General features: G+C 39.9%; 1 long non-coding RNA gene across 1 annotated transcript; it reads left to right on the top strand.

Annotated features, from left to right (window-relative positions):
* The first annotated feature begins 36,764 nt into the window (after positions 1–36,764).
* Positions 36,765–97,313, top strand: LOC137141442 (uncharacterized). The gene is made up of 4 exons (XR_010916635.1): positions 36,765–36,800; positions 70,957–70,999; positions 79,096–79,152; positions 97,110–97,313. It is a non-coding gene; the product is annotated as an uncharacterized lncRNA (long non-coding RNA).
* Positions 97,314–144,179: the final 46,866 nt, after the last annotated feature.

Below are 144,179 nucleotides of genomic sequence, written 5' to 3'. Positions count from 1 at the left end.
TTTGGAGTTAGTTCAGTGAGATTAGTGGAATTGAGCAGGCTGCACTCATTAAAGGCGTGTTTCACATTATTTCCCGCACACTGCCAGGGCAATCAGGAAGTATTGGAAAACCACAAAGCTTTCTGTTGTTCCTTATATGACAGTGTGGGCTCTGCATGGAGCTGTGTGTCACACAGACATAATTTAGCTTATGGGGAAATTAGTAAGAAAGGTTTATTCTTTTATTATTTTTCTACCTCTATTAGAGCTGGCTGGAAACTGGAATTTCTGTTTTGTGGAAATTTCTGATGTTTTGAAAAAAAAATTTCATTCCACACCAGAACAAAAAGCCAAAATTTCCTGTGAAATGAAAATTATATATATTGATTCAGGATCATCAAATTGTTTCATTTCAATAAGGTCAAAATGTGTAATTTTGATAAGGAAAACATTTGATTTCAACTTTATCATTTCAATTCATTTTGTTTTGATTTTTATATTATATTTATTAGTTGAAATGATAAAGTCAGAACAAAACACTTTTAACTCTACTGAAACAAAACAACTTTAATCATATCACAACAAAAAGAGAAGGTTGAAATGGTTTCAACTTCTTCCTGCTGAAAAGTTTGTGAACATCAATAGGTTGCTGTGAAACATTTTGATTTTGACTAAATTGCATTTTTCGATGGAAAACTGTTCAATCAAAAAAATTTGGCTCTGCATTCCAATTTTTGAAAGTTTTGTTCCTTTTTTCTGTCTCTAAATTTATTTTCCACTGGTGGTGCTATGTTACCAAATGATTTTGCTTCCAAAAAAGAATCTTTACCCCAAAATGGATTTTTTGTTTTGTTTAAGAAACAATTTTAAAATGTCTTTGGTTTAAAAAAAAAGGTAAAACATTCCTTCCTAGTGCAGAAATTTTCATAAAAAAAAGAAAATTAGTCTATTTTCAACCCTGCAAACTGGAAGCAACTCGGAAATTTCAGAGTTCCACAACATTGTTTTTCTAGGCTTTTTTCAATCAGGTCTAGTGCCAAGCCATAAAGTAATGCAAACAAAGTGGCAAACCAGAAGAGCCAGCATTGCCTTGTGTTCCTATACATAGAATTGTGCAAGAAAAAAGAATGGTGTTGATTCACATTTGGGGTGAATTGGAATAGCTGCATTCACTGCAATGGTGCTATGCTGATTTATGCCATCTGACGAGCTGGCCCAATATACAGAAATTTCTGTTTGTTCGAAGAAGTAGAGTTATTTCCGAGAGGGATAAGCCAGAGAATCACCTTGGATTCAGTGAAGTTATGTTATTCTTGTTCCAACAGTTCCTTTATCATTTGAATAATTTTCTGGTGTTTGTCTGGGGTCAGTGCTTTTAAAAATACTTGCAGATCACCCTTAAAATGGAGTTTTGTAGGTTAGAATGTGTTCACATGAACAATGAAACTATTGTGCAAGTGTGAAAAATGAAACAGTTGTACAAAGTCCTATGACATACATCAAAAAGATCGATAAACCCTGTTGTTTGCTCAAGGTATGGTTAAGGTTTGATAGTGTTATTATGGAGTCTTGTTACTTTCCTCTTTGTGTGCTCTTTGAGTTGTACTCATTCCTCTTCTGTCACAAGTATATTTGTGTAATGCTAAACTGCACCGCCTGTGTGATAGAATAATTGCATAGGGCCAGGTGCTCCCCTGCACTGAGCAGCATTGGAGATGAACAAGGTAATGGCAAAAAAAATTTTAGGAGTCAAACTGTATGGAAGGAGCAGAGCAGTGGATATTCTGGTTGGTTCTTTAGAGTCCACCCAAGATATTCCCTAGGAACACTATAGTCTGGGGAAATTGGAGGTGATGCCTATCCAGAACCAAGGAGGCAGCCACCATACTAAGCAAAATGAGCTGCATAAATTTCCTCTCTTAACCTTCCACCTTTTTCAGAGGGTTATAAGTGCATAGTTAACATGGGGGAGCCAATGTGGCCTAGCTCTGGGATATGCCATGATTCCATGAGAGGAAGAGGTTTAGTGTGGAGGAGCAGGAACTCTCTACAGATGCCCCCAGATCCATTGGGGAGGATTTTCCATGGATCAGTGGACTCAATGTAGTTAGTGGCCCAAGCCTCATGCTAGCCCACACTTCCCCCTCCCCTTAAAGGATAAACTGTCAGGCTTTCTGCATGCTCAACTGCATGGCATTATACAAAAAACCTCCATCCTGTGTGCTTTCCATTAGAGGGACACATTAGGCCTGTAATTAAATTCATGTACAGCCTCATGCCCAATATGTCACAATAGCAGCTACTAGATATATGGCTGATGTTTACTATAATTTAAAGGCTGGCAGAGTTAGTGTGCAATTCATAACTGACCTTATGTTGTAAAATGATTTTTTTATTGCACTCTCCATGGCCAGAAGTGTGTGAAATGCTACTTTTGGTACAGAGAACTGGCCTCCATTATTGGCTTTTCCCCTCATTTAGATAAACAGGGTATATCTATAGCACAAAGTCTTTATAAATCCAACTCAGCTGAGGAAGTGACTAAGTAGGAGCCCTTGTCTCTACCCCTAGGTTATGCCAATCAACTGGTTCGATAAAGAAATATCCTCTTTTATCAAGCAATCCATACCTTAGCTAGATATTTTTTAAATACAGACACCAAATTTGCAGTTACAGGGACAGATTGCCAGCTGGTGTAATTAGATATGGATCCACTGAGGTCAATGGGCCTAGGCCCTTTTACTTCAGTTGTGGATCTGACCCAAAATATCAGTAAATAAACTGATGTCTGATGAACAGGAAATTCTCTCTTTTATTTCCCCTGAGCTATGCTCTGTGGTGCCACTGCTGTTTAGTTTGCAACTTTTGTCAGTGCTATTCTGACCCACTCAGAACCATAACAAAAGTCTGAGCCATGTTCTTAAAAAAGCCCAAAACATTCTTTTACAGCAACCAACCCTATTTAAATTCAAAAAGTAGCATTACATGTGTATTGTTAATGCCATGTGAACAGTGCCAGTATGCATTTCCACTGGTGCAGATGTAATTTTCCAGCTGTGTGGTAGACTCTGACACTGTGTACTCACTAATAAAAGAATTAACTTCAGGGCAGCTAGTTCATGTCCAGTTTAGTTAGGCAGGAGTGATTCATAGATTGCTCCTAGTGTATGACAGGAAAAGCTGTCATACTGCTGCATGGAAAGATGAGGGTAAATTATTTATTTATTTACTTTTCATTCAAGCACCTCAAAACTTCTTGTTAGTGCTTCATCAAGCCTCACAATGGCCTATTTGCATATGGTCATGGTGAGGCATATAGAGATTCACAAGGTAGGCCACACAGGAAGTCAGCAACATACTTGAGAACAAGCCACAAGAATCTCAACTTCCAGTCTTCTGCCCCAAAGCCTCAATCCAACTCCCACTGCACTTACTGGAAAGATTCCCGTTTATTTCAGTAGGAGTTGAATCAGGCCCTAGCTACACTGACAAACCTATTTCTATCCCTATCTTCTTCTTAGCGTATGCGCAACCTGCCTCAGGTGGCAAGCGACCAGGATTTATCACTGAATTCGGTCTGCTGGTTGGATCATTAGCTTCTCCAGCTTGGGCTGGGTACTGAAGGAGCATGCCACATGAACGCTGATCCATGCCACCCTCAGTCCCTATTACTCAATGGTAGGAGATCAATACATCATGTGTGTGTGACAGAGAAAGATGGCATTAAGTCATGCCTGACCTTTATGGCTTCACTTTTGGATAGTGCGTTAATTAATTACAAACTAAATAACTTGTTTGGGAATGAGATGGTTCCAATAGGCAGCCACTGTCAAGGTCAAATTTTGTATCTAAATAAAAACCATGTCCACATTTCTTTAAAATAATAATAAAAGTAAAACCCCTTTCACTCTGAAAATTAAATTCTTCTAACAAATAAATGGAAGTGACTAGTTTAGCACCCATTCAGCTTATCAAGCAGAACCTTTGAGACACATAAAATATCTTACTGGTGAGGATTATGGCACCATGGAGCAAACCCTCAGCTGATGTGAAATGGTGAAGAACGACATCAATTCACACTAGCTAAAGATCTGGCTGTATTTTTACTGCCCCAAGAAGGTACATATTTTAAAAAATACCCCCCCCCCAAACCTCTCTCCCCAAATCCTCACCTTCACCATTTTCCCCCACCATACACACAAAGCTACACTACTCCTGTCAACACTCCCTTTGTATTAACCTGAGTTCCTCCCCCACTCGTATGTGCCTTCTTACTGATGCCTTGACACTCTTGACTGATGCCTGTGACACTCAACTGGAAATTCCCCAAATCTCCCTTGGAGTCAAAGAGGAAATCAGTAAACTTAAAACCAATAGCTGGGCCTAAACGTATCTAAAAACTGTGGATCAGGCACCGGAGTTTGCTCTCTGCCTCAGTCACTTTAACTATAGCTGTTTTTTGAGGCTGAGTTGCTACTTGGGAACTGAGCACTGATGTTGGGCTGAGTTTCCTGACAGAAGGGATTGTTTGCATGCTGCTTACCACCTCTTCCAGGACTTGTGTACACAAAACAAGTTACATGAAGAATATACCCAACTCAAGGTCACTGATTTCTCCTCAAATTGGAAGCTGGCCTACAAAACCCTGGACATCAGCTACTGATTGTCAGAGACATGGCAATGGAAATACAGATAAGTCTAAGTTCACTGCCTTAGAAACAATGGCAGCAGCAAATGTAGCAGAAGCAGAGGGGACAGCAATGACCTTTCAGAGGACATAGCTGGGTTTGGAGTCAGGATATTTAGTTAACAGAGCAGTAACACTTCTAACTTTTCTAACAGTGAGTCATCAGAATCTTTTGAAGGATGTTTCAGAAGAATGCCATGATACAGAGGAGGCTGACTTTGGAAGTGTAAAATGTTGTAAAGATTAATTCACAAGACCAATGACTCATATCCACACAAAGGAGTTCACCTGTAAACTCACTTGCCCACCCTATCAATGACTTCCTCTTTGCTGTTTGTTAAATTTTTCATTAGAATGTGTTAATACAGTGGTTAAACATCATCTCAGTTTATAATAATGAATGACAGACTAGCAGCTACTTTGCCACTGTTTCAACAGAGAATTAATTAATTCCAGAATAGCTCTTTCATCACTGACAGCTCAAGCTATCTTGGGTGTGTCTACGTTACAGCGTGGCACATGATTCCCAGCCCTTGTAGACAGACTTGCACTTGAGCTAGTACACTAAAAATGGCAGTGTGGCTGATGCAACGGGGATGGCAGCTTGGTCTACCCCCTTGAGCTTAGACCCAGGGAGTTGGGTGGTCTTGAACTCAGGTGGCTTTAGTATATTTAGCTAATCCAGATTAATTTTCCGGGGTGTCCCTGTGTAGACAAGCCCTTAGTGTTCTCTGTACATTTGCCATCTAGTATGCTACAAGTTGGTTAGTGGTAAGTAGGTCACTTTGTTGCATTTAAAATTTCAATTTTAGAAACTTTCTATTTTTACCAGGACCAGAGAAGGGCACAAAGAGATGGTTATCATCTAGGTTATCATCACTGAAGTGAATGGGACACTTTCCTTTTTTTGTTCAGTGGAAGGTGGGTTGGGCCCCTTATTACAAATAAAGACCTCAATCCTATAAACAATCAATGAAACGAATGACACCCTCACATGCTTGAAGTTGAGCATGTTTTTAAGTGTTTGTGGGACAGGGCCTACATGCCTTCCAAGAGGGATGCATTTGTTTGTGCTGTCCACAAAAGATTTATTTAATTTCCTGTTGCCTGTCATCTGTCTTCTCAGTCACTTATTTTATAGGTGTGTATCTATGATCTTGCTCAGGGACGCCCAGTTATCTATGGGATCCCAGTTTGCTGTCTCCCTGCACCTTGGGTAGCCACTTACAACAGTGTAAAGTAGGTGTAAAATGCTACAATTCTGATTTGGCAGCATTCACACCCATTTTGCACCAGTGTGAATGATTACACATGATGCGGGGCCATGGTGGATCATGGCCTGGGCAACATGGTTCCTTTCCCTAAACATTTCACCCCACTCACAGTCTTGGTATGGTGCAGCTCTGCATTTCTTCCACCATGAATTGGTGCCTAAATGGCATTTAGCACAGCCTGCTGCCTCTAATGCACTTCTTGGTCCTGATGACGTGTGTGTGTGTGTGTGTGTGTGTTGGAGGGAGGAAAGGGAGGGACACCAGAAAATATGTAGCCAAAGGAACTCACAGAGATTGCAACAGCCTTAGCATGGGGTGCTTGTGGCACAGGACTCCTTGAACCTTGTATCTGCATATGTGCTAAGTCACAATCTGGGCCCCTGATTCTGAGTGTTGTACCAGGAGAAAGTAGGTAATTCACATATGGTAGAGAGAGTGTATGTAGCACTATGCAAGGCACACTTACTTGATGAACTCGGATGATAAAATGGTAACCGCCAATTGGATGTAAAGAGGGTTGGCAAACGTGTAATAGAAAGTCTCCTCAGCAAACAAGTTAAGTTGAGAAGCTGATTCTCCTTGTCAGAGAAGTTCTAGTTATATAAATACTCATGCAAAATAGCCTTAGGGAAATGAATCATATGAGTGAAGGTTGTTTAAAAATGTCCTGTCACTGGGTGTGCTACCGTGAAACAGCTTTGTGCGATACAGACTGAGCTGATTTTAGGAAGTAAGAGGAAGTTTGTAAATGATCATCACCATATATTGACACTGATAACAATGGGGAGGTTAAAAATAAGAATTACATTTTTTTATTTCAAGGAAATGAGAGTTATTTTCCTTGGGGAATCAGAAAAAATTGTATCTCAGGAAGAGATTTGCAAATTATGAACCCAATTCTCCACTACCGGTCATTCTTCATGACCTTCTGTAGTCATGAGCACCAGTGCAAAGTGGATATAAAATGATTCCTCTCTGATTTGGTAGTGCTCAATGTTTCATGTTCACTCTTCCCTGGAGTAAATGACTACACACAAAGTGCCAGGCAACTGAGAATCAAACTCTGTGTACTTGCTGATTCTTGTACTCACTCTAACCTCAGAATTTTGGGGGGAGAAGATGTCACTTCCATTCTTATCGGGGAGCCATAGGAGGGGTATAGCCAGAGAGGTGACCTAAGAGCTTTTGCCTAATAATAATAATAATTAATAATGAGGAATTGGTATTTATGGGGTCTCTATAGGACTACTTATATGGGACATTTCACAGCTATTGCAACAATGACTGCCCATGACTTAGAAAACATAAAGGGCCGCTGTCAAGAAAGCCCCATATCATCTCTACCTTGTGAAAGAAACTCAAACTCACGCTTTTCCCAGACAATTAACTGAAATTGGCAAGACCTTGAGGGGTGTGACGTTAAATAGGGCAATAGGATACCGTTAGTACAGAATATCCATGAGTTACATAGAGCCAGGATCTTCCTGTGCACGCTTCAGAATACGCTGTCTAGAATAAGAAAGAAAGACAGAAAAAGAAAGAAAGAAGGTTTTAGAGGTTCCAATTTTGCCAGTTACCTGGATAGAGTAAATTGATCCACGGTTATCTTCTTGACAAATAGCCACTGATGGACCTATCCTCCATGAATTTATCTCATTCTTTTTTTAATCCATTTATACTTTTGTGCTTCACAACATCATCTGGCAATGAGTTCCATAAGCTGACTATGTTGTGTGAAGAAGTATTTTCTTTTGTTTGTTTTAAACCTGCTCTCCGTTATTTTCATTGGGTGACCCCTAGTTCTCATACTATGTGAAGGGGTAAATAACACTTCCTTATTCACTTTCTCCACACCATTCAGTTAATAATGTTAAGTCCTCATACTTAACCCACAAACTAATAGCATGTGGCACACTTACCCTGTGCAGACAGTATACACAGAGTAGAATACACCAAATGACTATGCCCAAGTATTTTTCAAGAACCTGATCCTGCTCTCAGTGAAGTCAACTGCCTTCAGTGGTGCAGAATTGGAGCCTAAGTCTGCTGAGGAGGACTCCATCTAGAGTTTCATTAGTGCCTGTCAAAGAGATAAAAGGTCATATCATCTGCAGGCTTGCTACAGGAGCAGAAGAGTCCCTACTGCAGCAGAGGGCAGGTTTTATTCCCTTCTTCCCTTTTATGGATTCGTATGGGTGTGGCAGTGGCCCTGAGAATGAAGGTAATGGGGTGTGTGCCCAGTCTCCCAACTTTGAGAATATGAGTTGGATTTTGAGTTTTGTAGTGAATCCTGATCCTGTACTAATTCTGAGTAGGTGTTGATGTCTTTAGAAATGTCCCCTGAGTTCTACTCTCTCTCCCCACCCAAATAGAAAATTCAAATTTTCATTCAAAAAATAAATTACATAGACCTGGGAAGTTCACAGACATGGGAGGATCCCTGACTAGGATCCTTTCTTTATTGCATCAAAAATAACCTGCTTGTGTTCACCTTCAGGGCCCTTCTATCTTATCCCCACCCTACCTATAATCTCATTCACTATTGAGATGTTAAATTCCACCTCTGATCAGCCCATGTTGTCTACCTCCATTGCCCACTTGTTGCGTTTTTGAAAAACAACCTGCAAACATCAGCAACGTTACCCCATTATCCACCTTAAAACTCTCTTCTACCATGATACCTACAAACAAAACAAAACCAAACCCCAGCCTGGTCAACATTTAGGCTGCTGGTGTGTTGAGGTGACTGCCTGTCCTGTGGACCAATATTTTCTCATTGTTTCCTTGTTCTCTCCCATCTGTTTGATGGTATCTGTTGTTGTCTGTTGTGTTATACTTAGATTGTAAAGTCTTTGGGGCAGGGACCATTTTTGGTGTGTTTGTACAGCACATAGCACACTGGGGTCCTTGTCCATGCCTAAGGTTCCTAGGCAGTATGGCTCAGATCCTCAAAGGTAGTTAGGTGCCTAAATACCTTTGAGGATCTGGGCCTAAGGTAATACAAATAAATAGTAAGTAAAGAGATGATCCCAATGAATTCAGACCATCATTTACACTAGACTCATGGCATGCTAGGTCAGGATGCTGGGAGTTTTAATTAGTGCTTTGTAGATAAACATACTTCATAGATATATCAGTGAAGATAATCAATTAATTACTTTAATGCTAACCTAACTGCATTAATTCCTTCCCAGTAGCACCACATGGGAAAAAAATGCTGTTGTCCTTAGTGTTTTTACATGCAGTATACAGCATTTTGACAGTTACATTCTTTAAGAATACAGTTAGGTTCTGCTTTGTGGCATCACAAGAAAAGCTTTGCAAAACTTGTGAATTAGATGCCTCACTTCCATTATTTTTTATTTTATTATTTCTTTTGCAGTACAGTAGCCCCTGGAAGCCCTAGAGAAGTGCAGACCACATTTTGCTAGGCTCTGTAAATACACATATAACAGACAGTACAGGCCCAGAAAAGCTCACAGTCAAAATAGACAAGACACATAAAGGGTAGGAGAAAGGAAAGGATTATTATCTCCATTTTACAGATGGGTCACACAGGATGTATGTGGCAGAGCCAGCTAATGAACCTAAATCTCCTGAGTCTCTACCCATTGTTCTAGCTACAGCATCATCCTTTTCCCTCTAATTTTACCTGTTAAACTTTTACCCATTTTTCATGACAGAATTAGTGTAATATATAAAATGTACTTGCCTTCAGAAGGATTAATATTTTGTTTTCAAAGTGGAATTAAAGTGTATTAATTATTCATCATTTATGCATGAACTAAATTGAATGTTTGTGAAATAGATTTCCATAAATAAGGTCAATGTTGACTTACTTTTAAAGTCAAGTACAATGCAGGATGAAAATGTCCCAGTCATCGACTGAATAAATACACTGGTAAGAGAAAAGTATTTGTTTTTGAACATGAGCTATTCAAATGTAAAGCACACGATAGAATTGGCGTCTTAAATACTGTCATCTCCCATTGATTCTGTAGGCATCCTGAAGTTGTCTCAAGATGTGAGACGGGAGCCCAGTATGGATTCTGATGAATAGAGTTGTAGTAATTTCAGTATGCAGGAGTTTCAACCTCCTGAAATTCACTTTGAAGTTTTGGATTCAAATTAATTCAAATGCTCAAAGTGAAATATACCTTCAACTTCCAAGTATGGCTTGGCTTCAGGCTTAAACTAGACCGTTTTCCTTTGTTTTTGTCTGAACGCTCAAAGGACCAGAATATGATAGCCTTATTCACAATGAGTAGTAGCTTACCATACAAGTAGCACCAATGACTTCATTTGGACTACTCATGGTGTAGGATGCTATCACAATCAAGCCCCAAATCAGGCCTAGTTCATGACAAACCTGGCCTGACGTGTTTCAGCTTCTACTACACAGATTTCACCTAAATCCACTGACTACATCATACCATTTCTTCTAGCTGACTTTAAGGGAGAAGAATGGGAGACAAATCTATGCTATTTACTGACAAAAGCTCTCTCGCCTCCTTGAACAATATACTGTCAATAAAAGTAATTTACAAACAGGAAGGCCAGTGAGAAATGGTTTCCTAGCTAAGTGCTCAGACAGCTGAATCAAAAGAATCACAGACAGCTAAAGCCAGCAAAGGATCATATATTTCCCACAATTAGAAATTTGGCTGTATTTTAATTAGAGCTGGGCAAAATTTTTCAATCAAAACCTTTACTGGCAAAAAATAAAGATTCAGGTTCATCAAAATGTTTCCCAAACTTGTGCACTGAATTCCTTCAATTGAAAAAACAAAAATACAATCTGAAAAAATCAAAATGATTCATTTTGACATTTTTAAAATTAAATGTTTTGATTATTTTGATTCAAAACAACTTTTGTTTTGAAATGTCCTTCACATTTTTTAAAGTTTAAAAATATTTGAAAGTCTCAAAATAAAAATGAAACATTTTGTTTGACCTAAAACTATTTATTTTTCTGATTTTTTTTTTTAAGTCCATTGAAAAATTTTAGTTTCAGGTCAATTCCAAGGAAGTTTTAGTTTTTTGGAACTTCCAGAGAACCAAAAATTAGTTATTCACACACCTCTAATTTTAATGCCAATACTATTACCTACTATTCCTTAAAATGATCCAATGCAACATAGAATAAACAGCACTACAGCTGAAATTTTCAATGACACCAGCTGATTTTCATTTTCAATGAAGCCTATAGATTTAGGCACCATTAAAACCCATTGGGATTTGACACTTAAATCACCTTAGTCTGTCTTTGAAAATGCCAGACTACAACCTCTTCTTTAGGATTATAATGTCATGTCTAAGGTGGCTATGGCTTTTCATGCACAGCAGATAGTAGATAACAAAGGTGAATGGGATAGTCATTTGTATGAAATAAAATGAGTGCACTGCTGATCTATCCTTCCCATGATATTAATGAAGATCTGAAGGCTTGGCCTGTCACAAAATTCCTCCCCTGCATGAATTTATAGCACACAGCAACCTCGAATTTTGACCTAAGATGGATTTACTGGGAGTGATTATCTGTTTTTTTCCCCTCTACCCATTGTTTTTTTTTTTTCAGAGCTGTATTATCAGACTATACTGTATGTTTACCAAGAATAAATAGTTGCACATACATGTATGTGTGGTCCATGGATTTAAAATTTTCTACAAGCAAGTTTCCTTAATTGCGTTCAAAATGTGTACTCACACACAGAAGGAAATGGTGAATGAAAATGTCTTTTTTCCTTATGCAAATTTTACACAAAAATGGATGTTCCCATAGGCACTGTAAACACACTTGAGCTGATCCATTAAAAATGTTAACCTAAATATTTATTTTATATGAACAAGGCTGACATGTTTTAAAAGCCAACAGGCTAGATTCAGCCTTTGCAAAAGCGGTCACTATTCCACTGATGTCAAATCCACTTATGTTTTTTTAGGTTAGAATCATAGAAGATTAGAGTTGGAAGGGACCTCAGGAGGTCACCTAATCCAACTCCCTTCTCAAAGCAGGACTCACCTCAACTAAATCATCCCAGCCAAGGCTTTGTCAAGGCACAGCTTAAAAACCTTTAAGGATGGAGATTCCACCACCTCCCTAGGTAACCCATTCCAGTGCTTCACCACTCTCCTAGTGAAAAACGTTTTCCTAATATCCAGCCTAGATCTCCCCCACTGCAACTTGAGACCATTGCTCCTTGTTCTGTCATCTGCACCACTGAGAACAGCCTAGCTCCATCTTCCCGGGAACCTTCTTTCAGGTAGATAAAGGCTGCTATCAAATCTCCCCTCATTCTTCTCTTTTGCAGACTAAACAAACCTAGTTCCCTCAGCCTCTCTTCATAAGTCTTGTGCTCCAGCACCCTAATCATTTTTGTTGCCCTCTGCTGGACTCTCTCCCACTTGTCCACATCCTTTTTGTAGTGGGGGGCCCAAAATTGGACACAGTTCTCCAAATGCGGCTTCACCAATGCTGAATAGAGGGGAATCATCACTTCCCTTGATCTGCTGGCAATGATCCTACTAATGCAGCCCAATATGCTGTGACCCGTCCGTGCCTAGGGTAGCCACCTGAAAATGCTAAGGTCAGTGCAGGCTATAAAAGGAGAGCAGATTCTCCCAGCACTGGTGCATGACACTGAAGTCAGAGTTCCCAACCAGCCACAAACAATGCTTTTGATTCCCCACACTGGTTGTCAAGAAGCCAAAATAAAAATATACACAGCCCACTTTACTGCATTTCAGTCTCTGGCTCCCAATCAGCCACTAGGTCCAATAACAAGATCAGTTATTTAAAACTCTATGCTCTTTACCAAAAAGGTTTCTCCTGACCCCAAAGGGTCAGCCACAGTACCAGATCAATATAAGTTTAGATCTTACCCAAAATACCACGCTGCCAGCCAATCCTTTAGTAATGAAAACTAAAAGTTTATTATAAAAAGAAAGAAACAAACTATAAGAGAAATGTTAAAGGATTAAAGCAATCAGACACATACAACTGAGTTGAAAGTCCATATATATCAGGTTTCTAATATAATTGTTGAGTTGCAGGCTTGTATAGTCTCTCTGGTATACATCCAGTACCTAGATGGGTCTTAGTCCTTTGTTTCACAGCTTCAATTCAGTTGTAGATCCAGAGTTGATCCAGAGGTAGGCTGAAGACCGAAGACTGAAGACCAAATGGATGTGGTGCAGCTGCCTTTTATGTCCTTTGGCCTTGCCATGCTGCTTGTGGAAATTTACAGGAATAAGATGGAGTCCAGAGTCACATGCGTAAGTCCTGGTGACTTATCAGGTATATCCCTGGCATCTCCCCCTGGCCCATCATACCTGTGAGTTTCCTTAATGGGCCATTAAGCAGGCACTTGTGCTGCAGCCATGCTGTCTGGGGTGTTGCCCAGACACAGCACAATTTGAAATACAGATATATTAACCATATCCATAACTTCCACTACACATATAACACATGAACATAAACATCATCATCTTACTTAGCAAATTACAGCCTTTCTAACAGTACCTGACACAGCATATCTCACATGAATTATTATGATTTTGCCATACTGATGTTAAACAATATAATAAATGCCCCTGCCCCCAATCCAGCCAGCGTGACATATGCTATTAGTCTTCTTGGCAACCAGGGCACACTGCTGACTCATATCCAGTTTCTTATCCATTGTAACCCGCAGGTCCTTTTCTGCAGAACTGCTGCCTAGCCCATTGATCCCCAGTCTGTAGCTGTGCATGGGATTCTTCCATCCTACGTGCAGGACTCTGCACTTTTGTCCTTGTTGAACCTCATCAGATTTCTTTTGATTACCAAATAGTAGGCTGATCATGCAAACTCTCACAACCAGACTTGAGGTAACACTTTCAAATGTGCTAAAGGGCCTTATATTTAAAGGTATTTAGGTACCTAAAGATGCAGATAAGCACCTAGTGGAAATTTGAAAAGCACCTCAGAAGGTTAAGTTCATAGATTCATAAATTCCAAGATCAAACAAGACCACTGTGATCATCTACTATGACCTCCTGTATAACCCAGGCCATTATTCCTCAAAATAATTCCTAGAGCATATCTGACTCTCATTGACTTCAGTGGGACCCAGGCATCGGAACCGGTGACATTGTTTGGCCAAAACATGTTTTGGCAAAAAATGGCGCATTTGATTACACCAAAACTTTTTGCAAAATCATGTCATTTTTGCCTAATTGTTGGTGTAGGAAAAAAAGTCAAGGTTTTGTTCTGATGTTTTCAAAATGAACCCTTTTGATTTTTATGGTTTCAAACAATTTTTTTTTTCAAAATTTCCTTCAAGTTTTAAAAAAATATTAAAAACTTTAAATGCTCTAAATCAAAACAAAATGCTTAGTTTGACCTGAAACAATTCTAAAAATTTGAAAAGAAAAATTTATCAGGCACCACAAGGTGCCTATCTGCAACCTATCTGTCCTTAAATACCTTTGAAAATCTGTCCCTAAAGCCCAGGCCCTCAAAGGAATTTTAATGGCAGTTAGGCACCTAAATGTCTGTGAGCAGTGGTTCTCAACCAGGGGCACACGTATCCCTTGGAGTATGCAAAAGTCTTGCAGGGGATACATCAACTCATCTAGATATTTTCCTAGTTTTACAACAGGCTACATAAAAAGCACTAGTGAAGTCAGTACAAATTAAAATTTCATATGGACAATGGTTTGTTTATACTGCTCTATACTGTACACTGAAATGAAAGTATAATATTTATATTCCAATTAATTTATTTTATAATTATATGGTAGAAATGAGAAAGTAAGCAATTTGTCAGTCAAAGTATGCTATGACTCTCGTGTTTTTATGTCTGATTTTGTACGCAAGTAGTTTTTAAGTGAGGTTAAACTTGGGGTATGCAAGACAAATCAGACTCCAGAAAGGGGTACCGTAGTCTGGAACGGTTGAGAGCCACTGCCTTTGAGGATCTGGGCCCAAGCGACTAAGTCATTTTTGAAAATAAGAATTAAGCCTGCAAATCACTTAGGTGCTTTTAACAATTTTGGTGTTTATTAACACAAGTAATTCAGCTGAACTCAAGAATAATGTTTACTAATATGAATTCAATGAGACTACTCCCGTAGTAAGCACTGATACTAAATATTTGCAGGATCACCAGGTCCAGTCCCATCAGTCACAATCCAGGATTATTAGTAGTTTCACTTTGGAATATTCTCCTTAAAAATAAATAAATTGACAGTACTCTGGAGCAGATACTGGACTGAGTTAGAGCAACTTTGTGCTACCCTAAAACCAGCTTATTGAAACATGGGAGGATCACCTGTATAGGGGAATGGCCAACGTAGCAGCTCCTATAACAAGCCCCCTTCTGGGCCTTCTGCAATCAACACAGTGGGTGTGCCTGGAAAAAAGGGAGCATGGGCTGGGCTCCCTTATGTCCTGGTCCCTGGTTGCTGTGCGGCCCTCTGGGATCACTAGTAGTTTTTGCAAATTAGAGCCATCTTTGCACCACTCCGCCCTGAGTTGCTCCTTGCTTGAGCAAAGAATTGGCATCTTTGTCTGTAGCAATAGTGCTAAAAGTCTAATACTATTTTAAGCTAAGGGACATGAAAGAACAATTAATGGAGGAGGCTTTGCTATTAGAGACATAGTCACTCGTTAAGGATGGCGTTCCTTCACCCGACTGCTATTCTGCTTCTCTTGCAGATTTGTCATCCCTAGCTTGTGAAAATATGATAATAATTACTATGCTTAGTATTTATATAGTGCATTTAATTTTCAAAGTCATTCAGAGGCATTAATTGACTAACTGATAGCAAACCACTTTGTCATTCATAGTGTATGTTCTTGTTTAAATACCACTATTTATTCTCCTCTGTTTAACTACACCTCCATATGCTTAACAGTCTGAAAGGATTGCTCTCACACAATGTACTGAAGTGATGACTGCAGGAGTTTTATAATGCAGCTCAGTTTATTTTTTTTGAGATGGGTGGAGTCTCTTAATACCTGACAGCGCCAGAATATGAGCATCACAGAAACATAATTATGTAATTTTGTTAACTATGAAAGAGCTATGGGCATAACCACACATATGTTTAGTTGAGTAAATCCAGTCAAGATTAAGTCACTTATAAAATAGAAACCCTTGTTTTACGGCCAAATTCTAATTCCATTGAAGTTGATGGTAAAACTCCCATTGACTTTAATGGAATGAGAATCTGGCTGCGAGAAAACACCTGACACATGGAAAAGATAGTTAAGAACAGTCATTTTACTGGGGAGCTCCCCAGCAATTCAGCAAAAATTCAACTTAATACATGATTTGTGCTTCAACAGAAGTACAACATTCATTCCGGTACAATGCAGGAAAAAAATGGAATTATTGACCAGAGCAGAGAATAATACATACATTTATTTATATTTTATATGATAAAACATGCTTATCCAACAAGTGCTAAGTGCACCCATAAAAAATCAAATCCAGAGAGCTCCTTAACAGCATCAGGCCTTTGGGTTCTAATAGATCTATTGGGTATGAGGTGGAAACAAATTTCAGAGTCAAGAGTTCTGCATCAGGAATGCCCTGTCTCCATTCCTCCTGTCCCTCAAATTGGGGGACTGCTAGCAAAAGTGCCCCAGCTGATTATGGCTGTTGCTACAACCTGTAACTATTCTCATTACCTAATTTAAATGCTGGCTATCTGCATGATTTATACATCCCCACTGAAGCTGATACACTCCTGTTCAGATAGAATCAATTTTTTTTAACAAAGATCAAATGTCCTGGATGGAATCCAAAATATGTACCCCTACAACTTACTTCATATTCTCAATCAGCTGTTCAGTCTCTGGATCTAATTTTGTTTTGAGTGGGTGTTCTGTTGGTACAGGCATCATTTCCAAGAAAGCTGCTTTAACTTGTTTCCTTTTGCTCCTCTTAGTTTTCTGATCTCTTCAGGCTATATCTGTCAAGGATACCAGTTAAGCCCAATTCAAGTTACTAGTATACTGTACTGGGAGCATAGGATCCATTCCCGAATATATATTTGCTCTGCTCATGTCATTCATTGGTCTCAGTATATATCAGTGTGTTTCTCTCAGTTTCTTCACAGACTTGACACTGTCAGATATAGCTTTTACTTGCTTGTAGTTGTCAGAAGTCCTGATTAATTTATCTGTGGTACACACTGTACTTTCCTTTTCTCAGGATTCCTGCCCTATGTCTCACAACATTTCTGTTGAGATCTCTAATTGATTCTCCTCCAAAGCAGCTATTCTTTATGGTGTCACAGGCCAAAGAGAACAGTAATAAAAACAAAATGGAATAGCATCAATTTACGTCAAAGATAGTGCATGATTGTCAGAGCTTATTGGGTGACCTTCTATATACAGTTTTGCTGTTCATAATTAAAAAAATAATAAATCTTCAGGAAAGAGCATCAAAGAACACTCTGTATGGTGTTTGGAAAAAGTTCATATCTCATTCAACCAGAACTTTGGCACCAAAAACAAACCCTGGGGAAATCTGACTTTTTGCTGCACTCTTTTTTTTTTTTTTTTTTTTAAAGACTGTTTTGCATTTACATAACATGCAAAACATTCTGAAAGTTAAATATATAAAGACCAAAACTTGATGACAGGTACCAAAAAACCCACAAAACAAATAAATAAACAAACAAAACAAAAACAAAGCTGTGAATGTACAAATATTGGCATCACTGACACTGCAGAAGTTCACACTAGAAAAAGAATGTTGATTTCAAGACAAATTATGATGATGATACCCTTAGTCTCATCAAAAAGCAGCTTACTCCACAGTTAATGCTATAAGGCCAAATCCTCAGGTGACGTATAGTGTCCTAGCTCCACTGAAATCAATGGAGCTATATGAGCTCACACTGATGATCTGGCCCATTGACCTTGATAGAACTACTTGTGGGTGTAGAATACTACTTGGTGTGAGCAATGGTATCAGAATCTGGCTCTTCATGCTTCAAGGCTTGTGCAGCAAAATCTGTTTTTTTCACAGCTTTGCCTTCATTCTGCTGAAAAAGTAGCAGCACCGGTTTTCTTCAGTGCTGTAGTCTGTGTCCCACAAAAGGCTCATTCTGTTGCCTCAGTCTATTTGAAAAGAAAAAAGGAGGAAAAAGCTTTTTCCTAACTGTTGGTCCTTTCTGCTTGGTGATTTTGCTTTATTAAAAAGCAAATAAAGTAGTAATATGTTAGGAAAACCAATTTCAGGTACTTTGGGATATAGACTGGATTGAACTTTTAATTGAGCAAAAGGGCTTGTTTTCTAGCATCTTTCTCCATAGCACTCTACAAATTGGTGTTCTGACTTTGATCAACACTCCCGTGTCCCATTCCAATCATGTATGTCATAAGGTCTATTATTCTAAGGAAAAACAAAGCGGCTGCAGTTTCCAATTTGGTTGAAGAGACAGCCTTCTTTTTTCCACCTTCCCTCCAAAAGAAACATAATTGCATTCTTACTTTAACTCTTTGGAGACTGGAGGAGACACATACAGTCCTTCTTATAAATATTCACCTAAGGCTAGTTTGAGGCTTTAGCCACTTCCCTTAACTAAGTCTAGTTTCACTGCTCTAGGGTACAATTTTGCCCCCACCCCCATTCCCTTCTGCTTTGGTGGAAGGTTTTGAGGACTACTTTACCACAGCACGCTTCAGAACACAATATATTCCCCTACCGGAGTCAGCCAGCTTCACGAGCTGCTGTGTATGGGGACAGAGCCATGGCTCTATCAGTTCTTTGCTCTATCAGTCCTTCCTGCCCATTTCCCAATCACTTACTCCCAGGGAGGAATATGAGCTGCACAGCCTCTGCTGTCTCCTCCCTACCATTGCAGAAGCTGTCACTGGAGCATGTCTAATGTAGTTGTGCAGGGGAGCTTACTCCCTGACAACATTAGCCTTTCATCAAGCCTTTCACTGTTAGTCAGGAAACAACAATGGCTTCCGTTGTGCATTTTGTGTCCTGCCTAACTTGCTGTGGCTAACAGAGCTAGCCTATTATGGGATAGCTCAGCCAGTTCTATCTGGTCTTAGAGAAGGAGAATATACCCAGTCTGTATGTGTTTACATCTCCCTGTGTTCCTGTCTGCTCGTTTCTCTCTGAGTGCAAGTAACTTTCAAGTATCCCAACATAACAGCTTCGGTCCATTTTTGTTGGAAGTTTTTTCTAATTTTTAGCCTAAATGTATACCATGGCCAATTTGTACCCTTTTATTCTTGTGCCAGCATTGTCCTTTAGCTCAAATAGCTCTTCTCTCTCCTTCACGTACCCCTCTGGTATATTTACAATCCCCTCAGTGATGGGGTGTACCTACCTCACACTGGTTCATCAGGGGTTAATCACCCTCTGTGGACCTAGGAGGCCACGCCTCCCTGTTCCTACTGGGCATGCTTCAACTAGAACCAGGATACAAAAGGGAGCAGCGCAGCTCAGTCTGGGCTGATCACTGAAGGTAACAGAAGTGCATTACAGGATCATGTGGAGAGACTGTTGATACTCCAGTACATGGTGGCCAGCCAGGCTGTGGCACCAACTGACCCCCAGCCACCTGATGCCAGAAGTGGAGGAGAGACAGTGGAACCCCTGAGACTACCAGCCATGAAGGAATGGGTACTTAATGGTCATCAGGTTGTAGAACCTGGGTCTAACTCTGTGTGCTTTGGCAGGATCCCTGCTGAGTTGATGGCAGATACCCTTGCCACAGACAGGGCCCTGGGTTGTGACCCAGTGGAGTAGGGTCGGTCTGGGTCCTCCTACCCTGGCTGCCACCCACCCTGAGGTAATGGCCCACCCTGCAGCCACTAGGCTGCATTGCCCTGCTGGAAGGGGGTAGTCCTGTAGACTTTGGCCACTAGGCTGCACTGCCTTACTGAAAAGGGTAGTTCTATTAATTTTGACTGTTGGGCCATGCTGCCCTACGAGCCAGGCAACTGGAGAAGCTAGGCCACTAGGCCCCCCTGGTTCTCATTTATTTCCCTCACAACCCAACACCCCCTGTTAGGGTGTACTTACCCTGAGACATCCTCTCAGCTTTCATTTTATTAATGGCTAAACAAGCCAAGCTCTTTTAGTCTCCTCTCCTAAGACAGGCCCTCCATTCCCTTTATTTTCTTTGTAGCCTTTCTCTATACCTGTCTCCGTTTGAATTCATCTTCCATGAACACAGGTGACCAGCATTGCACACAGTATTCCAGATGATGTCTTACCAGTGCCTTTTACAATAATATCAATACTTCCTTATCTGACCTGATATACCCTAGAATCACATTTGCTTTTTTTATAGCTGCATTACATTGGTGGTTCATAGTCATCCTGTGATCGACTAATGCATCCAAGTCTGTCTCCTCCTCTGCTATTTTCAGCTGATGAGCCCCTGGTTTCTAGCAGAAATTCTTATTAGTCCCTAAGTGTATGACCTTGCACTTGGTACAATTAAATTTCATCCTATTTCTATCACACCAATCCCCTCATACAGGAAAAACTGGATAACCTATATTCTGATCCTCCCCCATCCACCAAGTTTGGGTTTGGTCACATTTATAGAAGAATTTGCCTAGATTTTTAAAAACACACCCAAGAATCTCAGCAGTGACTTGAAGTACCTTAATGAGGCCTGAATTTCAGAGAGTGGGATGTTCAGCAAATATTGCTGAGTTGCTTTAAATGCATTTGTTTTGTAATCGCAACAAAAGTATATTGTGATTGCACAGCCAGTGTAAAGAGAGAGCTTTTATGGAGAATTCCCTAGAACTACATTATTAGAAGTTATACTACAATATCATTCTTGAAGTATAATTCTGTTACAACATACTGCGTCCTGTGCTGTATGCATGAAAACCCCGTCCAAATTCTATACGAAAATTTGACTTGAAGTAGTGTCATTCTGAGAACTGCAGATGAGGGAGTTGACAGCGATATGAGGGGACTCACACGCACAAGGCTGTGGGGACAAAAGTTGAAGTTTGGCAAGATCTGAACATTTCCCCGCCCAAGAAATATCCCATTATACATTGGCCATTGCAATGAGCTACAACAGGGTGCATGCTTGTTGGTACACATAAGGGATAAAGCTAGAGGCCATGGGCATTTAGCCACCCAAGAAGCACATCAACAACCAGCTAGGGTACACCTTGAAGTGTCTCCTTGCTAATGGTTAGAGTTATTTAGTTTTAAAACTTCCGGACTAGCTCTTCAGCTGGCATAAATCAGTGTAATGTTATTGATTTAAATGAAATTATGCCAATTTGCAGCCGCTGAGGATCTAGCCAAGAATTAAACAAACAAACAAAAAATTAAAAAAAAGATTTTTATATTTTAAAAATAGCTGTTATGTTGGTTCCAGGCGGGTGTGACTCCACGGAAATCAGAGTTCATCAATGGTGTAATAAAGTGGAGAATCAGATTCTTATATTTCATGCTTTAAAAATATTTAAAAACAGAAGCGTTCTGCAACTTATCATTCTGCAAGGGAAAATAATTCATGAAGGAACAAAATTAAAACAAAATCTAGGGAGAACTATAAACACCAGTCCCTAATACACCTCTGTAAAGTTGGGGGAAATAGCATTTTGCATCCACTTTGCACATGTAAATGATTATTTACATCATGTAGAGCAATGGCAGCCCATTTCTCTACAATTTTTACTGTATGAACTGTAAAAAAACTATATATATATTTAATGGGTGGTGGAGTGTTGAACCAATTTTCTGGGACTTAGGAAATCTCTACTCACTCTTTTCATACTCCCAGTAAGCACATCAAACTTCTTATTATGGAAACAAAACTGGGAAGAATGACAATTCCCGGATAATGTAATAGGAAGGTGAATTGAAAGAGGCCAGAAAAAGCAGTGGAATGAACTTCAAGGAAAAAGTCAGTTTTAAATTGCTACTCCCACCCCTTTCTTCTCATCCCATTTTTGACTTTAGAAGTTCTTTGCTGCTCTTGTCTCTAGCATGTACTAGATTGAATAGCTTTCTTAAAGAACATGAGTCAAATAGGCTCAGTAGAACATGTGAATTACATTTACGTACACAAGAGATGATCCCCCTTACCCTGACCACTATTACCACCTACAGCAGGTTTTTCAAATCAAGATTCATCTCCTGCTTTCACTTCTTGCATTCAGGGGTCACTTTAAGACAGCCCATCAGCATGTAGCTGAGCATCCCAGCTCAGTTACACACAGAAGCAGCGGTTTCCTTCTGAATTCCCACTGCAGCAGTAAGAGCATTTGGAGATCCCACTCATGCAGGACGATCATGGCCCAATATTGCCAAGCTCAAGCATTCAAAGTCAGCCCTAAAGAAATCATGAGATTTTAGTAAAACTAGTACATTTGGAATACTTTTAATTTGCCATCCAGCCTTTAGGGGGCACTCAGCTCATGTTTTAAGCTTTTTTTCTGCACCTATGAGGGGTTAGAAACTTATGTTTCATTTAAAAAAATGAAAGCCGAAAGTTGCACTATTCGCATGCTCCAGATGTTATGAAACATTTTCCCACTCACAAGAGGCAGCTGCAGCTAGAACCTCCACGGGCCTGAGTTGTGCAACATCTTGTATAAGATGCTGTAGAATAGCCAGCAACAGGTCAGAAGGCAGATCACAGCGACAACAGAAAAGGAAGCAGTCAGAGCTGCAGCCCTGTTTGTAACATCTTGGGTATATGAAATCAAGGTCTGTTACTGTAAAAGATTTCTGTGTCTTATTGACAGAATCAGAACACGGGGTGAGAGTGGGATTTAAGCAATTTAAACAAGGCACTATTGAGGGCTCATTATCAGATACCTAAAATAGAAGAAATCCTACCTGACCTTGCTAAAGCAAAGATATTTTCAGTGGTGGATGCAAAAGAAGGATACTGACACGTTCTATTAGATTTACAAAGCAATTATCTTACCACTTTCAGGACACCAGTAGGCAACCACAGATGAAATCAAACTGTCTGCAGAAGAATATCAATGCCACCAGCAAGATGTATTAGCAGGTATCAAGAGGATTAGCTTTATAGCTAATGACATTTTAGTGTATGGGTGTGGAGATACAATGGAAAAGGCAATATCGGATCATGATCGTAGGCTCACTAACCTTCTAGAAAGGGTCAGGGAGGTCAACCTAAAACACAACAAGCAGAAGATGTGACTGCAACTCACTGAAGTGCCTTACGTGAGACACCCACTGACCTCACAAGACCTGCGCTGCACCCAGATCCAGAAAGGTGAAAGTAATGCAACAAATTCCCAAACCTTCAAATGCTAAGTCTCTGCAATGGCTATTAGGATTTGTAAATTACCTGACCATATTCCTCCCATGTCTCTGACATATATGAACCTCTTAGATGATTACTAGATACAAGTACGATGTGGAATTGGCTACCTCAGTATGACACCGCTCTCAACCGCATTAAAGACTTGATCACCATACACTCTGTGCTAAAACATTATGAAGTGAAAGAAGCAGTTACCGTAAGCAGGATGGACTTTGGAGCAGCCCTTCTGCAAAAAACACAGCTGTTAGTCTTTGCATCAAGATCCTTATCTGCAACAAAAATACAATAGTCTCAAATTGAAAAAGAGCATCTAGCAATTGTATTTGCCTGTGAAAATTGTGATCACTTTCAGTATGTATGGAATTTTGACCTGGTATGTACTGATCACAAGCCACTTGAAGACATTTTCAGGAAACCACTAGTATCAGCTCCAAAATGCCTCCAACATATGCTATTAAGACTGCAATGTTACCATCTAGATGTATGCAATAAAAAAGGAACTGAAATGTATATAAACAGACTTCCTATCCAGAGCAGCTCTACCACAAGAATCTGATACAACTGACCAAGACGACTAAATCCTTTACTTAGTTTAAACAAAAGAAATCCAAAAAGAAATAGAAATGCTGGCTTAATTTGCACTTTGTTTCCCAGCAAGGACTACAGAAAGTCTGAGCATATGCTACAGAATAAAGAGCTACAAATTCTGACGTCTGTTATTTTAATATGTGAAGAGGTTCCAGAGGTCACTTGTGAATACTGGAACTAACATGATGAACTCCGTGTGCAGGACTACACTACATTCAAAGGCAACCAAAAACTTGTACCTAAAGCCTTAAGAAAAGAAACCTTATCTTGATTACATGATAGCCACTGTGGGATAGAAACATGTCTACAAAAGCTAAGGATGTAGTACACAGGCCAAATACCACCAAAGCACCATGCAATACATGTACAGAATCCCAAGCAAATAAACCGAAAGAAACTTTGAAGATATGTAGCATTCCCAACAGACCCTTGATCAAGATGGTAATGGACCTTTTTGTTGTAAATAACACTGACTTACCTCATCATTATCGATTACTAGTCTGAATTTTGGGAATTAGATGAACTATCCTACACCACCACTTCAGCAACTTCAGTAGGCACAGCATACTCAGATAATGGACCACAGTTCACCAGCAAGGAATTTGCACACTTTGCCAAAGATTGGAAATTTAATCATATCAAATCCTCTCCCTACAACAGTCAGTCCAATGGCAAAAATGAATCAGCCATCAAAATGCAAAAACTCTTAAAACCTTAAGGAACAAGGAAAACAAGTAGCAAACCATCCTAGAATGGAGAAATATCCCCAGTGAAGGCACAACCAGCAGCCCTGTGCAACCTCTAACGCCCAGATATGAGTGTGCATTGATCTCTACAGCCAAAGTGGGATTAAAAGCTGAAGTAGTGGAAGGAGTCACAGGTCAATTAGAGGAGAAGCACAAAAAAGTTAAAACCTTCTATGACAGTCAGGCCAAAGATCTTTCAGAGAGACAAGCTGAAGAACCAGTAAGAGTGATTATTTCCTGAAGACAGATCCCCCACATGAAAAAGGGCAACATGCCTGGAGCAGATAACTCCTCATTCATATACTGTTGCAGTTGGTGGACATACATATTGCTGGAACTGTAAATTAATCCATCCAATACAATATCCTACAACGAATGGAAACCCCATGCAGGGCGAGGAGGAACAGCGAGATCATCCTCACGTTTGTAATGTCTATGATATGTGAAATCAAGCCTCAGGGATTTTTGTGTCTTATTGACAGAACCAGAACACCAGGAACTGGGGTTCTAAGAAAAATGCTGAGACTCGTAATAAATTCACAAGATGTGGCAACAGTGATAGCGCATCATGTGCTTTCACCCACAGCTCAGAATGATCATCCCACCCCTTCAGGAGTGGGATTAGCACGGCTAGCAGCACTAGTCTGTGGTACTCTGCTCCACTGACAGCTCCTCCAATTAAGACGGCATTTCTAATCAACCTCCATCGGGGGGGAAAACTTTAAATCCTTTCTTATCTGCACGTTTAGTCACCTGCACAGGGTCAGCCACAATATCTCCTTATTTGTGTATGCAAACCTTTGTGCTCTTTGTTTTACCTATGGCTTCCCCTACTTGTATACATAAGCCCACTTCACCTGTTCTATTTGAATAGCCTTTTTTAACCTGTAACACATGCCTCGATAAAACAGCAAACAACTTCTAAAGTATGGAGTACTACTACAGGCTTTAACAGACATGTTACTAGTTTCCCACTACACACTTTTACATATGTACACTATCTTTCTATAATGGGACCCCAGGAATGTACTAACTGCTTTTCCCCCTTCTTTTTTTTGACTCTAATCATGCACAATCTGCGGCTAGAGGGAGTAGAATGTTTTCCTGAAATGGCCTCATTATACAGTGGTGACTAAGAGCATTTTGTGCACAGGCTGTAGTTCCCAGGACAGATGTGTATTACTTCCTGTTAAAAATGGTTCTCAGGAACACTACACAGTGACAAAGCTTTATGAAAACTGCCCCAAGACCTGGTTTAAGAAATAAGGCTGGTTAATATCTGCACTGAGTTTTTCTGCAAATAGAAACAATGATACAGGGCATAATTTTCCTCCCATTTACAGTTATGTAAATCAGGAGTAGGTCCATTGACACCAGTTGATTACACCAGTTGATTACACCAATATGAAACTGGTGGAAGTGAGAGGAGAATTACAGAACTCAGTTGTCCATTGTATCAGGGAGAAGTTGCTATTAGAGCTAGTTTAATAATTTCTTGTGAATATTCATGGCAAATTTTGCCAATTTTTTTCCATAGAATAAATTGGGCCCAACCTTCAATTGGTAAAAAGCCAATAGCCCTATTGAAATTGGGGGAACTTTCCTGATTGACTGAGGATCTGGCAAATAAATATTTCCACTATTCCACCAGCTCTGTCTAGTTATAGCAACAAAATCTAATAGCATTGTCTCAATTCTATTTCTTTCCCAATCTCATCTCCAAAATTAATGTCTGTTTATTGAAATATTAGCATCTTCTTGAGCGGGAGGGGAAAAGAAGCATATTCATATAAATATAATGTAGCTCTTATTATTTTTAGGTAGATGTGGTTGGGCCAAGTATAGGTAAGGTTGCCTGACACTTCCCATTAATTGCTGCACAACATAGCCATCATGGTTGGCAGACTCCTTGGTGGCCTCACAGCAGAAAAGGTTTGAGGAGGGATTTGAATTAGCATAGTGATTTTACAGATTAATTCAGTCATAAGGAGCAGTGTGGAAGAAAGCATAGATCCATTGGGTGTGGAGGGCAGCTGACAAACGGGAACTGAAGGGCGGCATCACTGGCAGAGCATAAGGCAAAGGGGGTGGATGCAATGTGATAAGAGACAAAAGCAGATAGGAAAAGGTCAAATTTTAGCAAAACTAATTCCTAGCAATGACAGAAATTTATACTGGACAGTGGCTTTTATAATTTCAAAGATGCCAAGGGAAGTTGAGAACTTGAGCTAGAAGAACTTGAGCATTATATCCATTTGTATTTAAAGGCAATCCCTTAGCAGTATTTGAAAGGGTAGCAGTGTTAATTAAAAATGGGCATAAACCAAAATCCCACCACCAAGTTTTGGAATATTCAAAAACCAGTCCAGAACTGTGTATGAATGCCAATGTCTGAGGCAAATTCCAGTTTGGGTGAATTTCCCTTGAAGTTTCAGTTAGGTACTATATTTTCCTATAGTCCTTATCTCAAATTGTTGTATGGGTATTATGTTCTTTAAAACCTCTTCTGCATTTCATGAGCATACTTACGTGCAATCTCTATTTGTAGTTATTTTGTGAGTGCTTTGGGATCCCTCATGATGAAAGCTGATACATAAATGTATGAGTTATTCTGGACCTCCTCCAAAGCCCATTGAAATCAATGGAAGATTCCCACTGACTTCAATTAACTCTGGATCAGGCTTGATTTCTTTACACCATTTATACCTTGCCAGCCAAATAACAATTTCCTGAGCTCTATATTGTCCCAAATGCTCTACCAGTAAATTGTGCTGAAAGACATGCATCAAATATCTTAAGAGCTTTGGCACAATGAGTTTGTAGATATCTGATTCTTCCTAATTGCAGAAATTAGAGAGTACTTTCTCATGGGCAGGGTGGAGGGAAGAAAAAGCATTAGGGTATGGGTAGTATTCTCTTAATAAAAGAAAAGGAATTAGGTGACCAAAATTTTTAAAATTTAAGTAAGAAAATATTTTAAAGAACACAGCAAAATACTCTAGTTTCACATTTATTTCCTCTATTCTAGAATTACCAGCTTCCTTTGTTGTAAACGCATAGATGCAGGAAGGAAAGCTTTCCTTTTAGCAACAGAGCAGTTTGTTTACATTGCATGTCAGAAAATCTAATCCTTTTAGAGAGACCTATTCCAAGAGCTTAACCGGTAACAACACCATGGACTGAGTCCAGATCTCTTCCCATAAAGGATATTCCATTTCTAGCATTCTAAAGCCTTCTGTAAAATAAGACAACTTTGAAAAGATTTCCTTGATAACACCAGCATCTGACAAGGTGGGAAATTCCCTTCGTGAATACACAAAGCGTTAGAAGGTTGTTTGATTTTTCATTTTTCTGTACTTCACAGAAACTAGTGCAAAATTATCATGAGGTTTTTTTTTAATTAGAAGAGTTGTGCTTGTGGGCAGCTAATATTCATATTTTTCATATTGAGAGCCTGGGATTGTCTCCCCCATGAAATTAAAAAAGCAAGCCTAATATTAATTAACCTCTGTACATAACCCTAGTATTTACTATATCTTTTTGGGTGCAGTCTCCTTTGAGTCAGTTTGTATTAATTAGTGTCATGTTATTCTTATTGATTTTTATAGGCCTGATTTAAGCCCATTAAAGTCAATGGGAAGACTGCCACTGACTTCAGGGAGCTTTGGTTCAGGTCCTATTTGTGTACCTATGCCTGAATAAGACACAAGAGAAGAGAGAAGACATGGTTCCTGACCAGAAGTGCTTACAATCTTGAAAGAGGACAGGCTGATTCACCTCTGTCCAGGGAGGCTGTTCCAGGAGAAGGGCACTGAATGTAAAAGCTCATGAAGACAGGAGTGCAGGAAGGATACAAAGGAGCTTCACTGGAAGAGCAAAGTGGCCAGGAGCAGGGCCCCCACATGTGGGGGAAGGGTACACTTTACCAGGGCCCGGAGGCCCTGGGGAGCCCAGCCCAGGCTGCAACCCACATCACCACGAGGAAAAAAAAATGTCATAGCTTATGAGGTTGTATGTATGGGATGAGGAATTGTGATGTGTGTGGGAAGGGGCCTGTGTTACAAATTTGTACTGAGCCTGAAAAAATTATGCTTGGGCCCTGGCCAAGAGGGAAGGGGTGAGAAGTGAGAGCAGAGATGCAGGAGGGGGGAATTGTTGATGGCAAGGATGAGAAGCTGAATCTTGACATACAAGTGTGAGGAAGACAGTGGAAAGATGAACGTTGGGATTTTAAAGGAATTTGGGGGCCTAAGGGAGTTAGATCCCCAAATCCCATTGAAATTTAGTAGGATCTGACTTACTTAACTGCTCTGAAAATCCCAGCTCCAGGCTCTGCTTCAGTAAGGTACATGCATGTTTGTAACTTTAAGTAAACAAGCAGGGCTCGACTAAGGCAGTCTATGACACCAAACACAACATAACCATGGCCTCAAGCTAGGGTTGTCACCTCCAAAGTACAAAAAAAGGGACATCCGAGATGATCCTGAGCCCATACAACTGGACAGCTGGCAGTGTACACAGATCCCCCTTATAGATTTGTTGGGACTCCTACCTCAGAAATGGGATGATCCTCAGAATGAACAGGGATAACCCAACCCCGGTTCTGAACTGTAGCCTGGCACCTCATCAGAAGTGGCAATGACAGGGGAGCCAGTCCCTCTTTTCCTCCTAAAGTAGGCCTTATAGCCCTCATTGCCTGTATTGGCAGCAAGAGGACTCCAGTAGCTGTCATGTATCTGTTTGGAGGGTGGGCCATATCCCCTGTACTCTTCTTCTCCTGCTACACACACAACCCTCTGTTGGAGTGATGTTTGTGGAGGCCCTGAAAGCAGTGGTTTGTTGAGTTAAAACCTCAGGGAGCTGCATGGGTCAAATACACTTCCCAGAACTATTGTTTCAGGCTTTCTGCAGACACCATCAACGAGAACTGCTTTGTTTAACCTAGGGTAATATTTTCCAACTTTTCTTCACAACTGAGGACTAGACACTTACTTTTTTAAATTAAATGAAAGCTTACATTATATACCAGAGTATGCACAATGTACCCAGCCATTTGATGGTGTCATCATCTGCCAGGTGGAGAGTTGGTAGCCCCCATTGAAACAAGTCAGTGGGCACACATCAAGGATATGTGACATAGTCTGAAGTTGACCACAGCTGTAGCATGGGTCATAAGAAAATAGAAGCTTACATCGTGTTGTAATCACATGACTCCAGGAGCTAGGGTTTTAGGCATAAGCCTATAAGGTGTGGTCCATGAAGGGACTTAGGTACTGTAATGCTGAGTGTCATAGTGCAGAAACATAGGTTCCAAGAGAATTTTTACTCTGAAAACCTAGACGCCAAGTAAGTGCAGACCTACAGCATTTAGTGGGCATTTTGTGGACCACATTGGAGCCAAAACTGGGACTTAGGCACCTAAGTACCTTTGTGGATCCCACTTATAGTGCCTTAATTCAGCCCTGAACATGAGTAGTCCAGTTGGTTAAGAATCTTGCTGAATCACAGAGTGACAGTCTGAGTATAGACCAGGATGAATATTTTGATGGCTGCATTTGGAATGGACTGAAGGAGAATGAGATGGGAACCAAGGAGGCCAGAGAGAAGAAACTGCAGCTGCTGAGGAGAAAAATAAATAAGTCACAAACAAGCATTGTTAGCACAGTGCTGGAGAAGAAGGGTACGGTTTTTGCAATAATATGGAGAAATACCTATTGGGAGTTCCATGTGCAGGAAGAGGAAGAAAAGGGAGTTCAAAATTTACACTGAGGTTGGAAAACTTGAGAGAAGTGGAGAAGTCTGTCAATGGTAATGTAGAATGGAGAAATATTAGAGGGATTGTGAGGAAAGATGTGGAGCTCAGTTTTTGCCACATGTATTCAATTATAGGAAATTTCTTCATTTGCAATTCATTTTCCAACACCAATCAGCAGCTTGGTCAAGAAACACATATAATGCCTTGAATGTTCCCTTTCTTGCAGTCAATAGTGTTTGATAAGAAGTTGTGATAGAACTGTGAAGTTAAATTGAACTGCCCTTGCTATTCTGTGAATGAGAGTACTAGAATACAAATAGTTGTCCCCTGAGAGTATCATAAAAGTATTACATGGCAATAAAGTGCTAAAATGAAATTTGTTTTATTACATCTTATTTGTATTACTGTAGTCTATGATCCCCAGTCATGGACCAGACCCATGCTGTGTACAAACACAACAAAAAGATGGTCCCTGCCCCAAGGAACTTGCAGTCTAAGATGAGGAAGTAAAAGGAAATAATGAGACAATCATCACCTCCTTGAGATATTTTTTTTCTGTTCTATTTAAGGTTTAAATGGGATAAGCTAAAAGCAGTTAGCACCACACAACTATGTGCAAAATTATATATAAAATCAGGATTATTTAACTCACTACAGGAGTCTGAGCAACTGAACTCCCCTATATACTTTATACTAGCATACCATCCTACTTATTTATAAAATTAACCACTATCTATGAGGTGTCCTCTATTCATGACATTTCTATATTTTTCTTTGTGAGGGGTTAACAACATAAACCAGAAATATTTTAGAACTTGAAGGATTTTGAAAAGTGTTTGCTTAATTTTATTGCATATTAATAGCTTAGTTGGAAGATTTCATCAGCTGAGAGTTTGTCAATACTGTATACCCAATGTTTATTCAATCTCCAGTCTGCACTGCTTTAGAGGATTATAAAATTGAATAAAACCAAGCTATTATGCCTTTCATTATTCCAGCTTTGAACTCAATTAATCAGTTGGTATTTTTTAAAAAGTTAGAAATTCCTTAGAAAGATTAAGCTTAAGGTTAAGGTAACTAGTTTTCAAATAGTCTTAAAATTGATTAAATATTAAATTCACCCTTACATTTTTAAAAAAGCTTGAATTATAACAGCTGGGTTGAAACCAGCTTTTAAAAACAAAGTAGCTTTCAGAGATCCCAAGCCCAAATAAGCTCAGTTAAATTATATCAGAAAAACAGGACAAAAGTGTTGGGGGGCAGGGGAGAATACCATTATGGCCTGTTAAGGTGTGTCCGTACAGCAAGTAGCAGCCTACGACAGCAACCCTCAGAGCCTGGGTTGACAGACTCAGGCTTGCGCTAAGGCACTAAAAATAGCTGTGTAGGCGTTTGGGCTGGGGCTGAGGCTCTGCAACCTGGGATGGGGGTTTTCAGAGCCCCAGCTGCAACATCTACACAGCTATTTTTAGCATTGTTGCACAAGACCCACAAACCTGAGTCAATCAGGGTGCTGAGACTTGCTGCAGTGGTCTGTGGAAACTTACCCTTAAAGGCATAGCCATGGCTGTTGCTGTGTGGACTCATCCCGCAGTTCTAACTGTTGCTGGAGTGGTGGTGGTTTAAACCACAGTAGTGCCCTATGGGCTCAATCCTGCATGGTTCTGAACGTTCTGGGCTTGACATCGCAAAGCACTCTACTCACGTGCTTAAAAGTTAAACATGCTTGTCCTATTAAAATCAATGGAGTTATACCAGAGATGAGTCTGAATCAGAGACTATGTAGAGGTCAAAAATTTCATAATCTGCACATCATGTGTTGGGGAGCTTTGAATACCACTGTCTAAAATAATATAAAGTCACACAATCATCACTGACGTTTGTTTTTTAAAAAGAAAATAGTTTGTTCTCATGCTTCTACCCCTTATTCTTCATAAAATCCGTGTGATGCTATGTCTCTGGGTGAGTCATTGAACTGGGGATCTCAGCATGAGTGTCTACTGTGTGAGTGAGAAGACCCAGCTGTATTAGCTAAGGCTATAGCAGACTCACTCTCTCAGCATATGTCTGCACAACAAAAGCCGTGCGTGGCCTAGCCTAACTGAGCTAACTTGAATCCAGCCACTGTCACAACAGTAGCAGTGAAGACAATTCAGTGTGGGGCTTTGTGTGCCAAATACATACCCAGGGTCCATCCTTAGCTTGTACTGCCTGCTTTGTGCTGTTTTCACTGCTGTTGTTACCCATTATCACTGAGCTGGTCACCTCCCAGGATCGCCCCATGGGGCTCCAGGTTGTTCTGCAGGTGGCTTGCCCTCTTCAAGGGTTGCTATAAACACCACATAGGCTTTCACAAGTCCTATGACAACAGCCCTCCTTAAAGTCTGGTTTATTAACTGAAAACTCAAAAATAAACACAAAACTCTTACCCCAGCCTTAAACTGGCATCAGCACCAAACTCACCTCGCATCTCAGGATCCTTCCTGCCTTTGCAGGCTACTCCCAGTTGAATTCAAGCTGGCCTGGATAGGCTAGCCTGTGCTTAATTTTTGCTGTGTAGATGTACCTTAAACATGGCTCAGCTCCTATTACAGAGGGGCAGAGTACCACACTAAGCAAGTGTGGGTTTACACACTCCCCTTGGCTGGGAAAGCTTGTCCCAAGCTTCAGAGGTTCACCCAACTCAAGTCCTCATATGGGAGAGCAAGTGTAGCATACCCTGCACAATGATCCTCCTTAGCTGGGAATTCTGAGTTGGACTATGACTAATACTTAACATCACTGAACAAATTTGAGGTTTTTCATTTACAAAACTGACTTTCTCTTCTGGGCTGATTTTTAAGTGTAACTAGTGAGACTGTTTTATTCCTTCAGGATACTTGGTGGTTTTTGGGGTTTTTTTTTGGTAAATCTCTTGAAGAGGGTGGCAAAAATAGACACTTCCTTATTTCCTTTTGTTAATTTTTTATGACAGGATACTAAAGTGTTTTAATGAGCCACACCGATGAGAAAGCTATTGTTCAAGATAACAGTGTTATGTTCCAAAATGTTCTCATATTATCATCTGCAAAATGAGCAAAAAAATGAATATTTTGCTTGGAGATATGCTAATAGCCGTGATGTACTTTAAAACCATGATAAGGTTCTGTAGCCATTATATGTACTGTACATTGTGTTAAAAATTGGTACTGGTTTGATTTTTAAAGTCAGGAAGAAAAGTAAAGTAATGATCTTAACTGTGTCTTTTTCTTTGGTTATTCAAATTATGTTCTCCCATGGCTTTGGATTATTGATCAAGGCTAAACTATGCATATCTGAAAGTAATGGCATTTGCTATCTTTTACTGACGCATTAATGGTAACTTGTAGAGTACTAGTGTAGAGAATTAGGTCCATAGTACTTCATGATATGACTAGCCTCATTTTCTTCAGAAGTGGCAGAATCTACCCGCAGCCATTTAGAAGGACAATTTTCCTGCCTCAAAGTTGTTACATGCTAAGGGCTGCAGAATCAGGACTTCTATTAGACAATTACAACAGCACAACTAATGATCAAGTGCAAACTGGAGCAAGTGGTATTTTGTACATGAAAAAACTACCTTTTAAAACAATTGTAAAGTTTCTGTGAATTTTTAATGAAAACTGAACATTTATCAATTTTTATTTCTCCCGCCCCACTATTTTTGGTCTTTTTCAGTAGCCCAAAAAAAAAAAAAAAAGTAGGGGGAAAAGTAGAAAGTGAAGAGAGAACATATTCAAACCGCAAAATTTTCAGTTAAAAAAAAATGAGAATTTTCAAACTATTTTTTTTTTTTAAATTTCAGATCAAAATATTTGTCATGAATGAATTGTCATGAATTTTTTTTTTTCATTTCTTTGACCAGCTCTAATGCCAAATAACTATTGGTGAGATAAGTGTTGGAGAACAAGTTGTCAAAAATACATTTGAAGGAAGAATCAGAAGAAAAGTCCTTTGGCTCATAAGAAGAGGAAGACTGTTCTAGTAAGCATTAAGGAGTGAGGAGTGACCAGAGTGTGAACTGATTGAGAAAGAGAAAACAAAGGCAGATTGTAAACTCTTTGGGAGAAGGGATCATCTTTTTTTTTGTTGTGTATGTACAATGTCTAGCACAATGGGACCTAGCCTGTGACAGGCTTCTAGATATTATTGCAATACAAATAATAAGATATAGGTCAAGGCATTGTAGGCTTGAAGATGATGAAGAGGCATTTGAATTTGAAAAGCAAAGAGAAATCATGCTAATGAAGGCAAGAAGAGGGTTGACATGACTGGAGCTACCGGAGAGGGAAATGATGAAATTGTGCTCCTTTCTTCATTGTCATGTACAGACTCATACTTTTAGCTCTGACTGTGCCTAATTCTATCCCCATGTTCCAACCAAGATGGCTGCCCTTACACCTACATAAACAAGACTCCAACTGAAATGCGTGAAGAACTACTGTCTAGGCGGCTCAGCCAAAGCAAGAGCTAGACCCATCCTAGCTGCATATCATTCCAGCTGGGGTTGTTCCATCAGTGGTCAAGACATTGAAGGCAGCAGTAATGTGTTCCCTTTTAGGTGCTGTGCTTGCTTATTGTGAGACACTGTGCCTTGTTTCATCAGGCTGTCTCCCAGGCCATCGGTGCAAGTAGCTAACCATTACTCCTGCCTTCCTAGAGTTGTTTTTGTATAACAATACAATTTAGCCCTTTGTGTGTGCATGTATATAAAATCTATCAAGTTCCAGCACAAGAAATCAATTTTTTCTTTAGTATCTAACCCAATTTACTTCTAACTGAATTAACATTCAGCTGCTAGTCCCACTCTGTAACTTTGGATACTTGATTTCATGTCTTGTAAATTGTAATTAATCATTTCCTCTCTACTGTGAAAGGTATTACAACATCTACATCATCTATGGATTTTTACCTATTTAAATTCAACTGACATTTTATTGACATTAATTGTACCTATTATTTGAACCAATAAAGTATACAATTAAGGGAACAACCTTTTCTAATGAGTGGAACTGTCACAAATTCTTGCCTGAATCACTGGTTTATTTAAATTTGCAACTGATCCTACAAAGACACAGCAAAGGAAACTGCCAACCCCGAAAGAAGAGGCGTAAGAGTACTTTTACTAGAGCAGGATCTAGGGTATGGAACAATCTCCCACAAGAGAATAGAAGGATTGACCATGGGACTAACTACTTTCAGAACTAAATATAGAACTAATTTCTTTGAGTTAGCTTTCCCTCTAAGGACTTTACACAGATGTGTGCCTGCGTGCACCCCCCTATCCCCCCCACAAATAAGAAATACCTCTACAAAATTATTTTTTTCCCAATCTAATAGTACAATTTTTAATATATATATATAGTCCTATTACATATAGTTTTGAAAAAAATGCTCATTAAAATAGACAAGCATAATACATATAAATTTTCCTCTGAGTTAACATCCAATTGAGATGAATAAGCATTCTATACCTCAAACATGTTTCTTCCTAAATACTTGAAGACTAAAATTTTGGGGGCAGGGAGAATCTTTTTGTTCTGTTTGTACAGCATCTGGAACAATGGAGTCCTAGCCCAAGACTGGGGTTCCTAGGCACTATGGTAATAAAAAGAATAAGAATACAGCATTATTCATATTTAGCTGGTTCTCTCTACTACACCTGGCTATAAAATGCTAATCCCCTCCTCTGAAAAAAAATCACATATTTGAAATTTTTTTCTATCCCAGATCAGAATACAAAAAAACCATGATTTTTTTAAAGAGGTTTTTCCAGGAAAAATAATCCATTTTGGGAGAAAGCAAAAGTTACAAGAGCCTTCCTGCTGAGTAGCCTTCATTTCAATTTTCCTGATGGAAAATTTATTTTCCCATGGAAATATTTGATTTTTTTCAAAAAGGGCATTTTCCATCTGGAAAATCATTTCAGCAGAGAATTCTTAGCTCTGCTTTTCACATCCAAATAAGACAGGTGACGTTTATTAAACTGCAGATTGAAGCTTGTAGCAACTGATGGGGTAATATCAGTTAGATCCTGACAGATAGCAGATGTTAAGAGACCAAACAAACCAACAAAAGTCAGGAGGCCTGCTTTGATACGCTAAAATTAAATGAAGAGGAGAAGAAATATGGTTCAGATGTGTTATTTACTAGAGCTATTTACCATCTACACCAGAAAGGCAAATCTACTTGAAATACAAGTTTATTTGTATGAACTCAGAAATAAAGCCTGTAAAAGAGTGTAACACAGAAGCAGTTATTTTATCCTCCAATTAAACATCTCCTTCTGTAATTGCCTGATGTCTACTCTCCTTCTTGGCAATCACAGAGTTTCCTTCTCAGGAACTTTCTCCCAGCATGCCTTGGGAATGACTCTTTAAATTTGTCTGAGAGCAGCAGCTGCCATTTTTGCAAATGATTGTTACATGCTGCATCTCCTTCTCTTCTAGCAGGTAAGTGTTCCTTATCCCTGGTATTCTTTCATCTCAGTTGTTTTAAGGAAAGTGGCATCTCCACAGAGATCCATTCTGATTTAAAGATCATTTCATATTTTAAAAAATTAAGTAGTTTTTTTCATTGTTTGTGATGATCAAATAGCTGTTTGCTAGAATTTCATGGTAATGCAAAATTTGGCTGGAATGAACTTGCCGGATGCAAAGGAGCAGATATTCTGGTGCAGATTTATACTGAAAAATATTCCTACTATTTGCACAGCTTTCCTCTTTTTATCTTTTCTCTTTGAAATCTGTGTATTCACCAGCCTACAATTAATTGGAGAAGGAGGCTGAGCCTCATATAGATGCACTTATTTATCAATTATCTCCATAGCATAGACATTTATTCAGGGTAGTTAAGGGCATATCCTGCTCATTCTTACCTGTATAAGTATTTCCAAAATCTCCTTACTCACAGGAGGAGTCCCACTGAATTCAGTGCAGCCCTGGCCCCCCACCTATGTTAGAGTTTGCAGGATTGAGCCACAAGCTCCTATTTAACTGATTAGCAAGTGGAAACTGCAAAGTGGAAACTGCAAAGAAGGGAACTATTAAAGTTTCATTCAAATATAAATCTTTGAGTCTTTTACATTATTGTTGGTTTTCTAGAGAAGGGGCTGGGCCCTTCTCTGTGCTTGTGCTGCTCCTACCACACCTTGGGTGCTACTGTAGTATTTCTTACTATAATAAAAAATAAATATTATTTAATGAAAATGAAAAGATGGTGCAGTTGCAGTTGAGACAATGCTTTGATGTTTGTTTAGGATCCATATATTTACAGACATAAAACCAGGCTTATATTGTGATGAATAATGAATATTCTAGATTCTGTGCAAATAGACTAGTTCACTTACTAATATGGATATTTGTAGGAAGAACATTCATTCACCAAATGATTGTGTGACCATACCCCTGTTCACCTGAATGAATGAATGAAAAGGGACATGAATGTGATCAAATGCAACTGCAAATATTCATTCTAACTTTTAACAGCTAACTCGGCTTTGTGGTGGTTGAACCATTTCCAGATAAAACATTGTGTGGGGAAAAATGAGTGTCATTGCCCCCAGAAACCAGAGCAAAAAGGGAATCAGCACTGTCACATTTCAGGGCAGCTGGACCTGTATTCCCTTTCTGTGGGCCAGAAGGGCACCACCCACCAAGGGCTCCTGGCTCCTAAAGCATCACCTCTTTTGGATGGAGACCTGCACAAAATGGGGAGGAGATGAACAGCCCTCAGTGGTGAAAGAACAGGTTCAGGACAATTTAGAAAAGCTAGACATGCACAAGTCCATAGGGCTGGATGCAATGGATCCCAGGGTACTGAGGGAGTTGACTGATGTGATTGAAGAGCCATTGGCCATTATCTTTGAAAACTCGTGATAATAGGGATAGGCCCCGGTCATCTGGAAAAGGGCAATTATAGTGCCCATCTTCAAAAAAGGGAAGGAGGAAGATCTGAGGCACTACAGACCCAATCAGTTTCACCTCAGTTCCCAGAAAAATCATGGAGCAGGTCCTCAAGAAATCCATTTTGAGGCACTTGGAAGAGAGGAAGGTGATTGGGAACAGTCGGCATGGATTCACCAAGGTGTCATGCCTGACCAACCTGATTGTTTTCTATGATAAGATGACTGGCTCTGTAGATATGGGGAAAGTGGTGGAAGTGATATATCTTGACTTTAGCAAACCTTTTGATATAGTCTCCCACAGTATTCTTGTCAGCAAGTTAAAGAAGTATGACAAAGCCCTGGCTAGAATGATTTAGTTGGGGTTGGTCCTGCATTGAGCAGGGAGTTGGACTAGATGACCTCCTGAGGTCCCTTCCATCCCTAATCTTCTATGATTTCTCTCCCTTCTGACCGGGATATTTCCAGGTTGCACAGTTCCCTTGCTATAACTGTGATATCCCAAAGAAAAGGCACACTGCCTAGGCAGTCCTCCTTTTGCTTCCCTTCTCAGAGATGGTAAACAGTTGTGATTGCCCACAGTTATAAGTTATCACACAGCTTTTCTAAGCAAGCACATTTATTCTAAAGGTGAAAGCATTACAGAGAAAACATATTAAAAGAATAAAAAAAAAAATCCCTACATGCATACTAATAAGCTTACCAGAGATCAGCCTCGACTTCAACAACTGCTCTTCAAACCCCACACAGGGGTTTTTCCTGTGGTCACCAGTTCGTAACCATTTTTGCCCAGAACTAGCTCCTCCATGAACTTTATCCAGTTTGGGCCTTTGAAGAGACTGTGAATAGGTTATCAGCCAGACAGTGGGTTTCTCTTCAAGGCATAGCTTCAAAAGGAAGGCTTCTGAGGTGTGTAATTTGCATTCCTCTCTTGTGAAGTATTTCTCAGGAGCCCCACTCAACTAAAAGGTCAATTTTGTTTGGTCCATTGTTTTTAAGAGTCCTTTGAAGTACATAACACTTTCTGTCCTATCTCCCGCTTAAAAGAAGTTTAACACTATCCCCAATACTACGTAAATATTTGTATATTTAATACAATGACCTCCTAAAATAATTAAACTTAATCCAATAAGATTTGTCCAGGATATTGTCAGTTCTGTCACAAGCACATCCACAGAGGGCTGTCGCGCATCCAGCTTTGTCATGTGGTGAATCTGCCTATATATTTCCTGAAACTATAACAATTTTCTTACTAGTCTTTTTTCAGTTCCTTTACAAGCTCACTGTATGTGTAACAGAAAAGAATAAGGGCCAAACTTTATATACAACCTATTTGTTTATGCTAGTCACAATTACCATTAATACATTCTCCAAAGGTTTTAAAGTTGTTTAATCGGTTTTCAGTTGCAACAGAAATAGAAGAAAGTAGCACCTCATCTTACTGAACAGGAATGACAACCAAGTAATAAATAATGAGACTCAAAATATCATCCCCAAGTCATAAGACTCAGAGTGCTCATGCTTCATTCCACTTCTGAGATCAAAAGAAAACAAAATCTACTGAAAACAATATTCCCACTAATGATTTGTATGCCCTTCGGGGAACCTTTCACACAAGGCTCACACACCAGCCTAGTTAACGTAATTGGAAACATCTTGTGTTTCTGTAACTTCTCTTTTCATTGCTTAAAAAAAAAAATCTAGTGAAAATATATCCTTGATTGTCTCTAACAACAGGAGTAAAAATATTGCCCAGAGTTCAAAGAAAAGTTGTGTGTGCATATTGCCCCAAGCTTTAGGATACTATAAAACAATTTTAGGAGCTATTTTTTCATTTGGATAAGTCTGTCTTTGTCAGATCTGTTATGCCTATTACAACAAATGTATGTGCTGCTGACAGCAAAGAGCACCATCTTACTCTATTAAAGCCAATGGGAATCTTGCCACCAACCACGTTAGAAGCAGTATCAGAGCCTAACTTTCATAAATTGCACACATACACAGCGGGAGCTGAGACAAGAACCCTTGTCCTTCAGTTCAAAAAAATCTCTCTTCTTCTTGAACTAAATCAGAACTTCTTTAGCTTAGAAGTTCACAAACTGAGGTCAGCCGAGAACTGGTTACCTATATTGTTCTGATCCAGCTGCATTGTTTCCAGTGACTGCATTACATTAAAAGACAGCTAACAATACATTAAATACCTTTTAAAATATTTTTAACGCATAAGCAATTGCTGATATTGGTACAAGAATGATTTATAGTTATGAATTGGGGGTGGTTGGTCATGTGACATTGAATACAAAGGAGATGGTTCACAGAAGAACTACGAGGGTGGTCCATACTGAAAGTGTGTAAGAACCCTAACTATAGCTAAAGAACAATAATTACCACTTTCTTAGATAATAAACTCTTTGGTACTATCTCTTACTGTATGTTTGCTCAGCATCTGCAGCAATGGGGGCTTGAGTCTGACAGCACCTTAATAATAATAATTAGACTCGGTAAAATTTTTATTGAAACTATTTTTGTCTTTTTGACCAAACTAAACATTTTTTTACAAAAAATAATTTTGAACAATAATTTTCATTTTGCAGTGGAAACATTTCAAAAGGAAACACATTGAATGTTTTTGTAACTTTAAAAAAAATCTGTTTTTTGTTTTGGGGTGGGAGGGAAACACTCTTCCTTTCTTAATGCCCCTCCCCCCACCCCAGCCCGGAATGAGGGAAATAAAGGTAAAATAAAAAGTGGCAAAGAGCATTATTGTTGCTCCCAAAAAATGAAACTTTTTTTTTTTTCAAAATGATGTTTGGAAAAAATGAAAGAAAAGGAAAGATTTTAACAAAAATGATTTTTTCCAATTTTTTCAAAATACTTTTCTGTTTTTTTCAACCAGCTCTAGAAAGAATAGTAATAGAAGACACTTGCTTTTACTTTTTATGAGCCAGCTATTTCAGGGCAACAACACAAAGCCATTCAATTTTAGTATTGCCTTGGTATCTGATCTTTGATCCTGGTATTGCAATATTATCTTTTCATCCTAAAGATGAACCTTGGGGGATAGGGCATCCCATCTTCCAAAAAAAATTACAGAAAGGCGGTAGCCAGGTGCTGCCTCAGAAAATGGGGTTTGTGAGAGGGATCAGGAGTGGAAAGTCAGGATCTATCATATTTCCCGTACTGTCTTGTATATTCATGTTTCTGAACTGTGTATGGTACATATGCCTAACACGCCTCTGCAGCGTGAACGCTCACAACCAATCTAAGTAAAACCATGCACACAATGGATTTTTTTTTCAAAACTGCTTGTACCAGGATTTAGCATGTTAGTTTTGTGGTGTGAGCAGGGCCTATTAGAGAATGATACTTTATTAAGGGAGGTTTTTCCAATTTTTCACTTTGATTTGAAAAGGCTATATAACCTCATGAATGAAAAAAGGTAAGCTAGCTATGAAGAGAAGAAACTGTATCTCCCGCCAAACAATTGCCCCAGTGCATAATAAATGGGGATCTGCTTCTTAAAGAATATCTTAAGCGATGAATTAATTGGAAAAAATGCAGTGGTAATAAAAAAAAGTTTGCAAGTAATGTATCCTGCTAAACCTTTCAAAATACGTTTTCAAAGCAGCTTTGAAAGAAGCTACAGTCTGAAATTGCTACTTAACATGTTGGGTTAGAAGTCTCCTTCATTGCTGATCCAGGTCCTCCAAGGTCTTACAGACTTCACTTCACGCATTGTTTTGGATGTTATCATTCCAAATGAAACTTTCCCTGCTGTGAATGGATCAGAAAATTGGGATTCTTTTTAGTGCTTCTAGATAAGAAAAAAGCAGGCTGTGAGGTGGCTGATGCAATCCTTACAGGCAGGTGACTCCCTTTGAAATCGACAGGAATTTTGCATGCCAAGGGCTGCAGAATTGAAAATAAGCACATAAAATTGATTAAGCACTAATTTTTCTGAAGCTAATAGCAATTCAAATTTGTATTATTTTCACGGTTAAGAGCTTTTCTGATTTTGCTGTATATTGAAACTGTAGTGAAAAAAGTAATATATTGTGCTCATTGTATAAGGAACAGCTTTCATCCCTGGACCTCAAAGTGCTTTATAAATATTAATTAAGCCTCATGACATCTTTTTGAGTTTAAGTATCCTATGGGAGACCAGAGCTTTTTATGTCAATCCTTGTATATGAAGCACATAGAATGAAGGCCCCAGTCCTGCAGTGAGCTCTGTGCAGGTGGATCCCCATAGAGGTGAATGGGCCTCTGCCTGTGGGTAGTCTGTGGATGGAGATCACTTAGGCCTGAGTCCTACAGAATGGGAGATTTTGAAGAAGTAACCACAATCACTCAAAGCTTTTGAATGCTAACGTCAAGTTTGTACTGGCTGTAGCCATGCTCTGTCCCTTCCAGGAGAGCTATTCTGGTCTCTTAGTTTTGGTTCTTTCCTTTGGTATTCTAGGTGTGTGTATTTATCTGCCTCCTTTGTCCCTTTGCACCACAGGCACTGATTTTTGTTTCTGCCAGTGGGTGTTCCTCTCCACCCTCTGCCCCGAGGTGTCCCTGCCTGCCGCTTGCTCCTTTCTGCTCCCTCCTGCCTTAAGAGTGAGTGACGGGGAGAAAGAGGAGGTGGAGAGGAGCAAGTAGTGGGGAGGGGCTCGGGGGAAGGGGTGGAGCAAGGATGGAAAGAAGGAGGCAGGGCTGGACCTCGGGGCGGGGAGCGAGGACAGGGCCATGGTCCGGGTGCTGGTGGCCCCTCTGCTTCTTGGGAGCTTCCAGCGGTGGCGCTCCAAAGGCGGCAGGCTGGCGTCCGACATTTCTTGCCCCGTTTGGCCTCCATAAGCCTCTTATACCTGCCACCTATGTTGTGGCTCGTGGTTGCTGAGCACCCCCTATTTTTTTCAAGGGGTGCTTGAGCCCTGGAGCAAGATTTAGTCCTGCAGCTCCAGTAAAGGCTTTTATAGACATTATATAAAAATCACCATGTCAAAGTAAAACATCCTGTAGGATTAGAGACAAAATATATTTTTCTCCAGGAAAAAAATGTGTTGGGACCTACTACTTGTGTCTAGTTTTGAAAGGGCATCAGTTATCAGACCTTATAAATAGTAACATTTTTTTAATCAGGAAAAATTATTTGTGGTTATTTTAGAAGCTTTTTAAGGCTCCCTGTGAGTTCTCTATGGTTGGACTCATGGTAACTAAGGCACCTTGCTTTACAGGTGGAAGGATATGGAAGCTAGTCCTAATAAAATTAAAACTCTAAAATATACCTAAGCTTCATCACTTATGAGTTTGAGAGGGTCACATTCCTCACGGTGATAAAGCCTTTATAATTACAAACTACACCATTACATATTCCCTATATACATACTACAAATATACAAACTTCTGTAAAAATGATTCACATTATGCAAGTATGAGAGTATAAATGGCATGTTAATTACAATTTCAGAAATAGTCTGAACAAACAAAATGTTCTGGGCATTCAGCAAAAACTCATCTGGACCAGATGTTATAGAAATATTAATGTGTATCTTTCAGGTTAGATTTCATTTGCTCTCTTTCGGTAAAGAACCAGATTTGCTACCTGCTCTTTTGGGGGGAATGAAAAGATTTTCATTTCCAATAACAGTCTATCTGACTGCAAGAAGGACATATTGAACAGTGCATTAAAACAATTCTTAATATAGTACAAGATGACTTGGACTAGTAGCCTTTGTGTAGTATCTATGAAATAACCATCTGTTACAAATCTTTTAAAAGGACACAGGGCCAAATTTATTCTTAGAGTATTAAAATCAATGGAGATAAACCAGGGGTGAATTTGGTTAATATTTTTCCTATTGAATTATGCTAACATGTAAGGTATATTTACAAAATATTACTAAAAGTGTTTTGCTCTGTCTTTGTAAACTGTTAATACTTCCTAAATAAATAGATTTTTTAAAAAGTACTTTGCTCCTAAAATATATTTAGAATATATCCTTCCATTTACACTAGATGCAGTATTTTAAAGTTCATAAAGAACAAAATAAGCCTTGCCAAATAAATAATACTCCCTTTTGTTAGGCATTTAATCTAATGTGTATGTTTTTCTTCATACATTGCTTGTCATATTAGCCAGAATTCATTGTATCACAAGAGCAGATGGCTTGGTTTGATGGAATGTGTTAATCATTTAAGGAAAGGATTGGATAGTGACAAAATGCATTTTGTGGATAGATTAGACAAAGGAACACTACTTGGGTTGTATTGTCTATGAAAAGCACCAACGAACTGATTTTAAAGATGTTCTGTATGGAATGGATTGCAGAGGTTTCAAACATGCACTTTGTTGATCAAACAGATTCGGAGGTCTGATAATAAGTAAAATGTGTCCACAGAATTCATTCTGTCAATGCGGGTGTTTTTCATCCACCAGCGTGCTCCACAAATTGTATTTTCTCATATACTTCAAATGATCCCATCAGTATAATGCTGTTCCCTCCCCAGTTCCTCCCCACTCTCCCCAAAAGTCTCTTTTTTTTCCTGTGGCAACAGAAGATATTTGGTGAAATGCCTTAAAGTGATTCTGATTTCAACAAGAAATGCATGGAGTCAAGTATCGCACATCCATTAAATGCATTCATTCTAGGCCAACTGAGGAGGGATGATCCAGTGGTTAAGATACTCATCTAGCAGTTGGGAAATCCCAGCTTCAAATCCCAGCTCTGTTACAAACTTCCTACATGACCTTGCCAAGTAACTTTGGCCATGTCTACACTGCCGAGGGAAGTCTACTTACTTTAAGTCAACTTTCAGCGGCCGATTTTTAGAAGTTGTAGCAGCGTGTACACACCACGCTGTTTGCACAGGTCTCGTGCGACCACACTCACCACGCTTATTTTGACTTTCAAAGCAGTGCAATATAGCTATCCCACAGTGCAACTAGCCGCGGTGGCTGTTGGGATGAGTGTCATTGTCCCATGATGCAACACTGCTTCCCCCTCCTTTCTTCCCTCAAACAAACAGGAAAAGTATTTTTGTGCTGTTTTTTTACTCCCCACTGTTAACTCACAGACTGGGATCTGCTATCAGTGTGCTCAGGAATTGACACGACTCTCATTCGATAATGACAGAGAGGCTTTAATTACTATACTTATAAACATATAAAATGAGCCCCTCAACCAAAAGTCCAGTATATTTTGGCTGCAAAAGCAATTATCCTCACCAATGCAGGCAAGAGGCAGCGATGGTTTCTTAGCAGCTTCCCCCGAGAGCCCGGATCCGTGGTCTCAGAAGACAGCTGGGCTAGATGGCAGGTCTTGTCAGTTTCTTGTCCAGAGTGATTCTTCACTCTTGAAGCTTGCTTGTCTTTTTCCAGTTCTATTGCTTCTCTTTTATATTCTTAAATTCAATGTTTTTCAAAGCATTTTGGTAATTTACATGAGTAAACACAGGGATTTCAGAAAAGAATACAAGAGGGAGAGACCCATGTGCTTTACTTAGTTAAAAGGTGCTAGCCACCTAGATTTGTTGTTTTGTTTCAGTGTTCCACCCTTCAAACAAAGGGGTATTGGGGTTGTTGTGATTAAATTGAGCAATACCTGGGATGGCATCCAGCCATGGGCTTTGATGATAAGGTGTTTTGAGAGGTCTGGAGCCATGGAGGTCTAGCACACCCTGCATTTAACACATTTCTGTTTACTGCATATATGAGTTACACCCAGAGTATAAGTTCATTAGGGAAGATGGTCCAAACAAGAGAGGCAATTAATAAACAGTTATCTTAATGAAATACTATACATACTTTGAGAATGGAAAGACCGCATGGGTGTGTTGCAATGAGAAACAATCACCCCTTTTCAAAAGGAACTCTAGCCACCATTTCGCGTACTGTGCAATATGCATTTTATTAATATTTGGTGGCTTAATTTTATAAGTAGGCCCAGTCTAGCTGAAATTTCATGGTCTACACCCATGCTCACCATTGCTGCAGAGACATGGAGCCAGCTCAACTCTGCACTATTATTGTGAGCGTCACAAATACATCGCGGCTTATCATAGAGTATTTTCGAAGTAGATCAAGAAGCCGAAGCACAGACAACAGCGATGCCACCGAGGCTGCCCTGCTACAAGACATCGAGCAGAACAATTCCCGATTGCTGCAGGCTGTAATGAATCATCTGCAGTCCGTGGAGCACCGGTTCTGGTCCAGGGAAACAAGCACAGACTGGTGGGACCGCATCGTTATGCAGTTATGTGATGATGACCAGTGGCTGCAAAACTTTCGTATGTGAAAGGCAACTTTCCTGGAACTGTGCTCGGAGCTGGCACCATCCTTGAAGCGTGTGAATACTCGCTTGAGACAAGCTCTGACGGTGGAGAAGAGAGTCGCCATTGCTTTCTGGAAGCTGGCAACCAACGACTGTTACCGCTCGGTTGGGAATCAGTTCAGAGTCGGTAAATCTACAGTGGGCATTGCAATGATTCACGTATGCAGGGCCATCAATAGACTTCTGCTACGAAGGATTGGGAAATGTGCAGGACATAGTGGAGGGGTTTGCCACGATGAGGTTCCCAAACTGCAGGGGGCCATTGATGGGACACACATCCCTATCTTACGCCTGCACACCTAGCAATGGAGTACATAAACCGCAAGGGCTACTTTTCCATGGTCCTGCAGGGCCTTGTGGATCAAAAGGGTCGTTTCACTGACATCTATGTGGGGTGGTCTGGGAAGGTGCATGACCCGCGCATATTTCGTAATTCAGGGCTGTTCTCTAATATGCAGGTGGGCACTTTTTTCCCCAACCAAAAAATTCACATCGGGGGTGTGGAAATGCTCATAGTGATCCTGGGGGATCCTGCTTACCCCTTGCTCCCTTGGCTAATGAAGCCATACACCGGGCACCTTGACAGCGACAAGGAGTGTTTTAATAACAGGTTAAGCAGTTGTAAAATGTGCGTTTGGGTGTTTAAAGGGTAGATGGAGGAGTCTCCTCACTAGGTTGGAAATGACTGAGAAGAACCTCCCTTCTGTGATATCTGCTTGCTGTGTTCTTCATAATGTGTGTGAAGTGAAGGGTGAGAGGTTCCCCCAGGGTTGGGCTGTGGAGGCAGAAAGACTGGCCGCCAATTATGAGCAGCCAGATGCCAGCAGTACACTGAGAGTGAACCATGGAGCGCTTTGCATTAGGAAAGCTTTGAAAACCAGGTTCTGCAATGAGATGCAGGACTGATTTCTGTTCCTGTATGTTGTTTGCCTTTGGTGAACACCCCCCACCCCAACTGATATCTGTACCCGCCAAATCCCTCCAGGACAACATGTGATTTAATAAATAAACGTGTTGAAATGATGCAAGCTTTTATTTATGAACATTCAGTCATGGGGGAGGGTGTCCATTCACAGTATCAAGGGGTAGTGTGGTTGCTTGCTGGCCATCTGTCAGCTTGTCAGCTGCTGCTTTCTGCTCGCCTCCACTCGCCACGTACTGCAGCCTGGCCAGTCTCCTTCGAGACCTCTTGGACGCAGGGGAGGGGCAGGGCAGCAAAGCCCTTGGTTGAGGAGCATTATGGAGGGGTTGCAGTGGGACTCTGTCCTGCCTCCGCTCCTCCTGAAGCTCCATAGGCTGCCGCAGCATGTCTGCCTGGGCACACATGATTCGCAGCATTTCCTGCGTGGTACTGCGATCACGCTCCATCATTTCTCTGCGACTCTCCCTGTCCATGTCCACATTCTGGGACAAGGTCAGCCGCCACGCTCTGAGCTCTGTCTCTGCGGCTGTGGAGGCATTCATGAGCTCGCCAAACATGTCATCTCTTGTTGTTTTTTTTTCCTCTTTCTAACCTGAGATAGTCTTTCCGCAGCTTTTCTTGAGGGTGGGGCCAAGGCAGAGGTGTCTACAGAATGAAAAGAAAGTAACAAGGTAGCCATTGTTAGCAGAGTGAAGAAAATGATAAAACTGCAACAACGTAGACAATACTCCCCATGCAGTGCACAGGGCAAACACAGACCCTCATTCCATTCCTGACATCCCAGAAGGGTCGACTTACTGTGCCCCTACAGAGGGGATCTGCGGACAGCCGGGGGAGGGGCGGTAATATAGTCTCTGCCTAAACCAAATAAAAGTAACCAATGTGACTTGCTAGAACACTGCAATGAGCAATACAAAGGCACAGGGCATCTGCTGTATAGCTCTGGTGTTTTAAACATGCACCATCATCCCTAGGTGACCATGAGCGATATCAGTCTCCTGCGGGTCACGCAGGAGGAAAGGGAAGATTTGCTGCACGCAGCGGGGTACCAGCTGTGTTTAGCCTTGATGCAGGCTCCCTTGATTGCAGCATGGCGCGGCAAAGTATCCTACCGTGGAGGGGGGGATAAGGCAGCCCTCCCCAGAAAACCTTTGCAAAGGATAACAGAGTACCTACTCTAAAGTTTCTGTGAGATATCAACTGATGATTATGGGAGCATATCTCATCACATAAATCAACTGTTCCCTGGGTAACCCCCAAGTTCAGTCACCGAAAAGCCTGAAATCCCCTTCCTGTCCCCACCCCCAATGTAAAAAGACAGAACTGCTAAGAAGAAAAAAAACTTACCAGATGTGCCTTCCCCGGGATCATTAGTAATGTCCTATGTGCTGCTGGACTGCTCTGGGGTCAGGAATATGTCCTGACTTTCAGGGAGAATGGACACCCCACTCTCCTGCACCCTGCTCTCCTCAGCCTCCTCGTCCACCATGTTTTCATCATTGTCCATGGACTGTGACCTAGCGGAGGTATCAATGCTGCGGGGCGGCACCGTGGTGGGATCGCCACTGAGAATTTCATGCACCTCATCGTAGAAGCGGCATGTTTTGGGAGAGGAGCCAGAACAGCTGTTAGCTTCCCTGGCTTTCTGATATGACTCACACAGCTCCTTGATCTTCACGCGGCATTGTGCTGCGCATCCCTCGTGTCCCTTCTCCAGCATGCCCTGGGATATCTTCCCATACATGTCCAGATTCCTTTTGCTGGCTCTAAGCTGAGCCAGAATGGACTCCTTGCCCCACAGACTGATGAGATCTAAGACCTCTGGTCGACTCCATGCTGGAGTGCGTTTGGGCTTTGCAGTAGCCATGCAGAGTTCAGTGACAAAGCTTTCTCCATGCTGGCAGCACAGGAGATGAAAATTCAAATCTTCCCGGGGCTTGAGGGGAGGGGACATTTCCTGGTAGCGTAACCACAGAACAGCACAGAGCGACTGTCCAGAGCGGTCAAAACGGGGCATTATGGGATACCTCCTAGAGGGCAATTAAGTCGATTTAAGTGAAGTTGTGTCTACACTGACACTAAATTGAACTAACAAATTTGAATTAGGCGCTACGCCACTTGCAGAGGTGGTCTTATTAAGTCGACTTTTGCCACAACTTACTTCGACTTAACAGTAGTGCCAGTGTAGATGCAGGTGTACAGAGGTTGACGTAAGTGACTGTACGTTGACCTAAGTCGCCCGTGTAGACCAGGCCTTAGTCTGTGCCTTGCTCAGAAAACAGGGATAAAAGCACTTCTCTACTTCACAAAAGTGCTGAGAGGATGAATACATTAACAGATTGCAAGGCACTTGGATATTAAGATGATGATGAGGAACATGTATGTACCTAAGATAGATGAAGATAGGCTCCTATAAGTGCTCTACACACAGAACTCCCAATTACTAAGTTATGAGTTCTATACAGAATGCGTATGTAGCATCAGGCCAGAGGTGAAAGGAGGGTAAATACTACCTTTGCTCTTCAGCAAATTATCATATATTAAGTACTACCTAGGGGAATATTATAAACAGAGCACATTATTCAATGTTTCCGGGAAAAGCTAAGGCTTAAATGATACAGAAGAAAATAATTATCTTAAAACAAAGAGAGGCATATTGAATTATGAATACAAGTTGTATTTTACTGTTAGGGTGTTGCCAAGTGAATTCTCTTCCTCGCAGATGGGATCTGTTGTTGGAAAAATAAACAGTAACACAGCTGTATTTGTTACTAGATATGGTTAGGTTCTCAAGGACCTACTTGAACAGTGCCAATGAGCTTGTTGAAGGTTTAATTGAAGATAAGTGACTGTTATTGGCATACATATTAAGCAAAAGCTTTTGAACTAAAAAGGCAGCTTTAGACTATTTTTGTCATTTTTTAATATTCCCTGTTTTATTGCTTTTATCATCCTTCGTATCTAACACCTCATAAAAGTTCATAATGCTGCATATAATGGTCAGATTGAAGTGTTTGTACATTAATCATGAATAATGTTAACTGACCAAATTTGATGAAGATTCATTAAAATTCATAAAACAGCTCATGTATATTTCATAAGAGACTCTAAACATGAAATGAGACATTTTTCCAAAAATGGAAGTTAATGGAATTTAAAAAAGTTAGGAATTTTCACGAGCTTTAATTATGAAATTACAAAGAAAAAAGTCATCATAAATTGCTAAATATTTGAACTCTTTTGGATAACTCATTGATATTAATTAATTCAGAATTCAATACATATTTAAGAAAATATTCCATAAGTAGTTAATAAACAGGAGCCTGTTATGAGTTGGGCATAGCCACTACCGCTTCAAGAAGCCATTAAGCTCCTTTATATAACTTGGGGAGCTGAAACAATGGGAGCCTCCATCCAAAATAGGCTCATGTCACTACTCGGAACAAAAGCAGATGCAAGGCAAATGTGGGTGGAGGGGTTTCACTGGCTATTGTTTTTAGGGGAAAGGTACATATCTGTGTGTGAGAAGTAGGAGAAACCCCACAGAAGGAGACAGAGAAGGCGACAAGGAAGCATCCCACAGAAGCATGATAGAGTGATCCTGACAAAAAGCTAAAAGAAGCTAGAACTGTGAGGAAAGAAACATCTCCTGTTGTTTGATTCCACCCGTGTTCAAGGAAACAGGACTTTTTACGTTCTTTGTAAATAAATAGGATTGTGCCTCTAATCAATAACTATCATTAATCTCTCCTCATAATGGAAACAACCTGCAGAACCCTGAAAGTTGTCAAAAAGGGGTAACAGGCCTTATTTTTTAAACTTTTCTTATGTAGGTAGTCCTTAGTCATGCATGTAGTTCCATTACAAGGGCGTTGTCTCATCACAATGGAATGACTTCTTTGAGTGAGTGTTACTCAACTGAGTAAGAATTGAAGAGATTGGGCCCCCAAATGGTATTTTCCTGCAATCTTATGAGTCTGATCCCACTCTTGTTAAAATTGATAGATGTTTCAGGGTTGGGTCTTAATATTTATAAAAATGTGTAGGACTAAATGCACTATAAAGCTATAGTTTGCAGTGGTTTGAATGATTAGACTCTGCAAATTCCTCTCTTGTAATTCAACGGCTTTCATGTATTGTTTGAGCAATTTACACAGGTAAGAGACGAGGACTGAGTTATCAAATCTCCCAGGGATAACTGCACATGGCTGCTAGTAGTTGTATACAAATGCTACTGCCCGCCTCTGTGTTCTCAGAGTGCAACTAAATTCCTGAATAAAAGTCACCAAAACTAAATACAATGAAGATTGAGCTTCCCTAGAGAGTGCATATGTTCAGAACAATTCTCATATCTCTAAAAGCTGCTAATTAAAACAATGTCTAGTTTATAAAACCACCTATTTCCTGTTGGTTTTGGTCAGTCCTACCCATCCTTTTTTTCCATTTGTTTCCTCTACTACCTGTTGCAGTGACTCATTCCAAAGCTAGTCAATGCCAGTCTGAGCATCAGCCGTTGAAGACTTTTGAGGATGAGGCTAAGCATGCTCCCCGGGCTGAACAAGAGCAGTTGCATCTCTTTACCCTATTAAAACATTCCTCTTCGGTGTGCAACCCATGTGTGTACTTCATACGGCAGTGATGGATAGCACTTTTCATCCCAGAGAGGTCCTCAAGGCTTTAAGATATTGCAGGCTAGATTGTGGTTTAAAGCTACAGCCCATTTTGGCATGCAGAGGACTGGAGAGGAGGGGAACACATCACAGTAGGCCCTCGCAGCACAAATTAGCCTCCTGGGGATTCCTAGAGAGAGTAAAACAGAGTGGTAGCTCCACCACCCTGGGGGTAGGTTGCAGTGTGTTCTCTTCTCTGCATCTGGATAGCCAGAGAGAGGGGAGACACAGGGCCTGCTCTCATTCCTCCCCATACCCTTAAGTGCCCTGTGCAGTGCTCTCCTTTCCCAGGCTGGCCCTTGCATAGAGGTGAGAGGAGATGGGGGAAAGGCTCCTTGCCCAGTTCCGTCTCATGGTGCAGCTAAGCAGGCCAAGACAAAATCTTCTTCCTGAAAGATTTAAGTGATATGATTTAAGGCTTCCATAGTTGAGGATAAAATTAATTTGCAAACCAGTTAATAATTCGTTATCTTACAGTTAATCATAATGCATGTAAATCATAAAGAGAGAGAGCAAGGATTTGATGGAACAGAGATGATTTTTCCCATATAACTATATGTTAAATCATGCTTTGCTTCAGTTCTCAACCCCTTTCTGCTTCCACCTATCGTTCTGGAAGTATTTAATCTTTTTAATGATAAAATGAATGCTGCATTTAAAATTTCAGATGTATTGCCAACACTGTCTGGATTTTTATATATACAGGTCAGAAGGGATTTTACGACTAGGTGGAAGGTCTGGTGATGTGACTTTTTTGGCAGACAACACTTTATGAAACTTGTATACTGCTCAGTGTACTGTGTATTCGCTTTCATGTAATTTAAATGTTTGAGGCTTATCTTTACAACGTGTGTAACCCTTTCTTCCTCTGAGCTGCAGGGGCAGCTGCAGATAGTTGAGCAGATAGCTGGCAGATAGTTGGACAGTTCACATGGGAGTGAGCATGCTCAGGAGAATGTGTGTGGTACTTTAAGAGGTGTCAAAATTTCCTGGCAGCTGGAGGCAGAGAAACAGTCAGTCAGGAGGAGTCTCCAGAACTGTATGTGAAATGAAGGTTTCAGCCAATGTTGTTGATAACAATAATAATTAATAATATAAACTGCTATTATATACCATGTTTCATCAGTAGATCTCACAGTACTTTACAAATAAGCTCAGTATCCTTATCCCCATTTTGCTAAAGGTAAACTGAGGCACAGAGATGCCAAATGCTTTGCCCAATGTCTCCCAGCAGCAGAGCTAGGAATCCAGCTCCATGTCTCCTGAGTTCCCATCCAGACTGCTATCCAATAGGCAACACTGCCTCCCATTGGCTGATATTGGCTTTGATAAAGTGCGTGATGAGGGGGCATTGCTCCCTTGTATTCTGCTGGTCCTGCTGCCTGCCTCAGATGCTCCTGGTGGATCCCATGTTGGCGATGTGGGGAACTCCTCAAACCTCTCTTCCTTCAGGCAGTCACAGGGACCGGGGCGCAGTGAGGGCTGGCTGGCTTGCTTCCTGGGGAAAATATATTTCTCTTTTGTTTTTCATCAGGCAGACTTCAAGCTAATGGTTGAAATGTGATAAGGTTTTCGATGCTTAATCATCATACCTAGCATTTTTATAGCTTTAGATGCCAAAACACTTTACAAAGGATGTCAGGATCATCACCCCTGTTTTACAGATGAGGAAACGGAGGCACAGAGAGATGAAATGACTTCCGCTAAGGTCTCCCAACAAACTAGTGGGAAAGCCAGGAACAAAACCCAGCTCACCTGAGTCCACTCCAGTGCTGTAGCCATTAGGCCACACACCAATTTGCATCTGTATTTACATGCACTATGGTGACCACTCAACTATTTGGCATGTTCCTTTTTTACCATCCCTTCTTTCTCATGTGCTATGAGATCTGTTAGGGATTTGTCAGTGATGTCACAAACTCCAGATAGGAAAAAAAGAGAGACATGGGTATTTTATCACGTTATCTACACTGGCTAGATATTTCCAAAAATTATTCATCATGCCAGTCGTCTTGTTAATCTCAGTTCCAATATAGCAGGATAACACTCAATATCATAAGTGACCTTCACTGTTGTTATGAGTTACATCTGGTACGGGGCTGGCCTTACAGAGGGCATGGCTAGGAATGTGTTTTTATTTTTTGTAAATCTTCATCTATTACTCCGCCTGTTCCTCGAGGAAAAAAACCATATAAAGTCTCCAAAAAAGTTGGTTTCCTGATAACGAAATACTCTTATCTAAACAAGCTGGAGTAAATGGGTGCTCCTCCTAAATCATCTGGACTTGTTTAAATGTTCACTCAGTAATTTTATTCATAATGAGCAAATCATTTCAAACATTGTAGACTTGTTGAATATGAGCCATTCCTTAATAATCTGCACTCTTTGGAAAAAGGCCCCCAGCTACTGAAGACTTTTAAGTTATGATAACATTTATCATGAGAGAAACATTTTTCTTTAATTGGGAGCTGATCGGAATTCAGAACCCATATCTTGTAGTAGGTTCAGGCTTCCGCTCTTATACATTCTGATTCAAGAACAGAAGAGGGGTGGGGGGACCACTAACACAATATCTCAGTTGTTACATTTAGCTCCAATTTGTGATTTCTCATGACACAATTATATGCATCCAATCTGCTATCCTGGTACACTACCAGCACAATCCGTTATCTATAGCACACACTTCCTTGTGAATTGAACAACTCAAAAATTCTCCATCTCTCCCAGTCTTCAGGCCAAGATTTGCCTGGATTCACATGTCATGGAACCCCATGTTATTCAATGGGCCATCACAAAAGAAGGAATAAACCGCTAGCCCTTGCTTGGGTGATTGTTGCTTACTTTATGAGCTGAATAAGTGTTGGGTGTAAGTTGCTGTTGTATTAATTGCTGGTATTTGCAGATGCCTGAGACTTCCTACACATAACTATTATTAATCCCAGCAATCCAACCCTGTGTCACCTCCCAAATAACAATCCAGGGTCCAAAGCTTTTATACATTTACCAACCTTTATCTAACACATGCAAATGACTCTTTGTGGAAGCAAATTATAAGAAGTCACCTTAGAATACACACTTCTTGTTTTAACTCTGTCAAGTTAACAGTTCTCATTTTTCATTGCCTTGTACCTTGTATAGTCATTTATATTCATGCAAAGTGGGTCTGGATTATTATTCTATTCTATTCTATATTGTATATTATACTATTATGGATTTGGTAGCACTTTATATCCATCTTGCATTCCCCTTGCAGAGGGTAAATGATTACATTACATTCAAGACAGTAGAGAATCAGTTCCAGTGTTTTGTATCTATGTACATATGTATTTAGCTTCCAAGCATTCTACATTATAGATAAGTTTAACTACAAGAGTCATTTTAACTTGCAAGACACTAGAATGGATACATGATAGTGCCCTTAAGAAATGGAAGCAAAATAATTATGGAACTAGGCCACAGCATATTCAGAAATAGCCTGGGTTTTTGAGATGTGCAGACTTTGGATCTTCATGCTTAGTTGGCTCTCTTTGCTTTTATATTTGGAAATTAAAAAAAAAAAAAATGAAAAGAGAATTTCTAGCTAAATTGATTTCTTTTGGAACCTCCAAAGAACTTGGTGCCATTCAAGTCATGCTTAGTTACTGACATCATGGGGTTGTATGCAATGTTAGTGAGTTAGTCTATACAAAATAGCAAAGAATGAGTTCACTTGTAATGCTTGTTATTAGCAGTTGTAATACCCCATATTCTGCTTCACTACTGATCTTGTACAATAGTAAGGTTAATATACTAACGTGATATTGAGTGAGCACCATGATTCTTAATACATGTCCACCCTCAGATCTCTTCCATAGTTCACACTCTATGGTGAGCTCAGTTTTGGATTACATTTCAGAATTCTGTCAATCTCTCTAGTTCCCTTAGTTCACCCTTTTTTGTTGTTGTTGTTGGCACTGAATTACTGAAACCTCTTCTTCATTCCAAAATCTACATTTTCAATTATTTTGAATGTGTTTACTCTTTGTGGTGATATTCAGTCTGTATTCAGTTTTATGTCATCTTAAAAGCCTGTTTTTTAATTCCGATGCACTCTAAATCAGTACAAGCTTAGTTGTAATGCCAAGTCTCTATATTACAACTATCTGCAAATCTGCACAATAAACCATTTCCTTTTGTTGACAATCTCGGGTTCTTCCTCCTCTGCCAATTTTTCATTCATTTCAGTATTTCTTCCTATTACATTTGAATAATTTTATAAATCAACCTCTGACACAAAAGTTTTCATGATATCCAAAAATTTTGTGTCCTCTATCATCATCGTCTAGCAGTTCACTATCATCCCGCACTTACTGAATTCAGGGCAGGTTGGCCTGCTGCTCTTTTCTGAGTTAGAGGCATTAACTGTCCTTTGCCAAATAATACATTTGTAAATGTTATATTCCATATCCTCTGATCCTTTGTTAAACTTTTGAACTATATTAGCCACCCACACCCCTCTGGTGCTTTCTCTGTCTGTGATGAGCTACCCAGGATATTTGCCAAAGGCTTTTCTACTTCCCTTGCCACTTCCGTCATAATGATGGGATGCTCTCCATCTGGACTGTTGTCTTGTCAACATTTATTACATCTAATTTCCATGCTATGTACCATCTCGTGATCAGAAAGTCTCAGAGCATTTTTCTCTCTTCCCCAAAAATTGTGTCCCGGTATCCAGAGTGCAACCCTCTTGTTTTTTTTTGTCAGTTCTAAAACAAAGTAATGTTCAGCAATATACATTGCACTTATCAGAAACTTTTCCTTGATTTCCTTATTGGTCCCACTCACTCTGTGCCAGGTTTTTAGTTTGAGGTTAGAGAAGGTCATCATTTTTTCATCAGTTATTGATTGAACATTGGGATTTTGATACACCAATATTTCATTGTGTCTGCTTTACATGTTTCTTTTTGGTGAAAAAAATGAAATATTTTAGCTGAAAACCAAGGCACTCCCACGATGCAACACCTCCTATCCCAAAGGGAGAGAGTAAGAAGTGGACCGGGATCTAGAAAGGATAGAATGAGAGAAGAGAGTGAGGCAGAGAGAGGGAGGAAGAGAATATCTAGTTATTGAGATGTGGATCTAGAATAAGATATGATTATAAAGCATTTTTTATGTTGGAAAAGTGTCTTGCAGCATTTCCAAGGACTGGGAGAACAAATCCATTTTGTCTCTTACAGACAGGGTTTTTTCTTTACATTAACTCCTAGCTAACATAACCAAAAGAAGAAGAAATGCTGCAACCATCACAGCCATTCTTTCCATTACCCTGCTTGCTCAGAATGGCACTCTGTCACCCACTAGTGGTTGCTAGGCCCCACTAGCAGATGATGAGCCTGCTGCATTAGTCCATAACAGATATGTGTCTGCTAGCAAATGCAGCAGAAGCTCATACATTTAATTCCAGAGGTCCCAGGTTTTGTGTGAGCCTGTGTGATACAATCGTTGAACTGAGAAACATCAGTAAAGTAGCTAAAAAAATGTTAACAGCCAGTTGTACATCTCAGAAAGAGCTGAAGGTCAAAAAGCTGTTGACCTCTCCTTTTCGGACAGATGCCTTCCACCATACACTCAAATGCAAAGAGAGATATTAGACCAGAAAATTATCAGTGTCAAATCTATTCAGCACAGTCAAAATCTTGCCAACCAATCTGTGATTTAGAGTACCAGATTTTCAGCCTCTAAATTTGTGCACATACAAAAAAGGCATGTGTGTACTGAAATCAGGTAAAAAAAAACCTATGCAGGTCACTGACCCAACTTGTACTGTACAATTTTGTTTTCCTAAACAGGATTTAGAATATGAGAATGGCCATCCTGCACCAGACCAGTGGTCCACAAAGCCCAGTATCCTATCTGCTGACAGTTGCCAATGCCAGGTGCTTCAGAGGAAATGAACAGAACAGGACACTTATCGAGTGATCCATCCTCAGTCATCTACTCCCAGCTTGTGGCAGTCAGAAACTAGACACACCCAGAGTCACTAACCATCTTGGCTAATATCCATTGGTTGGACCCATCCTCCATGAATTTATGTAATTCTTTTTTTAATCCAGTTATAGTTTTAGCCTTCCTAACATCCCCTAGCAATGAGTCCCACAAGTTGACTGTGTGCTGTGTGAAAAAATACTTCCTTATGTTAGTTTAAAACCTACCGCCTATAAATTTCATTGAGTAACCCGTAGTACTTTTGTTATGCGAAAGAGTAAATGACACTTACTTATTCACTTTCTCCACACCATTCATGATTTTATAGATGTCTATCATATCCCTCCCTTGGTTGTCTCTTTTACAAGATGAAAAGTCCCAGTCTTTTTAATCTCTCCTCATATGGAAGCTGTTCCACACCCCAATCATTTTTGTTGCCTTTCTCTGTACCTTTTCCAATTCTAATATATCTTTTTTTGAGACAGAGCAACCAGATCTGCGCACAGTATTCAAGGTACTGGTGTACCATGGATTTATATAGTGGCACTATGATATTTATTGTCTTATCTATCCCTTTTCTAATGCTTCCAAACGTTCTGTTAGCTTTTTTGACTTCTGCTGTACATTGAGTGGATGCTTTTTCAGAGAATTGTCCACAGACTCCAAGATCTTTTTTGAGTGGTAACAGCTAATTTGTATCCCATCATTTTGTATATATAGTTGGGATTATGTTTTCTGATGTGCATTACTTTGCATTTATCAATGTTTAATTTCATTTGCCATTTTGTTGCCCAGTCACCCATTTTTGTGAGATCACTTTATAACTCCTCACAGTCTGCTGTGGACTTAATTAACCTGAGTAATTTTGTATTGACTGCAAAGTTTTCTGCCTGATTGTTTACCCCTTTTTCCAGATCATTTATGAATAGGTTGAACAGCACTGGTCCTAGTACAGATCCCAGGGGACCACTGTTTTCCTCTCTTGATTCTGAAAACTGACCATTTATTCCTACCCTTTGTTTTCTGTCTCTTAAACAGTTACTGATCCATGAGAGGACCTTGCTTCTTATCCCATGACTGCTTACTTTGCTTACTCACCCCTTTGGTGAGGGGACTTTGTCAAAGACTTTCTGATAATCCAAGTACACTACATCCAATTGATCATCCTTGTCCACATTTTTGTTGATCCCCTTAAAGAATTCTAATTGATTTGTGAGGCATGGTCTCCCTTTACAAAAGCCATGTTGAATCTTCCCCAACAAATAGTGTTCACCTATATGTGTCTAATAATTCTGTTCTTTATTATAGTTTCAACCAATTTGTCTGGTACTGAATTAATGCTTTCTGAATTAATAGCCAGGGTCACCTGTGAAGCCTTTTAAAAAATGTGGTGTCACATTAGCTATCCCCCAGTCATCTGGTACAGAAGCCAATTTAAGTGATAATTACATATCATATTTAGTAATTCTGCAATTTAATATTTGATTTCCCTCAGAACTCTTGGATGAATACTGTGTGATTCTGGTGATTTATTACTGTTTGTTTAATTATTTTTTTCCAAAAACCTCCTCAACTGATACCTCACTCAGGGACAGTTCCTCAGATTTGTCATCCAGAAAGAATGGCTTAGGTGTGGAAATCTCCCTCACAATCTCTGCAGTGAAGACTAATGCAAACAATTCATATAGAGTCTCCTCAATGGCCTTATTTTCCTTCAGTGGTCCTTTAGCACCTCTATCATTCAGTGGCCTCACTGATTGTTTAGCAGGTTTCCTGCTTCTGATGTACTTACAAATATTTTTGCTGTTAGTTTTTGAGTCTTTTGTTAGATGCTCTTCAAATTCTTTTTTGGTCTGTCTAATTCTACGTTTACACTTGATTTGCAAGAAGTTATGCTCCTTTCTATTTTCCTCAATAGGATTTAACTTCTAATTTTTAAAGGATGCCTCTAACCACTTCCTTTACTTTGTTGTTCAGCCATGGTGTCACTTTTTTGGTCCTCTTACTGTGTTTTTTAATTTGGGGTATATGTTTAATTTGAGTCTCTAATATGGTGTTTTTAAAAAGTTGTTCCATGCAGCTTGTGGGATTTCACTTTTGCTACTGCAATTTTTAATTTCCATTTAACTAGCTTTCTAATTTTTGTGTAGTTCCCCTTTCTGAAGTTAAATGCTACTGTGGTGGGGTTCTTTGGGTGCCCCCGCCATAAGATGTTAAATTTAAATATTGTATAGGTGCTATTACTGAGTGGTTCAACTATATGCACTTCTTGGACCAGCTGCTGTGCACCTCTTAGGGCTAAATTAAGAATTACCTGTCCTCTTGTGGTGTCCAGGACTAGCTACTTCAAGAAGCAGTCATTTATGGTATCAAGAAACTTTATCTCTGCATCCTGTCCTGAGGTGACATGGATCCAGTCAATATAGGGATAATTGAAATCCCCCATTATTATTGAGTTTTTTATTTTTATAGCCTCTCTAATCTCCCTGAGCATTTCACAGTCACTATCACCATCCCGGTCAAGTGGTTGGTAGTATATCTCTACTGCTATATTCTTATTATTCAAACATGAAATTGCTACCTATACAGATTGTATAGTACAGTTTGATTTATTTAAGATTTTTACTGTAGCTTTTTATTTTATTTAAAGTGAATTTTGAGATGTTATATTACACCATTGCGGGTTTGGCTCTACAGTGGATACAGTTTCAAGTTTAAATGAGTGAAAGTCACCTCTGCTACTTAGTTGACGTTAAAAGTCTCTAGGAACACATAAAGACCAAGGATAGTGACCACCTGTAGTGACCACCTGCATTCACAACAACATCTAATATCTTTTATCAATTTTATTAAAGTTACCAATAAAGTTATGAATAAAACAGCATATATAAATCCTATATATATCCATACTCAAATTATAGCTATAGTGATACTTGCATACTCCTAGATAGTCTTAGGATCTGATAGATGCCTTGCCAATTGATCATCAGTAGAAGGATGGTTCCCATAGGGAACTCATTTTTCCCAATCTAGGCACCTTTTTTAATAATGTGATTCTGACTGTACCTCATTAGCATTTATGCACATAGTACACCTTGCAGTTAGGGCATATGTTAGAAAAATATGACTATCAGGTATCTTGTAAGCAAAAAATTACTCTTACTGTTAATTTTTCGCAATACCACCCATTGGCACATCTTTTCCCACAATCTGGTGGCATCAGGTCATTCTTTAGTCACTTACTTATGTCAAGCATTTCTTAAGCTTATTGCCTAACATGGCTAAGCTAACATCTTACAGGCCTGTATGTCTTCTATTTCAGCTCTACTTACTTAGATCCTAATATATACTTACCATTCTAACTGCTGATCAGTTTTATACTTCTATAATCCTACAATTTAAACCTATTTGACATACAACGATTTTATATATATATATAACTTAGTATATGAGTTAATCATATCATTACACAATAAATGAATGATAAAGTGAACTAATTGGCTACATTACTATATTTGATTCTATGCTTTCTATCACATATAGTGCCACTCCCCCACCAGCACAACCTACTCTGTCATTCCTATTTATTTTGTTCCCTGGTATTACCATATCCATTGATTATCATTGTTCCATCAAGTTTCTGTGATTTCTATTATATCAGGACACTCATTTAATATCAGACACTCAAGTTCACCCATCTTAGTATTTAGACTTGTACACATGTAAATGCGGGTGTGTGCAGTCAATTTACTAGTTGAAAATCTATGGCTAAAACTAAAAAACTGGCTTCAAAAACATCTCTCATACCTCCCCTCATATCTTATCCCTTTACTTCATTTTTGTATACTCTGAGTTGCCTTTGAACTTCCTTATCCAAATGAGTTTTCATTGTCTGCATAACTTTTGTTATAAAATAAACAAGAGTAACAATACTGAGCACTTGAATGAATGGGTCTTTATATTTTCAAAGTACTGGGGAATCATCTTATTTTCCCCTTTTTTAACTATATCCTTTTTGTCAACCACTGAAAAGTTTTGTTGTTATTTCCCAAACCACCTCAAAATGTGGTATTTGTCCCTTTCCACTAGGTTAGGCCCAAGACTTCAGAGATGTTGCAAGTCTGACCTGAGTAGAGATGGCTCAATCCAAAACCTCAGGTTTGGATCAGAACTCAGATCTCTCTAGTGGATGTATCCAAACATTCCTGACCCTGTCAGGGAAGGGAGTTAAAAATTTAGATCATTCCTAATTCAGTCTTTCCTGGAAATCTAGATGTTTAAATTTGATGCTTGGATTCAGTGCTTTGAATGAGGCTGTTGTCTTCTCCAAAATTCTTGTGAAACTGTAGAACAAGCTTAATTTCCTTAAAAATAAAAGAGAACATTTTTACTGAATGATAATATAGTGGTGAATCAGGTTGCCAATAACTATAGCCGAATCAAGGAAATAACTGTCTACATGAATATATGAAGACTTTTCTGTTTGGCCAGTTCTACATTTAAAATGGTTCCTGATTTGATCAAAAATTTCACAAGAAGTTGGAGTGACTGGAAGAGATGAATGACTAATGACTAAATGATTAGTTGAAAAAGCATCTCTATGGGATTGGAAGGAAGTAAGAGAAAAAAAGAATAGGGGAAGATTGCAATATGCTCTGGTTACACTAACAGTGGTTTGGAAAAGGTTGATCATTATTTTACTTTTCAAATAGATGTATTTTTAATATAAAGGTGAAAGTGCTTGAGAAACCTTTCCCATTTCACTGATTGTTCCATTGTTCTTGTATTACAGAGGGTAAATCGGAACACCCAACTCATCTCCATCACTCTGTTCATTATTTTGTGTGTCTGTGACCCTTCCAGGCCTAGGGCAGCCACCTGAGAATGCAAGGTCAGGGCAGGCTGTAAAAGGAGAGCAAATTCTCCCAGCACTGGTGGTGGCACTGAAGCCAGACTTCCGAACCAGCCATAAACTGTGCTTTTGATTCCCCACACTGGTTATCAAGAAGCCAGTATACAAATACATACAGCCCCCTTTACTGCATTCCAGTCTCCGGCTCCCAATCAGCCATTAGGACCAGTAAAGAAACCAGTTATTTAAACTCTATGCTCTTTACTAAAAAGGTTCCCTCTGACCCCAAAGAGTCAGCCACAGTTCCAGATCAATATAAATTTAGATCTTACCCAAAATACCACGCTGCCAGCCAATCCTTTAGTAACTAAAACTAAAGGTTTATTATAAAAGAAAGAAACAAACCATAAGAAAATTGTTAAAAGGTTAAAGCAATCAGATACCTACAAATGATTTGAAAGTCCATATACATCAGGTTTCTAGAAGAACTGTGGCGTTTGCAGGCTTATATAGTCCCTCTGGTATACGTCCAGTACTTGGATGGGTCTCAGTCCTTTGTTTCACAGCCTCAGTTCAGTTGTAGATGAGCTGATCCAGAGTTGGTTGGTAGCTGAAGCTGAATCTCGACTGAAGAACAAAATGGATTCCCAGGCCTTTGCCTCATATACCCTCTGGCCCTTCCCATGCTGTTTGTGGAATTTTACAGGAACAAAATGGAGTTCAGAGTCACATGAGCAAGTCCAGGTGACTCATCAGGTATATCTCTGACTTTTCCCTCTGGGCCCCTTGTATCTGTGGATGTCTCAATGGGCCATTAAGCAGGCAATTGTTCTACCACCACTCTGTCTAGGTATGTCTCATACAGCACAATTTGAAATACAGCTATATCAAATATATCCATAACTTCCATTACACATACAGCATCTGAACATAAGTATTATCATCTTACTTAGCACATCATAGTCTTTCTAACAGTACCTGACATGGCATATCTTACATGAATTATTATGATTTTGATATACTGATGTCACATAATATAATAAAAGGCCCCCCCCAATCCAGCCAGCATGACAGTGTCTATGCCATCTTCCCTATTATTTTGTCCCTCCCTCCTTTAAATAGTCTTATTGCTTCCTATCTTTCTACACATGAAAATCTCTGAATACCTGTAATTAATAGTGTTGCCCATACATGAAGCCCTATCAATCCTGACCTATATTTTTTATTTCTCTTAGGTTCTTGTATGGCCCCCATTTCCATAGTAGCTGCATGCTCCACAGTCTTTAATGCATTTATATTGTCAACACCGCAGTGAGATAAGGAAGTCCTATTTATCCCCAATTTACAGATGAGGAACTGAGGCACAGAGAGACTCTGGCCTTGTCCATGTGGAGCAGCTGGGGTGTAAATATACAATGCTCTAACCTGCCACATATTATGTTGCCATGTGAACCCAATTACCACACACTAGAAGTTCCATAAAAGTGCACTTTGGCCTAGTAAATTGCTATGTGCTATCTTGCTACTACACAGGAAAAGTTTCATAGGTCAAAGCACACTACAGAACTTCTAGTTGCAGCACAAACAGACTGCTCTTCTTTTCTCAGAAAGCTAATTTGCTGTTGAAAAACAGGTTTTTTTCAACTGTAGTGTTGTGAGTAATCCTACTACTGATATGTAAACACACACACACACGACAGTCCCTCAAAGTGAAGAGTACCAATCTGTAACATATAATCTAGAGATATGCACAAAATACTAGCGGAGTTCTTTTTACCCCCTTCTTCTACAATACAACAGTTTGTTGGAGTCCCAAAGTTATCACTGGGAAGATCAGCCTTTCCAGACATCTATCTGCTTTCCTCTTGATTCTTCTACACAAGACTGCTCTCAACCATTCACCTCCTTCCTCTCTGCTGTCTCCCTATTGTCCTTCTGGAGAAAGGTGAGTCTATGTATTTAGAGGACTCAGACTTGTCCTTTTTCCAGCATACTCAACAGTTTATTATAAAATGATGCATAGCCTGATTTTCCCCCTCTTGTTCTGTAATATCATAGTATCACACGCAAACTCTAATGGTCTGATCCTGCGCTCACTGAAGTCAAGGGCAACAATAGTAGCATGGTCAAGCCCTAAGTGACATTCACATCCTATCTTCAGGTGCTATCTTACTATTTTCCACAAACTCTAAGCTCTCATTATCAAGTAAGGAACACACTAGAACTTACCTAAACTCATATTAGGTCTCATTCGTTGGCTGAATCCCTAATGCTGGGATTCCTTCAACCACCTTACACTAAAAGCTCTGACCCATTTTTATCTGAACTCTGTTATTTAAGCATTGGAAAAGTACACAGTGGGAAGAAAAGACAACTTATTTAACAAGTACTGGTTTGCTTTCCCCAAGACAATTTCCTTTTCTGCAGTGACAACTTGCCCTGTCACAATGGGCCTTAATTTGCAGGAATCTTGAACACATATAAATGTTATATAGAGATAAAACCACTGAATGCAACTATCAAGCCTGACTTACGCAAAAACACATTTCTGTAGGAATGAGAGGATATGGGAAACTGACCTTCTGACAAACTACTTACTGTAATGCAACACTATTGTAGGGAACCTATAAAGCAGATCTTTTATAGAAGTTTTACAGAATGCTATAATAGAGCACAAGTTCTGTATTTGATTTTGTAGCTGCTTTAGAATTACTTCTTTAGGTCCCTATTGTTTTCCACTCTTAAATTCCATAGTATTTTCCATATGGCAAAATCTATAAATCCTTTGCCTGTTGTGGGATTGTGAACTCTGATTACTGCAGTACAGAAAGGTACAGATATTTTGATGGCATAGGTCATAAATTCTCTTTGGTTTTTGCTTTGTTCATTTTTCTTTGAATATTGAAACTTCATAACTGTTGTCAGACTCATATTTATGTATAATATTTCCAGACCTCCATTGACCCAAGCAGGTTTAGACAACAGATTTGTTGTTGGTGAAAACATTTAAAACATCTCAGTATTTAATAACATTGACACTTTTCTTGCTCAGGCTTAGAACTGTAAATAAATAAGATCATAAAAGGTTTATAACTGCTGTAAAAATATATTATAGTGTGGACCCGAGGTGCATAGGGTAGCCCAGACTGAAAATGCCAAGGTCAGGGCAGGCTGCAAAAAGGAGAACAGACACCCCCCCCACAAAACTGGTGGTTAGCACTGTAGTTAAATTCACCAGCCAGTCATAAACTGTGCTTCTGATCCCCCACATTGGTTATCAAGAAGCTGAAAAAAGAAATCACACAGCCCCCTTTAATGCATTCTAGTCTCTGGCTCCCAATCAGCAAATAGGTCCAGTAAAGTGAAAAGTTACTTAAAACTCTCTTCACTATACAAAATGTCCTTTGGAACCCCAAAGGGCTAGCCACATTACCAGATCAATACCAGTTTGTTCTTACTCAAAATACCATGCTGCCAGCCAATCCTTTAATATCTAAAACTAAAGGTTTTATTATACAAGAAAAACAAAACAAACAAACAAAAAACCAAGAAGAGAGTTGTTAAATGGTCAAAGCAATCAGATATAAACATATGACTTCAGAGTCCATATATCAGGTTCTTAGCTGCATTCATGAATTTGCTGACTTGCAAAGTCCCTCTGGAACACATGCAAAGCTTGGATCGGTCTGTTAGTCCTTTGTTCAAACCTCAGTTTGCAGAGAAATTACTCCAGAGATGAGAAGCAAGACTGAAGACAAAATGGAAGTTATGCAGCTGCCTTTTTATATACTCTGCCATGTGGCTCAAACATCCTTTGTCCAAAACACAAACTCACAGTACATGGGCATCGAAAACTATTTGTAGTCCCCTGTCTATAAGCATGTCCCTACATGTCCTGCTGACTCATAGGCATAGCTCCTGACTTCTTTCAATGGGTTCATTGTACAGCTGATTGTCCTTGAAGGGCCATCAAGCAGGCTGGGTAGTGCTGATGTCAGTCTGTCTGGGTGTTTCTGTCACCCAGAAACACAGAACAAATTTGAGATGTAAATATACCACTCATTTATAACTCATAATACAAAGATGATGCATACATATAAATAAGATTATCATATTCAGCAAGTCATAACTTTTTCACTGATACCTTACATGGCATATCTTGTAAGATTCATGCAATTTTGTAATATTGGTATCAATAATATTATAAATGGTCACCCATATTCCATACAGCGGCACATGTAAAGCTATCAATTTCATTTAATATTTTAAGTCAATTAAGTACTGGTTAAAGGTGAGTTTTGCAGCTCTGAATCATAGAAATGTAGGGCTATAAGAGGTCTCAAGAGGTCATCTACTCCATTCCCCCGCACTTGTGGAAACAGGTTAGACAAACATCTCTAAGGGATGGTGTAGATATACTTAGTCCTGTCTATTTACACCATCTCTTACATATGTTTGTCTAACCCGTTTCCAAAAGTTCTCTATGTAACCTATTTCAGTACTTAACTACCCTTATAGTTAGAAAGTTTTTCATAATATCTAACCTAAATCTCCCTTGCTGCAAATTAAGCCAATTAATTCTTGTCCTACGCTTGATGGACAAACAAGACAATTGATCATCATCCTCTTTATAATACCTTTTTTATATGTAACCATTCTACCAGGCAGAGTCAGCAACAGCAAAGAGCCAGATTCTATATCTAGGGGTTCCTGTCAATAATACAACACCAAACTGGATCAAGCCCCCACCCCGTCACCTGGGAAATCACACACTATCCCCTGGGTGCCCCCAAAAGGCAATACTTCCACTCTGGCAAGCCCAGAATCTGAGTGTGGAACGTAAACCTTTTAATAAAAGGAAGGAAGGAACAGCACTAGTTTTGGAACCAGTGCAAACAGAATTCATGAACTCAATGAGCCAAACCCACACCAGAGTATGGGGGCATGTCCTTCGCCTCTTCCTTCTTGCTTTCCCCTGTACTGACCATCATAGTTGCAGTGCCCAACTCTCGGTTGGCGACTCAGCCAGTCCCCTTCTGCAGGCTCCTGCTGGACGTGGGCTTGAGCAGGCCCTCTCCGCTGCTGCTTCCGGCCAGCTCTGGGCCTCGCTGAGTCCCCGCTGCTGGATCCCGCCATCTGCAGGCGCCGACTGCTGCTGGCGCCTCTTTGCTGGTTGTCAGTCAAGGTTTCCCACTTCCTCTAGTGATTCAGCTCTTAATGAATTTCAGCTTATGGGAAAACCTTTTACTGACACAAGAGCAAGGTCCCTCCTTTTAACAAAACAAAAGACTCTAAGAGGAATAATTAATTCTACCTTTTAACAGTGGGAGGAGAGAGCCAATCCATGTCTGAGGGTAGCCCTTTGCTAGGACTAGTGCAGTCCCAACAGGAGACTTCTCACCCCCTCCCTGCTGCCCTTACAATGCTGAAACATCTGACCGCCACCCTTGTTGGGCTCTGTTTAGATCAGAATGATTTTTTTTTATCAGAACAGGCTAAACACAGATCTGCTGCAATTTGTTCATACAATCAAAGGGCAACATTTCATTACCCTTGCAGTTAACTCAAAAGTGATTTGTAACCCAATACCGGACATATTGACCATTTCCATCATGCTCAGCACCATGTGTCCTTATGCAATATGCTGAGTACTTAATTGTACTCATGCAACTGCAAAGCCCATGCAAATAAAGTGCCCCCTCCTTTCAGCTGCTGAGCAGGGGGAGTGCCACTCAGACCTTGCTTACATATATTTAAAGACTGTTATCATCACCGTCCTCAACCTTGCCTTCACTTTAGATTAAATATGCCCAGTTCTTTCAACCTTTCCTCATAGGTCAGATTTTCTAAACCTTTTATCACTTTTGTTGCTTTCTTCTGGAGTCTGCAATTTGTCCACATCTTTCCAAAGCAGGATGCTCAAAACTTTGCACATTATTCCAGGTAAAGCTTCACCAGTGCCAAGAAGAGTAGAACAGTTACCTCCCCCATCTTATATACGTCAGTTGTTGTGTTAATACCCTGCAGAATGACATTTGCCTTTTTTTGCAACAGCATCACACTGTTGACTCTCATTCAATTTGTGATCTACTATAACCTCCAGATCCTTTTCTGCAACATTGGTGCCTAGCCAGTTATTTCCCATTTTTCCTTTTGGTGTTTCCTTCCCAAGTTTAGTACTTTGCACTTGTCTTTATTGAGTTTCATCTTACTGATTTCAGACCAATTCTCTAATTTTTACAGATCTGTCTCCCAAAGTGCTTGCAATCCCTCCCAATTTGGTGTCATCTGCAAATTTTATCGGCATACTTTCTGCTCCAACTTTCAAATTGTTAATGAAAATATTGATTGATACTAGACCCAGGACAAACCATTACAAGACCCTGTTAGTACATCCTCCCAGTTTGATAGAGAACCATTGATATCATTATTCTTTGAGAATGGTCTTCCAACTTGATATGCATCCACCTTTATAGTAATTTCATCTAGACTATATTTCATCTAGACTATATTTCCTAAATCTGTTTATGAGAATGTCATTCGGGACTATGTCAAAAGCCTTACTAAAATCAATGTATATCACGTCTACTGCTTCCTCCCTATCCACTAGGCTGCTTACCCTGTCAAAGAAAGAGATTAGATGGTTTTGACATGATTCGGTTTTAACTAATCCATGTTGGCTTAGTTATTCTTTAGGTTTGAATAAATTGATAGTTTAATCATTTGTCCCAGTATCTTTCTGGGTATCTTACTAGTATCTTTCTAGCTGAAATCTTCTGTTTATCCACGGAGACTGTACAGCTGGGGCAGCAGTAGTGTACTCTCTGCAGCATCTTTGTAATTTTCTTTAATTCTGACCAGGATGGACAACCTCTGGACAACCATTCATTGCAACCATTCAGTCTATGCCTTTATCCCTAAGTCTCCCCCCAAAGGTATCAATTATAGTAATGGGTTTTGTGATGTGGACATGTGTCCCCCATAACTCTGGATTGAGAACACCATCTCATTACACATACATCCTACCCCACTTCATTTAGATGTCAAATTTTTGGGCAAGATTTTAAGTGTCTGTCTAGTTTGTTTGGCTGCCTAACTTAAGACAAGTTGAAGGGGCCTATTTTCAGAGTGTAGGTACTCAGTACTTTCTGAAAATCAGACTTGAGATGTCACAAGTTGGGCAACTAAAACTTGAGGGAATCTAAAATCACCAGTTACATTTTAAAATGTTGGCATTAGTCACTAGTGTCCTAGAATCAGCCACCCAGCAGGGAAACATCTTTATCCTATTACTAGAAATGAGCTTGAACCAGGATCCTAATATTCTGAACTTTGAAGCTCAAGCTTAACTCGCTTCGTTACCAATCCCCAATCTATCCAAGTTTCCTATTCAATTATTTGTTTGTGCACATAACTGCTTAAATTTTGGATCCATGTTATCTGTTATTCAGAAGAGGGCAGTTAACTTTGCAGCACAAGGACAGTCATACATTAGCAGTTTGCCAAGCTAGCTATGTAGCTCTCTGTCTGTATATGTACATATAGTAAATTTTGACCTCAGGAGTCTAAAATCCAAGCATCATCCATAACTAAATAGATATGACAGCAAGCTTATAGAATGCTGCAGGCGAGCATCTTGGAACAGGGCAGACTATAATGTAATTTCAAGGTTTGAACTAATACAATGTGAAAACAGCACCTACAGTATCATTGGGTTGGAATGTCAGTATATCACAGGTAATAGAAGTAACCTCTTTATTTATGATACTCCTTTCTTAGGCCATAGAGGATAGCTACAGAATGGGATGCTACAGAGAGATTTAGTGAGGTGTACAAGTCCTCATTTACATTGACAGAGAAAGATATTAATGAGCATCATTTAATTAAAAGTCAGCCTTATGGGATGTTAACTTTATTGTAATTTAAAACCACACATCTGTTAAATGAAATACTGACCTTTTTGTGCATTCTGATTACAGGTAAAATCTTCTGGTTTCATTAAAGAATTGCATAATGTATATGGTAAGCAATAGCAAATTGCAGTACTAACATTTTCTAATATATGTATATAATATGTCTATATCTATAATAAAGGCTAGCAGAATTTTGTTAAGCAGACATTGGGACTCCTTATAAAGCTGTATTAGGGAAGCAAAATGGTCTTGTGGTTAAGGCACAACAGTGGGACTCAGCAGATCTGTTCTCAAGTCCTTCCTTTATCCTTCACTTCCTTTGAAACCTTTTGGCAACTCAGTCTCTTTGTGACTTAGTTTCCCATCTGTAAAACAGGAATGCTACTAATTCTCCCAAATATTGTCTTTTTTTCTACTCAGATTGTAGCAGGCACTGTCTCTTACTGTTCATATGTACAGCTCCTAGCCCTATAGGGCACGGATTCTAGTGTGGGTTTCTAGGCATTACTGTAACACAAATAATAAATATTTATGATAATGCTCTGATACTCATGGGAGGCCTGCTGTTATTTCTCCCTTATTAGACAAACATACTTCTAGCTGATAAGAAATTCAAACTACTTTCTAAACTTAACTCTATTTCAATTCAAATAAAAGGTCAGGAAAGGCAAAACAGTATGTCTTTGTTTCTGTCTACATTGCAGTAGAACACCCTGCAGCTGGCCTCATCAGCTGCCTCAGGCTCTCAGGATTCAGACCGCAGGGCTATAAAATGGCAGCATAGACATTTTGGCTTGGGCTGGAGTCCAGGCTCTGAAACCCCACGAGGTGGGGATTTCTTAAAAATTGGGCTTCAGCCTGAGCCCAGACTATTTTATAGCCTCACATCCCAAGCTTCATGAGCAAGTCAGCAGACAAAGGCCAGCTGCAGGTTTCTGTTGCAGTGTAGAAATACCCGTTGACTCCTAATCCATTCAAATACATCCATACTGAAAATATGGCACCTTCTGATTTGTGGTGAAAAAGTCCTGATACCTATAGCTGGTTGAAATTTTTTATATTTAAAGTTTATTTATTGAAAAATATGATTTTGCTGAAACCAAAATTTTTCACAGGAAATGTCAATTCCAAAAAAAGTTTTGATTTTCCTGTGGAAGATATTGAAACAAAAGGGTTTTATTTTAGAATCAATATTTTGAAATATAAATGACAACTTTTCTTTCCTTTAGATTGAGTCTTATTTTACTGTAGTTTTGAAACAAAACAATAATTTAAGTCTGTGATCCGAACAAAAGACTGAAATGAAATTATATTTTAAGTCAAAATGAAACTAAAATTTGCATTAAAGTTTGCAGTGTCAATTTGAAACAAAAATTTTTGTTTTGAATTGATTTCAAAACCTCATGTGAGAAACCCAACATTTTTCAAATGAAAAATTTCAATCAAAGATAATTCTTGAAGTTTTTTAGTTTTGCAGCCAGATCTCCTGACACCTTAACATTGCACTATAATTAAAAGGATATTGTGAAGTACTTTTATAATCATTTTCAGTTTCCTTCATTCTCCCATTTTTTTGTAATGGCCTTTTAGAAACTTAAGTATAAAGGCAAATAAAAGTAAAAAGCTAATATATATTTGAATCAATGTTATGATCATAGAACTCTTCATGCACGAATGTTTCACTTGCTCATTGGGAGCGTTTTCATTATGATTTATTAATAAGGCAGACACAGTATTTGCCCTTAAAAACATATAAAGACCAAAAAACTCTGCTAGGGCATCCAATGGAGTTAACATATGAGAGAATCATAGGTGATCCAAAGTTCATATTTCCTTTTTGTTACTTTCTTAAACCTAATCGTTAGGAGGATTCTCTAGCTCTATTTGAATTATTTTGAGACACTCCTAGCTTTAGAGTTGGCACTGGATTTTTATTTGTTTTGCTTTGGGTATTTAAGATTTTCAAACGTAATAAGGGTTGAAAGTAGTATTCTTGAACATAATAATGAGAATTTTATAACTGGAGCAGAAACAAAGCATGAGAAAATGATGGTTCAATTATTTGTTCCTTGTGAAGATTTAGCAGGTTTAAATTTGCCCCAAAAAAACCAAAGAGCAAGAACAAGTATGGGGGGAAGGAAAAGGAAGGAACTAACCAAGAGAGCATTGTTTAAAATGATCTTGATATTTTGCAAAACATGTTTTCAAAAGTGTTTTCCATTTGGAAGGGAAAAGTGCTGGCAACAGTGAAACACTGGAAAAAGTAATAAGCATGATCAACATTTTTAAGTGTGCTTGATCATTTAATGACCAGTTGCCAGAGTGTGCCAGGAAAGAGGGAGGGACAGGGAAATATGGCAAAAGGATGTGTTAAGAAAAGAATAGGGAAAGTCATTCATGCTTCAGTTCACACTCCGTCTATTTAGAGAAACATTGGCCTGTATTAAAGATGGATCAAGACTCTGTCCATGAGGTGCACCCGCTGAAATGTTAATGGTAACTTCATGAAACATGTCAATTTCCCCAACCTCACAAAAGAAAATGTCTATTACTTTAATGGTGCTCAGTCCTGTATTATCTGAGTGACTCTAAGTATTGAAAAATAGAAATAGTGACCATCTTTTTCTTCCCTCTCAGCCTGCAGGAGAAATACTTTGACAACTTGCATTTGTCTGGGAAGAAATAGAAGAGAAGCAAAGTCAAAGAGATGAGTTTTGCAAGCAAAGTGTAATATCCAGGGTCGTTATCTCTTGTGGGAGTCAGCTATTTAGCACAGCTCTGTTTATTTAGCATGGGTCTGTCCCCTTCATTTATGCATCTCTCCCTACTGGTTGATCTTGTTCAGGCTGAACATAGTTACTGTGGGATGCATGGCTATAGGACTCATCCCATTGAAGAATTTGAACATAAGGAGACAAAACTAGACTGTATTCAATGGGATAGGAGATCCAATGCAGAGAGTGACTCTACACTGTTTCAGCTTCCTAGAGGAAATCATTTCAAACATCTCCTGTGTGAAAAAAACGGTTGTGTTGAAATATCATGGAAAAACAAAATTGTTGCACTATGAAATGGCTTATCTCAAAATGAGAAATTTTTTAATATGAACTTTCATAAAAATATGTATTGCTTTCCCACAGCTCATGTAATGAAATGCCAGTTCAATGGATGGTTATATTGCCACAATACCCAATTACTGAATCTAGTACCTAGCCTTCACATATCCCTTTATTCAAAGATATTAACGGCTGAAATTTGCCATCTTTTCTGACTCAGCTCAGCTGTGAAGGTAGGCCACCAGACTGGTAAACATTTGCACCTCTGCTTATTTTTGCTCACAGAAGCAGTCCAGTTGACTCAATATGATTACTCACATCAGCAATGTTAAGCACATGTGAAAGAGTGCACTGACTGGGGCTTAAGGGACCAATTGGCAGGATCTAAGGTCCTTCTAACATGTAGTGGTTGTGGATCTGAAGAACTACAGGAGCATTTTCCATGGTTCTGAGACCATCTGCACATACAGGGCTAAATCCTGACTCCATTGAAATCAATGACAAAACGCCCATTGACTTCGATGGAGTCAGGTTTCACCCCAAGGCACTTCCTGCCCCAGAACTCTGGCAACAGTTATTTTCCTTGCTTGTTTTTCTCATCCTGCAATGCTTTAATTACCCCTCCAATGAGAGGTAGAGGTTGAAGACTAAAGCCATGTCTATACTCCAAAATTAAGTTGACCTAACTTACTTTGGTATACAGCTGTCAGAGTAATTAAATCCTTTTTGCGTGTCCACACTATGCTTTGTGTGTCCTCACTAGGAACGCTTGCACCAACTGTACTAACTTGATGGCTGTCATGGTGGTGGAGTTATAAAGTTGGCACGATGGGGCAGTTACATTGGCTGGAGCAAAATTTTAGTGCAGACGCTTACATAGGTTGATGTAAGTTGCCTTGTGTAGACCTAACTCTGTAATGTTGTCCAGACCCAACTGCGGCTTGCTTTTGGCTGCTGTTTCACACTACTACTTGTAGTGGTGCCACACCTCCTATTGTTCTGCATAATGGTTTTGAGGCTATATGGCATCTGCCACCTTTCCTTTTTACCTACCCTCCCTGATGCTATTGTATGACTTTCCCATAACTTTTCTCCTCTTCACACACTGTACTTTAGAAACAGAGCTATGCTTCCCTTTTTAACATCTGCAAGACGTATCATCTAGATTAAAAAAATAGAGAAAAATAGCAACAAGATTAATCTCTTCCTCCACAACTTCTTGTACGATTAGATCAATAAGAGAAAAGCAGAGGACCTTCAAAATATGGGAATTAAAATTTCATTGAGCATTATTTTTGTAGAATGAGAGAGGCATTTTCACTGTGTGTATTTTGGAAGCTGTAATTCCTTCATCCATCAGTATTCAAAGCCTTGAATGAGATTGCTTACCAATCCACAATGGCATTTCAGATAAAATATGGTTGCTTGTTTATCTGTTTCCCTAGTGATGTGAACTAGCATGAGCAGAAGCAGCCAAAGAAATGCAAAGGGGTGTTCAATTTTAGGTAAAAGGTTACTGGAGTTAAAGAACCGTGGCTTGACAAGACAATTCTCAGAATTCTTTGTTCATCTCACTCCCAGGCTGCACAGAAGTTTTGGGGGGCCCAGGGCAAAATCTGAAACTGAAGGCCCTCCCACCCTTCCAAAAATAATACTACAGGGGGTTGTGGGGAGGGGGAGGGGATGTTGGCGAGTGAGCCCACCCTACACTAACCCTGCAGTGGTGACTCCTGTCCCACGGAGCTGGGCCTGGCTTCTTGTTCCTGACATTGCAACTTAGCGCATGTGGTCACAGCACCACTTAGGTTTGCACCAGATTGCAACTCCTCTCAGTTTGGAGTCCTTTTCAAACAGGGGTCTCGGGGCAAACTGCCTCTTTTGCCCTCTTCCCTCTGCTGGACAGCTTGGCTGTCTCCTGTAAAATCTGAGCTCACATGAGTTACTAAATTCAGTCTGACTTCTACCTCGTGCTCCTAATCCCTCTGCCCTCCCCTCCCTTTAATGCACTTTTGTTCTCCCCTACTGTGTCTGATTCTGCTTTCACCACTGGTTATAGTAGTTTAAGACGGTGAGGAGCAACTCTCAGGGCACCATCCAAGGAGGGAGAGTTGCTGTGGATTAATGCTGCTCCCCGAGCTAGGCAGAGAAGTGGGAGCTATGCTACAACTTTACATTGCACTTGACTCTCTCACAGATTTTTCAGCATTGCCAACCCTAAATATCCCAAAATAAAAAAACAAAAATGAGATTGGCTTAAAATCATGAGATTTTTTTTTAAAAAAAAATTGTTAGTTTCCTTTTAGTTGCTTCCTAGGTTTTGAGCCTTTCGGGTATATGGTTTATAAACTTTTCTCTGTAGGGTCAGCCCTAGACCAAATGGCGCCCCAGGCAAGGAATGTCTTCAGCACCTGCTCCCTATTTGTTAAACTTTTGAATACCTTATTTTTTATTGTATCTGTAGCCCATTTCATAACTTTGATGCACGATTTGTGTGCATGATTTATCCCTGTCATATAAGATGATAAATTTGCACACTAGGATCTGTAAATCTGTAAATTTGCACACTAGGATTTGTAAATTATTCACGCACAGCATCCTGAGCCTGGTGCCCCCCCAAGCCTGTCACCCCAGGCGGTTGCCTGGGTTGCCTACCCCTAAATCCAACCCTGTTCCCCTGCAACCAGGAGAATTAGACTTTTCCTTTTTCCTAATGAAAGCTGAGATTCTCAGATAATTGCATGTCTCCATGAGCCAGAGCTTTAGGAAAAACACCAAATATCACATCACTCACGATAAAATCTCAAAGCTGTCATTAGTGAATTCTACACAGTACCAATGCCTTCAGAAGAGTTACTCTAACCTTATATTGGTGTAACTTAGATGAATATCAGGACAGGACACCTCTCTCTGTCTCTGATTAGTCCCTCCCCATCTGTCTGTCAGTATATTGTGCACTCCTATGACATCCATTGTAGCAAATCTATTTCCTTTTACCTTTACAAATGATTTTGTTGGTTGTTCCTGTCTTGCCATCTTTCCCCTCTCACTGACTTGGTTTAATCAACTGTTTCTAAAAGAGTGAGTTTGAGCAAATGCATGCATTAATTTTAAACCCTCTTTTAAAATATAATCCAGGCTCTTGCAAATGCCTCCAGCATAGGGGGCATTCCAGGGTGCAGACAGAAACACAGTGGTGGCAGGGTAGAGGTGAGAGGAATGTGATGGAATGGGGTGTGGACAGGCAGACCAGCACCCCAGTGAGTCTATGCCCCCCAAAATCCCTAAAGAAATCATTGAAGCAGGGGTCTAAACAGCCTCCCGGTTGTCACTCAACACAGGAAGAACAGTCTGTCTCCTCTGTGTCCTTGTGATGGCATTTGCACAGGGAACAATCTGGCCCTAGATCTAGTGGCTTTAGTCCAGTTTTATTTTTTAATATTGAGCATGGCCTGATGCTGCAAAGACTTATACAGGTGAGTAACCTTACTGACATGGGCAGATGGATTACCAACAATGAGTCATCTTATGTCAGTCAGTCTGGCTCAAAGTTTTAGGTTTGGGGCTTTAGTTAGATCATTCCAAACTCCATCTGAATAACAGTTTCCCTGCTTGTTCATAAAATTATATTCAAGTTGTGTTTGGATACTGTTAATTTACCCCACTTTCAATAGCTCAGTTCTTCAGCAACCAGATTTCTCCACAACCTCATTTTTGTAATAAATTCTTAATGCTGCTGAAGGGGACTCTGGCCCTGAATAATAATAATTTCCATGTTAGTGCCAGTTTCTGGTCTCCAGAACTGTGAAGTCTTTTTCTTTTTTTAAGCTTGCAATGTTTTGACACTTTTGCTCCGCTTGCTCAAGATTGAAGTTTCTCTGTTTGTCTCTTCTATGGTGTGTTTTAATTCCAGAATGTGAGGCTGATAATGAGTTATTGTGATCAGCATTGAGCACCTGCAAACCAGAAAGCTGTACACACAGGAAGGAAGGGGGGTCAAAAACAAAAAAATATGTTGGTACTGGAAGGGATTGATCTATTAGCAAGGAAGATTAGGAGTTATATATACAATATTTAACTCTTAATCTTCCTTGCTAATAGAGCAATCATATATATTTATATATGTGTGTGTTTCCTATGTGACACCCAAAGGATGGGAAAGTAACTCTGCAAATATTTCAAAGCTGTCGACACCAAAGAGGTAGAGGAATTATTTAGGAAAGTACAAAGACGTATAAACTAGGAGTAATGGGAGGGAATTAAGATAATTAAAATTTAGGCAAAATTATGGATAAAAGTTCCTGACAAAAATATTCCAGAATGTGAGGCTGCTAATGAGTTATTGTGATCAGCATTGAGCACCTGCAAACCAGAAAGCTGTACACACAGGAAGGAAGGGGGGTCAAAAACAAAAAAATATGTTGGTACTGGAAGGGATTGATCTATTAGCAAGGAAGATTAGGAGTTATATATACAATATTTAACTCTTAATCTTCCTTGCTAATAGAGCAATCATATATATTTATATATGTGTGTTTTTCCTATGTGACACCCAAAGGATGGGAAAGTAACTCCGCAAATATTTCAAAGCTGTCGACACCAAAGAGGTAGAGGAATTATTTAGGAAAGTACAAAGACGTATAAACTAGGAGTAATGGGAGGGAATTAAGATAATTAAAATTTAGGCAAAATTATGGATAAAAGTTCCTGACAAAAATATCTGTCAGAGTGTGGAGCAGTCTCGAAGGAACCTACTTCCAAATCATTTGAAAATGTTTAAATTAGACGGGGCAAGACACTATAAAATGTGCAGTAAGGAACAATCCTGAACTGGCAGGAAGCTGGGATAAACTAAATGCCCAAGTAAAAGCAAGTGAGTTTGTTTCTGTGAGCTGTGGATATATTACAGTATACACATCTGGTCTGTGATGGAATTAACACATTGTCTACTGATAGAATATTCCAAATACCAAGGGCCAAATTTTGCTATGACTTACAGCCTGTGCAACTCAACTAAAGTTCATTCAGAGGTAGTATTAAGAGGTGGAAATGAACAGAGGATTGGGCCCTACAGAGCTAAAGTCCATTCTCACTTATAGTGATGTAAATCTGGAGTAACTTCATTGACATCAGTTGTTTTTCTGATTTACAGCCGAGTTACTGGGAGCTGAACTGGGCCTTTCAGCTCAAATTTGGAAAAAAGCTCCGGGTAAGACAAGTTTCTTTTCTAGAAGTTTTGAGTTGGTAAATATACATGAAAGGTTTTTAAGATCACATACTAGCAATAAGCCTCATAAGCCCTTTAAAGAAACATAAAAGGCTTTTAATAGCTATGTAGCTAGTTATGGTCCCCATAACTGCAGTATCCGAGAACCTCACAAATATTAATGTATCCTCACCACATGTTGTGAGGTGGGAAATACTATTATCCCCATTTTACAGATGGGGAACTGACGCCTAGAGAGACTAAAGGCCAAATTAATTTAAAAAACAAACAAAAACTTGGAGAAAGGGCATGAATCATTTTTAGGATCACAACAGAGAAATCTGCATGTGTGTGCACAAATTGGTGCTTGTGCATGAAAAAGAGGCATGTGTATATCTAATTTACATTTGCAAATGCAGCTGCTTACACATGCACACTGGTGTGTCCAATAATTCTGTGAGTGCAGTTTGGGAAGCTCTTAGATAATTTGCCCCCTTTATGTCCTTAGAGGGCTGTAAGACCCTTTAGCTTGGACCTTTAGTTGTATGACCCGTACAGTACCTTGGAATGGAACTTCATCGCATGACTACTCTGCTTTTTTTTCCTTATCAAGGGGATGTTTATGAGTACCCAGATAATTAACGTGCACTCATTCAGAGGCTGTGTGGAAGCCAATTTGAAATGTTACCTCATGTACTTCCTATTTATAGTGTGATCATCATCATAGTACTTAGGGGCAGGATTTTCAAGTGTGGAGCGGGGTTAGATGCACCATTTCTATTGATATCTGGGTAGTTCCTGCAAGTGGTTTTGAAACACACACTCAAAGCACATTATATTCCTAATATATTAGCAAACATAAATACAAAATAATTACCAAAATAACTACCTAGCCTTTAAGAGAGAGAGGCCCAAATTATTAAAAGTATTTCAGTGTTGCTCGACTCAGCATCACAAGGCTTAATTGATTTAGGAGTCTGTCCCATTGACAGTCAATGGGACTTAACCTCTTAGGTGCTTGAGACACTTGAAAATGAGATTTAGGTTCTTATGTCACTTAGACCTGGCACTGAAGAGAACAACACCTAAATACTTTTAAAAATCTGGGCCATAGTGATTTGTGAAGGATTCATGCCACTCAGTATAAAGGGATGGATTATTCGCACATTGTACCTTGATCTTGATCTATGTTCAGAAATAAAAAGACATTGTTACCTGCTGGATGTTTCATATCTTTCAGTGAATCAGTGCCAGGTGCTAAACAGAACATGTGCTGACAGTAATAATGTTATAAAGCTTATCTTCTGCCTTGAGGGAGTGCCTGTATGTTTTCTAGAGTATTTCATCAGAAGTAATTTAGATTATCAATCTTTCATCGGAAGCCTAATTTATTAAACGAAACTGAATCTAAAAGCTCTAAAAAAAACCAAAACATTGACCTTACAAAACTAATAAGTGTGACACAAATCTAACTGCATGATTACTTGGTTAATGGATCATACTTTGTAACCAGTAGGGTATTTTGTGATTAATGGGATATCCTTGCATAAATGAGATTATATTCAGATTTAAGATTAAACTCTGAGTGACAAGCATTGATACAAGAAAATATTTAAGAATGCTGGGAGGCTTAATGGATGCAAGTTAATACAACTGTGAAGGATTTCAAGTATTAAAACAATAAGTGTAGATCCAAAAACAAACCTGTCCTCTTTAAGGTCTGTGTTCAATTCATGCCAGCATTTATGGGACTTACAAATGTTGGCCAAATGCTTAACTAGTTTTTAATTGCTCCTAACTCATGCACATTTCTAGTAGATGTTAATGGGAATTTTGCCTGAGTAACAATTAAGTAAAAGGTGAGTATGGATTTCAGGGTTTGACTTACTGTACACATTTTTGGCTAATGCCTAAAAGCAGACTCCATAGCTCAGGAGGGCTGTATATGCAAAGGTGGCCTTGGCTTTTCCCCAGTCCTGAACCCAATCTGTGCCAACCTGGTCCCTGAGCATAATTTAAGGCAGCCTTATGCCAGTGGCCATGTGGGACTCTCTTAGCCAGGCCTCCTGGGTTAGTCAGAGTGGGGAAGATCAGCAGAATAAGAAGCCCAAAAGCTGGCTCTCCACTCCCAGAAGATCCCCCAACACAGAGTTGATCTTCCAATGGCCTGCTACACTGGTGTTAGGATTATAATCTGCTGGTGGTGTGGTACGAAGCAGCTGCACCAGGTTGAATAATCTGAACATAAACAAAACTCTAAAAGATCTCCACCTCATGCAGTAGGTTCCATTTTGGCTTTTACCAAAACCTTCAACACTGAGAGATATATTTGATTATGGCAAAAAGGGCAGATTAGAAAATTCCCTAAACTGTTGCTTCATCTTCTGATAGCTTTATTCAAGCAATCGATTAACAGCATATTTAGTGTGAAATGGGCTGGGTCCAAACTAAACTGTCAGCAATGACCAGCTGAAAGATGTGGAGTCCCAATTTTCAAAACCGGATACCTTAGCATGCCTGAGTCCGCATTTAAGAGTTCAAATCCACATTTAGGCCTGCACCTAAAATGAGCATTTGAGAGCCCAATGTGAAACAGGGGATGCAAATTTGAAAATGAGCTGCCACATTCATGAATTCATTTAAAAGAAGGCTTACATTTTGAATAAAGTTTATTCTATGCAAAGCTTCAAACACTAAAAGAAGTTACAACTCTTAGTAAGTTAAACACTTTGGAACTATTTTACACGTGTACTGATTTTTTAAAAATTATTTTTCTCTTGCCGTTTTTCAGCTAACATGTTTTTAAACTAATCATTATTATACATATCAATAGTCTTCATTTATAAAACATCTTCAAACCACAAAAGGCTGGTAATTGTGGGTTAGCTAAACCTATGACATTTATAAGACTCCACGGCACTGTATCTATCCAATAGTATACAATGTTCATCTGAATAACCCAGCTGACATAATGAGATATAATTATCCTTTTCAATTTTTCATTTTAAATGGTAATTGTATTTTAAATTATTGTGCAATTTAACAAAATCATGAAATATAATTGCTGCCTTTCAACATGTATATGTTAGAGAGTGCGATCATTTTCTAAATTTATATGCATTTCTCTTTTTTTAAACTTCGAGCTAACATAATCTGAATGAAGATCTATTGTTCAATGTTAGTCATTTTGCTAATTTATTTTTTGCATTCAGAAAGAAACTATCAGTCTTGAAGCTTGAGACAATAATATAAACATCCTTTCTGATGAATTTTCTGCACACAAGCTTGAAGTTATAGTCTCCTCTGTAATATCGATGCCATTAATGTTATTCTGATTCTTTTCACCCTGAAAAAGCAATATTATTTAACTGTATCTGTGAGAGTTGTTGCTTCAGGTATCCTTCCTTAGTTGTTAAGCCTAAGGTGCGTGGATCTAGGAGGTGCTTGCAAAGCTTTCAGATATCTCTGTGTTCCTCACCTGTGGGTGCTGCTGGAAGCTTCGGAAAGGAGAGCAGAAGTAAATATAGAACCATATCTTCTAGCCCTTGGTGCAATTTTGCTATTTGGCGTTAAGAAGCTAAACATAGATATAAAACACCACAACCTAAGTGGAGGTACAGGGACATGTGTGGATCTACCAGTTGCATGCTAGATTATAATTAAACATTCTGCCCTTGGTCAGGGCCAATGTATAGCTGTACTGCTTCACAAGGAGACCAGAAAACAAAGAACAGCTAAGTCACAATTAGTTTCCGGGCTCTGCACTTGTATAAACCCGTAGCAGACAATTTTTGCCTCTGTGATGGCCTCACTCTGTTGGTTGGCACATTTAGGGGTGGGGCCAAGGCTTTGCTTGTTTCCCACCACTCCACTCCCCAAGCCCCAGTGCAGGACAGAGAGCAGCACCCCTGAAGTCTGCAGCTACCTCTACACGGCAGCTGGGAAGTGTGACTGCTTCAGCTAGCATGTAAAAATAGCATGTGGCTAAGGCAGCAGCTCGGGTTTGCCCCCTGAGTACATTCCTGGCGGTCAGGTGGGATTGTAGTTGGGCGGCTAGCCTGAGCCACTGCCCATGATGCTGTGGCCTCAGTGCTATTGTTAGAGCACTAGCTGAAGCCGGAGTTGGGTGCCCAACTCCTTTGGGCATCTATGCAAATGCCAGCCTTGGATTGGACAATGTGTGTGGTACCCGGAGGTGGAGTCCTGGGGAATTTTGCCATTGGCATCAGCAGAGCTAAGAGCTCGCTCCTAGAACTGACAAATCTCACTTTTCCTGAAGTAGGTTTGCTGTTCTGCAGGCTGAATTCTATTGAATTTACCATAAGGGAAAAAAACCCATGCCCTTCCTGTAGGACTGCACATCGAATAAAATTAACTTCAATGTGACATTTAAGAGCCAAATGGGGAGAGAAGAGGACGGCCATTGAACCAGCCCAAAGCACAGTGGTTCAGAACCACAAAGGTACTTAGGTGCCTAAACCCCAAATGTAGGCACTTAAATCACAGGTTTAGGCACCTACGTTCCAGTTCTGGTTCCACGGTGATCCACAAAACTCCCGCTGAGCCTCAGAGGCTCCTAAACTCAATCACCATCCGAATTTTCACAGTGAAAGTTCCCTTGGTACTTACGTTTCTGTGCATGAGCACCACTACCTCACTTTAGGCATCTGCCTAAGCCCCAGAGCAACACACAATTAGAGGAAAGGTAGGCCTTCAGCCAACTAACTTCCTTATGGTGCCCGGTCATGTAGGCAGCCTCTGAGGACACCTACCAGAACAGGTCCCATGCAAAATCTAGGCAAAGAAGGAAAGGGTGAGGATTTGATTGGTGCAGGGGGACTGGACCCAGGGCCTACCACCTCCTGTTCTAACCACTGGGCTAAAAGTTATAAGGTTCGGACCACACCATCTCCTCCTCCTCCCTCCCCAATTCCCCATTTTGTGTGGCACAAGGCAGGCACCTAATTCATTCCATCATGAAACTACTGAAGCACTTAAGCCAGCTAATGGGTTCCATTTTTGGATCGCCAAGCAGAGATAGGTGCCTATCTCCAAGGGAGGAGCCGGGCTTAACACTCACCCCTTTTCTTGTCATCTGCCATTGGTTAGTTTAGGCAGCTCCCTGTCTAGTGTGCTGGCTTTTGTGGATCACATTCAAAGGCACCTATCACTCCCCATTCATTGTGTAGAGAGCCTATGTGCTAAATCAAACTTTGTGGCTCGCAGTGTTGCTCCTGTGATTTTTCTAGGCTCCTAAAAGTTAGGTATCGCAACACTCAGCATGACTAAGTCTCTTTGTGGATCTGAGTCTATCTGTCTATGTAGGCATTTATACAGCACACATCCCAGTGATGTCTGAATACCTCACTAACATTAATTAATTCATCTTCACGACACTCTAATGAGGGGAAGTATTATTATCATCCCCATTTCCCATATGGGAAACTGAGGCACAGAGAGATTAACAAAGACCACACAAAACAGAGCCAGCTATTTCACTCACATTTTCTGATCCCCGGGCCAGTAATTTCACCAAAATTCCCTCTGTCCTTAACTCCATCTCTGTAAAAGAGTTTTCTTTACAAATATATTGTGGTGTATCTGAAAACATGTCTGTTACCGGCCCCTGAGATAAATCCTTTTAAGTGTAGGGAGAATTCAATTTTGGAAAGTTATCCCCAGGTACAATATGGGAAAATACAGATTGTTCTCCTGCTGCAGCTGTATTTTTCAAGCCACTAAGCTATTCCAAAGTTACTCTTTTATTGCATGAGATACAGGATCTTAAAGACACTTAGTCTTCACTTGATATTGTTAGGCCAGTGCATTAATCAAATAGTAGTCTTGGAAAAAGCACAACAAAAATTTTAACTGTAACCTCTTGGTGCCAGTGCGTCGGAAGCTCCCACTGTTAAGTGCTGATGCATTTGGCATTGCTACTGAGAAGTCAACCTCCAGGTGCCAGAAGGGCTTATTAACTTTAAGTAGCCTAATGGACTGTTTCTCCATCCTAGTGCTGCTTCCCCAAGGCAGGTCATAATGGAGTTATTGAGGGGCTGTGGCCTAATTCTGCTCATTTCTTGTTGTCATGGCAATGTGCTGCAACTGCCCCGCTCCCCTTCACTTCCTCCTTGCCTCTGCTCACAGGTGTATTCACTAGGGGGAAAAGGGAGACATAATACCCTCCCAGCTTGTTCTCCCCTCTTGATCAATCTGGCTGCAGAACTAATGCATTCTTCTCCCAAGCACAGATCTTTAAGTGTGATTGCCCCATTATTTTGACTGCAAAGAGGCTCACTGCTTCCTCTGTTGCTGCAGCTAGTGGGAGATGCTGCCCTCTCACGGCTGGTGCCCGAAGTTACAGATCCCACTGCTGACTCTAGGGAGAACGGTGCAATTCAGCAAAATGACATAAAATGAAAATGATGTGACACACTGATCATTGCATCTTCGGGTTGTCCTGACATCAAACTCCTTCAAGTTGCTGTACCCGTAGAAGTTTAAAAATTTTTTGATACAAGACTCGGGGTATGTCTACATGGCAATCAATGGTGTGAGTGCAGCACATGTAGACATAGCCATGCTTGCTTTGATCTAGCTATCTTGAATAACAATAGCAGTGAAGTCATGGCATCGTGAGCTGGATGAGCCTGCCCAGGACCCTGAATATGTACTCAGGCAGATAGTCTGTGTTGTCTCATGGAGTCCATGGGGATTATACAGGTTCTGAGGAAGGGAGTCATGAGAATTTTGTGCAGCTGGAACACAGGAGTTGAATATGAAGGTCAAAGCATAAAAGCTGTTGTTGCTGGCAATTTTTCTTTTGTGGCAATAGAATAGCCAGCTCGTCTCCCACCGGGATCATACAGTGTCTAGTGCTACATTATTGACTGTCAGCACTTGTATTCTATGGGCCAGGTTCTCTTCTGCACCAGAGTTCTGATCAGCACTGAAAAGAGGAGACGGGTGAGGAATAGTCCTCAAGATGCATGAGACAGCTTTAAATTGTACCATTGTACTATTGTACAATTGTACTATTGTAAATTAATAGATCATAGAATATCTCCACTAGGCCCCCTTTTACTCTCTACTTCTCCTACACTGGGAGAGAGAGAACAAAGGATCTAAGGTACAGGATTCAAGTATCAGTACAGATACACCAGCAGGGAGTTCCCCTACAAAACCTGACCTCAAAACCTGCTGATCCCCTTTGTACTACCTAAATAGCTTAACAGAGCTGGATTTAAAATTTGAAAAACAATCAACCAACCTCCTCCCCGCCCCCACCAGCATTAAGACAGACAACCTACTTGTAAAAGGATGCTGTAACCTCATGTCGCCAAGCTACATATTAATGTAATGAAGGGGAACCTCAGAATGTTAAATGTTTTTTGATGTTTATCCAAGCTTGAGGCCCCACCCCATCACTCTTCCCTGTATCCCCACACAATTTCCTCTACTCCTACCTAGCGCTGTGTTTTTACAGCTTAAGTTTCTCTACGTTTCACCATAGCAGCTTGGAATTTATGGACCAAGTCTCATTTTCCACTGAGTCATTACATTTTTTATAACAGTCTGTGCTATTAGTTACCTTTGCAACCATTAACTGAATCTAAGCACCAGTTTTTATTGAATAAATAAAAAATCCAAACTATCATTGCTGAGGGTAGCAAAGCTTTGTCACACACAGTTGCTATAAGCCTCAGGTCACGAAGCTGATAATGCACACAAACAGCTATGAGGACCCCAGGCTTCAGCTAAAGATTTAGCAAGCTTTCCACTAAGTCTACCTGACCTGGGCCATTGCACAATCTGTGGTAACTGTAAGAAAATGTACAGTATTGCGAATGCACTCAGCATTTGCTGACGAACTGGTGAGATTAAAAGGAAAATATTGTAGATCATCATGTATTTTGGGATCTAACAAAATCCTGATAGAAATTCTGTACCTTGTGCCTCATAAATTCATCAGAAATGAACTCACTGGTTGAAAAATGACATGGTCCTTGAATCAATGAAGCACTTACACATGTCCTTAACTTTAATCACATGAGTAATCACACTAAATAAGGCCCAAATTCAGTAAGTTACTTATATGTTCTTAACATACTTTTAACATAGTTTTTTTGTGTGTATAGTTTCCTAGTTTTTTAAAAAGCAAACTGAAAAACAGAAATCTACCACGTGGCATAATGTTGACTCCCATATGGATCACCAGTGGGGTTGGAACGCTTAGATATACCTCTGCCCCTTGAGCAGTGGGCCAGCACTAGAAAGGGATGAGATGCACACTTTGCCATTCGGTTTCACAGATATTTGCTGACAGCAAAGGAGTGGTGAAACTCAGTAATCTTGGGTTCCATTCCAGGTTCTGGAGGGAAATGGTATAGCAGTTACAGACCCTTCTACACCTGTTCTCCCCAAGCTCTGATCCCGTCTGCCTGTGTACTCTCCAGACTGTCCCAATACAATCTCTTTCTCACACTGCCCTTCAGCTTTTCACCCTAGTCCCTGTTTTGCCAGTCCTGGTTCCTCCTCCCTAGGCTCCTTATTAGATCCCAGTCTTCTCCTGACTCCCCGGCTCTTTATGCAATCTGCTCCCTCCACACTCACTCGCCATCTAGCTTTTGTCCCTTCTGTTTTTGAGTCAGGCAGCTTTCACCTGGGTGTCAGCAGCGGAAGCACCGAAATCCCAGGAGAGACGATCTCTCTGCTCCCAGTTCTATGCCTAGCTCCACAATGACCTGTAGCAGCTGCAGGGAAAGTCTTGATCAACTCCTGCAGTCCCAGGGATGGAGGAGCACTCTGTGCAGATAGACTCTTCAGCTGCCAGATTCTAACAAGTCTCTACAGAATGTGAAGTGAGATTTTTTTCAAAGGCTTACAATTTGCCAAATTTGTAAATTAATAAATTTTCATGGGGACACCAAAAGGCACACACCTGTCTCTAGGGTGACCCACCTCCACCTCTCAGTTTCAAGTCCCTGCCCCAAGCATGGAGGCTCCAAAGCAGGGTTGCCAACCTTGCATTTTAGTTTTTAATGACATGAAGAGCTGAAGTTGATTTTTTTTTTTAATGCCAAAAACAATACAATATTGTCACAAAAGTGTGTACACACTCACAATATCCTGTACACAGGAATTTGGAATTACGTAATTGTTTTATTTGCAGTTAATTGATCAATCAGGTTCTTTGGGCATGTGCAATAATAGAAAACAGGAAATTGATAAAGTCATGGTCCGTGTAGTTCTATGATACAAGAAATGATTCTGAATGGCGATAATTAATGTCAAAATACAATATGTTTTATTTTTACCCAATTTCATGGACATTTTCATTTATTTACGGGTTTATGGACCGTATTAAAATTGTACATTTTTGTACTGACTGTCTGTACATTTACAGATGGCTGGCAACCCTGCACCAAAGATTTTTAACCAGTTGTTAGAATATTCTTGAAACAGCAAAACAAATTTTGCTAAACGTTTCCAAAAATAAATTCAGCCTAAGGCAGACACGTGGCATGGAAAATTTCAGTTCAAGTGGTTAAAGTTTGTCAAAGTCATAAGCAACTGAAAACAGTGTTTTAATGTGAGAAGAATCAGGTAACCTTAAGTATAGCTCATAGTTCCAGCTCTGCCTATAATTTATTGATGTCTGGACTGCTTCTTAGCAATTGCATCTAATGTTCCATTGTTAGAGCAAGTAGCAGAGGAGATAAAGGACGTGTGAGGAGTTTGTCTGGATGGAGTAAAATTAGTGGGCAGACTACAATTCATATTAGTTCCAGTGTTGGGATCTGTGTATATGGCCATATTGCCAATATTATGCAAATATGACCTTCAATATCAATAATTTGAGTTATCCACCTTGTTCTTTTGAATGATTACAGAGAATTGGTGGTCACACTGTATTTTCTTAGCTCAGACATATCCATTCCATCACTAATTTTCCTTTCAGCTATTGTAATTCTGATGGTTAAATCTTCACAGGATCTCTACATCAATCTCAGTTTCTCCCTGGCCAAATAGTCATTGCCTGAACTTCTGAAATAATAAGTACCAGAGTTGAAAAATTATTAAAGGAGGTGCCAGAAAGTCAGGGCACCACCATCCCATGTGTTCCCTCTTAGAAGAGGGAGACAGCAGTAGGTAAAGAGGATAATCTGTGCAGTCTTAAGAGGAGGCTGCTGCTTTGGTTGGTTCTACTGCCACTGTCTCGGGAGGCTCCCATTGTGTATGGGGGGAGGAGAGGATTTGGGGAGGAGAAGGGGCATGGCTTATAGAGGCAGCTCCCTGCTCACTGGAAATAGTATACATGCTGCTGCACTCGGCTCGCTGCAATGGTTTTTATCTTCTCTGATGCCCTTTTATTTCTTGTGCTTTATTTTCCAGGCAAGGAAAATTAAACTGATGTATTTTTAAATCAAGGACCTGATCCTCTTCCCCCTGAAGTCAGTGGGAGCAGGATTGGGCCCCAAGTGAGGAAAAGCACTGATTTTCATTGGTGATAGCTTTGCTAAAGCGATCATCTTTTCTTCTCTTTATCCTTTTTTTAAAATGAGACGCTGTAACAGGGTGGTCTGCCACTTTAAGGGCCTTGGAGCTGAAGCCTTTTTTAGAACTGGTGTTTGGGCCTGGCAGAGCAGATTATCAGACCTGGCTGGGAAGGGGTCAGGTGATTCCTACAAAGGGCTGAAGGAGTTTCAGGAAGGTGATTGGCTCCTGTGGCAGGATGTAGAGCAGAGCAGAGAGCTGCAAGGGAAAGGGCCTTGGGGTCCCTGCAGCCTGCTTTGGTCACAGGAACAACTTCATTTTGAGCTTTGTCTACATAGTTCATTAGTCCACCTCAGCAAGGGTGTGAATTCTATTGTGCCCCACGGGCGCCCCACAGGGGCGCTAGCACCTCCTGTCTTGAAGTGGTTTCCATCATACACAGGGTTTACAGTGTCGTTCAGTGGCTCTCAGCACACCCACTATAAAAATTGTTCCAACACCACTGCTGCCCCACCATGTGATGGACTAACTGACCCATGTGGACCCTGCTGGTGCTCGCTAGAAGTTCCCCAGGGCGCATCAGTGTACTCCCATTTCAAGCAGTACTATGAGGGAACTTTCAGTGCACACCAGCAGGGTCCACGCCGACCAGTTGATGTGCAACACACTGGTGCACATTACAATTTACACCCCTACCGGGAAGGACTAAGGCACCATGTAGACAAGGCCTGTCTCACTGTGTGAACTTGCATTGGAAGAATAAAAGTGTCCTGAAGGAAGGACCGGAACAGACTTTGAGTCTGGCTTTAGTTCTCCCTGGGATGGGGACACAGGCGAGCAGCCTACATACACCATCTCTTAAGTCCCAAAGTGGGAAGCCCTCCCTAATATACCCCCTGCATTAGAAGAAGAAAATAAAACAAGCACATTAACAGTAAGCCAACAATATCGAAATTTAGAGATTGCTACTTGGGATGTTAAAAAGAATTCACTGTGGCAGATGGAGGCGGATTGCTTAAGGAAATTAACAGCTGCATTGGCCTACATATCTTTCTCACAATTTAAAATTAATGCATTAATAAATTCACAGTGTGAGAGGCACTACTGGATCATTGAATAAATACAGATCCCTGCCTATGGCAGGGATGGAAACTTTTGTAATGATGGCCTATATCATGTAACTGAGGACAGGAAATAAAAGGTGGTCGCAAGCCAACAATCTTGTTTGTTACACCCATATTACATGCATAGTCTTGACTTAAATCCTATGTCAGAAGCTTACATGAGGGAGTTTCTTTTAAAAGGAAGCTATTGCTTTCTTTGCTTGTACTGTGAGCTATTTGGTTTTTATTTTAAAATGAAAAGCCAGTCAGAAATTTTTAGCAGGACATGCAGCAAAGCAGATGATGCCAAAAGGGGGCGGGGGGGGATGAAGACAAGCAGCAGCCGGGGAGTTAAGGAAAATGGGGGTACAAGCAGTGATGTTCACTCACGTGAAAAACTGATAAATGACTAAATTTCTCAAGTACCTAACCTTTTCATCTGCCCATCAGCTGCAGCTGCTATTATTACATGAATAGCTATAAAATGAATAAAATGCATATGAGAATATTTAAAAATTCCCATTATTCAGTGATGTGTTTTAGTGCATCATTAATTCTGATGATAAATCTGGCTTTGATTAGCCAGATCGTTAAACATTTCTTCTCAAATTCTGGTGTGGTGTGAGAAATTACCTGCTGAAATACACAAGAGTCACCTGAACGCAGTTTATATCTCAGATGTTGAGGCCATGCCTGTACCCCATGACATTTCTTTTAACATGTCAGGAGCATTCTAATTCTGTCTCTTTGTGTATCATAGAAATTGCTGAAAAATGGGCAGATGAATTCAAACACTTTTATTCACTGAAGTGGAAATAGGGTTGTGGATGTAAGTGCTTTCCACCATAGCCTGAAAAAATGTCAAGAGCAGCTTCATAGCTTCCTTGGAGGGAATGGGAAATCAAATGCAATGCCACACTAGTCTGGTAAACTGGGTTGCGAGTGCTAACCTTTTGCTTTCTACAACCACCCACGGAGCAAAACATCAAAGAGATGATATGCTTATTATATTAGCACGTTTCAAGTCCTGACCTATAAACTTATTAATTTTATTTGCCATAATTAAATTAAAACTGAAATGTTTTTATTGTGAACATGGGTCCCGCAAACGGACATTTCCCTACTAGGTTCTAATTTTTGATCTAAGTGAATCAGACACATTCAAGTTACTTGAACATCCACTAACCAACGCTCTTCTATTTGTACATTCTCTTTGCTCTTCTCCTTTGAAGCGGTATGAGGAGGGGTTTTACTTTACTGTTTTTGTAATGCTGTTATTGTATTACTGAGTGACTGGGGAGACTTTAAGAATAAAGTTATTACTGTTTGCTGCATAATAGTTTGGGTAAAAGGCTTCCCATGGTTATTGTTGGCATACCTCTGAGAAAACATAAGCTGGGTTGGCAGTAGCAGTTCAGATGGTGAATTCTCTGTGTGATCTCAGAAGGGAAACATTAGGGCAAATTGACCCCTGTCTACCAGTGGAGGAGGCTGTGGCAGTTCAAGGTATCTACAACACCGTATTATTACTATTATTATCTCAGAAGTACCTAGGGGCCTTGTTCCCAAACACATAATAAAATAGTCCCTACCCCAGTGAGCCTACAATCTAAGGATAGGATGATAGAAAGCAGGGAGATGGAAGAAGAGACAGGGAGAGCACAAGATATCAGTGAAATGATTATGAACAGTATGATAAGCTGTTCTCAGTGGTTGTAGATGACAGAACTAGGAGCAATGGTCTCACGTTGCAGTGGGGGAGGTCTACGTTGGATATTAGGAAAAACTTTTTCACTAGGAGGGTGGTGAAGCACTGGAATGGGTGACCTAGGGAGGTGGTGGAATCTCCATCCTTAGAGGTTTTTAAGGTGTGGATTGACAAAGCCCCGGCTGGGATGATTTAGTTGGGGTTGGTCCTGCTTTGAGCAGGGGATTGGACTAGATGACCTCCTGAGGTCCCTTCCAACCCTAATCATCTATGATTCTATGATAAGCAACAGCCCCAGCACACCAGCTTCCTAACCGTTGTTGAGGTTTTTACGGTATCACAGCATCAGTGAGTTTTAAGGAGAGATTTGGAGGAGGGCAATGTGGTGGATTTGGAGATTTTTACATGGCACAACATCTATGCAGAAGCAGTGGCATAGGAGAAAGCATGAAGGTGCATGTTGGAAAATCTGTGTGTGTAACCTGCTGACTGGGCTTCCTTGACTGGAGAGGGTACCAGGGCTAGGGAAGCCATGAGAGAAGTGTATTGGGAACATATATTCTAGGCAGTTTATACTAGTAAGGCTCCTATCAGTTCCTCAGTGGAGATAAAGGTATTCTTGGATGAATCTCCTATAGTGCACAGCAGAACAGGTGGGAGTAGGGAGGTTCAATCTGTTATTTGTCTATGTCAGCAGTGAGAAGGTGGACTCCACCACCTTTGTAAGTATTAACAATATGATTACTTATTATAATCAGCTGCTCGTTTGTGAGTCACGCTAAATTTAAATTCGTTATGCAGCAATTACCTTTGTTTTTAACAACACTGGCAGCCAAAAATGAAGCAGATCCCTTAGCCTGCTGTAGTTTCATATTTATATAACTCCAGTCTTGTTTTGAAAAAAATACAGATACTATTCCTTTAAGCAAGCAAGCATGCAATCATATTCTGCAGTCCCTTGTCACATAGCGTATGACTCAATGTTCTACTAAAACATGATCCAGGAATTGTAACAAAAATATCTTTATTACAGGATAAAGCCACTTTGTTTTAATTTACCATTAACCACCTATATATTATCTTTTTGGGAATGTGAGAGTTAAGGAGGAAATAGCTGCCAAAGGGCTAAATTCTAACATCTATCCACACCGTCGAGATCACTGGGAATTCTATAAAAAGACTGGAATATGGAGGAGAATATGTGCTTTTATTCAGTCCTATGGGGGCTGATTTCTGTATGGAGGTAACTGGAGGGCATTCCCCCAAATAGGCATTCTCATACCACAAGCTGTATCAGCTCAATTCTATATGTTTAGGAATGTTGCCAGCGGATATCTTTATTCTGGACCTTGGCATGGACTTCTATTATAATTAAATCTATTTAGTTGCATTTGTATTCATAACCTACTTAATGACTTCATAGTCTTCTCTGTGGAAGTACTTTTGGTATTACAAATACTAAGTCTTGGGATAAGAGTAATTTTGATAGGAAATCAGACACAGATAGAAAGGAACAGATTGTTTTTGTTTGTTTTTAACATGAAGCCAAGAAAAAAAAAAGAAATCTATCAGTGTTCACAGGAAAGAAGGACAAGGTGCCTATAACAGACATTAAGAGCAGTAGGTAGGGTGTATCAACGGGAGATGGGAAGCCCGGGATCTCCTAAAGGTATTAACTCCTGCACTGACACCATAAAAATATATAGCTGTTTCATTCACTGCCTAGACAGACGTCCCCTCTGACCAGTCTCCTTGGTTCCTTTCAATATGGCCTCCACCATCTCCACTTCTCCAAACTCACCTTTCCTATGGTAACTACGGATGGATGTGCTCCCCCTGTACTATATCAAAGGGACATTTCTCTGTTCCTTTTCTTCTTGATCTCCATGCTGTAACAGACACAGTTGATCACTGTCTTTCTCTTGTGTTTCCATCACTCTGTGCTTCCTTGATTCCTATCCTGCCTTTCAGCTAGCTCTCCTATAGGCTCTGATAAAAATAAGTACTTAAAAGCGCCTGTTTAATATATCCATATTCAGGGAATTTTTTAAGCATGTTTAAATCCCATTAATTTCAGTGGGATTTAAGCACATGTTTGAAATTAAGCCCATATGCCCTGAATAGTGTGCTTTTCTGACATGAAGCCTCCATGTTTCTACTGGTAGTGTCTCATCTTTCCTTCTGTGTTCCCAATCCCCAGTTTGGTGCTGTCCTCTGTTCTTGTGTTATGTCTCCATATCTATTACAATGGGTTCTCTATCAGCTCTGCAGGGAACTTCCAAATCTAACTTTCCCACTCTTAGCTTTGTGCAACCATCCATCCTGCCCTGACACTTGGAAAATCTCTTATTTTGTCACCAATTGTCCTTTCTTACCCTTGCAGATTCCCTTCTTTAAAACCCATTTCTTTAAAGATTTCTTGTTATACTTGTTTCCTCACAACCCAGCTCTCTACATCCTCCCTAATGCAAAATTCTGTCTTGTTCTGCCTTTTCTGTGTTACAGTACAGGATGTTCAGGGCAAGGAACTGTCTCTTCCAGGTTCCTTAAGCATCATGTAGATTCACAACATTATAGATGTTTATTATCATTACTAATAGAAATGTGGGTTTGAAAAGAAAAAATGTGAAAATAATTTGATAAAAATGTCAGCAAAAATCGTGGTTAACAAAAACTAGAAAACATTTTGCAAAACATGGAAAATAGGTCCATTTCAAACGTCGCAAAGGGGAAACAGCTCCTACGTTTCTTTTTTTTTTCTAAAGATGTTTTCTATTAGCGCACACAGTCACTGCTGTAACAAAACAAGAAAGAAGAGTGTTCTTTTCTTCAAAGCCTTTTGATTGCACTTGTTTTCATTATATAGAGCATTGAACACGATTCTAATATATTATCTGCAGTGGCAACTTCCACAGACGACATATGGTTTAAAAGCTATTGTTAATATACTAAGACAAAGTTGAAAAAAACCTAGTGATTATTTCTGTTGGTTGTTCCAAAGGCATAAAAAAGGAAACAATATATCATCATGAGTTTCTAGACAAATACACCAAACAGGATGGGACGTTTCCTGAATAAGCAAAGATTGAAGCGCACACCTGCAACTATTTTGGCTCTGGGGCTTGATACATTGGAGAATTCAGTTCCCTATCTCTCAGTGAAAGTTCAGTTCCCTGAATACGTGGCATTTCCTGTGGACCTTTCTTTAATGGCATAGGGCAACAATTAATGAAAAAGGACAGCTGGTTTTTGAATTATTAGGTGAACTAGTTGTATGCCAAAGTTTGCTATGAATTCAGAACAGTTGCTGAGCCAGCTTTGGGTGATTATTGTGCTACTTATATGAATAATGTGCACTAAGGTGATCAGGGAAGTGGGGGGGCAGAGAGGAGGGAGGGTTCTTCCTTATGTATTCTATCTGCATTGTTCCAGCTAGATTCAGAAGATCTGAGCTAATACCAAAGGATTTGAATATTACATTTACTCTGATTATCATGGTAGTAATGGAAATAATTAATATATGTTATTCAATAAAAATGGGCCTGATTCGTGGGTTTCCACCATGGTGTAAAACACCCAGAAACCCAATTGATCTTTCCCTCTCAGAGTTCTCCTATAGCATCTTTTCCAAGGGAAAAGAAGGCATAGCTGGGGCATCTTTATACCACAGTGATCTCTAGCTGCTAGACTGGCCCTTCTAGCCATTAGCAGCTGGGCATAAGCTAGGGGAGCTCTGAGACTGATCTAACTTCTGCTAGTGGCCAGCCCAGCTGTCAGTCAGCCCCAGGAAGGATCAGGAAATGCAAAGGAGACCCCCTTTCTCATTCTGCGACAAGCACTGCTCCACTGGATCAGAAGATGTGGGCCAATGTGTTTTATTTCCATTACTTCTTGACATTCTAGGTGATTCCCTTAAAAAAAATGAAGACCAAGGTAAATCAGATACAATTCTAAGCCGATCATTATGTCAGCTCGAAGCCTTTTAAGATAGAAAGGGTTTTAAGACTTGTTTAAAAATCTGATTTTCATAAAATTAGGAGGGAGGGGATTGCACAAAATTGGAACTACAGATACAAAGACTTGGTCAACATCCTCTCTACTTCTGCAAAGTCTCTCCTTAACCTGGTAGCGAAATGATGTCACGGAAGGCCCCTAAATTAATTGGGACCCAGTCCTGTTCTGTTTGGGTTCTTATGCGATGCCCATCACCATGGCAACTGAACACCTCTTTAGCACCCAAAAGCTTTAGATCAGTGGTTTTTAATCTGTAGTCTGTCTAAGATTTCCTAAGGGGTTCAAACTGCCATTTTAAATTTTTTAGGGGTCCACAAATGAAAAAAGGTTGAAAACCACTGCTTAGATGTTAAAGCCAAAATTACACTTGACCCACAGACAAATACATTGCTTTTCTATCTAGTGCTGTTATTTCCTGAGTAACCCTGTTAATGCAGAATTGTGCTGGAGCAAGTGGGCTTTTTGGCATGTGGACAGGCTATATACTGTGAATAAACAGTATCTACTTTTTGGTTTAAATGCATTCTTTAAAAAAAAAAACCAAAAAAAAAAAAAAACTCCACTTACACGTTGTGAAGGAGACAGTTTTTATAGACTTCATGGGCCTATTGTGATCTCTATTTTCTTCCTCCTTGCAGGAGCCACTGCTGATTGGTACAGTTGTTACAATACAGAGAGAAAAACTTTTGCTAAGAAAATATTTGGAAGTTTAGTAGCTTGTGACTATTTAAACTTAAAAGCAAACCTTGAAAATGAAGAAGCAACTCTCATTATAAACACTTCCCATACTCCTCACTCTTATCTGAAGTTTCTATTCTCTTGAATAACTTAATAAAAGTAAATCAACCCTATGAAATCAAAGTTATCTGTCTGGTATTTTCTTGCTAGGTGATCCTTCTTCTTATCTGATTTTGAACAAAGTGGCAGGGTGTCCCCAGCTCTATAGTGTTCTTTCAATAACAACAATTGAAGATACTATCTGTTTCCTTTGTAACAGAACTCTTCCTTATTTGATATCAAGGAATTTTTCCTTCCTAAATGACAGCAGCAAGTCAAGCCAAAGATGGTAGAGTGTGATAGTACCTATAGTGCAGGGAAGGGGGGCCTGGTAAGAATACTGATCCAACATGATGTATTGTACTCCCTAAAAGTCCTGACTATATTCTAGACATGAAGCACAATATTATAACAAAACTGTGGCCACATAGGACTTCACAGTGGTGATAGAACTTCTCGTCTTTTTATTTCAGGTGAACTGAAGGAAAATCTGTTAGCTTCTAGAAATATAAGACCTATGACACGCAATTAAACAGTGCAATTCTATCCAGTACAGGGCAGCATTATCAGCATTTTTAGTCTGGCAATATTTATTCTTCAAGCTATCATCGACATCTGTGGCCTTCCTGTGACCCAGAGTACCAACTGATAGAGAGCACATGGGGTTCATAGGGTTTTACAGGGATCTTCTGGATTGGATAGTGGTATAATAGTTCACCAAAGGTGGCATGTGGGGTCTCTACTGAGAACCAGCAGCCCACTGGTCATCATCAACATCATCATTGCAAAATGTATGTATGGATAATATTTAAGGAGCTATATATCTGTAGTGAAAGTTATGTTCTCAAGGTCACCAGGAGGTGACATGTCTTGGAAATGTTCCTTTCTGGCAGGAGGTAACTGTGCCACTGAGGCTCCATGGCAAAGGATCCCCTGTTCTTTGCAAACAATTTTCACCTCAGACCTGACAAAATCACTGCACCAAATACATGGCTTGCAGGATATTTATCCCCCAAAAGCAACATGTAAGGTATCTATAGGAAGCTCATAAGTTGTCAAGATTCATAATCATTGTGAGATGCATGTAAGGGTAATATTTAAGGAAAAATGTATTTATATTTGCAAGTATGTTTTGTGGACTTGGAGTAAAAATTAGGCACCAACGCATGATATGTCTCAGTGATGGCCCATTCAAGCAGGAGGAAGTTGTCGCCCTGCCTTGGTCAGCCAGTGATGTAATGTCAGGCTCAATTGTGTAGCCCTGCTCCATCCCAAGGCTTTCAATGGAAAACCATCAGAGACAACTGCAAACAATTGAAAACACTGGGAGATAAAAATGGAACATTACAACAGATAGAGACTCACCCTGCCAATGAATAAAAACAAAAGAATATTTAATACAACACAGGAGGGAGAAGGGACTTTTTTACTAAGGAGACATATCTTGAGGCATGAGGTATTCTCATGAAAAACTGAATCCTTGTTCCCTTGAAGCCAGCCAGCTCTGCAACAGAATGAACTTTGGGGAGAAATCCTACTTTATTCGATAGTAAAGCTAACTATTAATGCACCTCAAAGATGAGGCTGGCATAACCCAGAGAACAGTGGTTGAGTGACTGGTAGGATGGTGGTGGTAGGGAGCTGAAACCCAGCCAGGCACAGGCAAGACTCCTTCATGCTGCTGAAAGGGTTAACAAGATAACTCACAATCCTGTGTGCCCTGAGAACTGTCACAGTAACATCTCCCTGTCTGGTCATTTGTGTATTGTGAATTGTATGCCCCTTTGCATGCTGAACCACAGGCAAAAGAAGAGATTGCAAAACCCAAAGAGAGGAAATCTACAGGAATAAACAAACAAGGGATGTCCTGTTTATGAGTAAAGAAAAGGATTGTTCTGGTATATCTCAGAGAGCAACGCAATACACTAGGTTCTTCACCTAGGAGGCAACTAACAGCATGCTTGTTTCAATAAAGGACAGTCACAACCAACCTGTCTATAAAACACTGCAGGGATTTTGGGTGAGCATTATTCTACAAGACATGAGCGTATCTAGTTAATTAAGTGTAGGCTCTAGAGCACATGTTATGATTTGATTTTATATGTAACTGTTTGTTTCCAAAAGTTAGACTTGCTATTACTTGAATCTTTGTGCTTTAAGTTAAGTTGTACTTGATTTCACTGTAAACATATCTAAGTGCTGTGTGTTAAGCAGAGCAGTGATCTGAGATGGAACAGCTAAGCTCGGGTGTACTGCTTCTTTGGAAGTGGCAAATCAGTGAGTACTTTGAATGTCCAATGGAGCAGGGGCTGGACACTCCAGAGAGATGCTCAGAGGGGTTGAGGTGTGCCAATCCCTCACCGGTAGAATACTGGCAAGGTCTAGAGGGAGAGCTTGTGTTGCCCATGGAGTTGGGGAGCTAACACATGGCAGGCCCAGACAAGGCTTCCTCACACTAAGGGCAGGTGGTAGCTAGGTGCCTCACAACCATTGATACCTCCAGGAAGTGTCACACTTTCCCTATAATATCCTTTCAGCTGTGGAGGTAGAATAAATGGCAGTACTGCAGGGCTGAAAGACTGCATCTATAATCTAGCTCAGACAGCATTCATCAATGGACACAATGAGTTTGTGAAATTAATGGAGACATAATTTCACACACAATGTTCTTTCAGTATTGCAGAACTGTAATTTATTATGGATTCATAGCAAAATAACAGGACTACATGCCCCACATGTACTGCATGCTAGAAGAAATGTGCATATGTGCAATGTGACCTAGCTATAGAAAGTTATAATTAAAGCAAAGGTGAGTCTTGCCTTTTTTTTTAAATTTTTTAAATGAATGTCCTTTGGTTCACTTGATGATCATAGAATCATAGTAATGTAGGGCTGGATGGGACCTCAAGATATCATAAACAGGACCCAGTGAACTCAGTCTATCCCTGAAGGGTGTTTGTCCAACCTGTTCTTAAAAATCTCCAATGATTGAGATTCCACAACCTCTTTTGGAAGTCTATTCCAGAGCTTAGCTACCCCCTCTAGTTTAAAAAGCTTTTCCTAATATCTAACCTAAAACTCCCTTAATGCAGATTAAAGCCATTACTACTTGTCCTATCTTCAGTGGATATGGAGAACAATTCATCACAGTTCTCTTTATAACATCCCTTAAAATATTCGAAAACCATTAGAAGGTCCCCTCTCATCTTTGTTTCTCAAGGATACACATGCCCAGTTTTATTTAACCTTTCCTCAGAGGTCATGTTTTCAAAACATTTATTATATTTGTTGCTCTCCTTTGGATTCTCTAATTTGTCAACATCTTACATAAGATGAGTTGGACACACTACTTCAACTGAGGCTCCACCGGTGCTGAGTAGAGCAGCACAGTTACCTACCCTGTCTAAACACGACACTCCTGTTAATGCACCCCAGAATATTAGTCTTTTTTGCAACTGAATAACGTTGTTGACTCTCATTCAATTTGTGATCTACTATAATCCCCAGATCCTTTTCTGTAGTACTACAACTTAGATAGTTATTCCTCATTTTGTAGTTGGCCATTTGATTTTTCCTTCTTTAGTGAAGTACTTTCAACTTACCTTTATTGAATTTCATCTTGTTGAATTTAGATCAATTCTCCAATTTGTCAAGGTCATTTTGAATTTTAATCCTGTCATCTAAAGTGCTTGCAAGTCTTCCCATCTTGATATCAACTGCAAATTTTATAAGTATACTCTCCACTCCATTATCCAAATCATTAATGAAAATATTGAACAATATTGGACCCTGGACTGATGCCTACAGGACCCCAATAGATATGCCCTACCAGTTTGACAGTGAACCACTGACAACTTCTCTTTGAGTATTGTCTTTCAACCAGTTTTGTACCCACCTTTATAGAAATTTAATCTAGACCATATTTCCCTAGTTTGCTTATGAGAATATTATATGGGACTGTGTCAAAAGCCATACTAAAATCAAGAGATATCACATCTACTGCTTCCCCCCTTTCAACTAGGCCAGTAACCTGTCAAAGAAGGAAATTTGGTTGGTTTGGCATGATTTCTTCTTCCTTATGATCCTATTATCCTTCAGGTGCTTACAAATTGATGGTTTAATAATTTATTACAATATATTTCCAGATATAGAAGTTAGGTTGACTGGGCTATAGTTCCCTGGGTTCTTTTTGTTACCCTTTTAAAAGATAGATATTATGTTTTCCCTTTTCCACTTCTCCAGGACCTCACCCATCCTGCATGAGTTCTCAAACATAATTGCTAACAGTTCTGAAATTGCTACAGCTAGTTCCTTAAGTATCCTAGGATGAATTTCATCAGGCCCTGATGACTTGAATAACCCAACGTATATAAATGTTCTTCAACCTGTTCTTTCCCTATTTTGGTTTACATTACTTCCCCCTTGTTGTTGTTAATTGTGTTGAGTATCTGATCGCCATTAACCTTTTTAGTGAAGTCTGAAACAAAATAGATATTAACCACCCCAGCATTCTTGATGTCATCGGTTATGAGTTCTCTTTCCCTGCAAAGTAGAGGACTTACACTTTCTTTTATCTTTCACTTGCTCCTAATGTTTTTACAGAACCTCTTTTTATCCTTTTATGTCCCTTGCTAGATGTATCTCATTTTGTGCCTTAATCTTTCTGATTTTATCCCTAGATGCTTGTGCTATTCGTTTGTACTCCTCCTTAGCAATTCATCCATATTTCCACTTTTGTAGGATTCCCTTTTGATTTTCAGGCATTAATGAGCAGTTGATGGAGCCATATTGGCCTCTTGTTATTCTTCCTCTCTTTCCTTTGAACCAGGATAGTTTGCACTTGTAAAATAAAATATGCCAATGTACCACTATCAATGTGGAACTAGGTTTTTAAGTGTTTAACACTTGAAAATTTTCCATCAAATCCATTTCTGATGAAAAAATTTTGTGTGTGAAAACTATCTGCTTTTTTTGTCAGAAAAATTAATTACTAAACAAAACATATGCCCCTTTAGATGCTATGCCTGAATATTCAAAGAAAATCAAAAAGAGCAATAATCAAAGTCCCTACAAGTCTGCTCAGTATAATACCTTGCAAAATCTAGTAAATTTTCTAGGAAGCCCCTTTTATCAGGTAAAGCAATCCTTAGTAGGCTCCTGGTCTTCAGGAGGGTGGAATTCACCCAAGTGTGGAAAGCTGGTGTAATGCCCTCTGTACCATGTAGGCACCATAATAAGAGGGTTGGTCAGCTGAACAAGTTTCCATGGGAGAGGAACAAATGCCACATGACTACCTTACATATGTCTGCAAGGGGTATGTCATGGAGCGCGGCTGTGGTTGATGATTGCACTCTCATGGAATGGGCTCTTATCCTATCTGGTGGAGAGCACCTTTACTATTGATAGCAGCATGTAATGCACCCTGAGACTCACTTAGAGAGTCTCTGGGTGGAAATGGCCGGTCCTTTAATTCTCTCTACTATGGCGACAAATAGCCTGGGTGACTTCTGGAGCAGCTTTGTCCTTTGTAGATAAAAGGGCCCTACACACATTGAAGGAATGAAGCCACTGTTTCTTGTTTAAGGTATGTGGTTTTGGAAAGAAAGTAGGCAGATGTATGGGTTGGTTGAGGTGGAATTGGGAAACCACCTTTAGCAGAAACTTGGGATGCAGTTGCAGTGAAACCTTGTCCTTATGGAAAGTGGAGAGAGGGTTTGCCATCATGGCTCCCAGCTCACGAACCCTCCTTGCTGAGGTAATGGCAACAAGGAAAGCGACCTTCATGGAGAGGGGAGAGGCCAGCAGTTTGAAGGGAGAGTTCATTAAAGAGGTAAGGACTAGGTTCAGGTCCCATTGGGGCGTGATCAGCTGAATGGATGAATATTTACATAAAAGGCCTTCCAGAATCAGGTAGTCAAGGGATGTGTAAAAATCTAATGCCCTTTCACTGGGGGGATGGAAAGCACTAATGGAGGCTGTATGCACTCTGATAGGGTTGAACATGAGTCCTGAGGTTTTCAGGTGGAGGAATAGTCTAAGAGCACAGGGATGCCCACAGTTTCAGGGGCAAGACTTTACTGTGGGGCTCAGGAGGTGAAGCATGCCCATTTAGCCTGATAGGAGTCCTTCATGGAGTCCTTTTGGCTACTGAAGAGGACATCTTGCACTGCCAGTGAGCATTCTCATACCGTCAGGTGCAAAATCCATGGATCTGGATGCCTGAGTCTGCTGTTGTGTTGTGTCAAGTCAGCAGTTCCAGAAATGTCTGGAGTGGGTGTGGAGATTGTTTTGATATGTGGAGAAGAAGAGGGACCAGAATTGGTGATGCCAGATGGAGCGATCAGAATGGCTGTTGCACTCTCCTGCTGGAGTTTATGGAGGTTGTGGGGTAGGAGTTGGGGTTGGGGGAGGTGTAGTTTGTCTGGTCTGATCAATCGATGATGAGAGCATGGCCCAGTGAGTGGACACTGAGTCCTTCCCTGGAGCAATATTGGGTGCACTTGGTGTTGGTGTGTAATACAAAGATGTCTCTGACTGGTGTACCCCAGCAACCAAAAATGTCCACAATTATCATGTTGTGCAACTCCCATTCATGATCAGACGCAAAGTTCCTGCTGAGAGAATCCACGATCACATTCTGGGTGCAAGGCAGATAGGTTGATGACAAAAGGACATGCTGTGCAATGCACCATTCCCAGAAGTGAATCACCTCCATGCACAGCGCTGGGGACCTCATGCCTCCTTGTTTGTTTATGTAGTGTACTGCAGTGGTGTTGGCTGACATGATGAGGAGGTCATGATAGCAGATAGCTGGCAAGAACATGTGGCATGCTTTGCATATTACCCAACATTCAAGTATGTTTATGTGCATCCTTACGTGATCCAGATGGCTTGTGTCATGTGATCTCCAATGTGAGTGTCCCAGCCTGAGAGTGACGTGTCCGTTATAACATTCATGGTCAGTGAGGATGGGAGTAAGGGCATCCTGGATCAGGTCTGTCCACCACCAAATAGAAGAGATGACCTCCAATGGAACATGGAATGTGGTGTCCAGGGATTGGTGCATAGGAGAATAATCTCTTTGCAGCCATAGCTGTAGACAGCGCAGCCACCATATTCCTAGGATGGAGTGGCAGAGACCGAAGGGTTGGAGGTTATCAGGTCTATTTGGTCCAGTAGATTCTGGAATCTGTCCAGTGTCAACTAAACTCATGTGGAGGTCTCATTGATATGGGCTACTATGAATTCCAGGGACCAAATGGAGTGCATGGTTGATTTTTTTCGATGTTAATGCTCACATTTAGGGAGGAGAGCAGTAGAACAAGCTGGGACGTGGATGCTCAAGTTTCTTCCTTGGCCTGTGCTGCTATTGCCAGTCATCCAGGTATGGGAAGACAAGTATTCCTGTTGTCATAGATGAGCTGCTACCATAGAGAAAACCTTTGTAAAAATTTGTGGGGTTGTGGCAAGTCCGAATGGGAGGACCCTGTATTGGAAGTGTCGATGCCCCATTTGGAACCTCAGGAACCTTCTGTGGGTTGGATGTATGACAATATGGAAATAGGCATCTTGCAAGTCAAGAGCTGTAAACAATGTGCCTTTTCTAGTGAGGGAATGATGGCTGCAAGTGTGACCATATGGAATTTTGGCTTGCGAATCAAGCAGTTGAGGTGTCAGAGAACCAAGAGTGGTCTTCATCCCCCTTTCTTCTTGGGTACCAGGAAATAGTCAGAATAGAGCCCTGTGCCCTGAAAGGCTGCCAGGGACTGGCTCCGTTGCCCCTCTCTGGAGGGGGGAGTCTATCTCTAGGATAAGAATAGCGTCATGATTGGGATCTCTGAGGGGGAGTTGGGATGAGAGATGTGGAAGGAGGCATTGCCATAAACTCTATGGTGTAGCCACATTGAACAATGTCCAAGACCCACTCACTCATTGTTATAGCTCTTCAAGCTGGTAAAAAGCGTTTAAAATGACCCCCAAAAGGAGTGGAGGGTAGGAGTGTTGGTGTATGGAGTGGTTGATGGCTCTCTAAGGGCACTCAGAAATACCGCTTTATAATAAGCACATCAATGACACTTCCAAAAGGAACTGCTTTCTTCACCTCATTCTCACCATGCACTCTTTAAGGTTAATGATTTATCATAGAAGACTAGGCTTGGAAAGGACCTCAGGAGGTCATCTAGTCCAACCCCCTGTTCAAAGCAGGACCAACCCCAACTAAATCATCCCAGCTAGGGCTTTGTCAAGCTGCACCTTAAAACCTTTAAGGATGGAGATTCCACCACCTTCCTAGGTCACCCATTCCAGTGCTTCATCACCCTCCTGGTGAAAATGTTTTTCCTAATATCCATTTTAGACCTCCCCCACTGCAACTTGAGACCATTGCTCCTAGTTCTGTCATCTACTACCATTGAGAACATGCTAATTCCATCCTCCCTGGAACCTCCTTTCAGGTTGTTAAGGCTGCTGTCAAACCCCGCCCCACCCCATTCTTCTGCAGATTAAACAAGCCTGGTTCCCTCAGTCTCTCCTCATCAGCCATGTGCTCCAGACCCCTAGTAATTGTTGTTGCCTTCTGCTGGACTTTCTCCAATTTGTACACATCCTTTCTGTAGTGGGGGGCCCAAAACTGGACACAGTACTCCAAATGTGGCCTCACCAGTGCCGAATAGAAGGGAATAATCACTTCCCTCAATCTGCTGGCAATGCTCCTACAAATGCAGCCTAATATTCTGTTAGCCTTCTTAGTAATAAGGGCACACTGGTGACTTATATCCAGCTTCTTGTGCACTGTAACCATAAGGTCCTTTTGTGCAGAACTGCTGCCTAGCCAGTCAGTCTCCAGTCTATAGTAGTGCATGGGATTCTACCACCATAAGTGCAGGACTCTGCACTTGTCCTTGCTGAACCACATCAGATTGCTTTTTGGCCCAATCTTCCAATTTGTCTAGGTCACTCTGTATCCTATCCCTACCCTCCAGTGTATCTACCACTCCCCACAGCTTAGTGTCATCTGCAAACTTGCTGAGGATGCAACCCACCCCATCCTCCATATCATTAATGAAGATGTTGAACAAAACCGGCCCCAGTACCGACCCCTGTGGCACTTCGCTTGATACCAGCTGCCAACTAGACATCAGACCGTTGATCATTACCCATTGAGCCCAATGATCTAGCCAGCTTTCTATCCATCTTATAGTCCATTCATCCCACCCATATTTCTTTAACTTGCTAATAAGAATACCATGAGAGACCGTATCAAAAGCTTTGCTAATATCAAGGTATTTCACGTCCACCGCTTTCCCCACATCCACAGAGTCAGTCATCTCATCATAGAAGGCAATCTATTGGTTGGTTGGTCAGACATGACTTGACCTTGGTAAATCCATGCTGAGTGTTCCTGATCACCATTCCTCTCTTCCAAGCGCCTCAAAATACATTCCTTGAGGACCTGCTCCATGATTTTTACGGGTATTGAGTTGAGGCTGACCAATCTGTAGTTCCCCAGATCCTCCCCCTTCCTTTTTTTAAAGATGGGCACTATATTTGCCTTTTTCCAATCATCTGGGACCTCCCACAATCGCCACGAGTTTTCAAAGATAATGACCAATGGCTCTGCAATTACATCAGCCAACTCCCTTAGCACCCTCGGATGCATTGCATCTAGTCCCATGGACTTGTGCATGTCCAGCCTTTCTAAATAGTCCTGAACCTGTTCTTTCACCACTGAGGGCTGCTCACCTCCTCCGCATTCTGTGCTGTGCAGTGCAGTGCAGTAGTCTAGGAGCTGATCTTGTCAGTGAAGACAGAGGCAAAAAAAGCATTGAGTACTTCAGCTTTTTCTACATCATCTGTCCCTAGGTTGCCTCCCCCATTCTGTAAGGGGCCCACACTCACCCTGACCTACTTCTTGTTGCTAACATACCTGTAGAAACCTTTCTTGTTACCCTTCATATCCCTTGCTAGCAGCAACTCCAGTTGTGCTTTGGCCTTCCTGATTTCACTCCAGCATGCTTGAGCAGTATATTTATATTCCTCCCTAGTCATCTGACCAAGCTTCCACTTCTTGTAAGCATCCTTTTTGTGTTTAAGCTCACTGAAGACTTCTTTGTTAAGCCAAGCTGGTTGCCTGCCATATTTGCTATTCTTTCTGCATGTTGGGGTGGTTTGTTTCTGCGCCCTCAATAAGGTTTCTTTAATCCTGAATCCAGTTGCAACAAATGAAGTTTACTAAGATTTTCACTATTATGCACAAGCAGGGTATACAGTACTGGTGAATCTAGGCTCCATTTATTCTCAGTCCACCCTGGTTATGTGGATTGGTTTAATACAGAACATGTTTTGCCAAAATCACATCTTGTCACTTTTGCCCAAGCATAGATGCAAGAGATGGGTTAAGAGTGGGAGAGTTATGGGCAGATGTGAGCCATGTTACTCATATTCACATATTAAAATTGGACCGTAAAATACACAACAATATGAATAGTTTCCACACACATTGTCCTAACAAATGATGCATCAGACTACACCTACAGTGTATATTTATTTTAGAATGAAATCCCTTTACTCTTTCACCTCATACTTGTATATTCTAAGTGCTTCAACATAACATTGATCATTACATGTATGTTAAGAAAGATAGCTAACTTCAAATTATTTTAGTAATACTGTAAGATGCATCTTGTTCTATTATCACAGAAAAATACATCTGTAGTATTTTGCATTAATCTAAATGGCAATATTAGCCCATGTAAAAAGTTGCTTGGCATCTGTGCTATAAACCTATACTTTTCTCAACAGAACACAAATGCGTAATTAAGAGTTGGGTGAACTATTTACACTGAAACTTTTATAAACAAGGGTGAGCACTTCCAGTATGAATAGCAAATTTCCATGTTTGCACAAAATTACTTTTGTCTGCCAGTGAAGAGGGGAATTCTATGACAAAAAACCCATTCCCCAATATTTGTATAACCAAAGCCCCATTATTATTTTTCATATTGTTTCTTTATGTTGTGATAGTGCCCAGAATGTGCTAGACACTTTCTAAACATAGATGAAACCCTGCGTTGAAGAGTGTATAGTCTAAAAAGATAAGACACAAAGGGTGGGGGAACATGACATAACATACAAGCAATGTGATTAGAGTGATGGATGTGGTTTTTTTAGTTATATGTTTGCTTATTTGTTTTAAAGTTACTCACTAAATTTCTCTCTTTACTCCCATCCCTACCCAACCATTATCCTTCCCTTCTTGGCTACTTACTTGGGAGTGGAAGGGAACTATTAATCTGCATCTTAAAAAAAATGTTCTTCTGCATTCTCTGCTTTACTGCAGTTTTCTTTTAAAATCAATCCTCTGAATTATATAGGGAAGTAGGGTGGCACATTCTCATGCAAAGTATTTTTAGACAACATGAATAATTACACCAGATGTTGTTTAATTCTGTTGGCATTATCACTGCTGTATATTTATGGTTTAAAATAATATTTCTTTAAATTTTTAAATATCCATGGAAGGTCATGGTAAAAGGGCTTTTTCCTTATTTACATTTGATCCCTTTCGTAGACACATTTCAATGCTACAGCTGTTTAAGGGGTTAGAGAGATGTTAATCTGAAGGCATCTTAATAAACTATTTGTCTGTTTGAGCCAAAAAAGTACTTTCATAAGAAAACATTACATCTCTAATAACAGATTGTTGTTAGTGTTTTATATATAAAGGAGAGCTACTTATTTGATGATTGCTTCTATTTAATCCTCCAACATTTGCTAAAATTACCCATTTCCAATCGCCTCTTCATTGTATACAGCAGTAGAAAAAACAATGGATGCCTGAACATATTTTCCCATTCTATATACCTCAGTTGCTTTGTTTTTCCTTCCAAAATCTTGTATAATTGGATAAAGGTAAAAGATTTATTCTTTGTGCTATTTCTGAATGCCAAAGAGTGCATAGCATCTAAGTAATTCAACTGGAGTAGAGTGGAGTTCCAAGAGAAATAATCTAGGTGAATATTCAACACATTCCTGGCTAAATGTAGTTTAACAAGAATGGGTACAAAGCAAGAGCAATTATGGTTAAGTTTTGGGGCATATCTGAAGCAGGTACATTATGCAGACAAATGGTTGAGCAGCACACCAAACAAATCTTATTTTGGAACCCCTGAATGCATTTAGCATACACAAAAATATCCTCTCTTCACACTACTTCATGTTTCTGGGTTGCTGCAGATCACCGAGGACTGTGTGAAATGTGCAAAAATCTTCCATAGGCTAAGACATTTACATTATGACCTTCGGTGCCCACTCTCATCTGTTCACAAGTTTAACTTGCACTCGGAACAATGCAATTCTGTACTAGATAAAGAGACCTACACAGAATATAACAGAAAAGAGACTTCAAACAGTATTTTCTTGTCATTACAAAGTTTTATATAGAAACATAGGTCTAGAAACGACCTCAAGACCATCTAGTCCATCATCCCATGGTGACTCAGGATTAAGTATACCTAGACCATACCTGATAGGTGTTTGTCTAACCTGTTCCTAAAAACTTCCAGAGACAGGGATTCCACAGCCTCCCTACATAACTTGTTCCAGTGCTTAACTATCCTTGCAGTTATAAAGTTTTTCCTAATATTCAATATAAATCACTCTAGCTGCAAACTAAATGATTAATTCTTGTCTTACCTTCAGTGGCCATGGAGAACAATTGGTCGTCATCCTGCTTATAGTCACCTTTTGCATATTTGAAGATTGTTGTCATGTCTCACTTCAGCCTTCTCTTTTCTAGACTTAACATGTTAGAAAGAACGGGTGAAGTTGGTATTATCATCATTTTTACAAAAGGGTAAAGAACTTTTGCTGGTGTGATTCTCAGACTCTTGCTTCATCCTTGGTTTTAGAGGAATGTTCTCTAAAACGGAAGTCAGTATATGTAAATAGTTAATGGATAAGTTACCAATAGGTGTCAAGCAAGAGGATGCAGCATTGTTCCTTGGAGCAGTAAAATTTCTTATCGCGCACTGAAAATGGCTTATTGTATAGACAGCATTGTGGCTATGGTAGCACACTAGCTCGATGAGAGTGAGCACGAGTGTATGTACATGAGCAGGGGAATTACACCCCTAGTTTGTAGTGTAGATGTAGCCTTGGATGGGAACATGAGCCATTGACCTGACTTGTTAAAGTTAACAGAAAAGTTTCAGAGATGTTTGCTGACAGCGGAGGAATGGTGAGACTTGAGAAATCTTGGGCTCTGTTCTAGGCTCTGGAAGAGATTGTGCTTTAGTGAGCACAGACTCTTCTGCTTGTTTTCCCCAAACTTGATTCCTTCTGCCCCATTTCCTCTAACCTGTCCCAATCCTGTCTGTTCCCCACCCTGGGCTTCGTATCCTAGTCTCATTTTCCTTGTCTACCCAGTTCCAGTCTTCCCTCCTCAGTATTTTCATCCCAGTCTCAGTGTCTGTGCCCAACCACACACAGTCTCTCAGTCAGGGCTGCCGTGCGAGTCCCAATTTCCCCTCCACTCCCAGCCTGTCCCACTCCAAGTCCCAATCTCCTGACCCATCTACACCCAGCTGTCCTCCTGTATCCCAGTTCCTTGTCAGATCTGTCTCGCCCAGTTCCAGTCTCCTTGTCTAACCAGTCCCAGTTTCTTTCCCCTTCTCCAGTCCCAGTTTCACCTGACTCCCTTGTCCCAGTCTACTCCTTTCCTTCCCCCCTGTTCTGACATTTGTCCTATGCATTTGAAGCAGTTTCCTCCTCTACACTGCCTGGGCACCAGCAAGGGGAAGTGTCATTTAGAGCTTGGAGAGACAGACTATCTTTTCTTAGTTCTAGTGCCCAGGCCCACTCCGTCCTAAAGCAGCCCTTACAGGGAAAGTCCAGCTTTGCCCCTATGACTTTGAGCTGGAGCATACTCACTGGGCAAGACGCATGTGCAATCCTGTCACAGATAGAAACTGTAAGGGGCTACAGCATGCTTAGTCACTCTGTGAGGATGGTGAATGCACAGTCTGGTTGGCACTAGGAACTGAGAGAGACTTGATCATGCTCAGTTATAACAGAATCTTTAGAGAGTCCAGTTGCTAAAATCAAATAGGTCTTTACTGAGCATGTGCCAACTGTGATTTATCAGAGGCTTGTAACTCGGCCATATTTGGGCAGATTTTCACAGGGTCAGCAAGGGGTACATCCATGACACAACAGCCACCCACAGTCAGATTTTAAATCCCTGCTCCAAACAAAGGGTATGTCGGAGAGACTGGCTTTTCAAAGCAATGGTCATTAGACTTACTTATCATGGGCAAAACATCTTACTTTTCCCTAGCCTGGTTCTCAGAAATGGCTGAACTGTTTTGACTGAAATTATCTTAACAAATTCAGCCTGAGGCATGACACCTGACATGGAGAATTTCAACCCAAATGTTTAAAGTTTGGTAAAGTTATAAGCAACTGAATACAGGATCTCATAATGGGAAGTGCTGATCAATCTTAATAATAGGCAGTACTACCAGCCCTGCCCATAATATTGTACTGTTTGCCAGATAACTTGCTATAAATACACTTTATTTTAAGGCACCAGGCAAAGCGTCAGCATTAAGGTTGAGCTTTTAACATTGACTCAGCACTAGTTGGCTTTTGTTTGCTTGGTATCTCATTTGTAAAGTTGTGTGTGTGTGCGTGCATGGAATATTTAATCATTCCATGGAGTTGTAGAGGCAAACAACTCAATTAGCATGAAGAGAGTGCTGAACAAATTTATGAGTGCAATTGGGTTGCTTATGGTGGTGGAGGGCAGTGCTTAACAGCCTGGAGCTCCCTTCCAGTTTCTTTGTTACATTCCTAATGCTCATGCTTCAGGGTTTTAGCCAGCCAAGGGTCAGGAAGGGATTACCCCCACCAGTGTATTCTGGGAGGGTTTTTAAATCTCCTTCCTCTGAAGCATCAGGGATGGCCATGGCTGGAGCTGGGACATTGGATGGGATGGGCCAGTGCTCTGAGATGGTACTGAGCAGTCTCTCCCTCAGGTGCTTGCCTGATTGGTTCTTGATCACATGCTCAGGATCTAACTGTTCACCATATATGGTCAGGAAGAAATTTTCTCCTGGGTCAGATTGGCAGTGAGCTGTGGGTTTCTCTCCTTTCTCTGCAGTGTGTGGGTCACTTGCTAGGATTATCTGGGTATATCTCACTAAATCATATCCCTGCCATTGCAGACATCTTGTGCATTGGTGCACCTCACTGCCTCCTGTTCTTTGCACATAATCTCCTGTGGGCTGTAACACTTTGGTCTAATTTCAGTTGTTGGGTTTAGTTGCCGAGTGGATTTGGTGGCCTGTGATGTGCAGCAGATCAGTCTAGATGATCTGGTAGTCCGTTTGACCTTAAACTCTATAACTATGCTTCGATGAATCATCCTGGTCCTAGTGAAGTCAATGGAAACTTTGCCATTGATTTCACTGGGACTAGCGTTTCACCCTCTGATCCTTAGACCAAATAAAAGAAAATTGAGGTGTTAAAAGAAAAGGAAATGTATCATGAAATCAAGTAAATAAGTATACAGTAAATACATTTTCATATAGTGAATAAATAAATAAATTACAATAAATAATAATAAATTACAGTCCGGAAGAAAGCAGAAGAGGGAGAAGTGTGATGCCATTTGTGGTGATCTAAACTACAGAATACCTCTCAAACTTAAACAGACTCGAAATTGTCCTGAGGAGGCAATTCAGTATTCACACATGTTGCTCTCTGTGACTGAGAAAAGGACACGTAGGGACAGCTCTTACCCTTTCTTCTGCAGCTGAGGCAGGTGGTTTTTCTGCAGGATCAGTCTGATTTCAGTGTGGGGGATAGAATTTGAAGAACCTGCACAAGGACACCAGGACAGCAGTGGCCCCCTTCATGATGGCACAGATCTTAGATTTTGGGAAAGTCCAGGAAAGGCAGGGCAGGCTCACTTACTACTATGTGACTCCACAAGCTGTTTTCTCTACATCTTTCATGTACAGGGTGTGCAAGAAGTGAATACAGTGCTCTAGCTCAGTTATCTCTCAATCACCTGGGTAGGAAGGATACCTTCTACTCTAATCCAGAGTAACCCTCCAGAGCCCAGCAGGCATGCTTTGTTTGTGTGCTTGGGAACTATTAGGGCTGCAGAGAAAGAAAAGAAAATTGTGGTGACATACATCGAGCTCACAAATTATTGAGCAATCATAAACATATTGAGGAAGTATGACATATTAATGCATACAGCTGCTAACAATTGGTGTATGGAGAGGAGTAGGACTCAGGCACAAATTGCAATATACAGCACAAGACATAAGCTGCTGCTGGAAAATTATATCTTCCTCATACTGTAAATGATGAATACTCACCATCACTCACAGCTAATGCAAATTTCACATCTTTGTCATTACATATCCCACTGACACTTATATGACGTTTTTATAACCTTTCCTAAGAAAAACTGTGATTTAAAATAAAAACATGACATATCTAGTTACATTTACAAAGAATCAGGTGTGAATGGCTTCTACATAGAAATAGATAATGGAAGTATGAGACCTCATTTTCAGCAAAAATGTAAATTTGCTCCTCAAATTGGAAACTTCAGTTTTAAATCCATTCCTACACTCATAGGTGGGATTGTCTGGAGTCTTATACAGAGCATTGTTGGTGGTGGTCTAGCTATAAGGTCATCCAAGGCCTTAATGAGGAATTCACAGATTCTTTTTCTTGTGGATATGACAGTTCATTCACACCTTCTTTGTCTGACATAATAGGTTGTACCAGCTAGTTCTGAAGAGACAGTGAAACCTTCAGGTGGACTGTAAAGCAGAGTAACAGCAGATTGCAGAGATTGTACCTGAACAAGTTGTCTAACATGGGCTCTCTCTCCATTAGAGTTTTTTGGGAAATCTCTCACCATCACTGGAAACGATGGCAGGAGGATTAGTGCAGACAAAGCACTGGTGTTTTACCACCCTCACTAACCCTTCTGAGGGAAGTCTCAATGAAACTATGGGTATGTCTACACTGACGGCAGCAAAGTCACCGCCATCAGATCGATCTTTCTGGATCGACTGAGCGGTCGGTGTAGACCCGCTCAATCGATCAGGAAGTTGACATTCGTAAACCACCCCTGCAAGTGGCGCAGTGCAGTGAAGACGGCATGCAGAAGGGAAGCACAGCAGTCGACGGGAATTATGCAAGCTACTCTGCGTAGCTTGCGTAACTGCTGCCGACTGCCGCCGAATCACCAGGTAAGTGTAGACCAGGGCTATGTAAAAATGAGGATGAATGCCAGTGTCCTATGTGCGCTGGTGCTCCCGGAGTTGCTACCACCATTGGAAATTTGCCTGGCTTCTGGACTCCACCTGGAAATTCATCCCTAGGAGATGGAATTTCCTATATCCCAGTCTTCCCCCCCCTCAACCTTTGAAAGGCCGTTCCTTTCTCTGATTAATCGTATCAAATTAAGAGAAGCCTTCAGCGCTTCATTGCTGTGGACATTTGAGAGGGCCAGGACAAAGGTCTGGTACTATTTTACCACTCTAGCAATCTCTTGGATCCGTACACAATGTACCAGGGGTAGCCAAATTGTGGCTCAGGAGCAGCATGTTGCTCTTTTACAGTTAAAGTGTGGCTCGCAGAACCCCCAATGCTCCCCTCCACCCCCTGCCGTTCTCTGCCTACCAGATTGAGGTGGGGAGTTTAGGGCTTCTGCATGCAGTGGGGTGGTGGGGGCTAGAGGTTTCTGCTCAGCAGGAAGTGGGGGTCTCAGGATTTTAGCCCTAGGCGACACACCTGTTGGGGCTTCAGACCCATGGTGGGGTGATGGGGTTGGAGGCTTCCGCCTCGTGAGAGGCACCTGCCGTGCCTCCAGGTTTCCACCCTGTGGCAGGGTGCTGGTGAGGCTCGGGGTTTCTGCCCTGTTGGGCATGCCTGCCATCCCCCGAGCCTCACCATCACCCCACAGGGCTTAAACCCGGAGGCCTGGCAGGTGCACCTGAACTCTCGAACTTCTGAAAATTGTTGTATATGGTGTCGAGGGTCAGTAAGTTTGGCCACCCCTGCAACGTACATTCTGTGTAGTGAAGATGAACTACTGCAGCAGACACCATGTGGCTAAACTGCAGCTTAATGTTGAAGGTTACAATTGCAGTAAAAGTGTCATAAGTCACAGCAACATTATTGACTAACTGTAAATAATAGCATTTATCAGGCACTATAACTATCTGTCTTCTGCTAAAACACCTTTGATCATGGTTTTACCATACCTTCAGCATTTTTAATAAAAAAATTAATAATTTAACCACAACTTTATTGTAAAAGCTACAATTTCAGTTGTGCAGTCACCATACACATTTCAGTTGGAATGGAAGCTGCAAATCCTGTATAAAGTTAGCAAAGTTATTTTCCAGACTTAAGATCTAAGCATGTGATCATCTACATCGGGGCCCACATTCTGTTCTCAGATGTATAAGTGAGGCAGGAGTCATGAACATCCATCCAGGATAGGATTTTTCCCAAGGTAGAGTCTGAATAGATATCACTGTCCTTTTTGAGAAATGATGCATGCAACTTTTTTAAAATATCAAACAATATTCGGAACAAAGTATATCAATCTATCTTTTAGGTGGTGAATGCCAGCCTAATGGAAACATGTTCTACAACAGTAGTACATAAAAAGAGTACTTATCGCTGCAAAAGGGGCTATCACATCCAAATGGAAAGAGCCTGCCCCATTTACTCTGTGAATATGGTTGAAAGGAGAACTCAATAGTATCAATGAAGAAAATAACAGCAAATCTTTAAAAGATTTCTTAGTGACAAACAATTGTTTGATGGCTGTTTAGTGTCCTGTATGAAATTAATTAGTGTGTTCAAATCATTACTGATGAGATGGGTTCACATCACAAAAAAATGCCATGCCACAATTGGCTCTAAGTAGCAGCCTTGGAGGTAGAATTAGCAAAGACGGCATGGAGTGATTGGGCCTGGTAGAAAAATACTCATCCTGACAATCTGATCCCTCCAGGTCTGGGTTAATGCACACTGGAGGAAGCTTGCATTATCCCTGCCCAGGCTGTGAGAACATAGGAATTGCCAGAGTGGATCAAAGCATTGCTCCATTTAGTCCAGTATCCATTCTCAGATATAGGCCAGTAATAGATGCTTCACAGAAAGGTCCCTTAGGGAGTTATGGAATAACTAGTAGAAGCTGCTTTCTAAGCTTTGTCAGAGGCTGGCTTATGCCCTCTAGGACTTCCAACTATAGAACTGTCAGTGCAGCACCTTTCATGAGCTCTAGATTGTGTGTGTGGTTTTTTTCCCCTCTAAATCCTAGTGAGTTTTATATGGCATGGGAATGTAGCTCTCTTTTAAAAAGCTATAATGTAAGCATGTGATTCAAGTCTTTTTAGACCTACAAGAAATAAAAGGAGGCAAAAGAGTCATGCAGCAAAAATATGCCTGGCCTGGTCTCTGAGAAGTATTGGCCCAGATTCAGTGTGTATCCAGCGGACAGTCTAGTGGTGGGGAAGAGAGACTCCAACAGCAGAAAGCAGATGAAACCTCCCTTACACTAAAGAACTAGCTCACCTATAAAGTGTGCCATACTGAACAACGAAGGGGACTGTGGTTGAGGGTGGGGGTTGCACTGATTTTGTGAATCTCCAAATTAACCTCTGCTATTGAGACTTCTTTGGCTAGTCAAACGTAGATTTTAAGCTCCCCACATTCAGTGAAAAATCCCAAGGATGACAGCAACAGTGCTGCCTGTGAGCCAGTCCTCACAGGATTACATGGGACAATCAGCCTTGCCTTTACATTTTGCTACCATTGTTAGCACTGAGCTATGATCTCCATGATTGTCACTACAGGTTCTGATTTTTTTTAAAAAAAACCTTGTTTTAAGTACTCTTGTTTTTGTTTTGTTTTGTTTTTTAAAGCGGAAGCCATGGTAAATTAGAAGCAAACAAGAGAACTGCATGGTGACTTGCCTACCAGGAGCAAAGGTTGCAGACCTCTCGAGGCCTCTAGACAGACTTATGTGTAGTGCTGGGGAGGAGCTGGTAGTCGTGGTACATGTAGGTACCAATGTCATACGGAAGGATAGGAGAGAGATCCTGCAGGCCAAAATTAGGCTGTTAGGAAAGAGGTTGAAGTCCAGGACCTCCATGGTTGCATTCTCTGAAATACTTCCAGTTCCATGTGCAGGTTCAGTCAGACAGACAGAACTGCAGGGTCTCAGTGCATGGATGAGACAATGGTGTAGGGAAGAGGGGTTTAGATTTATTAGGAACTGGGAAACCTTTTGACAGGTGCAGAGGAGCACACAGTTCGGACAGAGACGTGGGAAGGATCTATTAGTGAAGATTAGGACAGGATCTATTAATGGAGATTCTCTAGCTTCTAGTAAAGAGGAGAGGATGGAAGAGGATAAAATATAGATAGAATCTGATGAGAAGCAGTCAAATGAAAAAGAGTCTCATTCAATTATACATCACATAATGGGAGACAGCCAAAAAGTTGACAATTTTTTAAGTGCTTATATACAAATGCTAGAAGTCTAAATACTAAGATGGGTGAACTTGAGTGTTTCATATTAAACGAGGATATTGATATAATAAGCATCACAGAAACTTGGTGGAATGAGGATAACCCATGGGACACAGTAATACCAGGGTACAAATATATCAGAAGGACAGACTAGGTTGTACTTGTGGGGGAATGGCACTATTTGTGAAAGAAAGCATAGAGTCAAATGAAATAAAAATTGTAAATGCACTTAGCTGTAACATAGAATCTCTATGGATAGTAATTCCATGCTTGAATAATAAGAATATAGCAGTAGAGATATACTACTGACCACCTGTCCAGGATGGTGATAGTGACTGTGAAATGCTCAGGGAGATTAGAGAGGCTATAAAAATAAAAAACTCAATAATAATGGGGGATTTCAATTATCCCCATATTGACTGGGTTCATATCATCTCAGGATGAGATGCAAGGATAAAGTTTCTGGACACCTTAAATGACTGCTTCTTGGAGCAGCTAGTTCTGGAACTCGCAAGAGGAGAGACAATTCTGGATTTAGTCCTAAGTGGAGCACAGGGTCTGGTCTAAGTGGTGAATATAGCTGAACCTGGTGACCATACCAGTAAGAGCTGGTAATAGTGACCATGACATAATAAAACTGAACATCCCTTAGGGGAGTAAGGGGGGGGGGGGGATGACACCAAAGCAGTCCACCACAGTCGCACTGAATTTCAGAAAGAGGAACTATACAAAAATGAGAAATTTAGTTAAACAGAAATTAAAAGGTACAGTGCCAAAAGTGAAACCCCTGCAAGTTGCATGGAAACTTTTTAAAGACACCATAATAGTGGCTCAACTTAAATGTATAATCCAAATTAAAAAACATAGAAAGAGGACCAAAAAAGTGCCAGCATGGCTAAACAACAAAATAAAAGAAGCAGTTAGAAGCAAAAAGGCATTCTTTAAAAAGTGGAAGTTAAATCTTATTGAGGAAAATAGAAAGGGGCATAAACTCTGGCGAGTGAAGTGTAAAAATATAATTAGGAAGGCCAAAAAAGAATTTGAAGAACAGCTAGCCAAAGACTCAAAAAGTAACAGCAAAATTTTTTTAAGTACATCAGAAGCAGGAAGCCTGCTAAACAACCAGTGGAGCCACTGAATGTGATTGAGATGCTAAAGGAGCACTCAAGGAAAATAAGGCTATTGCCCAGAAACTAAATGAATTCTTTGTATCTATCTTCACAGCTGAGGATGTGAGAGACAATCCCAAACCTGAACCATTCTTTTTAGGTGACAAATCTGAGGAAGTGTCCCAGACTGAAGTATCATTAGAGAAGGTTTTGGAACAAATTGATAAATCAAACAGTAATAAGTCACCAGGACTAGATGGTATCCACCCAAGAGTTTTGAAGGAACTCAAATGTGAAATTGCAGAATTATTAACTGTGGTATGTAACCTATCATTTCAGTGAGCTTCTTTACCAGGTGATTGGAGAATAGCTAATGTGATGCCAATTTTTTAGAAAAGGTTCCAGAGATGATCCTGGCAATTACAGGCTGGTAAGCCTAACTTCAGTACCAGGCAAATTGGTTGAAACTATAGTAAAGAACAGAATTATCAGACACATTGACTCTTTTCCACAAATTGTGATCATCTATGTGGTGTTTATAAATGGAAATCGTGCCTCACCAATTTACTAGAATTCATTGAGGGGGTCAACAAGCATGTGGACAAGGGTGATCCAGGGGATATATAGTGTACTTAGATTTTCAGAAAGCCTTTGACAAGGTCCCTAACCAAAGTCTCTTAAGTAAAATAAGCAGTCATGAGAGAAGAAGGAAGGGCCTCTCCTGGATTAGTAACTGATTCAAGGACAGGAAACAAAAGGTAGGAATAAATTGTTAGTTTTTGGAATGGCGAGGAGTAAATAGTGGTGTCCCTCAGTGATCTGTACTGGGATCAGTACTGTTCAACATATTCATAAAAGATCTGGAAAAAGGGGTAAGCAGTGAAGTGGTAAAATTCGCAAATGATACAAAACTACTCAAGATAGTTAAGTGCAAAGCAGACTGTTTAGAGTTACAAAGGGATCTCACAAAACTGGGTGACTGGGAAACAAAATGTAATGCACATTGGAAAACATGATCCAAACTATACATATAAAATGATGGGTTCTAAATTAACTGTTACCACTCACGGAAGAGATCTTGGAGTCATTGTGGATAGTTCTCTGAAAACATCAACTCAATGTACAGGGGCAGTCAAAAAAGCTAACAGAATGTTAGGAATCATTAGGAAGGGAATAGATAATAAGATGGAAAATATCATATTACCTCTTTATAAATCCATGGTATGCCCACATCTTGAATGTTGCATGCAGATCTGGTTGCCCCATCTCAAAAAAGATATATTAGAATTGAAAAAGGTACAGAAAAGGGCAACAAAAATGATCAGTGGTATGGAAAAACTTCCATATGAGGAGAGATTAATAAAACTGGACTTTTCAGATGGGAAAAGAGATGACTAAGGGGGATATGATAGAGGTCTATAAAATCATGACTAATGTGGCAAAATATAAATAAGGAATTGTTATTTACTCCTTCTCATAACAAAAGAACTAGGGTCACCAAATGAAATTAATAGGCAGCAGGTTTAAAATGAACAAAAGGAAGTACTTCTTCACACAACATTGTCAACTTGTGGAATTCCTTGCCAGAGGATATTGTAAATGCCTAGACTATAACAGGTTAAAAAAGAACTAGTTAAATTCATGGATGATAGCTCCATCAGTGGTTATTAGCCAGATAGGCAGGGATTGGAGTTTGTCAGAAGGTGAGAATGGGTGACAGGGTGGATCATTTGATGATTACTTGTTCTGTTCCTTCCCTCTGAAGCACCTGGCATTGGCCATTGTCAAAAGACAGGATACTGGGCTAGATGGACCATTGGTCTGACCCTGAATGGCCATTCTTATGTCTTAAGATATCATAGTGTTTATATATGTATACATTTAATGGAACATATATTTCGGATTTTAAATGGGCTGAAATTAATTTAAGTCCAAACCTCTGTAAATCCTCACAAAGGGAAGTGGAAGTGTGTTTTATACTGACACACTCTGAGGAAGGACTTGACACAACATAAAGTTAATTGTACTTCAATAGGCAAAGGGTTACCTGAAGTGGGCACTGGATAAGGTTAAATAAAATGCTTTTAGAACAAAAGAGCATTCCATATAAAAGAAGCAAATGACATATTATTCTATACCACCGATACGCCATATTTAAATGTCATTGGCTCCCAAATGAATGTGAAATTGGCGTATGAAATCCAGAGCAATGCATTTTCTTGCAAAAAACAAAGCCTACATTGTCAGAAAATAAAAAGGCATCTTCTTACTAGGTTATACAGAGCTTTGTTTATGCAGAGTACAATCCCCTGTAGTGGCTGTTGTAATACTGTGTGTGTTGGAATAAAAAAAAAGATTAGAAAGAGAAGTGGGCTTAATATTTTGTAACAACAGTGTACAAACACAGTTGGGTTTTTGTTCAAATTTAGACACCATTATAATGTCACACAATTTCAATGGCCAATTATATGTTCTCATCATTCTCTAAGCAAAAAAATCTAAAAAGTGGAAAATTACACCAAATTAATGTATTCTTATGACAAAATTGTGATGAGAACTGAAACTCATTAACAAGACAAACTAAAAATTGTCCTGCTCAGATCCCCTACACAGAATAATCACACAAACAGCAAAGTCAACAGTTTGCAGTGAAATAAAAGAGGAAGTGTTGTGTGTCTTCATAAAGCATGAAGCCCATTGATTCAAACAAACTGCATATCACAAACAGAAAATCTTGCAGTCTTGGAGAAAAGAAACCTTATCGAAATGATTGGGCAAGTCAGAGCTAGTTCTTCAAAGATTGAAAAAATGGGCCAAGTTGAGTTGACGTAAAAGGTGTAACTACATTGGCTGGCTATCTGTTTAGGTGCTTATATCGTCTCCATCCATAGAATATGAGCACCACACATACACACTAATGAATTTAATCTCACAACATTGTCATGAGATAAGAAGTGTTACCCATTTGACTTATGGGGAATTAAGCACCAAATTTTCAAAAGGTCCGAGCACCCACCAATGGGCCAGATTTTCAAAAGAGCTCAGCTCCAATGTAGGCCACTAAGGGCTTGTCTGCACAAACAATTAGTTTGCAGAAAGCTTGGGTGCAAATCTACCCCATGCTAGCTTGCCTTGGAGTAACTGTCCATGCAGACCCTGCTGACATTCATTAACAGTTTATTAACGCTCTTTGAAATTGGTTAATGAATGTCAGCAGGATTCATACGGACATTTAGGATGCAGCAGGCTATTGTGAGGTAGATTCACACCCTAGCTTGCTGTGAACTAAATGCTTGTGTAGACAACCGCTTAAGGAAGAAGCCAAATTTTCAAAAATGCTGAGTACCCAGAAACCATTGGGTGCCTGCTGGGTGCTGAGCACTTTTGAAAATCTGACCCTCCGTCACTTCCTTGATGTCAGATAGGAAGTCGTGGCAGAGCTAAGAATTAAACTCAAGTCTTCTGAATCCCAGGATAGAGCCTTAACCATAAGATCGTACTTCAGCTGAAGTGGAATTGCATCTGCTTACTCCAGATCTCAATTCAATCCACTGTATGTATTATGTTCATAGCAGAATATCTTGACACAAGAGAACTGGCACAACCTATATCATATAATTGTAGGGCTTAGATACCCACAGTCCAATATAAAAATCCTTTAAAATGAACAGAAGTTTGGAGTCAAGTTACAGAAGCCTATTCAAAATTAATGGCTGGGATGCTTTTCTTCCATATACTAAAAGTGCTTTCACCATAGCATAGGCTAATTGACTGTAAAATTTAAATCATTTAATGGTATTTTGCAGATACTACATTTAAAGGAAACTGTACGCATTTTGTTGTGTCCAACAATTTGAGAGCCATAATGAGAGTTAGTTACATGCATGGAAGAGGGCAAAATATTATCTTAAAAATTTACAAGGGAAGAAACATTTGGGAGCTTGAATAAATAATTTAAAATAACAATAAATTGAAAAGGATTTTTATTTTAAATTATAATTACAATTGGTATTCCTGAGCCTCATTCAAGAGGTGGCCATCTTTCTGTGATGAGACGCCATTTGTGACTGTAAACCATGGTTGGAAACTGCTTTAACAATTCACATGGAGAGGGTCAGAGCCAAAACCCTACATGCAAACACTCAAAGCTGGATGATACAGATCTGAATTTCACAGTTGACCCTGAGTAATACTCCAGATCCAACCTCCCTTGAATGTTGTTGGGATAATAATTTAGATTCTCTTGAGAGACATGTTAAAATTCTGCATTCCTACACAGGGGAAAGTTGAAGTGATTTCTTTGCCTGTGAAGGAGTTTAGCCCTGGCCTGCACAATGCTTAATCACCCTGCCTGAAATGACTAATTCCAGAAGCTCCTGTAGAATAAATTCTAAAGCAGGTATTTTTTCAGCTCTGACTGAAGTCAGTAGAAATTGCAGGTGGTTAAAAGGCACTGAACATCTCAGAATTTGGCCCTACAAACCTCCTGACCTGCTTTCACATTGTTCAAAACTTGCAGGCTTATGATGTTCCCTGATAGGCACAGCCATCAGCTACACCTACACAGAAGATGAGGGACATTATGTCATTTCCTTGTTTATCCCCAAGGAGAAAGACCTTCAAGGAGAAATCAATGAGTCTAATACAGCTAGTAAGTTACTGTAAAGCTTAATGGACTAAGTGTCATTTACAAAATGAGCAATGGTTCAAAGGTTTGTTCAAAGATTAAAGCCACTGCTACCTCTGCTAAAGGAAATTATTTCATAGCATCTTATATATATAAAGAAATTGCTTTAGAGAAAAGAAAAACTTTTTAACCAACTAATTACAAATCAATTACCATGGAAGCAAAGTGGGGGTATCTATTAGCCAGTAGGTGTCCACAGTGTTAGGCTGAGGCAAAGTATATTGAAGTGACTCTCTGTTCTGCACACTGCAGCAAAAGAAAAAAAAACAACCCAGAGAAATAAATAAGGAAAATAATAAATGTTTTTATATCCCCTTTAGTTCAAAGATCTAAAGCACTCTTGGCAAAATTGTGCCTTCAAGGCACAGCCATATGGTAAAAGGTGCAAGTCAGAATGGGAGCTTGTGCCTGAGGTAGACATAATGTCTTTGGGGTGTTTGGGGGAGCACAGTTCCTGCTATATCTGGTAGTAGCATCAGGCAGGTGATTATAGGACCCTCCTCACCATAGAATCTGATCTGGAAGATGACTGTGGAGGAACTGACGCTGGAAGGGGAGGGGCAACTCTTTTCCCGTCCATGTATTTGTTTCTACTAGCATGGAATAAGAAGTAAGTCGGGGGATTGTAGGTTGCTATCTGCTGCCTGGCAGTTTCCAGAAAGAATGCTGCAGAATCTGCAAATATCCCGTGAGACACTGGAAGACTCCACATTGGTGTGTCCATCAGAGATTCACCTCTCAGTGGTTCAATCAGTTCACTTCAAATTAATGGCTTAGCATGCATTCATAGTCATGGCCTCAAGAGTTACAAAGGGAGGTTATCTCTGGGCTTGACTACATGAAAAATTAGACGATGGCAAGCTGGGGTGTGAATCTACCCCTCAGTAGCTTCCCGTGGTCTAACTGTTCATGTTTACTCTGCTGATGTGCGGTAACAGCTCATTAGAATACTTTGATCAAGTCCTCTTTGAAACAGGACTAAATCAAAGCTCATTAGCAGACCGTTAATGTGCATCAGCAGGGTACACTCAAACCATTAGAGCAGGGCAGGCTGGTGTGAGCTAGAGTCACACCCCAACTTGCCATGAACTAAATCTTCCTGTAAACAAGCCCTTAGTCAGTCTTTTAATTTTGTATCTGTTATGATGCTGAGAAATCATCTGGATTTTGTTGTAATCTCTGTATATGCAGATTTTTATTGCTATTTTGGAGTCGTATTGTTATTCCATTGTATTTTTATTGTCGCACCGAACCCTCTATGCACTTCAGTATGTGGCACAAAATAAATAAATTGAATATTCTTTTGAATGACTATGGACCCAATTCCTCACATTGAGAAATTCCATATTCTAAAAACAGTTCTACTGAAATCAGTGAAATGATTATTATTAGTTAATATTTGTACTGCAGTAGGATCTATGAATCCTAATCAGGCATCGGTCCCACATCTGGCCACAGTACATGTGCATATAACAAAAATAGCCTCTGTCTCAAAGAGCTTACAACATTTGTGGCGTATGGTACTTAACTTGAGAAAGGGGCCTATATAATGTTATGTTATTATATAGGATTATCTTCACAGTAATCCATGGTTACTCCAGTCTTCCAGTTGTAGATTACAGTTGCATTATAACAGTACCTACAGTGACTCAAATTTAAATATTATTGATAGTTAGAGATCTTACAGGATTCCTGTTAGACAGTACTACTGAAGTGTATTATTGTGTTGCAGAATATACTATAGCCACTTGAACTAGTTAAGTGTTTGTCTCTTTGTTCTCTTTAGATGTGCAAAGGGTAGAGCAGCAAGATATTTATGTCAGTCTCTGTCTGAATTCAATCATATTTGTTCAGTGTTAACAATCATGAAGCCAATATAGATTTTTGAGGTAGGAAAAAACAAAGTGAGCGAATCCTCAAGGCTGCCTCTGAAGAATTCAGAGATAATGCAGATTCCAAAATATTTGAGCTGCTGGTGGACCTCCACTTTGGTCTGTACTCCTATTTATTTGCTTAATCACATTGGATTATTTAGCCATCATTCTAAGAAGTCACATCACAGAAACCATCTGGAAATGTCAGAGCCCCCCTTTCCTTGGAAGCATTCTTTTTGGATAACTGGAAAGTATGCTGGATAGCAATTTCTTAATGCTAGAAATTGTTAAGGCACTTGATTGAAACTCTTGTTTCTAGAAAAAAGGAATACATTTTTTAAAATGTAAATTTTTCAGGCACAATCTGGATCCTTCTTCCCACCATGACATGAGATGCCATGAGATCTCTCACACAGAGATGGACAGAAAATGTTGATGAAATTTTGAATTTCAATGAGAAACATGGAGGAAGAAATTGACAAGGCTTTAGATGAAAAATCTGATTTTTCCCAAACAGTTCTACTCACCAACTGAGCAAGTTCAGGGACAGCCAGCTGGAGATAGTAAACAGAGTGAGTTGCAGATAGTGGCACTGCTGAATCAGTAAGTGGCACTCTTCCCTGAGCTTGTCCTGAATTGAACAAGGTGATGGGGGTAAAGTATTGCTAGAAGTGTCATCATTGGGATGAAATTTAAAATTAAGGTATTTACCTTAGCTTTATCTTGTGCTCATTAAAGATTCCAGGGCTTTGACTTTTCCATGACTTTGCAAATGTAGCTGTGTTAACCCCTGGGTAATGTCAGAATTCCAATTTGGATAATTACACTCTTCTTAACTAAAATCATTGAGCAGTTTAAAATGGATAAGGTATTCTGAGTGTTCTGACAATTTAAAATTATTATGTAGCTTTGCTTTGACTATTATCATCTTCTCTAGGGTCTCATAGACTCTGTGGTTTTTGATGCTTCAAAAAGTAAATGGGAAAAAATTCCTGTTCTCTTTCCAAGTTGCCATGGAAATTACGCTCTTTGCAACTAGAGTTTCCATCTATCAATAGCAAAGCTGAGAAACTCAGTGTTTTGACATAGTAGCTTCTGTTTTCCGATGGCACCAGAATGGAACCACAGAGGCCTGTTGGACTGGTACCAAAGGGCTGTTGCTGTGCTAAGCAACCTGAGGGTTGCTCTGCTTGTCCTTTCTCAGAAAGAGGCTCTAGAGTGTTCAACACAACACTCGGCTCTTCAGTATAAAGAAATAAGTCCTGAAGCTTTGAGCCTTCTCCTAGCACTGTTGAGGGGAAGAGGAGAGTTAAAAATGAGCTCCCATGGCCCTCTAACCTCCTCTGATGGGGAGAAAAGGGACCAGGGACTTCACCCATACAGGAATGAAGAATGAATAGACTTCCTTAATACATGGTAGGGAATAATAGGTACCATCCTCCCTCCCTGCATACCATATAATGTGAAAGAGAAAAGCAACCCTGAAGGAGAAGAGTCTACTTTTCAGCAGTCAGGAGACCATTTCCAACAGTAAGGAAAGAGTATGGTAATAGGGTCTCTCTGTAGGTTTTTTTCTGGTGCCTATTGCCATAATATCTGAGTGTCTCCAGGTCAATAGACTGGCAGAGTGAAGTTATAGCACAAGAACTCTGGGTATGTCTACACTGCAGGCTCTGTAGCGATCAATGCAGCAGGATCAATAGAGTGGGTTGTGTAGACCTACTCAATCGATCCCAGATGGCCTCTCTGGTTGATGCCAGTAATCCACCTCCCTGAAAGGAGTAAGGCTGCATCAATGGGAAGGTGTCTCCCATCGTTGCAGTGCTGTGAAGATGCCACAGTACGTCAACAACAGTACGCCGCAGTAAGTATGTCGACATAATGTAGCTTGCATATCTCCCGTCAACCACCGGTGGCAGTGTACATCAGGCCTAAGAGTCATTTAATGAAATTAAACGGAGGGAAATTCAAAATGTAGACATTGAGGACAAGAGTGCAAGACTATCTCATATCTGCCTACTGCTAGGTTCTTACATGTTCCTCTGAAGCATCTGATCCTGGCCACTGTTAGATACAGGATATTGGTCTACGTGAACCTTGGGTCTGATCTGGTATGCCAGTTCCTATGCTCTTAGTGGACTTCATGGGATCTTAGACCGGATGGATGTAGAGGCGGAGTTTGTTTTGTTCTTTTGTCTCAATTCAGAATTAGCAGCCATGAACTCCTTACTCCTAATGCCCTGCCCCCTTCTCTCAAATTAATATCTTACTACATTGCAGCTCTTCTCTAAAAGATACTGATTCTCTAGTGATAAGTTGAACATTTCTTCAGGTGTAGAAACAATGTTAAATCACTTGAAAAGGACTAATTTTCAAATGTCTAACTTTTTCATATTCAGAAATGCCACAGAGTCTAAAAAAAAAACGTGACAACCCACCCTCCACTATAAGCATTTCACTGGGCAGTTTTTCAAATTAATGCAGTTTAACTGTTACATTAACTTAATGGCTATTTTCCCCTACTTTAACCATGTTAAATGTGCCGGCAATAATGAGCTTCTAATGCTGTCTCTTTCAAGTCTCTGAGGCATCTTTAGAGTTCTGCTTATCTCCTGGATCATAAAGCTGCATAATTTAGTATTCAAACAATTCATTTAAAATTGAAGCACTTTGAATTACCGTAAAATTAATCAGAACAAAGAAATCTTAGCACATCAGTTCAGTTTATCACTATTTAGCAAATTTGAAAGTGTAAGTAAGATAAATAAAACCTTACAGTGGTCTTCTGTTTTCTACCTATAAATCAGCTACTTTAACCACAAATATATTTAAATTAAAAAGAGGCATTTTACAAAAATCCTAGTAAAAGGGCCCTTATGCCTAACAGACTAAGATGATGATTTTGATAGGACAAACCTTTTACATTGTTCCATGCCATTAGCTCAAAGAGCTACAGCTTTAAAATAAATTGACATTCTAAAATCTTTCCAGATCTTGCAATGCACAGAGATAGTTGATGTACATAGTCACAACTGCCACACTGTTGACTGGCTATAGCCTAGGTTATATTGTAGCTCACAGTTCTGCACTACTTAACATTTAAATATATTTTCATGTCTAGGTCATGCTAGGTTGCTTTGCTCTCCTTCTAGATGGGTTTTATTTTTTTCTGGCTGAACTATTGCAGGTTATAGGAAGGAAGTGTTGGCAGGGAATTGGGCTTAGTTCCCAGTTTTGCCACAAACTGATTGTTTGACCTTGAGTAAATAGCATGGAGGGAAATTTTCAGAGGTCAATCTGAGTGAACAGCTGGGAAACTGAGTACTCTGGTTTGGATGCTCCAGGGGATTTTCAGAGCTGAGAGTGCCTGCTGCAGGAGTTCTGAAAACTTGGCTCCTGCTCGTGTCACCCAAGCTGTCTGGGTGCTCTGACTTTAGCTGTATCCTCAGTTATTAGTATTTCCAAAATGGCTGCAAGGAAGGATCTTGTGGAACTTAATATCCTGTTATTAGAAACTCAGGTTCCTTCCTTCCAAAATAAGCCATCTGTTTCACATAACAAAGATATATAAAAGATTGTATCCAGCAACAAACTGCATCTGAAAATCCAAGAGAATAACATTTTATAACCAAAACACCATTAATAATGAGACAAAGAGCCTTTGATAAATTATTAAACATAGTGTTCAGTATGTAGCATTTATGTCCATCACAGTCCATGTGATTTGACATTTTTAATGAAGCAATTGTTAAACACAGATTATTAAAAAGGTCACTGATCTAATGAAAAATACAAACTATTTCAAGTGATCCAAAAGAGAGAAGTGACAAAACAGTTTGTGTACATTCTGCTCCTCTATTTTAATTCTGTCCTCTTGATCTAATGTGGGTAGTTAACTCATAGAGCTGGTTGGGAACTTTCTGTCAACATGTTTTTTGATTAAAAATGCAGTTTCTGCAAAATTTAAATTTTTCATGGGAAATGGTTTATTTTGCTGAATTGCTGTTGAATTTCCATTGAAAATACTGAAATGAAATGAAATATTTTGTTTGGGTAGATTGACCCAAACTGAAACATTTTGGTTTGTTGAATCAAAATGTTTCCACCTGAAATGACGCAGTGCCTCCTACCCAAATTTCTCTCTGTGGGCTGGGATCTATGACTGGACTATATGTCCCTTTATACACTATGGTCTCCTCTCTGTCTGAACAGCTGTGGTGCATCATACAAGTTCCAGGACCCTGTTGGATCATGGAAAATGTAAACTGGCCCACAGAAAAATGAATGCATGAGACAGGTGTATTACAGTTCTCATGAGGTACTGACACAGCTCACGCAGACGCAGCTCAATGATGAACTGCGCCTAAATGAAATGTTTTGATTTGGTTCATAAACCAAAATTAAATGTTTCTCTTCTTGTCTCTTCTTTGTAGGTTCTGATACTGCCCTCATCACTATAGTATCTGAGAACTACTAGTAGTGAATTAAATGTAATTAACATCTGTCACATGTGATTCATTCTCTTGCTCATCGTTTCCCTAGGGGAAGAATAGTGTGTGCAATGGAGTGTTTTGCTGCTTGTTTGTTTTTTAAATATACAGGCCACTGTGTGTTTATATTACAGAAGACAGATTAAAGATATGCACCTAGCACTTGGAGCAGAAGATGGATAAGGTCTGTGATGGTCCTTCGTTCTTTTGAGAATTTTGAAACCTTTGTTTCAATCAGAAACGTTGAAATGAAACATTCTGACATATCTGAATTGACATATTCAGAATTTTCCATTTTGTGGGGGAAAAATTGACATATTTTGACTTTTCATCCCAACTGGGGATGAAAACAAATTTCAAAGTATCGGAATTATCTGGAGGATGGAAATTCTGATTTTCAACAATATTAGGAGGTATTTTGCTATGAATTATTTTTGTTTATTGTGTGTCACTAGTATTCTGCAAGTTCTTTGCCTTGATGAACCTGCTCCCACCATCACCTCATGCCCCAAATTTAAGAAAAAAACACTAAACTAAATTGCATAGTAATCTTCCCCCCATCTCCACAGTATCAGCAACAGAATCTATCAGCTCCCTTTGTATCAAATACAATCATTTTCAGCTTCGGAATAAGTTGATAAACTTTGTGGAATGTCTAGGATAAAGTATATGATATAGCCATATTCAAACAGCCCTGAAAATGTGACAAAAAATAAAAATAAGTATGGTATAAATTGTATATTTAAATGTCATGTTTGTCACAGTCTGCTATATATGCAAATAACCAAAATACTCAACATGGGCAATTAATCAGTTGACCAATAAATGCACTCAAGCTTGACTGGTATGTTGGATGTTTATTCCTGATTTCCTAATGAATAAGAAACTAGATAGAGAAAAAAATGGTGAAAAGGACCAGAAATCTCAAGAACCTAGGGTGAAATCCAGGCTCCTTTGAAGTCAATGGGAATCAGTGGAACCAGGATCTCACCCCTACTGTGTAGTTCTTAGTACTGTCTAAGTTTCATTTGTGCAAAAGTTAAGCACTTAGGCAAAATAGCTTCACTCAAATGCCCTATGTTTCTGCAGCTTTTTTTAAAATTAAGGGGAGGTCTGAATCACAGGGTCTGTGAAGATCAGACAAATTTATTTAGGTGCCTTTCTCCAATCGCCCAAGTTTGAAAATGTTCACTTTGGCATTTAACATATTTATCCCACAATCCACTTATGCAAGAATAATATTAATATCTGAGTCTGCTGTAAAACTGGGTTTGACAATTATAAAATGCTTTATATGCGACAAGTGGAAAGATAGGAGGGTGGTTGTTGCAGGAAAAGGATGCTGAGTACATTCCACCTTGAATAAGAGTTCCAAGATCTTTAGAGAGTGTATTAACATGTTGGGTGGTAGCTACAATACTTTGCACTTGTATAGCAGATTCTATATAGTACCTTTCATCTAAGGATCTCTAAGTACTTTACAAACATTAGTCAAGTAAGCCTCACAAACACTTCTGCAAGGTATATCGTTCTACTCATTTTACAGATGAGTAAACTGAGGCACATAGCTGGTAAGTAACAAAAGGAATTCTTGGACTAAACATTTTTGTCAGAAGATGCTGATTTATCTAAATTTAAACTCTTTGAGGAAAGGGTCAGTTTTGAAAATTTCCTGTTAAAAAGCAATTGAATAAAATTTCTAAATTGTCAAAATATCCCATTTCAAATGAAAAATATTCTGGTTTTCGGTTTGAAACAACTTTTCATTTTGAAATTTAAGTTAATATATATTTTTTTAAAGTTGAAATCAAAATGAAATTGTCAAAATTAGATTAATAGAATAATTAATTATAGAAATGTGGGGTTGGAAGAGACCTTGAGAAGTCATTAAATCCAGCCCCAAGCTCTGATGCAAGATCAAGTAAACCTATACTATTCCTGACTGGTGTTTGTCCAAACTCTTCTGAAAAACCTGCAATGGTGGGGATTCCACAGCCTCCATTGGAAGCCTATTCCAGAACTTAACTACTCTTATAGTTAGAAAGCTTTTTCTAATATTTAATGGAAATGTCCCTTGTTACAGATTAAGCCCATTGTTTCTTGTCCTACCTTTTGTGGCCACGGAGAACCATTGATCACAGACCTCTTTATAACAGCCCTTAACATATTTGAATACTGTTATCAGGTCTCCCTTGATCTTCTTTTCTTCTTTTCTCAAGATTGTCTCATGTTTCAGTTTTTTTAGCTGTTCCTCGTAGGTCAGGTTTCTAAACCTTTTATCATTTTTGTTGCTCTCCTCTGGACTCTCTCCAATTTGTCCACATCTTTTCTAAAGTGTGGTGCCCAGAATTGGACACAGTACTCCCATTCTCACCAGCGCTGAGAAGAGTGGGACAATTACATCCCATGTCTTATATATGACATTCCTGTTAATACATCACAGAATAATATTAACCTTTCGTTTGCAACTGCCTCACATCGTTGACACATATTCAGTTTGTGAGCCACTATAACCCTCAGATCCTTTTCAGCAGTATAACCAATTAGCCACTTATTCCCCATTTTGAAGCTGTGCATTTGAATTTTCCTTCCTAAGTGAAGTACTATGCAATTGTCTTTATTGAATTTCATCTTGTATTTAGATCAATTCTCCAATTTGTCAAAGTTGTCTTGAATTCTAATTCAGTCCTCCAAAGTGCTAGCAACCCTTCCCAGCTTGGTGTCATCTGCAACTTTTATAAGCAAACTTTAGTTTCCAATCCATTACCCAAATCAGACCTGTGTGGTTTCACTATTTATGCCCTCCCAATTTGACAGTGAACCACTGATAACATCTCTTTTTGAGTATTGTCTTTCAACCAGTTGTGCACCCACTTTATAGTAATTTTCATTTTCATTTAGACAGCATTTCCCTAGTTTGCTTATGAGAATGTCATGTGGAACTGTGTCAAAAGTCTTATTGAAATCAAGATCTATCATGTCTACTGTTGCTCCCCTATCCACTAGGCCAGTAACTGTGTCAAAGAAGGAAATTAAGATGGTTTGGCACGATTTGTTCTTGACAAATCCATGATGGCTATTTCTTATGACCCAATCTGAATTTTTTTTCTAGATTTTCAGTTCACAATTTTTTTTGCGAATTTTTATTTTCTGTCCCAATTTTAAAAAAAAATTTTAAAAATTGCCTCTTGAAACAGGACTGGAAAACAATTTCCCACCCACCTCTAGACATGAGGTCACAGAAAGAATTATAGGCAGAGCAGGGAATCAGAGCACCACATGTTAATGCATTCTTGAAAGGTTAAGCTCCACAAATGGTTGGTATGCTATAGCTTTGTTGTTTCTTTACCAATTTTTAAAAATCATAGCCAAGGCACTAATCCTCATTCAGGACCATGTACAGTCTAGAATGATATTTGTAAGAAAAAAAACCCCTAGTTTTGAGTTATTGAAGCAGAGATTCGTCTGAAAAATGTCTTGATGGAAACCACTTTTTCTAATAGTCAGATAATGGAAAAATAACTGAGTGGATTTGTATGAAACTTTCCGAATAAAAGTAAATCACATTGCTGGGAGCCTTTCACAAGCACAAAGACGGAGAGGTTAGAAATGGAGTGCTATAGCAGCCTTAGCTATACCATTCATACTGTGATGCTATAATTACAGTTCAAGTACATACAGGCATGTCTCGGTTCATTCCTTACTTTATTTATTCACTATTCCTTCGTTACTGTTATCACCCTGAAGTCAGGTACCCTCCCTACCTCCTCCAGTTTCAAAATATACAGATGTTTCTGAATACATTTGGACTATCTCTATACAACAGCATATTAAGAACTGCAATAAAATAAATATATCTTATAACTACAATATAAACAGATATCTGGATAGCTGAATACAGTGTTTACTCATAAATTTATTTCTGACCTTTCAAGTTTGATCAAACAAATATTTGGCCAATTAAACATTTGCGGCTTTGAGACCAGTACAATACAATCTTTAGATCATAAGAACATAGGAATGGCCATGATGTGTCAGACCAATGGTCTATCTAGCCCAGTATCCTGTCTTCTGACAGCGGCCAATGCCAGATGTTTCAAAGGGAATAAAAGACCAGGGCAATTATCAAGTGATCCATCCACTGTCATCCAGTTCCAGCATCTGTCAATCAGAGACTTATGGAAACTCAGAGCATGGGGTTACATCCCTGACCATCTTGGCTAATAGTCACTGATAGACCTATCTAATTTTTTTTAACGCAGTTATATTTTTGGCTTTCAGAACATCCCCTGACAACAAGTTCCACAGGTTAACTGTGGTTTGTGTGAAGAAGTACTTTCTTTTGTTTGTTTTAAACCTGCTGCCTATTCATTTCATTGGATGACTCCTGGTTCTTGTGTGATATGAAGAGATAACTAAATCCTCCTGTTTCACTTTTTCCACACCATTCATGATTATATAGACCTCTATCATGTCCCCTCTTAGTTGTCTCTTTTCCAAGCTGAACAGTCCCAGTCTTTTTAATCTCACCTCATATGGACCCTGTTACATACCATCAATAGTTTTTGTTGTTCTTCTTTTGTGCCTTTTCCATTTCTAATATATCTTTTTTTGAGATGGGGAAATCCGGAACTACACATAGTGTTCAAGGTGTGGACATACCATGGATTTATATAGCGGCATTATGATATTTACTGTATTATTATTTATCCCTTTCCTAATGGTTTCCATATTAATTTAGCTTTTTTGACTGCTGCTGCACATTGAGTGGATGTTTTCAGAGAACTATCCACAATGACTCCAAGATCTTTTTCTTGGGTGATAACAGCTAATTTAGACCCCATCATATTGTATTGATAGTTGGGATACGTTTCCAAACACTTTGCTGTTATCAGCATCAAATTTTATCTGCCATTTTGTTGCCCAGTCACCCAGTTTTATGAGATGCCTTTGTAACTTTCACAGGCTGCTTTGGACTTAGCTATCTTGAGTAATTTTGTATCATCACAAACTTTACCACCTCTCTGTTTACCCCCTTTTCCAGATCATTTATGAATATGTTGAAAAACACTCATCCAAGTACAGATCCCTGGGGGACACCACTATTTACTTCTCTCCATTCTGAAAACTGACAATTTATTCCTACCCTTTGCTTTTAACCAGTCTGTCGTTTAATCAGTTACTGATCCAGGAAAGGACCTTGCCCCATGACTGCTTACTTTGTTTAAGAGCCTTTGGTGAGGGACCTTGTCAAAGGCTTTCTGAAAGTCCAAGTACCCTTGGATTACCCTTTTGCATGTGTTTAACACCTTCAAAGAATTCTAATAGATTGATGAGGAATGATTTCCCATTACAATAGCTGTTTTGACTCTTCCCCAACAAATTGTGTTCATCTATGTGTCTGATAATTCTATTCTTTACTATAATTTCAAACAATTTGTCTGGTACTGAGGCCCGATTGTCTCTTGAGCCTTTTTAAAACTCGGTGTCATGATAGCTATCCTTCAGGCATCTGATACAGAAGCTGATTGAAATGATGGATTCCACACCACAGTTAGTAGTTCTGCAGTTTCATATCTGAGTTCCTTCAGAACTCTTGGGTGAATATCATCTGGTCCTGGTGACTTATTACTATTTAATTTTTCAATTTGTTCCAAAACTCCTCTATTGATACCTCAATCTAGCACAATTCCTCAGATATGTCACCTGCAAAGAATGGCATAGGTGTGGGAATCTCCCTCATACATTCTGCAGTGAAGACCAATGCAAAGAATTCATTTAGCTTCCCCACAATGGACTTGTCTTCCTTGAGAGTTCCTTTATCATCTCAATCGTCCATTTTTATGATCCCATGAGCTGCAAGAAAATTATTTTTGTGGGAATACATTACCCACAGAAGTAGAGATACATATCTATGTGATTACATCTGGATGGGTTGTCTTTAGGAACTGAACTCGGGACATCTGAATTTAAAAGCACGTACCTCTGCTGTTTGAAGACCAATGTCCATTAGCTCAGAAGCAGCAGTAGAATTATTAACCTTTTTTCCAGGTATAGCCCCTAGGAGGGACAAAAGGGAAATACTATGTTGGCACGTAGTCACACACAGTCTAGGTCACACTTATAAAATAAAGTTTGGGAAGTGCTGAATTTACGATTTCTTAGTTATTGGTAGATCTGGTGAAAAAAATTTTAGAGGGAAGCATTTTCCATAATAAAAAGTTTTCCATATGTTGCATCACAATATAAATATTTCATGGGAATGTGTAAATTTCCAACCACATTTTTGAGGGGAAAAACTGGCTGGTACCATTTCACTACATAGCCTATCAGCTCTTATCTTAGCCAGCATCCACCTGAGCATTCTCATTTGGGCAGTGTGAAATAGTTGTTCTTCTCTCTTCCGCACTGGCCAGCATTCTGACCCATACATCATGGCTGGCCTAATCATGGTCTTATACACTTTGTTCTTTACTTTATTTGGCATATTCTTATCCCAGAGAACTCCCTCCAGTTGCACCAGCTGCTCCTTATAAGACTCCTAACATCCCCATCCCCATCATAGCTCAACACTGAACCAAGGAATTTAAATTGTTGCACAGACTTTATCTCTATACCCTCTAGTTTTACTGTCTTCTCTTTGTCCCTGTCAGTGAAGCATCCACATATGTTCCATCTTTTGTTGACTGATTCATGAACCATTTTATTTTAATGCAGCCCTCCATTGTTCTAGATGTCTTTCCAGTTTGCATGTATGTTCATGACACAGCATAATGTCATTGGTGAAAAGCATGCTCCATGGAGTTTGTCCCCTAATCCTCTCTGTCAAGGTGTCTATTACAATCACAAAAAGTAATGGATTTAAGACTGATCTTTGATGTAGACCTACCATCCTAATGAATGACTCACTCTAGTTGCAGCCACTTCTCATTATTACTGTGCAACCCTCATACACGTCTGTGACACCTGAACATCTGTCTCTGGCCGATTGTGTGCCTGCAGACACGACCATACCAATTCTCTAGGAACTCTGTCCTAAGACTTCTCTGAGTTCACAAATACTAAATGCAATTCCTTGGGTTTCTCCCTATGCTTATCTTGCAATGTTCAGGTTGCAAACACAGCATCCATTGTTGATCCTCCTGGCATAAACTCAAACTGGTTATTGCTTACTTAGTACTCCAGTTCCTTACAGTCTTTTCTCAATAATTCTTTCCAACCTTTTCATTGTGTGACTCATTAACTTGATGAATCAGTAATTACTACATTCTTGCACATTTCCCTCAATGGTTTCCTTGGATTCTCTTCATTGAGCAGTTTCTCACAAAACCATTGCCATTTCCTAACAATTTCACTGTCTTCCACTAGTATTCTTCTGTTTTCAACTTTGACACACTTCACTGCTCACAAATCCTCAGTGCTTCTTTGCCTGATCTTGGCTAATCTGTACATTCCTTTTTCCCTTTTCTTCATAAGTAGTCTTGCATATAAGGCTTTCACAACTGCTTCTTCCCTTTTTTCTTTATCAGCTTGTGTTTCTCATAACTTTCCATCATTCTTACTTTGTGCCATTGCTTAAATCTTTTCTCTTTCTTCTTTACTGTCTCCTGCACACCATTGAACCCCCACCACATCTCCTTGCCAGGAAATTTCCCTCCTTTCATTTGACCTCAGACAGCTTTGTTTTTTCTGTAATAAGTCTGGATATTTTTCCCCAAGCCTCACTGATGTCGTCATGGTTGGTTTAGTTGTTGCCCAACTCCTGTAGAACATTATCATTAAATCTGAGACTAACTTCCCTATCCACAAACCTACACCACTTTATCATTTGTGCCACAGTTCAAGTTTTGTCCCCCACTAGCCTTTTCATCCAGAATTCCATCACAAGCAATATGCTCTCCTGGAAACAATTTATGGTTTCTCACCATTATTAGATCTCTTCTCATTGGGAAGTAGTCAATCTGGGACCTATTAATATTGATCTTGTATTCAATTAAATACTCCTCCCTCTTCACAAAGTATGTATTGGCCACAATCAGGCCATGCATATTGGCTAAGTGTAAGATATCCTCATCAGCTTCATTTCTGGTTCCAAAGCCTCTTCCTCCATGACAGTCAACATAGGCCACACTATGCTGTCCCACACATGTCCAGTGAGATCTGCTCCAATAGTCAGGCACTCTGCTTGCAGTACTTCATTTATCACTCAGTCCAGAGCTATTGGGAAGTCATTTTTCTCCTCTGTCATACAGTTAGCCTGTGGCACATATCCACATATAACATTAAATCTTTTGTCTCTTCTCAGAGCTAGTCTAACTTTCATTAGCCAGTCACTCTTCCTTTGGATATCCAATTTCCTTCTCTTCAGTGTTTTGGCTACTTCTTTTAGTTTCCTGTTAATTGATCCCACATTCAGGAAAGCAGATATAGTTTTTAGGCTTGCTTCTTTAGCTGCATACACCCAGAATGTGCTAACCTTTGCCCATTTACCACAGCCATCAGGCAAAGCAGTTTTGTGTCACTTCTGAGTGAAGCCTTAGCACTGTACTGATATAATCCCTGAAGACAAAGACCATACAGCAGGCCTGGCTTTTTTGTTTGGAAATCAGAGATTCCTTCTTCCAGTTGGACTGCCTCCCATAGCTGAAAAGCCCTCCCTACCCAGAGCATTCTGTTTATAAGGTTCCAGACACCCTGTCTTTCACACCCCCACTGTGTGTTCTTCAGTTAAGAACACCTATACCACAGGAAAGCAAGTGGTTGGAGTTTAGCTGTCAGAGGCTATGTATGCATCAGCCATGACAGCTTTTTAAAGTGAAACAAGTTAGTATTAGCTGTAAAACAGAGTGAATACAATATTCATGCCAACAGGAGGGTGAAAAGGCTTTGGCTCAGTATGGCATTGCTTAAATACAAGAAAGAAAAATGTTTTCACTGATTTTTTTAATGTGAAAATATTTCTGTTAATATTAACTTATATAAACTTTTTCACTTAAAAAAAAAAAAAGTAAACTGTACTCAGCCTAAAGAAACCCAATGGTACTTTTCAATTTCTTCATCTCTCTTTATAGGAAACAAAACAGGTAGATAATTAATGCAGTGGTGCTTGATACTGCTTTTATTGAAGTAAATAGCAAAACTTCAGTGGTGCAGGATTGACATTATATCTATTTACAACTGGATATGGGCCCAAAACAGAAACCTAGACCTACAATCCCAAAACGTTAGGAAAGTTTGGATGCAGAACCAAACTTTAAAGCTCAGGCCAAACTGACACCTTGGGTCCAGACTCCGTCAGTCTCAAGTAAAGGTCAGATCCAGAATCAGTTGTCATTCCAAACATCACATCTCAGACATGTCTCTGAGTCTAAATTAATGAGATTATTGCTATAGGTTGTATGTATTTAATTTATACTTTATGGCATGTCTAGCCAGTGCCTTAGGTCACCCTTTCCATGAAAAACAAGAAAGGCAGAAAATGCTACTGGGAAAAGCAAGCTCCTGTATGTTTCCTGAATCCCACAAATCAAAACATATAAACTGCTGAAGTCCAATAGATGGACAAGGTTACCTGTGTCCTCACAAGAAGGCTCATATGTTGCTACAAGAACAGCATGCTTGTATTGAATACAAATGCATTTAACACTGTTTCTGGTCAGTGCATGTTTAACGCAACGCAGGATTATAATGGAGGTGAAGCCATGGCAGAGAAGCCTATAATATAGGGGTGGCTAAACCCTGGCTCGTGAGCCACATGTGGCTCTTTTACAGTTAAAGTGTGGCTAGGTGTTAGCTAGGTTGTCTCTAGTACAGGTGTGTGATGGCTGATGAGAGTGCAAGGAACCATCCCTCTTTGTTTGCCCTATACGGGGACCACAATATCTGGCCTGCCTAACTCTCCAATTGTTGGGGGAAATTCTTGAGGGGTCATCCCCTGCTGCCACCCCAGCCTTTCTGAGGTTAAGTATCCAAACAATCTTGCTTCTAGCAGCCTGCTTCCATCCCTGCCTGCAAAAAACCCAAACTACAAAGCCACAATGATCTTGTTGTGACTTTTGTAGTCAGAAACCAAGAGTTTCATTGACTCTTTTGATGTGAAAATATTTCTGTTAATATTATAACTTAGTCCACAGGTCCTACACTGTTTTTAAGAGCAAGATCAAATCATCCCTCAAGAAAAACAAACCTTCTCAGCACACACAAGAAAGATGTAATATAACTAGATAGTTCCAATACCAATGATGCTAACAGTCAGGCAGGCGATACTGGCTGTAAAATGACTGTACCTAATCGGGTGAGGAATCTGGGAAAAGTCAAGAAGAAATAACTAAGATGTTTGTACACCAGGGCAAAGAGCCTGGGTAAGAAAATGGAGGAATTGGAACTACTGGTGCAGGAAACCAACTATGATAAGGATAACAGAAACATGGTGGAATAGTAGTCATGACTAGAGTACAGGTATTGAAGTGTATATTCAGGAAAGACAGAAATAGAGGTAGCTGGTTGAGTAGCATTGTATATTGATGATGAAGTAGACTGTAAAGAAAATAGAAGTCATGGAATAGATAAAACAGAATCTGTTTGGGTCAAAATCATTTTGTGGAAGAAAGCTACCAGAGGTTCCCCTGGAACAGTGCTTGGGGTATGCTATAGACCTCCAGGATCCAGTCTGGGTATGGACAGAGACCTCTTTAATGTTTTTAATGAAATAAATATTACTGGGAATTGTGGGATTATGGGAGACTTTAATTTCCCAGATATAGGCTGAAGGACAAATGCTACTATTAATGGGAGGGCCCAGATTTTCCTGGATATGATAGGTGACATATTTCTTCATTAAATTGTCACCAAACCAACAAGAGATGATATCATTTTAGATTTGGTGTGGGGATTAATACGAGGTGGGTAAGGAATTGGTTAAAAGTGGAGATTACAATGGGTCATACTGAAAGGTGAATTGTCAGGCTGGAGGGAGGTTACTAGTGGAGTTCCTCAGTGGTCCATCTAGTGGTCCCCTAGTGGTCCATCTTGGGACCAATCTTATTTAACATTTTTATTAATGACCTTGATGCAAAAAGTGGGAGAGTGATAACAAAATTTGTGGATGACACAAAGTAGAGAGGTGTTAGAGTATGGAGGAGCACCAGAATACAATACAAGAAGGTCTGGACAACCTTGAAAATTAGAGTAATAGAAATGGGATGAAATTTAATAGTGAAAAGTGCAAGGTCATGCACTTAGGGACTAACAACAAGAATTTTTGTTATAAACTCTGGATTTATCTGGAACTGACAGAGGGAGGAGAAAGACCTGGGCATATTGATTGATAACAGGATGACGATGAACCACCAATGTGGTGCAATGAAAAAGGCTAGTGCAATCCTAGGATGCACCAGGCAGGGTATTTCCAGTAGAGACAGTGAGACTTCCTCTGGTGAGACATCCTCTGGAATACTGTGTGCAGTTCTGGTCTCCTTTGTGTAAAAAAGATAAAGTTAAACTGAAACAGATGCAGAGAAGGGCTACTCGGATGATCAGAGGAATGGAAAACGTACCTTATTAGAGGAAACTCAAAGAGCTTGGCTTGTTTAGGCTAACCAAATGAAGGCTGAGATATGATTGCTCTGTATAAATACATCAGAGGGCAGTTATTTAAGTTAAATGCCAAATGCTGACACAAGATCAAATGGAAAATAAACCAGCAATTGACAAGTTTAGGCTTGAAATTAGATGAAGTTTTCTAATCATCAGTGGAATGAAGTTTTGGAACAGCCCTTCAATGGGAGAAGAGGGAGCAAAAAACTTAACTAGTTTTGAGACGGAGTCTGATAATTTTATGGAAGGGATGGCATGATGAAATTGGCTAAATGCCATTAGAGGCAATCTGTGGCTGCTAGTAGCAAATATTCCCAACAGCTGGTGATGGGACACTAGATGTGGAGGTCTCTGAGTTACTACAGAGAATTCCTTCCTGGGTTTCTGGCTGGTGGGTCTTGCCAATATAATCAGGGTCCAGCTGACAGCCTTATTTGGGTTCAGGAAGGAATTTTCCCTCATCAGATTGGCAGAGACCCTGAGGGTTTTTCGCCTTTCTCTGCAGCATGGGGCATGGGTCACTAGCAGGTTTAAACTAGTGTAAATGGTGGATTCTCTGTAACGTGAAGTCTTTAACCACGATTTGAGGTCTTCAGTAACTCAGCCAGGGGTTAGGGGTCTATTACAGGACTTGGTGGGTGAGGTTGTGTGGCCTGAAATATGTAGGAGGTCAGACTAGATGATCATGATGGTTCTTTATGGCCTTAAAGTCTACGAGTTGAACTAGACTAAAACATATCTAATTCAGCTCTAGTTCAAAAAGCTAAAAAAATTACCATTATGAAAAGACACAATGTCCATGAGCTGATAATGGACACACCTACTCTCAGTCAACTCATAATAACAGTTATGAAGTCTAGAAAATAGCAATTTTAATGAAAAGTTCTACTGACCCTTAATTAATAGTGCTAGGAACCCAATAGTGTTTAATTATTAAAATCAAAACATGCCCTGGACTGGCAGTCCAGAGTTTTGAACTGTACAATCTGATGAAGAGGAAGAAAAAGTGAACAGCAGCACCAAACAACCTTCTTTAATTAATCTCATCTGCTTTTACTTTTAGCTGGTTGCTTTTCCCTGACTGCATCAGAAAGATTATTATGACTGCATTTTCCACAAGCTCTTAAAAATCAACATTTCCTCTGATAAATGAAGCTTTGTAGAATAGAACATCTGTGAACTACTAGATAGCATTTGGGTCTGTCTATCTAACGGGAAAAATGAAGAAAAACAATGTTTTGACTATCAAAGGACATACTGTACTGCAACATGGCACATGCTCAGAGTAATTAGTAATTAGCGTACTGCCACACGGGCTGCCTTTATTTTCAGTACTGCCAGAGCAAAGTCGTGTGAGTACACTTAAAGAATATTCCGATTCCAGGGAAAGGATTGTGTCTGCTTGTCTGCTTTAGAGTTTCCCCAAGGTTGAAATATAGGGTAGTATTGATATTGGATCCTATATGGTGGGGAAGGGGGAAGGGGAGAGAGGAAGGAGCATTGTTTCTCTATTCTTCTTCCAGGTTTATGAAATTATTTTTATTAGTAATGAAGGCAGGGTCCCTCCTGAATGCTCCTGTGGTACACACTGGACAAACTGAGTGACATGAGTGTTCTGTGAACCAGACAGTGACTCCTCACATGAAAGTTAATAAGTTACCATCAGGTATAAGAGTCTGCTAAACCTTCCCATGCTTCATCTGTCTTTCAGAATAGAAAAATTGAATTGAAAAGATGAATTGAAAAAACCTGACTGCTAAATAAACTTCTTGTTGTTTTAAGTTACCTCAGGTTTGCTAGGTTTATGAGTCTCATCTGAACATAACTAAAATCAATGGAGAATAGCAAAGGGAATAAAAAGTTGGGGGGTGAGGGGAAATGTAATCATGATATTTTTGTATGAGACACTTCACCACTGTGGCTGCTGCCATCCAGAACAGGCTTCCTATATCTTCCTGCCTCATTAACACTCTAGCATATTTCAAATTAAAGCAGAAAGCATCTCTTTTTAACTCCCCACAGTGGTCGTTTTATGTCCTGAAGCGTGAGGCTTTCTCTTGCCTTAAAATAAATGTATAACTAATACAACTGTGGATGTTCTTATTAGATGTATAAATATTTAGTCCTTTTTTGAATTTTACTAACCTGTTTATAATACTTCAGTAGTATATTGTGACAATGAGTTCCACAGGTTAGATAAGGATTGTGAGAAAATGTTTTTATTTTAACAGATTAATTTTTTGCTTTTCTATTTCATTGGATTAGTATATTTTCCCTGTTTTTCCTTTATCCTTTCAATATATACATAATAGATCTATAGCTTATGCCTGAGCAAAGTTTGAATGTAACACTAGTGTGTTTTGGTTTTTGACATTTAATAATAAAACCTTATGAAAAGACTGGGATTGTGTTATTATTTGTGTTTTGTTAGCACTGAGGCACTAGCCTAGAATGGGATCCGATTGTGCTAGATAGTGCACAAACATAGTCACTACCCTGAAGGGTTCACAATCTAAATAGACAATATAGACAAAGAGTGAGAGGGCAAGTGACTGGTCACACAGAATGCCTACGTCAGCAGTTGTGCTAGAATCAGAAG

Source organism: Emydura macquarii, unplaced genomic scaffold, assembly GCF_026122565.2.
Source record: "Emydura macquarii macquarii isolate MOO-44397 ecotype Brisbane River unplaced genomic scaffold, CSIRO-AGI_Emac_v2 contig_3062, whole genome shotgun sequence".
In the NCBI taxonomy this organism is placed as follows: Eukaryota; Metazoa; Chordata; order Testudines; family Chelidae; genus Emydura; species Emydura macquarii.
The sequence above is the reverse complement of the archived record's forward strand: the minus strand, read 5'-3'. Positions and strand labels throughout refer to the sequence as shown.